At 40.6% G+C, this 121896-nt stretch overlaps 4 protein-coding genes across 8 annotated transcripts; 2 read left to right on the forward strand and 2 right to left on the reverse strand.

The window, feature by feature from the left end:
• Positions 1–9562: 9562 nt before the first annotated feature.
• Positions 9563–17815, reverse strand: mrpl15 (mitochondrial ribosomal protein L15). Its single transcript, XM_003224304.3, has 5 exons — positions 17634–17815; positions 15552–15709; positions 13137–13302; positions 11698–11821; positions 9563–10015 (listed from the first exon to the last, which is right to left on the reverse strand). The coding sequence occupies exons 1-5, from the start codon at positions 17736–17738 to the stop codon at positions 9678–9680; spliced, it is 891 nt and encodes a 296-aa protein (XP_003224352.1). The 5' UTR covers positions 17739–17815; the 3' UTR covers positions 9563–9677.
• Positions 17816–18415: 600 nt separating this feature from the next.
• lypla1 (lysophospholipase 1) lies at positions 18416–55346 on the forward strand. The gene is made up of 9 exons (XM_003224305.4): positions 18416–18616; positions 23287–23318; positions 45247–45312; positions 46354–46401; positions 47607–47677; positions 48737–48810; positions 50370–50471; positions 51788–51964; positions 52698–55346. Exons 1-9 carry the CDS (start codon positions 18548–18550, stop codon positions 52749–52751), a joined length of 693 nt encoding a protein of 230 aa, XP_003224353.1. The 5' UTR covers positions 18416–18547; the 3' UTR covers positions 52752–55346.
• Positions 55347–60291: 4945 nt separating this feature from the next.
• Positions 60292–82845, forward strand: tcea1 (transcription elongation factor A1). Of its 3 annotated transcripts, XM_062980366.1 has the most exons (11): positions 60305–60651; positions 64688–64767; positions 68934–68996; positions 73670–73775; positions 74278–74365; positions 75408–75556; positions 76297–76353; positions 77257–77411; positions 79423–79569; positions 81309–81380; positions 82563–82845. In XM_062980366.1, exons 3-11 carry the CDS (start codon positions 68970–68972, stop codon positions 82569–82571), a joined length of 810 nt encoding a protein of 269 aa, XP_062836436.1. In that variant the 5' UTR covers positions 60305–60651; positions 64688–64767; positions 68934–68969; the 3' UTR covers positions 82572–82845. The 3 variants fall into 3 exon arrangements, with proteins under 3 accessions (XP_016851157.1, XP_008114397.1, XP_062836436.1); XM_016995668.2 differs by lacking the exon at positions 64688–64767 and having other exon boundaries at positions 60292–60651; positions 75411–75556; XM_008116190.3 differs by lacking the exon at positions 64688–64767 and having other exon boundaries at positions 60303–60651.
• Positions 82846–93478: 10633 nt separating this feature from the next.
• rgs20 (regulator of G protein signaling 20) lies at positions 93479–121441 on the reverse strand. Of its 3 annotated transcripts, none has more exons than XM_062980367.1 (6): positions 121183–121441; positions 119513–119888; positions 104620–104768; positions 98283–98366; positions 96493–96727; positions 93479–94559 (listed from the first exon to the last, which is right to left on the reverse strand). In XM_062980367.1, the coding sequence occupies exons 2-6, from the start codon at positions 119681–119683 to the stop codon at positions 94371–94373; spliced, it is 828 nt and encodes a 275-aa protein (XP_062836437.1). In that variant the 5' UTR covers positions 119684–119888; positions 121183–121441; the 3' UTR covers positions 93479–94370. The 3 variants fall into 3 exon arrangements, with proteins under 3 accessions (XP_062836437.1, XP_062836438.1, XP_008114398.1); XM_062980368.1 differs by lacking the exon at positions 121183–121441 and adding an exon at positions 120642–121158; XM_008116191.3 differs by lacking the exon at positions 121183–121441 and having other exon boundaries at positions 119579–121154.
• Positions 121442–121896: the final 455 nt, after the last annotated feature.

A 121896-nucleotide genomic window follows, 5' to 3' on the forward strand; every position in this document is an offset into this window, starting at 1 on the left:
TCAATTTAGAAATAAAAGCTGTTGTGCTTTCCACTGATGATGACTCGAAAACAACAAACATAATACTTAATTTTTCTCCCTTTCACAGAAATAATGGAAATGTTCAGTCATAAATGCTACTTAGCAGTAGGAAAGCACACAACAAATTGTAGATATTTCATACTGTGGTCCTTTGTTTTATGCTCCATGTTTCTTCCAGCAAGGTGACTTACCAACAATGCTAAAACAAGATATAGCGAATATCCTGATTATAAAAAGGCTGAAGCACAATTAAGCTCTTATATTAAAATACCATTCATTTAAAAATTTTTAAAAATATAACAAAATGAAGACAAGGCCTTTCCACTATGAATAAATCATCCAATGCCTGATTAAATCTTTAAATTTTTACCTAGGAGGGGAACAAAGAAACACCAGCCTTGCTTCCTGTGGAAAAATAATCCCACTGATGGGTGGTGGTTCACAGGTGGGAATGGGGAGGTGGTGGGATAGGAGAAATAATACTTGTATTTTGAGTGTTGAATTTTGAAGACTATGTTTTTATTGATGTTTTTTTCTTATATACCACAATAAAAATTATACAAAAAGAAAAGAAAAAGAATCCCACTGCCTTGGAGTAACTACTGAGAAGGTCCTTTAAAAAGAGAAATTTTTATAAACAGATATGGGCATATTGTCATAATTAGGTGAAATTTCAAGGGATATTTTTTCCTTCTAAAAGTTGTAAGCCTTCCAAATGTCAAGTGAAGATATTTTATGTATAATAGCTGACTTTCCAGTTTACAGATATTCTTTTCAACCCCACAGATTTTTGTGGATAATAAAATATTTAACCCAGTTTAAGAAATCTGTGATTTGCCCCATGTAGAATTCATCCAAATCCAAACCATACCCCTGGCATATATGATGGAATTCCTTAATCAGAGCCCAATGTCTCTCTGCATTGTGTCCAGCAAATAACTAACCATAACCTTCCTTAACCATAAAGTTCACTTTAAATTTAGAAATGGTGTTCAAACTCTGCATGCTGTGTTCATTTTATGGTCTCACTGTCCTTCACATTATTTTCCCTGTGTGCAATTTTACCATCATCATTCTCATTACTATCATCTTATAGTTTTTCGTACTTCACAGGAAGTACAAAATAAAGTTTGCCATCCAGTGAAAGGTGCTGTGCTGATGATTAAGAACAATGTCTTGTCTACACCATGAAGTGCCATGGCCTGCTTTTTTCTCCTTTAGTTCCATTGACTTATAACTTCCTCATGAGCAACAAGAGCAGGAATTATACAGAATTAAACATGTTCTTCAAAGTCACAAATCCTAAATATAATCCTATAGTACCTTATAGGAGACAAAGCACATCCTCTAATACATTTCTTTTTTGTTTTCAATGAAGTCCAGCACAATAAGGACTCACTTGACCTTTGCCCCTTCCATAGTTCATTTGAACATTGGGTTTCTCCAAGACACAGGTGCACCATCCCTCCATGTGGAGACAGTGGATTCAGAGTACAACACTTTTCTTCCTAGCAGCTGTACTCAGGGGACTGCTTTTGTGGGCTACCAGGAATTTCCTGTGATAGAATACCAGAAATCAACTGAAGACAAGTAGGAGGTGACTTCACAGGGCAAAAGTTCTTCTTGGACAATAAATAATCTCACTGTTGCTGTGTAGATTTCCTATCAATCTAGACAGCATAAAAGAAAAAGGGGGAAAGGTACATGTTGACGAAACACAGAAAAACTCAGCGTCCTTTTAATATTATCATTCAAAACATTCTATCAATTATATACTCCAATATTTAAAAAACAGCCACTTTTTTTTAAAAAAAAGGAAGGCAAAGAAGCCAAAACATGCACAAAGCTGCATTATAAATATAGTAATCCATATTGTTTCTTCTGACCACATATCATGGACGTAGCAATCAATACCATCTTGTTTCTAAGAAGGTTATGTAGGAATAAGCTTTGCTGCACTTGTTTGTACAGAAGAATTTGACTAAATAGAAAAAAAGAATACATCTACTAGCCACTGTTCTGTTAGATTCATCTTCCCCAATCAAGTACTAACCAGATGTTTTGGACATTGATACTCTAGATCTTCTAGTTGAGGTTGCACTCCAACACATCTGGAGGACTCCTAGTTGCAGGTAGCTGTGGTAGTCTAAACTGGAAGAAGGTATGGGATATTTAGAGCAAACTGAAAAGGATCCTGCACCAGAGACTACTCTGTAAGACTTTGCAGTGATGGAGCTACATTACTGATATTATCTGTAACCATGTGAAATGAAACTGTGGCAATGCACAGTGGGGCACTGTGTATCAGGGGCTATCATTGTACAATGGATATGTTACTCATTGCAACATGTTGTACTTGGGAGATGTTGCACATTGGGACATGTTCAGAAGTGGACTCGCCATACTGCTGGCTCTGCTTGTGCAATGGTCCCAACTGCATAGCTAGATCTCTGCTCCCCTCCTGAAGAATATAAATATTGTACAACAATGCAATTTCATTTACACAACCCTAAGATGGTTTATGATGATGTAATTTTCCAGTAGAGTGCCACCCAATATTTACATATATCAGTGTATATCCATGACCAGTTAAATAACAAACAATTTGCTGCCCTTTCCTGGCAACTCAGATTTCACTCTGCCTTCTGGAAAGTTAATATAGATTCTGCAATAAACTGAATATATCACAGAGATATAATTTTATTTGTTAGTATTGAAGTTTGGAAGACAACACAACCCACTCTATATTTCAAATGCAAAATATGGAGATGAAAAACTAAGTAGGACCTTGATATCTACAATCACCACTACTGTCTAATAAAACAAAATGGTCTCAAAATTTAGCAAAATGAAGTAGTAAAATAGAATGTATTATTTTATAATCCAATATATATGTAATTTTTGAATAACCATAAGAAAAAATAAAGCTATCAAATAGAGGAGAGTTATTACAGCTTCTTCCTTCCATTCTACTTCTCAACATGCAGCAAGATTTTTTTTTTATTAATGCCTTATATTTTTACCCTGAGTGCATGTGAGAATCATAGGATCATAAAGTTGGAAGAGACTTCGTAGGCCATCCAGTCCAACCCCATTCTGCCAAGAAGCAGGAAAATCGCATTCAAAGCATCCAGACAGATGGCCATCTAGCCTCTGCTTAAAAGCCTTTATAAGAAGGAGCTTCCACCACACTCTGGGGCAGGAGGTTCCACTGCTGAACAGCTCTCAGAGTTAAGAAATTCTTCCTAATATGCAGGTGAAATCTCCTTTCCTGAAGTTTGAAGCTGTTGTTCCACATCCTGTTCTCCAAGGCAGCAGAAAACAAGCTTGCTCCCTCCTCCCTATGACTTCCCCTCAAATATTTATACATGGCCATTATGTCTCCTCTCAGCCTTCTCTTCTACAGGCTAAATATGCCCAGCTCTTTAAGCAGCTCCTCACAGGGCTTGTTCTCCAGACCTTTGATCATTTTAATCGCCCTCCTCTGGACACATTCCAACTTGTCAACATCTTCCTTAAATTGTGGTGCCCAGAATTGGACACAGTATTCCAGGTGTTGTCTGAGCAAGAACATAGAGCTTGGAAAAGTTACTTTATTAGGACCTTACCAGATGCAGTCTTCTCTGCATTTTCTCCCTGTTGCCAAAGCAGAGTCCCACGGAGTCCATCGCATGATGCAAGACAACTTCAGGTGGGACTTCTTGGGGCTCCGTTTTGGCAACGTGGAGAAACGGAGCCTAAGTGGCTTTGGAGGAGTCAGGTACATTGAAGAACATGAAGAGGAAGCAGGGAAAGAATGGGGAAAGGATGGGAAACCACGTGTGATGGGAGGGCATCCAAGAAGACAGTGAAAGGTGGTAGGGGATGAAGAAGGACGGTTTGCTCCACTTTCCCTTTTTCAACCCGCTTTCAACCCACTTTCCCCCTGCCTGTCTGATGAAGTCCTTAGACTGTAACTCTTAGAAACCTACAACCAGAAGGTTGTACTAACTAGAGGATCGTGGAAGTTATAATCCAAGAAATAGCTTTTGTCAAATTCCAGGTGGGGATTTAGAAGAAGAGACACTTTTTCAACCTGGTACAATCTGATTGGAAGTCATGTAGAATTTCAAACGTTAACATTGATACTGGCACCAGAAGTACAAGCAATTTTGGAGTAATGCAATTTTTTTGGGTTATTTTCAAAGGCAGATCTGCCACAGGGCACATACTGTAGTCATCCAAATGATGAGCTAGCCAAGGTGGGATAATGACAGCCATATTTATTTATTTATTTATTTATTTATTTATTTATTTATTTACAGCATTTATATTCTGCCCTTCTCACCCCGAAGGGGACTCAGGGCGGATCACATTACACATATAAGCAAACATTCAATGCATTTTAACATAGAACAAAGACAAACAAACATAGGCTCCGAGCGGGCCTCGAACTCATACTGTTTTTTGTATTGGTAAACTCATAACTCATTCATAAACCCAGAGCAGCCTTACTTGACAATATTACTCAGGACTTCCAAAACAAAGGCAAGCAACTCATAATAAATTATACTTTTTCTCATGTCTTTCATTCTGAGAACGTACTCATATTCATAAGGATCCTCTCTAGGCAGAGCTTGGAATAGTTATATTTAGGAACCCCACATTTTCAAAATCTGCTCTTTAGAGTCTCAGGATTCTGGGGAAAAAAAGGCATATGTCACCATCCAAGTTGGGCAAATCATTTTCAACTGGCACTGCTTTCACTTATTATAGCAGGAACCAGCTTGACCCTGTATTTCTCCTTTTCACTGTGTCTCTATCAGCAAGTGGCACAACATGTTCTTTCCCTTTGTCTGATTTGTGCCATCTTGGTGCATTTGGAAGCTTTACTGACCTTGTGTCAGGGAGCCATATTTTACACTCAGCAGGAGACTGTAAGAAGTTGAAAGGTCTGGATTTTTCTGACTTTTGACAGTCAACCAGGGTTTTAGGGACAGAGATTAGAACATTCTCTGCCAGTCTAGGAGTTAATTTATGGAAATAAACTGTGTTGTTGATATGAGTCCTCTTCCCCCCCCCCCCCTTTTTATTTTTGTGGGAAAATTACACTAAATTACACTGCAGCTTCTTGCTTAAAGTATAATGCAGCATCTTAAAATCAAATGGCATTGGTTCCAGATATATTTTCAATAATAATATGTATTCCTTTTTAAAGATAAGGTGTTTAATTCTTATTTGAAGCACTAGTTTCTGCACACATCCAACTATGGTTAGATTGAAAAGATATGCAAGAGATTCCTATTTTAAGCAATGGCCTCCCTTTGAGAAATTTCCACTGTTGTTTGCTTGTATTAGATACTGTGTCCTTCCATGTAGATCTAATTGAAATGTGAGCATGATTTAGCCTAGTAGGCATTAGTATTGGTTTCCTGAAACAAAGAGATGATTAGGCATTTTAAGGAGACACGGGTTATTTCTCAGTCTTTTTTTTTTTTTAGATGAAAAAGGTAATCTCACTTTTTATGTCTTGAGAGACATCTCTGATGGCTTTTGAATATGGTTGATCACATGTTCTGATTCTTGAAAAACTAATGAACAAAATCCCTGGATTACATCTGTTCACAAAGTCTGAATGAATTGTGGCCAAGTGAATACACTTTATCCATAAAAGAAAGCAAAGCTGCTCAGAAACTACTCATGGAGTTCATTTTCTACAAAGTAGGGTGGCAGTGTTGAACTGCAGGAACCATCAATTGCTTGTTGTTGTTGTTGTTGTTGTTGTGTGCCTTCAAGATGTTTCTGACCTATGGTGACCCTATCACAGGGTTTTCTTGACAGGATTAGTTCAGAACAGTTTTGTCATTTCCTTCCTTCGAGTCTCAATGGGTTTCATGGTGAAATGTGGATTCAATCCACTGGTTTCCAGGTTATAGTCCAATGCTCAAATCACTGCACCATGCTGGCTCCCATCTGGCACGAGACCAAATGTATTCAGAAGTACCTGAGCATTCATGGCAACTGTAATGGCTAATACTTCTTTGTCAGGTTGGCAATAAAAAAATTCCCCTCCGATGAAATGGAAATCAGATTATACTGCTGGTCCAGTCAGATTCTCAACATGAGAATCTGTTTCCTTAAACCCAAGACTTTTTTCTTCTTTGACAATAGTGTGTATTGTTGCCAGGCAAGCTGGTATGGTGGCTATCCTTAATAAAAACAAACAACCGAACACAGAACCCCCCCCCTTTTTTTTTTTTAACTTTAGCAGTCAGAGGAATGTTGAAATTGTACACTGAAAGCAGGGCTGTGGAGTTAAAATTTCACATCCACAAATGGTTTCCATCCAGACTTCAAATTCTCGAATGGTCCCAAATGTTGAACTTTTTAAAAATGCAAATTAGGATGCCCGAGTTTAAGATATTTATTTATTTGCTACATTTATACCCTGCCCTTCTCACCCTGAAAGGGACTCAGATTCATAAGCAAATTGTGCTTTCATCCAGAGATAGTGGATAAGTTCGTGATGCTTGTTTTTAACTAAGGTTAGTACCTGGCAGGGTCATTAGGACCAATTGTTTTTAAGAAACATTCACCATCTTAGCCTAAGTATAACATCTCCCCCTAGTGTTCGCAGAAGGTGTTCATATGGCACTTGATCACTTCAGAATAACATTTCCAAGGCCAACAATTCCTTTTTAAATAAATTGCAAGACTCACACAAACATTTCATTTCTTTGAAAACTAAAAATAGTTTTCTGACTCCTTCCCACCCTCACCCCATTTTTTCCAGTTTTGGTGGTCCTTGTGACCCTAGAAGGATCCAAGGGCAAAGAATTACTTCCTCTGGACCCACCACAGTTGCCTACCCCATGTTTGGCAACACAGAATAGACAAAACATAAGGCAAAAATACTCCCCACAGGAAGCTAGGGTTCTGTTTTCTTTCTGCCAGGAAGAGAAAACCTTTCTGTTTACTCAGGTCTGAGTGTAAATTATACATTGCAAAAGAATTTTAATTGGCATGTGTTGTATTGTATTTCTGCCATCATTATTACAGTTAACTCTACATATCATAGACTCAGCTTCAATGGATTCAACCATCTATAGTTTAAAATATTTTTAACTATCCAAAATACAAACCTTGATTTGCACTTTTATTTAAGGGACACCAATTTACTATACCATTGTGTATAAAAGGACTTGAGAATCCATAGATTTTGATATCCACAGGGCATCCTGAAACGAAACTGCATTGGATACCAAGAACTCACTGCATATTTTAATAGCTTCTTAAAACGGTTTTAGATTCTTGTATTTAAGCATGAATTTACATTTTCTAAATGCTTGCTTTACCCATTGTTTAAACCACATTAATTTCAATTCATATATTGAACTGTACTGGGTGCCATATTGAGAGCGAGGATATAAATTAAATAAGCAGATTAGATCTACACTGCCATGTAATGCAGTTTGCAACTATATTATATGGCCAGTATATGCTGTTTAATGGCATTGGAATGCAGTTGTACACCCATATAATGCAACTTAACTGCATTAAACTGCATTATATGAGTTTATACTAACCATATAATGCAGTTTCAAACTGCATTAAATGGCAGTGTAGATTTAGCCTTAGTTATATTCTAGTGAGAGCCATTTGAGAGGATTAGGAAATATTGTGATGATAATGTCTTTATGCCTTTGGTCATTATTACATTATCTGGGGTATTGGTAGTCTATTAAAATAACACTGTGAGTAGGAAATCCTCTATAGCCTCATCAGACTTAATGAGTAAATAAAACACCTCCTATCACAAAACATTAGGAAGTGTAGCAAAAATGGGATGAGACAGTTGCAATATTATAATTCCAGTTTTACAAACTTTGCATGGCTATCAATGTCTCCTCTGACTGTGAGTGGAATGGAAGAGTGCTAGTCTAAAATGAAATGATCAGACTTTGTGGAACGTGGCTGCTTTGGCTCTTAAAGTATTGATACCACCAAAATATTGGTGTCAGGATACAGCTGCTCTGTGACTAAGATGGTGCTTGAGAAGCAAGTCATCTCCAATGTGTGCGCGTCACTAGACATCTGTTTCCTGTTTTGATTCTTTCGCCTTTATCATTTTGTCTGAGTTTGTCTGAATTTCTCTTTCACTTGACACTGATTCAGAACGCAATCTTATCCAAAACTGTGCTATTTTGTCTTTCAAGAATCCGTGGGCAGCATTTTTAACAACATTGTTTCTTCATCCTATTGAAAAGAATTCAGTACATGTTCGTTTTTTATCCTGTTGTAATATACCAATAGTGTAACATTTTTGTCATCTAGTCTTAATTAAGATGACTAACTTCCTCTCTAGCTACCAGTGGAACAGCTTTCCTGTTGAACGTCTCCATTTCCAGAGTACAATTGTGAATTGGTTTATTTAAAAAAAACCCTAGAAGCACAAATAAGGGAAAGCAATAAATGTTTCTGCATCCTCCCACACCCCTCAAATTAAACCAGCAATACTGTAACAACAACAGGTATCACTTGTTAATCTGATAATCATCAGGATACAGGACAGGATACCCTGAAAAAAATGAAACCTGTGTTTACATTATGTGATGGGTTAAAAGGTAGGCAGGAGGGACCTTTTATTTTTAGCAAATGCTACTGCCTAAACACTCATTTGGCATGGAAGTATCACTACATGTTTCTTCCTCCCATAAATCCCTTCATTAACTACCAGTTGGTTCCATGGCATGTTTCAAACTTTTTGTTTTTGTTTTGTATTTAGGGCTTCGTATTCCAATCTCCTCCAGTATCTAGCAGCTCGGCTACCATAGTATATGCATCATCTAGGAATTTAAGATCTACAGGTAAAGATTTATTGTCTGTTCTACTGATGTGCACAGCACTGTTTATGTGGCAAACCTTTCCCTGGATGTCTTTTAGATAGTCTTTAAAAGGATTTTAGGTTTTTAAAAAGGGTGTTTCAGAAAAATACATCTGATTTGAATAGCTGTATCTCTGCAACCATGAACTGGCCAGGAATGAAACTCGCACTCCTTGAAAGGGCCGGGAACAGAATTTTAAGAAGTATTGTTAATGTCTCTCTTCAGTTATTTGCAAGATGGCAACCTTACAACATAAGACCTAATGAGATATTCCCCATTTGCAAGGTTATTTTTTTACATTTGTTTCTAGCTCAAAATTGTTAGAAAAACATGGTAACTCATTTAACCATTTGTAATTTTGCATGTAATCGCAACATGGTGCCATCGTCCAAAATCCTTCTTTGAAATTGGGTAATTTCGAAACATCTTGTATTTTTGTTTACCTATGCAAGGTAAACAAAAATCATCTTTTTTGTTGTGGAAAGCATGTTTCATGAATATTTAAAAGAAAAAAAGAGGATATTGGAAAGAACAAGGATAGGAAATTTTGACAAAGTGTTTTAGAGGAGCAAATCACATAAATACTGTGACGGGAGAAACACCTATATTTCCCATTGTAGGATATTAAGAACTAAGTACACTATTTTTGGAAATAAGACATACGTTTATATAACAAATATTTTTAACATTTTATTTGAATTATAACTAGGTCTGTTCTACAGCAAAAAATAACAAGTTCATGTATTAAACTGACTTTATGTGAACTCCAAGAGTTGTCTTCAATTTGAATGCTCACGAACTGTAGTATTTTAGCAAGTTCTTATCTGTTGGTTTCAGAATTTTCTTTTCTGACATGTTTACAACCCATCCTGGAGCAAGGCCAAAGAAAATCTGTCTAGGATCCTTGCGCCGGCTCAGCATTTGGAACAGTTCATCTTGTGTAATATCTGGTAATACATAGCCATATTTTTTGGCAAGTTCCACTCTTGCCTCTCGAACCTTTGATGGATCGGCCAGGTAGCCACGGTTATTAGCATCTGTATAGTAACGAACAAGATCTTCAGAAGGAAGCATTCTCTTTGGAATAGGTTTGCCTCGCAGAAAAAATGGGACAGGCTTGCAAAGAATTTCTGTATGAAGAGAAATATATAGTATTAGTGACAGTGGTATAAGTGTCTCAGAAAGATGGGTGTAATGCGGATAGGTACAGTTTATTTACTTATATTTACATTTATTTTATGAGCATTTTATTTACTTATATCTGCATGTTATTATAGACATCCACTCCCTTTTATACTATTGCTACAATTATACCTGTAATGTGATATATAAATAAATCTGGAAGTTTAAAAAATACTTTGTGTTATAATCTTAGTAAAACTTTTATTTTGACACAGAAGTGTGAAAACCTGGATGGAACAAGGTCAATGAAAAAAAAACCTGCTTTTTTCCAAATACATTTTTCCAGGAAAAATAATGGAACAATTGAAGATGGAATATTTTATTACAGAATCAAGTATAAAATGTTTAAGATAAGTTTCATATATTTTATTTCCAAAAACTACATATTAAAGACACTTCCATTTAAGACAATGTACAGTACCTTATAATTGCAATTACTGATCTTAATTTTCTTTTTTCAGTATATTATTATTATTTCATGTCAAAAGCATTGCATAAATAATTAAGTATAAAACTGATAAAACAAAGGGAGCAAAATAAAGGGAGCATAAGCAGCTAAATAATTTTAGACCAAAAACGGGCAACAGCAACCGCACTGTCTGTAGCTTTAAACAATTCTTCCTCTGTGTATGAGGCAGGGCACTGTGGGCGAGCATACAGATGCCGAGTTTTTTGTTCTGCTCCACAATTGCACAAGGTGTAGGATTCTTCTAGATAGTGCCATTTTGCTAGATTGTCTTTTGATCTGCCAACTCCACTTCCAAGTCTGTTCCAAGTTGCCCATTTTCGGTTTGCCCCTGGAGGAAGACCCTTGTAGGGGGCTATTCAGTTGGAATTGCCTGATTTTGCTGCCCACAGGGATATTCTTGCTGTTGCTGGGGGAATATTTAGAGGAGTGGTGGTTCTCATGAAACTTTTCCTTGATTTACATCTACTGGGAGGAGGCTGATAGCCATACAGTGAGTGGCTTTCACAGTGTTCAACCTTATTTCTCTCGCAATTGGCAGCAACTTCCTGTTGCACGTTGGGGGGGGGGGGCAATGCCAGCTAGCTTATAAAGTCTATCTGCAGGTATAGATTTAAGACATCCTGTGATTACTCTACATGTTTCACTCAGTACTATATTCACCTGCTTCACGTGGACAGATTTATGCCAGATGGGACAGGCATACGCAACAGTTGAGTAAAACAAGGCCAGAGCAGATGTTCTTATTAATTTTGGGTCTGCACCCCATGCGCTATCAGTAAGTTTTCACAGTTCTTTTTATTAGAACTGTAATTATTGAATTCTTTTCACATACCAAACACAAAAATGCAATATCATATGTAATATATTTTATATTCCTAATTTAACAACAGATTTTTTTCATCATGCTTTTTCATTTTTTGTGAAAATTCGGGGAGGGGGGACAGACTTTAATACATATGAGAAACTTATCTCTATTTTGAGGTGATAGATGGGGATATTTTACTAGAATTCACTGACAACAATGTAAAATCAAATGCAAAGGAGATAATGTCAGCATTTCTTATTTTTCAAGAAACCAAAATGAAAATGGTCAGAATAAAAAATAGTGTTTGATTCATGTAATAAACTAAGACTTCAAGCAAAACAGTGACTTTTTCTTACCCAAACTCCTTGGATCATAGAAAGCCGTTGTAATAACACCACCGTTTTTTTCAACAGCAGCAATGGCTAATTCCGATGCCATCTGCACTTCAATATTTATTTTTGCCATAAATATATCAGACCCCTGAAAGTATATATGAAGAGGTCATATGTGGTGGATCATATACACAGCAATTAAGCTACGACAATTTCATTTGCAGCACAGGATTCAATCTATCATTACTCTCACTGTCTGACCACTATGCACTGAGAGGGCTGCTTTTTACATGCAGCCACTTGAATACCAGTGAGATCCAAGAAGTCTGAAAACAAAACTCCAGATCTGTCCCAGCTACACTGATAGGACAATACGCTTTTGGATGTAACCTGAAGTGTAAAGTGTTATCAATACAACTCTGAAATGCCTTGGCTATAGGTCATCTGGACCATTTTCTTGCATACAGTCCTGCCTGCATACTAAACTCCACATAAAGGCTCCTACTCAAATCCCTTCTATTCAGATTCATCAAGTCCATATATATAGGTGCATCAAATATGACCCTTGTCAGTGGTGACTCCCAAACTTTGGAACCCTTTTTAATGGCACATCCCTTCTCTACAGATATCCAGGTGAGAATTGAAAATCTTTGGGCTGAATTTGCCTTTAGTTTGAGATTACAATCATTTACACATTAGAGAAAAGCTTACCACTCTAACTTACATGCATGGTAAGGAAGCAGTTTTAACTTTGTTTCGTGCCTGTTCTTTATACATTGTTTTGTGAAATGCTTTCAATAAATATTGAGAAGTTTCAGTCATTCAAGGACATGGAATATAAATAGTTTTCATTCTTTCTAAACATAGAGAGCAAAAAAATAATAGTTTTGGAACTTTGTTGAAAATATTCAATAACTACTTTGAGAATTGTGCACACTGAGATTCAAGAGCAACTTGTTTATGGCACACTTCCAGATGACACACGGAATTAATTGCATCTATTTTAACAGTCTGCCCTAAGAATATATTCCTAAGAGGACCATCTATTTTATTTCTGTTGCATTCATTTCTACTTCTATGTGTAATTTTTCAGAAGATTGTGAGGAAAATATGATACTGTTATTAATGTGGTTCAAATAACTCAAATTAGGATGCCAATCAAAATTTACTTTAACTTTCCAAACTTGGTTTCGCTGCAAATCATTTATTAAATCTATTGAATCGTTATGTAGGAATATATAAACACTCTCATAGTCTACAATGCTCTCTGGTAGAGTTATGGTTCCTTAGCTGCCCTGAGCCCCCAAGGGGAGAGGGGGCGGGATAAAAATAAAGCTTTATTATTATTATTATCATTATTTCCTCCATACACTTTTCAAACAAAGAAATTATAAATAAATCACACTTTTGCACTTGAAAAAAACTAAGACAACTAAAATGAATATTATATATTATAGACCTACCTCCTCCACAAGCTGGATGCCATAATGTCTTTTCCGTGGCTGTATTGCTACTCCTCTGGCATTTGTCAGCTGTGTTAGATCTATTGGCTCTGTGGGATCAACTCTACCTAAATCTATCAAGTACTGCAGCTTTTGGAGAGACAAGGGAGGATATTGATGCCTGAAACTGTAGCAATGATGAAATAAAAGGAAACAGATTTAGGCTTTCAAAATGCAAAGCTAATTCAAAACAAATTATGAATGCTAAAGGAGCTATCCAGCTGACAGTTCCCTTGGTCAAGCTCTGTTGAGAGGGCTCAAGGCTGCCATACTACTTGAGTGTATATTTCAGCAGAGTACTTTGTTTTTCATCGTGGAAACTTAGCGTGAACTGTTTCACAACGCAATAAGAAATGCAGAAATAAAAACAGTCCATCTTATGCATGAATCCTTTTAAATGCCAGAAAACAGGCTTACTGTTTCATTTAGACACAATATTTATGTAGATACAACTTTCACATGTCTCCCTTTTATGGACAGCCCCCTATACCTCGATTTATCATCTTTTTGGCAATACTTTCAGTGCTTCTGCCTTTGAGAAGTATAAGATTGTGCAGTGCATCAACTTATTTTTGTAGACAACCCAAAAGCCAGGCTGCAAAACTAACACAGTACACCAAATAGTACCTGCTGATTCTGAGAGCAGTGCACAGCTGTATCTTCCATCACATCTGAGGAAACTGGAGTGTTGTATTACTGCCTAAACATGTCCATACAGCAAAAGGCTGTTTCAGAATCTGGGTAAAGCAGATCAGGCTGCTAGCCCTCCAGCAACCAAGGGCAAGAGGCTGAAGGGATTACGGTCTTCCCATGCCCCAACTTCATTTCCATGAAAGGAGCAAGAAACCCTTCACTCTTTTCCCCTCTTCTTTAATTCTTAAATTATACCCTTGTAATTTTATCTGGAAATTATTTTACAGGCTCTACAAATACTTCTACACACAGTACAAACAACATAATCACACTTCAATTTTTTTAAAGTGCAAAAATAAAGAAGACATTGTTCTGAGGAGAAACAAATATTTCTTTTTATTTTTCCAAACCAAAGGAAAGTGAACCCAGTGATGGACAAAAACATGAAACTGTGGCTGTGGCGCAGCTGTTGAGCAGCTGCCTTAAATCACTCTGACCATGAGGTCATGAGTTCGAGGCCAGCCCGTGGCGGGGTGAGCACCCGTCAATTAAAAATAAAAAATAGCCCCTGCTCGTTGCTGACCTAGCAACCCGAAAGATAGTTGCATCTATCAAGTAGGAGATAAGGTACTACTTATAAAGTGGGGAGGCAAGATTAACTAATTTACGACCTGGAATGAGGAAGTGCCGTCAGTGTGGATGATGAAGCAGCTGCTCCCCCCTGTGGCCAGAATCGAACATCCCCTCAGAAGAACGTTAACTTGCCTCTGCGTGTGTCTCTCAGTCTCTGTTTGATGTGTTTATGGGCATTGAATGTTTGCCCTATGTGTGTTATAATGTGATCCGCCCTGAGTCCCCTTCGGGGTGAGAAGGGCGGAATATAAATACTGTAAATAAATAAATAAATAATGAAACTATTAATGATGGCTCATTAATTGCGCAACACATTTGTAAATTATTACCTCCTTTTTTCTGGAATCAAAAATGACTAGGGAGTTACTAACTCCAACCATACACAACTTTCCTGCTTTCTAATGGACAAAATCTTTTTCAGCACAGCTTTCAAGCAACAGAGAGGAACAATACCCTCTCTATTTTCTGTTAAGTTTTGTCCTTCAGGAATGCCATGTACTGTTGGCATCTTTCTCGATTCCTGAAAAAGAAGCTAATAACTCCAAAGACACACCGAGTAATTCATTAATCATTATTGAAAGGTTTCTATTTTTGCTTTATCAGGTGCCATGAATTATCCAGTGTATTGTTTCTGTTTACCAAGATAACTTCTCGTCGTATATGGATATAGGTTGGCAAAAGAACACACAGCAATCTTCAGAGTAGCATGTGTGCATGACTGCACACATATGTGCAGAAGACCTCTTCAATTGCCTCCCCAAACTGTGGAATGATCTGCTAGAAGAGATTTGATAGCTAAACACACTGAATTTAAACAGAAATAAAGATCTATCCCTTCAGGCAGGCCTACAGAGTTCATTTTAAACTATGAATTTAAACTGGCACTTTACTGATATGATTTTCTTTTGTTTCAATCTCATGTCTATGATTTTTAGCATATGTATTTAAATGTTTTAAGCTATGTATTTTAACTATACTGTACAGTTCCTTAAGTCTTGAGGAGAGACATTAAGTCAATGTAAATGTGACAGTGTGATTAAAGGAACACTTAAGCAGTTAAAGGACTACAGAAAAGAATTTGAACAACAGTAACTCTGGAACTAATCTTACCTGTGCCCTTCATTGTAGCCGTATTTGGGGATAACTAAATAAAAGGGAGTTTGGCCTCCTTCAAATCCTAAACGTGGGCGGGTTCCTCTTTGCCTTTCTCCTTTATGACCTCGGCCACTTTTCCGACCTCCATGCCTGCCACGCCCACGTCTCCTTTCCTAAAAGCAATAATTTTTCATCAGCTTGTTATATATGATAAATTCAATGCATTAGAGAAAGGAGATACTTCTGCACCAGTTTTGAAGAATGCAATATTTGAGGCTTCTATTTTATGCATATTTACTTTTGTATAAACATATAGCATTGTGCTGAAAATATTTTGTTCTCTGATTCAACCATTTGGAAACATTATCTGGATCACTCATAAAGCAATCCAGGATTTCTGCTATACTGTATATTCACTGTCATTATGCTCTTCCTTCTCGGAAAACCAGATAAACCACTGAGGCCCCTTCCACACAGCTGAATGAAATCCACATTGAACTGGCAGTGTGGACTCAGATAACCCAGTTCAAAGCAAATAATGTGGATTATCAAGCCTTGATATTCTGAGTTATATGGCTGTGTGGAAGGGACCTGAGAAAGAGTTTACTTCTGAATCAGGATTCTAGTCTGTTGCTCTTAAGCAAGCCAGGATTTATAAACCAAATACCAAGCAGTATCTATTGTGGCCTGAGGATTCTTGCAGTTTGTTGTTGTGTGCCTTCAAATTTCCAACTTAGGCCCTCAAGCAGAAAAAAATTGTGATATGCCTGCCTTGGGTCAGAAATGGTGACACCTGGCTTGAAAAAAGTCAATGGAAAAAAGTTCTAGGAGTCTTAGCAGACCACATGCTGAACAGGAGTCCACAGTGTGATGCAACAGCTTCAAAAGCCAATGAGATTCTAGGCGGCATCAATCGGAGCATAGTGTCAAGATCCAGAGTAATCCCCCTCTGTTCTACTTTGGTTAGACCTCACCCGGAATAGCACTGTGTCCAGTTCTGTGCACCATAATTCAAAAGGGATATTGACAAGCTAGATGTGTCCAGAGAAGGGTGACACAAACTATCAAAGGTTTGGAAGCCAAGCTCTTTGAGGAACAACTGAGGGAGCTGGGTATGTTTCACTTGCAGAAGGCTGAGAGGGGACATGAGAGCTATGTTTAGATATTTTAAGTGATGTCACATTGAGGAGGGAACAACAAATCCCCACCAAAAGCTTGCCTTTTGTTGCTCTGGAGCAAAGGATACAAATTACAGGAAGAAAGAGTCCTCCTAAAAATAATTAGGAAAACTTTCTGATGGTAAGAGCTGTGTGATGAGGTTTCCTTCCCTGGAGACTTTTAAGCGGAGGCTGGATGGCCATCAGTCAGGAGTGCTTTGATTGTGTGTTCCTGCATGGAAAGGAGTCGAACTGGTGGTGCTTGGGGGTGTCTTCCCACTCTGTGATTCTACTCTATGACGAGGCAAACAATTCATGGGGTATTTTTTGGGCAAGATTGATTCACAAAGGGTTTGCCATGATGCATTTACACTGCGGAGTTGTAGTTTAGTAAGCTGCCAGATCCTGTAAAATAGGTTGCTGTGAGGTTTCTGGGCGGTATGGCCAAGATCCAAAAGCATTTGGATCTTGCGGGTTTCCATGGCTGTTTAGGATTTGAACTCAAATCCCCTTTAAGCCCCTAGTCCAGCACTACCAACACCACATACATGTTGACTTTAAATCTGATGTAAATATTAATCAGGGCCCTTCCACACAGCCATATAACCCAGAATATCAGGGCAGAATAACCCACAATATCTGCTTCGAACCGAATTATCTGAGTCCATACTCCAGCTCAAAGCAGATAGTGTGGGATATTATTCAGCTGTGTGGAAGGGGCCTCACTTGCCAGGAATAGACCCGCATGTAGCACCTTTGAGGCAGAAACTCAAGTCTTGATGAGTCCTACTTGTTGCATCTGCAAGCTGGGAAAGCAATGCTTGTTGACCTCCGACCGGTGTTGCTGCCCTTAAAGGCGCAGGGCCCCTTGCAGAGAGAACATGATGAGGAAGACCTCTTAAACAAGAAGCCGTTGCGTAAAGAGCTCCGGAAAACTCACCTTCTTCCGGGCGCCATCGTTGGGCCGCAGGTTGGCGAGGCTCACGCGGGGCAAGGTCCGCAGCAGCTCCAAGGCCTTGCCGCGGTTCCCTCCCTTCGCCGCCATCCTGTCCGCTGCAGAGTCAGAGAAGCCCTAGCGAGCGAGTGAGCTCCGCGCACGCGCAGAACCGCCCCCGTCGCCCGTGCCGTAGAGGTAGGAAATGAAAGACACTCGCCCCCCTCGGAATTGTTTACAGAATGGTTCTCCATTGTAGAATGGATGCAGTTTGATTTCTACTCACTGCTATGGGATCCTGGGAGTTTTGTGGTTTGGTGAGGCACCAGCACTCTGGCAGAGAAGGCTAAGGACCTTGTAAAACTACAACTCCCTCTGAGCCATGGCGGTTAAAGCGGCGAAGGAAGATAGACACTTTAGAACCGTGGAGTTTGAGGAAAACTCTTCATTGTAATTCAATTTTCCCTACTTCTGATCTTTTAGGAGCTTAGGACTTCAACTCCCAGAAGCCTCCGCTGTCGTGGCTAATGATTAGGGCACCTGGGAGCTGGGAAATAAGAGAGAGAAACGATATGCGGCATCAAGAGCCACCATGAAGTTGGTCCACGAGCAAGCACCGGCCTTTGCCACAAAACCAATGCCTGGTTTTCAGAGGCTCCACAGCAGTCACTCAAAAGTGGCAGAAGGCAGGATGGAGCCTGGAGCTGTAGTTGAAACTACGACTCCCGTCATGCCTTCTTTAATGGCTCTCCTTATGGCGGGGTGAGGCAAGGGGGCGGAGCCTCGCACGCGCCTAGTTTCCCTCAGGAGGCTTAAGCGCCTAATGCAGGCCCATCCCTTTTCCCCGCCTCCCGACCTGTCAGTTTCTCACTGGCCGCCGGAGAAGGAAGAGGAGGAGGAGGAGAAGAGGAGGCCAGTGTATGTGCGGCAACAACATGTCCGCCCCGCTCCCCGCCATCGTCCCGGCCGCCAGGAAGGCCACCGCCGCGGTGAGTGAGGCCCAAGGTGCCGGAGAGCCCTCTGCGGGAAGGAAGCGACGGAAGCGGCCATGGGAGGGTGTGGCGGCCGATTCAATAGCCGAGGAGGCCTCAGGGAACAGTGTCCCTCCGGCCCTACCCCTCTGAAGCGAAAAGAAGCCTCCTGCCCTACTTCGCTATGGCTCAGTGCTATGGAACCCTGGGAGCTGTAGTTTGATAAGGTCTTTATTCCCAGGCACCAAGCCACAGATACCAGGATCAAACACAGGCATGAGCAAACTTTGGTCTTCCAGATGTTTTGGACTTCAACTCCCACCATTCCTAACAGCCTCAGGCACCTTCCTTATGCGGCTGAGAGTGAAAAGGAAAAGGCCAGAGGCTGTGAGGAATGGTGGGAGTTGAAGTCCAAAACACCAAGAGGGCCAAAGTTTACCCGTGCCTGGTCTAACAGCATAGAACCATGGCCAAACTGCATCCTTTCTGCACCCCTAGGCTGGCCAGGGGAGTACCACTGCAAACATAATTCTGTTATTTCAATTACCCTGGTTCAGGGCTTTCTGTCAAAGAATGTTTAAAAACTATAAATTCTAGAATTCTATAGCGTTGAGCCATGGTAATTAATGTAGTAACAAACTGCTTTAATACTGCAATGTGGACAAATCCCTGGGGCTTGGTAAAGTTCAGGAGATCACTTGGTATCTTCCTCTCTTGCCTCTCAGGGCAATATATAGTATGTGGCATGTTTAACACTCCTGCAAAGGATCGTTACCTTGTTGTGTTGCTGGAGCTTGATCAGAAGCCGTTTTATTTCTTAGAAAGAGAGCAATAACCAACTTCGATAAAATAGCAAAGAGTAGAGACATCACACTGGCAACGAAGGTCCGCATAGTTAAAACGATGTTACACCCCCGTAGAACCTATGAAGGCGAGAGCTGGACCATTTTTTTTTCGTGTCAGGAGCAACCTTAGTCGCTTCTGGTGTGAGAGAATTGGCCGTCTCAAGGATGTTGCCCAGGGGACGCCCGGATGTTTTGATGTTTTTACCATCCTTGTGGGAGGCTTCTCTCATGTCCCCGCATGGAGCTGGAGCTGATAGATGGAGCTCATCCGTGCTGTCGCCGGGTGGGATTCGAACCTGGCAGCCTTCAGGTCAGCAACCCAACCTTCAAGTTACATGGCTTTAACCCACTACTCCACCGGGGGCTCCAGCTGGACCATAAGGAAGGCTGAGTGAAGGAAGATAGACACTTTAGAACCATGGAGTTTGAGGAAAATTCTGAGAGTGCCTTGGACCGCAAGACGATCCAACCAGTCCATACTCCACGAAATAATGCCTGACTGCTCACTGGAGGGAAGGATATTAGAGGCAAAGATGAAGTACTTTGGCCACATCATGAGAAGACAGGAAAGCTTGGAGATGATAATGATGCTTGGGAAGGACGGAAAAAGGAAGAGAGGCCAACCAAGGGCAAGATGGATGGATGTTATCCTTGAAGTGACTGGCTTGTCCTTGAATGAGCCAGGGGTGGCGAAGGCAGGGAGCTCTGGCATGGGCTCATCCATGAGGTCACGAAGAGTTGGAAGCAACTGAACATATAAATGAAATGTTTAAGAACAAAAAAGAACAGTGATTCATATATGCACAAACATAATATTCCTTAAAGAAAATTCCTAACATTTGTACAGTGTTAGTTCCTAATTATGCTATTTCCTCGCCCCCAAGCATCCCATTGTTTGAACTGAAGACAATCTTATACTGATTGTCAAAAAGGTTATCTGATTTGAAAATGCTTTATCTCTCTCTGCAAACAAGAACTGCCCAGGAATGAAATTCATACCATTTGAAAGGGTCTGGCATAGAGTTTCAAAGGACGCAGAGCTTCAAATGATGATCACTAGATGCCTCTCTCAGTGCACAAACAGTCTCTAGCCTCAGTCTTTCGCAAGATGGCGACCCCATAATATAAGACTTCATTTGCAGGATTATTTTTAAGATTTGTTTTTTTACTCAAAAAATGATTAGTAAAACTTGATAACTGTTTGTAACTTTGGTACAATTCCATTATTCGACCGGAGGCTCCCTCCCTCCGTAAAATGGATTATCCTTCTCTGTCTAGCGTCCCATTGTGGCCTCCACTCAGATAATAGAACTGTAACATAACTTTTTGTGCAATTGTAACATGCTGCCATTGTGAACTAGACTACTTTGAAATTGGGTCCATTATTTTGAAACATTCTGTATAAATATATCCATCCTTCCTTTCTAGCGAAATACTTTTTCAGTTCTTCTAGCATAGTAGTTATTGCTAGAAAGTTCAAACTCTTGGTAAGATTTTGGTGCCCCTACTTCCCCTTTAAGTCTGGGACTTTGCTCTGGCCACCTGCTTGTATCTTTAGGTTTAATTGAAAAGCTTCTTATTGTACAGATCAGTTCTTCCAAAGCTATTTGAGGTGAGGTAAACAATTATTATAATTTTTCCTCCAAGGTTCCAGGGATCAGTATCCTGTTTGTGTTCATTGCCTATAATTTTTGCTGTCCTTCTTGGAAACACACTACAGATAGGCAGGGAATGCAATGGCCCCTAGACACCGCTCTGAGTAAGCAACACTGTAGATATGCCTGCCTTAGGCAGTTCCAAACACCAGCTAAAGAAAGACCAGTGCTTCTTCTTTTCAGATTCTATTGTCCTAACTTGTGAAAAATATATAAGTAATAATCTTAGTGCCACTCTTCAAGGATCCCAAATCATGTATTTTGTTGCCTTATTGATACATGGGGGATGGTGTGTGTGTGTGGGGGGGGGGGAGCAGTTGTGTTTAAGTAGAAATTAAATCACAGCTGATACAGTAGAATTAATATAATTTGACACCACTTTAACTGCCATGACTCTATGCTATGGAGTCTTGGGAGTTGTAATTTTACAAAGTCCTTAGCCTTCTCTGTCAAAAAATGCTGGTGCCTCACCAAAGTAGAACTCCCAGGATTCATAGCCTTAAGCCATAGCAGTTAAAATGGTGTTAAACTGCACTGTGGAGATGCACCCTGAGTGTTAGGGAGTGACACAAATTGTTTTCAGAAGCCTGCATGTTCATGTACTTATTGGATGAAATAATTGGTTGCAGTATCACACTTCATCACCTCTTATTTCTTTCCAAAGCTGTGTGAATGTGAAACTAGATTAAAGGAACCAAAACTGTGAATTTAGTTAAATGAATTATTGTAGTGTCAGTTACCATACAAGAAAGTCCAAAATCAACAGTTCTTGAGAATGAATGAAAACATTTGAGTTCTCAAGGCTCTTCATGTGATTCTCTTGCTGCTGGATATTTCTCAGCTTTTTTTTCTATTTGTAAGAAATCCATGTGTTATCCAGGTTTTTGTAGGCTTGTGTGACTCCTGACACTGATTGTGCTCATTAGGAAAGGAAAAAAAATGTAGTCATTTCTCTCAAGGGCATATGATGTACGGTAATGATTAGTTTGATTCTATCTTCTACAATAATAAAAGAGAACAAATGTGGATATATAAAGCAGCATCCAGCTTCTTACTGGTAACTGGTTCTGAGTGCTCACATTTCCTATTTGGAAAACTTGCAGTTGGTTAGACCTTATCAGTCTAAACCACAAGTATATTAGTGATGCTAATAGATTTCTAGAAATCTTATTGTATATACCACTCAAACTACCACAAATGGATTGTTTCCTGTGATATGGAGGCTAAATGAAAGTTCCTTAAAAGGTGTCTGTACATAACATCAGCTTTGTTTGATGGGTATTTTGTATATGCATTTCATTGTTGGATTACTCCTCCCTCCTTGCCCCATGGTTTTATTCCTAAAGTACGTGCAGCACTGTCCTCTGTATTTTTCTTTGGTAGTGTCCCAGATTTCAAGATTACTTCTTAAGCATATGTTGCAAAAATATTAATAATGCTGCTGATGAATGCTTCTTATACTAGTAAGCAAATAATGATGTGGAGGGAGCTCATCAAGACAAGAATAACAGAACTCATGCCATTCGTTGTATTGGCATTGCACCAAACAAAGTCCGTTTTGAATGCCCTAGAAGAGTTTAACAGGAGTGGAGTGGGGGGAGTAGATTTTTTTAAACAGTTGATTAACAGACACATTTCAACAAGTATCTTCACAAGTGAGAGTTCTGAATATCAGTAGTTACAAAAAAATTATTCAATACTTTTTTAAAAAGACAATTTATTAGAGTACAGAAAGGATGAAATCAGCATAACAATCTGAATGCTAACTAAGGAGAGATGAAAATATTTTAAAGGGTTTATTAGTAACAAACATTTATAGCTGCCATTATTTTTGTAACCTTTATAATAATCTACCTTGCATACTCCTATCATTACATGTATATATAGCTATAGATAGATACCTTTTCAGACAAGGATGCAGTTTTTCACATAAATGATGTTATGAAGATCATAACATCAATGGGCCTAGCACTTGTGCAAGAGCTCAGTTAAATGGTTTTGTTGGCCCTGATGACTTCAGTCCTGATCATACAAGCTACTTTCACCAAGGCTTGTTGCACAGAGCACAAGAATATATGTTAGTGCTCAAAAGCAAGTGCTGCACTGAAGAATAAGATCTATTCACACGGGCTTTTAGCCATGTAATCTTTTATATTAATGATATCATCTTCATGTCATTGTTTTCTAGGTTATATTTCTTCATGGATTAGGAGATACTGGGTAAGTAAACTATTTGCATGTTGTGTGAGACTTTGCCCTTTGAAAACATCCCTTATAGTATATACTCATGTGTAAATATAGAAAATGTAGTAAAAAAATTGACTCCGAAAAACTGGGTTGACTTATCCACAGGTCTATGTAAGTACTATATCTTAACTCTATTGTATCCGCGAGCCTTAGTTTGGGGATCCCTGACTTCGTTAATCCCAGGAGAACCTAAAAGAAATACCAACTCCCTTTATTTTCTCCACTATGGTGCCGTTTCTGGCCTTTTTGAAATGCCTGGGTGGGATGTAGCAGCAGTGGCAGTCAGGGCCAGCTGGTAGGCTTGATCGATCCATGAAAAATTTGATTCTAAACTCGTTTCAAAACTAGAGGGGGCATTTTTTCGTTTTTGTTGCTAATAACGAATTTGGCCCCCTAAATTTTTCGAAATTAACGAAAATTCGTTATTTTCTAAATTAATTCGTTAATGGCGGACGCGCATGCGCGGTGGCCCGAAAACAGCCCGAAGGGGGGGGGGACTTAGGGGGCTCTCCCGCCCTCATTTTTTGAGTGATCTTCTTCAAACTTGGTACAGTGGTAGAACACATTTAACACTGATAGCTCACCAAAATGTGGAACGTTTCCCTTATCCTCTGATTTTTGGCAAATTTTCATAGCTTTTATAATAAACCATTTTTTAATAATTGCAGAAATCTGTTCCTGGTTTGAAAGTCTTATTTCCTGTTAAATTGGGTTGTCTTTACTGTGAAAGTCATTGCTCTACTTTAGAAACTTTGTTTTTGTGGCTGAAACTTTGTTAAATTGGTGTAGTCCCTGCATATGTGTGTGTGTAAAGGTATCCCTTGACGTTAAGTTCAGTCATGTCTGACTCTGGGGGTTGTGCTCACCTCCATTTCTAAGCCCAAGAGCCAGTGTTGTCCATAGACACCTCCAAGGTCATGTGGTCGGCATGACTACATGGAGTGCCATTACCTTCCCGCCACAGCGGTACCTATTCATCTACTCACATTGGCATGTTTTCAAGCTGCTAGGTTGGCAGAAGCTGGAGCTAACAGCGGGCGCTCACTCTGCTCCCGGGATTTGAACCTGGGACCTTTCAGTCTGCAAGTTCAGCAGCTCAATGGTCTTTGCCTTGGCTGCCTTCCAGATCAGGCTTATAACCAGCCTATTATGGGCCACAAATTAAAGAAAATTCAATCCCATTTAAGCACAACATGAACAGTTTTGATGCCAAAACCATAAACTCTGTTTATTAAACTCTACGATCCAAACTTTAGAACAACTTGCAAACAATTGAAGGTTAGACCACAGTAATAATAACCAATTCTATTCCTTTCCAAAATTTAAACATAAAATAGTATCTTTCTTTCCAATAGCATATAAACTTTTCCTTTCTTTACAAAACAAAATTCTAGACAGTAGCCATTTAGAAGATATTTCTATATTTTCCCTGCAAAGGATAGGGCTGCATCCCTCTGGAGACACACATGATAACCCGGACATGATATAAGGCACTTATATACGTTAAATAAACATGATGTCATTGCATATATAAAAGAAGCATGATATTAGGCAATTATAGTTGCAAATAATATAATTAAACATGTAAAAATTATACATCCATACATAAAAGAAACATGTAAAGTAACTGCATATATAAAACACAATATAAAATATGATATAAGGCAATTACAGATGTCAAAGGAACGTGATATTACATATGTAAAAAACATGATTATATGTATAAAAAAGCATGATACAAGGTGTCAGGATCTAGGCTGCTGGGCACCAATAACCATACACTGAGGCCAGATTCTATCTAATATCTTTATTAAAGGAATATATAAAGTCAATAAAAACAAGTGTAGAATAAAGTTCAGAAGCAGACCTTTCAAATGAGGCCAAATATAGTCCAGCAGATTATTGTCCAATATGAAATATTAGAGTCCAAAGATTATAATCCAATAACCGCAACACACGCTTTGCCAAGCAAAGCGTTGGGAAAACAGAAAAAGTCTTGAATCCAATGAAGCTTGACACAAGGCTGAAAGTTACTTGGAACGTGGCTGGAGCTGTGGCTAAAGGCAAAGCAACTTGAAGCATGGAACAAGATCTGTGGTAAATCCGTGAGACGAGGACAAGGCTTGGAACTAGATTCAGGAGGCAAGGAACAGGATTCGAAGTCCACACACACATGACCTCTCTCCAGGAGCTGACGAATTGACTCCGCAAGGAATCCTTCGCGCAATTTCCCTATATTGGGTCTCGTTTCCCCAAACAACAATCACTTTCCCTAGAGAACAGGGAGCGAAGGAAACCAGCTTGCAGGTGCAAGACTCCCCGTATTTTCTCAGGGGAAATACTTCTAATCAGTGGCATATTTGGCAGCAAGGCGAGCACTACTTCTAAATTTTTCTCTCGATCCTCTATCAGTCGTGTAAGCCTGTTTTCTCCCATAAGGGGGAGAGTTCCCACCAAGGTCAGGTTTAATTGGTTCTTGGACTAGAACTTCAGGCAGCTGCCAAGGCTCTGACTCCGACCGGAAATCTGGGGAAAACTCCATATTTTCCTCCTCATCTGCCACAATACTGTCAGGAATAGGACTGCAGGGCCCATGAGTCATCACACTAGGCAACTGACACATCTAAAAGAAACACAATATAATTAACCTAGGTACAACAAATGTGAAAGAAGGCAACAATATACATAAAAAAACATTTCTGGACTCACAAATGTAGTCTAAGAGAATTGGGCTTCCATTCTCCAAACCTGAAACAAAGTGGGAGGAAAGGTAAAGAGTGTTAATGATGCTCGAAATCAAATGTTGTTCTTTTACAAAGTCAAACTAAAACTAAGAATAAATGCTTCGGTCTTCTCCTGATCTTCTTATCTCCTCACCTTGCGTCCAGCCGAGTTACGTCCGCACTTGCGATACAGCGACCTCTTCCCTTGGCTCAGTGGGCAGTATTTTAAAGTATGGGCCTTTTCGCCCGTGGCACCGCAGAGCGGACAGGTGTATTTGCGCAAGATGGGGCACTCCACGGTGCCGTCCATCCCCTTCAGCCGGTGGGACGAATAGACCTGCTTGGATTCCCCGTTGTGTTTGCAGAAATTGCAAATCTCCTTGTTTTGGGAAGCCTGGCCATTGGCACTACCTTTGGAGCTCTTGCTGCTGGAACTGCTTCCATTAACCCATTGTGATGCTGTTTCAAAGTTGTCCTCGTTGAGGACTAGCTGCATGTCGTACTCCATTGTGTCCCAACTCTGAGATGGAAATGGGACCTTCTTGCGTTCCGCGATGATCTCCGTAACCACTTTCGCAAGGCTCAGATAGCCCTTCCATCTGTCAAACTCCCTGAACATGGAAGGGGCATAATGTGGCACGTGCATGGCTGATCTGGAGAGCATGGTGCCAATTCTACCCTGGTGTGGACACACACTGAATGCCACATATTGGAGGCGGAGTCTTTGTTTTATATATAAGGGGAGGGGTTCCAAACCTTTCACATTGGACCCTCCCATCTATTTTTACCCTCCTTTGCCCTAGATTTAACCCCCACATGTCTAGACAATCACAGCTTTTCAAGGAAGAGTTTGGTTTTTCCAATTTTTTCACTTCGGAGGTAATGCCACAGTTTCTCCCTTGAGGCAGTGGTTCTCGACTTGTGGGTCCCCAGATGTTTTGGCCTTCAACTCCCAGAAATCCTAACAGCTGGTAAAATGGCTGGGATTTCTGGGACTTGTAGGTAAAAACACCTGGAGATCCACAGGTTGAGAAACACTGCCTTAAGGGAACGTTAGCAGTTGTGGTTCTGTTTGTCCATCCAAGAATGAGTTGAATTTCTGCCTTGGATGAAATAGCAACATTGCACATCCAACGTTTGCAAAAGTCCTGAAGGACGGATCCAGTAATGATGAAGCCTGCAAGAGTGTTATATTGCTTTTGCATGGCAGAATAGCATTGGACTGGATGGTCTCTTCTACCTTTATGATTCTATGATGTTTGGCGCCATGACTCTATGATTCTATCATTTTAGGATTCTAGGACTTTTGGGATGATTCTGTTACTTGGTTCTTTGAGTCTATGACTTTAGGGACCATGTTTCTATTATTCCATGACTTCTGTGACCATATTTCTATGACTTTTCTGACCATTCATGGGCCATCTGGCTAGTATTCCGGGACGGTAAATGATATATCGGTTACAGCACCAGATATTTCTGGATACAGTAGAGTCTCGCTTATCCAACATTAACGGGCCAGCAGAACGTTGGATAAGCAAATATGTTGGATGATAAGGAGACATTAAGGAAAAGCCTTTTGAACAGCAAATTAGGTTATTTTACAAATTAAGCCCCAAAAAATCTTGTTTAACAGCAAATTAGACAGAAAAGGTAGTTCAATACGCAGTAATATTACGTAGTAATTACGAATTTAGCAACAAAATATCACAATATATTGAAAACATTGACTACAAAAATAAGTTGGATAATCCAGAACATTGGATAAGCGAGTGTTGGATGAGTGAGACTCTACTGTATATTGTTTTTGCATGGCAGAATGGCGTTGGACTGGATGGTCTCTTCTAGCTTTATGATTATATGATGTTTGGTGCCATGTTTCTATGATTCTATCATTATGTTGTCGAGCAATTTAGAACAGTATAGGATACCGCTAACTGTTTCTTTGAGTGGTGTTCTGTGGAAACACAACCCGCCCATCCTCCCCCGCTGATTTCATGAAAATAAAAGAAAAGAAAGAATAAGCCACATCCGGCAAGGCCCACACACTGAAATACTAGGCCGGCCATCGTTGGCCGGCAAGCTTCCCTGACTGGAAGAAATAGAGGCCGCCGCCCCAAAGAAGGGTTCTGTGCAAGATTGCACCAAGGGGTAAAGAACGACAGCCGCGAGAGAAGACAGAGGCGGTGCATCGTGGGAAACACGTCGACCACGTAGGACAACAAGGCCCACACGTTGAAATACTAGGCGTGCCACCGTTGGCCGGCACGCTTCCCTGTGAGGAAGAAAGAGGGGCCGCCGCCCCAAAGGAGGCTTCTGTGCAAAATCGCATAAAGGGGTAAAGAAAGACAGCCGGCGAGAGAAGAGAGAGGCGGTGCATCGGGGGAAACTCGGCCACGTAGGCCGAGAGGCAGCAAAGACCAAAGAAAAGACAGAAGAAGCCACCGCCAAAAAGGCCCACACTATAAAATACTAGGCTGGCCACCGTTGGCCGGCACGATTCCCAGACAGGAAGAAAGAGGGGCCGCCGGCCCAAAGGAGGCTTCGGTGCAAACTCGCATAAAGGGGTAAAGAACGACAGCCGAGAGAGAAGAGAGAGGCGGTGCATCGGGGGAAACTCGGCCACGTAGGCCGAGAGGCAGCAAAGACCAAAGAAAAGACAGAAGAAGCCACCGCCAAAAAGGCCCACACTATAAAATACTAGGCCGGCCACCGTTGGCCGGCACGATTCCCAGACAGGAAGAAAGAGGGGCTGCCGCCCCAAAGGAGGCTTCGGTGCAAACTCGCATAAAGGGGTAAAGAACGACAGCCGAGAGAGAAGAGAGAGGCGGTGCATCGGGGGAAACTCGGCCACGTAGGCCGAGAGGCAGCAAAAAGAAAAGAAAAGAAAAGAAAAGAAAGAAAAAAGCCACAGGCGACAAGGCCCATACATTAAGCCGGGCCGGCCACTGTTTGCCGGCACGCATCCCTGAGAGAGAGAGAGAGAGAGAAAAAAAACCAGAGGACACCGCCCCAAAGGAGGCTTCTGTGCAAAATAGCATAAAGGGCTAAAGAACGACAGCCGGCGAGAGAAGAGAGAGGCGGTACATCGGGGAAACTCGGCCACGTAGGCCGAGAGGCAGCAAAGACCAAAGAAAAGACAGAAAAAGCCACCGCCAAAAAGGCCCACACTTTAAAATACTAGGCCGGCCACCGTTGGCCGGCACCCTTCCCAGAGAAAGAGAGAGAAGACCAAAAAAAAGGAAATGTGGGCCCAAGCCCCTCAGACCCGGGGGGCCGGCCACCGTTGGCCGGCCCCACGCCCACACGCCGCAACCCACGGGGAAGGGCAGGCTTTCTTCACGTCTGCTTGCAAAATGTGGGCCCAAGCCCCTCAGACCCGGGGGGCCGGCCACCGTTGGCCGGCCCCACGCCCACACGCCGCAACCCACGGGGAAGGGCAGGCTTTCTTCACGTCTGATTGCAAAATGTGGGCCCAAGCCCCTCAGACCCGGGGGGCCGGCCACCGTTGGCCGGCCCCACGCCCACACCGCTGGACCCACAGGGGGAAGGGCATGCTTTCTTCACGTCTGCTTGCAAAATGTGGGCCCAAGCCCCTCAGACCCGGGGGGCCGACCACCGTTGGCCGGCCCCACGCCCACACGCCGCAACCCACGGGGAAGGGCAGGCTTTCTTCACGTCTGATTGCAAAATGTGGGCCCAAGCCCCTCAGACCCGGGGGGCCGGCCACCGTTGGCCGGCCCCACGCCCACACCGCTGGACCCACAGGGGGAAGGGCATGCTTTCTTCACGTCTGCTTGCAAAATGTGGGCCCAAGCCCCTCAGACCCGGGGGCCGGCCACCGTTGGCCGGCCCCACGCCCACACCGCTGAACCCAGAGGGGGAAGGGCATGCTTTCTTCACGTCTGCTTGCAAAATGTGGGCCCAAGCCCCTCAGACCCGGGGGGCCGGCCACCGTTGGCCGGCCCCACGCCCACACCGCTGAACCCAGAGGGGGAAGGGCATGCTTTCTTCACGTCTGCTTTCAAAACGTGGGCCCAAGCCCATCAGACCCGGGGGGCCGGCCACCGTTGGCCGGCCCCACGCCCACACCGCTGAACCCAGAGGGGGAAGGGCATGCTTTCTTCACGTCTGCTTTCAAAATGTGGGCCCAAGCCCATCAGACCCGGGGGGCCGGCCACCGTTGGCCGGCCCCACGCCCACACACCACAACCCATGACACAAAGATACACTCCATAACAGCAAACCGTCTAGCCTCTGGAAAAATCTAGCCATTTCTGTAGTCAATGATTCCATTATATTGTGATATTTTGAAGCTAAATTCATAAAGTAAGCAATAGCAACATATCATTTCAGCATATAGAACGACTTCTTATGTCTCCTTGGTTGTATAACATGCATTTATGGTGCTTTATTTGGATAATAATAACCTGATATGATGTGTTATATGCTTTTCTTCAACAAGTCCAATCCAAGAAATCTGCTTATTTCAGCAGTGGTAGGCCCGTTTGGCTTTGATCAGTGAGACTCTTCTGTGTTCATGTTGGGTCAATAAGACATAAGATATAACTGAAGTCACAGTCAGCATACAGCATTACCAGCTTAAAAAACAGTGGTGTAAAAACACGGCTCGAGTCCGAGGACTGAAGAGGAGGTAGTTTGACAGTTAAAAAACTATACAGTGCGAAATACTATTGGCCTGTCAAGCTATTCTTAAATAGGCTACAAACGACCACACAGACCTATAATGCTTTTTGGAGGGGGAAGGTTTTAAGGCTCTGATGTTAGGCACATGTTTCCATGCAGTTCCACTGCAGGTAAGACTAGTGTGTTCTTCAGGGGTAATTAAAGTTCTCCTGCAGATGACCTGGATAGAGGGAAATGACTTCAGTTCGTTGGTATACATACAGTTTAAGTAAACTTGAGGAAGTACAATTATGAAAGATATAGTGTGTAATGTAGTAGAAAGTAATTCAAAGTAGAAACAAAGCAGAAATGTGGATTCCAAAGGAAACATGAAGGCATTATTAAGTAATTGTTTTTAATAGCATAAGAGATTCTGAGTGAATTGATTCTCTACTTCTTACTCTGCGTAAGATTATCATCACATGCTCTCGACTACACCCGCACAAGGCAATGGTACAGTAAAAGAAGACAATTTTGAGAAGTGGTAAAGGCCAAGGTGTCCCACTTCTTTCAGTGATTCCGCGTGCGCGGCCAGAGGGCGAGGGGAACAGCAAGAAACAGTTTCCACGAGACGGAACTTGCGCCCACTCCTTGAAAGCAGCCGCAAAGGCACACGCCCTGACGGGCAATCGGCAACGTCCGTGTGCGCGGACAGTGGGCAAGGGGAACCAAAGGCGGCCGTTCTGCCGCCACATCGTTGAGTACACTTCCTTTTAAGGTGAATGGGACACTGTCCCACAGTCTGTGATCACTCCACCCTCGTTATTACCAACAGACCAGCAAGAAACAGTTTCCACGAGACGGAACTTGCGCCCACTCCTTGAAAGCAGCCGCAAAGGCACACGCCCTGACGGGCAATCGGCAACGTCCGTGTGCGCGGACAGTGGGCAAGGGGAACCAAAGGCGGCCTTTCCGCAGCAACAGCGTCAATCACAACCTCTCAGGGTGATGGGAGACTGTAACACTGTCTTTGATCATTCCACCCTCTTCTATTGTTTTACCCACAGGCCAGCAAAAAACATTTACCACTCGGCGAAACGTTCTGCCAACACCTTGAAAGCAGCCGCAAAGGCACACGCCCTGACGGGCAATCGGCAACGTCCGTGTGCGCGGACAGTGGGCAAGGGGAACCAAAGGCGGCCGTTCCGCAGCAATAGCGTCAATCACAGCCTCTCAGGGTGATGGGAGACTGTAACACTGTCTTTGATCATTCCACCCTCTTCTATCGTTTTACCCAAAGGCCAGCAAAAGGCAGTTCCCACTCTGGGTAACCTGCGCCCACACATTGCAAGCAGCCGCAAAGGAACACGCCCTGAAGGGGGAATTGCATATACCTCTAGACTCTGGCGTCACGTAGTCCGAGAGGCAGCAAAAAGAAAAGAAAAGTAAGGGGAAAAAACAAAGGGCAGCAAAGACCCCACCCTGAGCCAGCCGGCCACAGTTGACCGGCATGCATCCCGGAGAATTCGGCACGGCCCTCCCACAAAGTTTTTTTTTTTTCCGACTTAAGCCTCTACCCACAGCAACACTCCACCACCCCAGGGGAAGGCCGTGTACCTCTTCTATCGTCCTGCCAACAAGCCAGCAAAAGGCTGTTCCCACTCTGGGTAACCTGCGCCCACACATTGCAAGCAGCCGCAAAGGAACACGCCCTGAAGGGGGAAGGGCATATACCTCTAGAGTCTGGCGTCACGTAGTCCGAGAGGCAGCAAAAAGAAAAGAAAAGTAAGGGGAAAAAACAAAGGGCAGCAAAGACCCCACCCTGAGCCAGCCGGCCACAGTTGACCGGCATGCATCCCGGAGAATTCGGCACGGCCCTCCCACAAAGTTTTTTGTTTTTGTGACTTAAACCTCTACCCACAGCAACACTCCACCACCCCAGGGGAAGGCCGTGTACCTCTTCTATCGTCCTGCCAACAAGCCAGCAAAAGGCTGTTCCCACTCTGGGTAACCTGCGCCCACACATTGCAAGCAGCCGCAAAGGAACACGCCCTGAAGGGGGAAGGGCATATACCTCTAGAGTCTGGCGTCACGTAGTCCGAGAGGCAGCAAAAAGAAAAGAAAAGTAAGGGGAAAAAACAAAGGGCAGCAAAGACCCCACCCTGAGCCAGCCGGCCACAGTTGGCCGGCATGCATCCCGGAGAATTCGGCACGGCCCTCCCACAAAGTTTTTTGTTTTTGCGATTTAAGCCTCTACCCACAGCAACACTCCACCACCCCAGGGGAAGGCCGTGTACCTCTTCTATCGTCCTGCCAACAAGCCAGCAAAAGGCTGTTCCCACTCTGGGTAACCTGCGCCCACACATTGCAAGCAGCCGCAAAGGAACACGCCCTGAAGGGGGAAGGGCATATACCTCTAGAGTCTGGCGTCACGTAGTCCGAGAGGCAGCAAAAAAACTGGTCTGTCTTTGATGATTCCCCCCTCCGAGTTATAAAGGCACCCTCCGCGTAAGCGGGCAGAGGGCTAGGGGACCCAAAGGCGGCCGTCCCATGACCACTGCGGCAACCACACCCGCTCTAGACAATGGGACACTGAAAGATGACAATTTAGAGAAGTTCTGTCCCAAGTCGAGGTGTATTAATTCCAGTGGATAAAGACATCCTCAAAGGTTCAGATGGACAGATAGTATACCTCTGTAAAGTGAGAGTCTGGCGTATTCCTACACCTGAAATGATTATCTGAAGTATCCACATCAAATATAACAGTGCTCTTTCTGTACAGGAGCTGCGAGGATCTGTAGAAGACCAAACAGTCATGGCTCGTGATGGTAATATTTCCCCCCCCCCCAAATAAAAAGGGAATTGAATGAAATCCGAACAGAACACAAAAAGGAAGCTATCTACCTTGGCTTTTATGGTCTAATTTTCCACAGAATATCCTTCAACCTCTACAGAGCCAGTATTACATGAGAGAAAACGTTTTGTAACTTCCGAATACAGAGATGGGCCAAAAGTATATTAAGTTCAACAGGGACAAATGAAAGATAGTACTTCTCTCCGCGATGGTTGTTCGGGAGTGGAACTGTCTCCCCCGGACTGTGTTGTAGGCCCCTTCTTTTGAAGCTTTTAAGCATAGGCTCGATGGCCATCTGTCGGGGATGCTTTGAATGATACTTCCTGCGTCTTTCTTGGGGGAGAACTCGATGGCCCATGAGTTCTATTCCAACTCTACTTTTCTATGATTCCATGATTACATGATTCGTGAAACGGCCCCTTGAGATGGATGAACCCAAAAACGTCAGTGGGGCAACGTCGAGTGATGAAAAAGAGGAGAAAGGAAGGGAAAAGAGAGAGGAAAGCATTGTAGGATAGAGGAGAGAGTTGTTGGACAGAGTCCAAAGGGGCCACCCCCCCGCCCGGACGCCCAAAAAAATTGGCCAAAGTTACTCTGAAGCAGAGTTGGTTAAAGGAGGAGAACTGTTGCTCTAGGAGCAGTCGGTCTCAAAATCCAAATCTGGGAAATTCAACACAGGAAGGTTGGCCTTCAGGAAAACAAGTTTCTCAACTGTTTGAGGGTCCAGCAAGCTGCGGTGGGGCGTGACTACATCTCCCGCTATGCTGAAGACCCTTTCGCTCTGGACGCTGGTGGGAGGACAGCTGAGGAACTGGCGGGCTACGTGCGACAGATCCGGCCACATGTGTTCGCGTGAAGCCCAATAGGACAATGGATCACAAGAAATTATCTCCGGAGGCTCCTCAAAGTACCTGTTGACCGAGCATTCGGCCGAGTCTACCTTTTGAGCAGAAGCCAGCAAAGAGGATTCTTCAGAGCAGGCAAGTATGGCCACCGTCTCTGCAAAGAAAACGTTTCCTGTTCGCGGCTGGAGATCCGTATCCCTACGGCAACCCCCTACCGGCTCCGCGGGACTTTCCGTCTCGCCACTAGCGCTAGTGCTTGGGGTGACAGGCAGTTCTGGAAGAGGGGCCGCTGTGCCCGTTTCCTCCACCCTGGCAGCAAAGACCTCCCTCACAAGGTCAACAAGTTGGGCCTTCCACATGGTAAAGTCTTTTGGGCAGACGTTGTACTTTAGCCGTGGATCACACAAGGCCGCCAGCATATGGACCTTGCTGGAAAGAAGTGGCTCTAGCCGTTTCCGTACAGCAAAGGACAACCTCCTCACCACCTCCTGGACCGGCGGTGTCAGCGGTCCAGCCAGGGAGTCAATTGTTCGACCGGCCCCAAGCCTTTCTAGGTGCCTCCTTAGCCTCAAGACCATGGGCACTGCCTGGCTCAGAAGAGCTTTTGATTCCGAAAGTGTCTCAGTGGCATGTTTGAATGGCTTTAGTACGTCTACTAGCTGGGAGATGGTGTCCCACTCTTGCTTAGTTGGAACAAGCTTGCTAACAGGCGCAACCAAAGTGAGGGAGATGCCGTGTACCGCCTTCTGCTGCTCGACCATGCGTTCGAGCATTTTTAAGGTTGAATTCCACCGAGTCGAGACGTCCTGGAGCAGCTTGTGCTGCGGGAGGCCTTCAAGGCTCTGCCTGTCTCTCAGCTGCCGGGCTGCCTTGATGCTCCGGTGGAAGTAGCCCGCGATCTTTCTACAGCGCTCGATCAGCAGGGAGATGTTTGTGTTGCTGCCCGACTGCTCTTCCTGGCTCTTTAAACCTTCCTTGACGGTATTGTGAAGCAAGTGGGCCATGCAGGACACATTCTGAAACCCGGCACTTTCAACCGCTTTGATCATATTTTTCCCTGCGTCCGTCACCATAAAGCCCCTCCTCATTTCTTCCGGCCTACACTGCATCCATTCCCCCATCATGTTTTCCAGATAGTTGCAGATGGTCTCTGCCTTGTGATCACGATCAACTACCTCCAATGCGAGGAGTGCCCAACGATGGGATGTATCCATAGTGCCTTCCTTCTCCCACCAATGTGCCGTGAGAGAGAGGTAGGAGTGGCCTCCTCCCAAGCTTGACCAAATATCAGAGGTAAAATGGATGTGTCCTCCCATGGCGCTACGCAACATCTGGATAATGCGTTCCTTACAGCCCTCGTACAAGCCGGGGATTACTTTTCTGGAAAAGGTGTGACGGGAGGGGATTTTGTAGCGGGGGCACAGTCGTTTCATAAGGCGTACAAAGCCTTCTTGTTCTACCAGGCGGAAGGGATGGTGATCTAGGGCAATCATCTCTCCCACAGTTTGGGTTATCTGCTGGGGTGTGAGCAATGTTTCCCCCGTTTTCTTTCTGGGTAATGGAATGGCCCAATCCTCCATGGTGGACTGTGTCCGCCTTCCACTATCTTCACCTGGTGAACTTTGCGTGCTAAGGCTGCCACTGGAAGGGCTTGCAGTTCCCCCTCCCAGCGAAATGGAGGGATGGTGTCGCTTCATGTGAGAGCTCAACCCCGAGGTCGCAAGATGTCTCGTGTCTCTGCCTCTGCTGATATTTGCCCCACAGTGTCTACAAACTGCCAAAGTAGAACTCTGAGAGTGGACATGGAAATGGTCCCAAATAAATGACCTTGGCCTCCCCACAGCCACTGTGGCGACGCCCTCAGAGATGGGAGTCGTGGGCACCCTTTCAGCAGCATGAGGAAGTCTACGTTTGGATGGTAGTACCTCCTCTACCTCCTCCTCACTGTCAGTAGCGGGTGGAGGGGTGGGGTTATCTATATCCTCAGTATCCACCACCTGTAGTTCCAGGACGGCAACACCAGTATGTTCCAATGATCGTCCAGTTGTCTCAGCTCCATGCGACAGCCGGCTCCGGGTGGATGCCTGTGATCTGTCTGCATTAGAACAGCCTGGTTCTTCATCAAGTCCACCCACTCCCATAGTTCGGCGTTCCAGACGTATGGGACCCACCTTAACTTTTTTGGCCCCCCACAGTGTCCTGGCCGTGGCTTGACCACTACTAGGACTTGCTCCCCCAGACCCGCGTACAGCTGAGCGCTTCATGTCAAGGGGAGTGTTTTCAGGTAACAGAAGGGATGATGGTTAGGTGTTGTGTTACTGGTGGGAAATATTTGTTGAATCTTGATTGGCAACGTGTTATATTCTGGCCAATGTACTGTTGCAAAAGCGTAGTCTATAACATTTAGTTAGTTTTATTTATTTACAAGGGGATACCTGTACTTTCCAGTTCTACAGGAAAGTATGGGATATGCAACTCTTTCCCAAAGTTGTCTTGGGAAAATCAGGAAGCGTCCCTGGCAGACACACACACAAGGCAAGGCAGAAAGGCAAGCTTTTCTGTCCCCAAAAGGAGTTGTATTTGGAAGAGGATGGGATATGCAACTCTTTTTCAAAGCGTCCCTGCAGACACACACACAAAGGCAGGCTTTTCTTTCCCCAAAAGGATTTGTATTTGGAAGAGGATGGGATATGCAACTCTTTTTCAAAGCGTCCCTGCAGACACACACACAAAGGCAGGCCTTTCTTTCCCCAAAAGGATTTGTATTTTTAAGAGGATGGGATATGCAACTCTTTTTCAAAGCGTCCCTGCAGACACACACACAAAGGCAGGCTTTTCTTTCCCCAAAAGGAGTTGTATTTGGAAGAGGATGGGATATGCAACTCTTTTTCAAAGCGTCCCTGCAGACACACACACACAAAGGCAGGCTTTTCTTTCCCCAAAAGGATTTGTATTTGGAAGAGGATGGGATATGCAACTCTTTTTCAAAGCGTCCCTGCAGACACACACACAAAGGCAGGCCTTTCTTTCCCCAAAAGGATTAGTATTTTTAAGAGGATGGGATATGCAACTCTTTTTCAAAGCGTCCCTGCAGACACACACACAAAGGCAGGCTTTTCTTTCCCCAAAAGGAGTTGTATTTGGAAGAGGATGGGATATGCAACTCTTTTTCAAAGCGTCCCTGCAGACACACACACACAAAGGCAGGCTTTTCTTTCCCCAAAAGGATTTGTATTTGGAAGAGGATGGGATATGCAACTCTTTTTCAAAGCGTCCCTGCAGACACACACACAAAGGCAGGCCTTTCTTTCCACAAAAGGATTTGTATTTTTAAGAGGATGGGATATGCAACTCTTTTTCAAAGCGTCCCTGCAGACACACACACAAAGGCAGGCCTTTCTTTCCCCAAAAGGATTTGTATTTTTAAGAGGATGGGATATGCAACTCTTTTTCAAAGCGTCCCTGCAGACACACACACAAAGGCAGGCCTTTCTTTCCCCAAAAGGATTTGTATTTGGAAGAGGATGGGATATGCAACTCTTTTTCAAAGCGTCCCTGCAGACACACACACACAAAGGCAGGCTTTTCTTTCCCCAAAAGGATTTGTATTTGGAAGAGGATGGGATATGCAACTCTTTTTCAAAGCGTCCCTGCAGACACACACACAAAGGCAGGCCTTTCTTTCCACAAAAGGATTTGTATTTTTAAGAGGATGGGATATGCAACTCTTTTTCAAAGCGTCCCTGCAGACACACACACAAAGGCAGGCCTTTCTTTCCCCAAAAGGATTTGTATTTTTAAGAGGATGGGATATGCAACTCTTTTTCAAAGCGTCCCTGCAGACACACACACAAAGGCAGGCTTTTCTTTCCCCAAAAGGATTTGTATTTGGAAGAGGATGGGATATGCAACTCTTTTTCAAATCGTCCCTGCAGACACACACACAAAGGCAGGCCTTTCTTTCCCCAAAAGGATTTGTATTTTTAAGAGGATGGGATATGCAACTCTTTTTCAAAGCGTCCCTGCAGACACACACACAAAGGCAGGCTTTTCTTTCCCCAAAAGGATTTGTATTTGGAAGAGGATGGGATATGCAACTCTTTTTCAAAGCGTCCCTGCAGACACACACACAAAGGCAGGCTTTTCTTTCCCCAAAAGGATTTGTATTTGGAAGAGGATGGGATATGCAACTCTTTTTCAAAGCGTCCCTGCAGACACACACACAAAGGCAGGCCTTTCTTTCCCCAAAAGGATTTGTATTTTTAAGAGGATGGGATATGCAACTCTTTTTCAAAGCGTCCCTGCAGACACACACACAAAGGCAGGCTTTTCTTTCCCCAAAAGGAGTTGTATTTGGAAGAGGATGGGATATGCAACTCTTTTTCAAAGCGTCCCTGCAGACACACACACACAAAGGCAGGCTTTTCTTTCCCCAAAAGGATTTGTATTTGGAAGAGGATGGGATATGCAACTCTTTTTCAAAGCGTCCCTGCAGACACACACACAAAGGCAGGCCTTTCTTTCCCCAAAAGGATTAGTATTTTTAAGAGGATGGGATATGCAACTCTTTTTCAAAGCGTCCCTGCAGACACACACACAAAGGCAGGCTTTTCTTTCCCCAAAAGGAGTTGTATTTGGAAGAGGATGGGATATGCAACTCTTTTTCAAAGCGTCCCTGCAGACACACACACACAAAGGCAGGCTTTTCTTTCCCCAAAAGGATTTGTATTTGGAAGAGGATGGGATATGCAACTCTTTTTCAAAGCGTCCCTGCAGACACACACACAAAGGCAGGCCTTTCTTTCCACAAAAGGATTTGTATTTTTAAGAGGATGGGATATGCAACTCTTTTTCAAAGCGTCCCTGCAGACACACACACAAAGGCAGGCCTTTCTTTCCCCAAAAGGATTTGTATTTTTAAGAGGATGGGATATGCAACTCTTTTTCAAAGCGTCCCTGCAGACACACACACAAAGGCAGGCCTTTCTTTCCCCAAAAGGATTTGTATTTGGAAGAGGATGGGATATGCAACTCTTTTTCAAAGCGTCCCTGCAGACACACACACACAAAGGCAGGCTTTTCTTTCCCCAAAAGGATTTGTATTTGGAAGAGGATGGGATATGCAACTCTTTTTCAAAGCGTCCCTGCAGACACACACACAAAGGCAGGCCTTTCTTTCCACAAAAGGATTTGTATTTTTAAGAGGATGGGATATGCAACTCTTTTTCAAAGCGTCCCTGCAGACACACACACAAAGGCAGGCCTTTCTTTCCCCAAAAGGATTTGTATTTTTAAGAGGATGGGATATGCAACTCTTTTTCAAAGCGTCCCTGCAGACACACACACAAAGGCAGGCCTTTCTTTCCCCAAAAGGATTTGTATTTGGAAGAGGATGGGATATGCAACTCTTTTTCAAAGCGTCCCTGCAGACACACACACACAAAGGCAGGCTTTTCTTTCCCCAAAAGGATTTGTATTTGGAAGAGGATGGGATATGCAACTCTTTTTCAAAGCGTCCCTGCAGACACACACACAAAGGCAGGCTTTTCTTTCCCCAAAAGGATTTGTATTTGGAAGAGGATGGGATATGCAACTCTTTTTCAAAGCGTCCCTGCAGACACACACACAAAGGCAGGCCTTTCTTTCCCCAAAAGGATTTGTATTTTTAAGAGGATGGGATATGCAACTCTTTTTCAAAGCGTCCCTGCAGACACACACACAAAGGCAGGCTTTTCTTTCCCCAAAAGGAGTTGTATTTGGAAGAGGATGGGATATGCAACTCTTTTTCAAAGCGTCCCTGCAGACACACACACACAAAGGCAGGCTTTTCTTTCCCCAAAAGGATTTGTATTTGGAAGAGGATGGGATATGCAACTCTTTTTCAAAGCGTCCCTGCAGACACACACACAAAGGCAGGCCTTTCTTTCCCCAAAAGGATTTGTATTTTTAAGAGGATGGGATATGCAACTCTTTTTCAAAGCGTCCCTGCAGACACACACACAAAGGCAGGCCTTTCTTTCCCCAAAAGGATTAGTATTTTTAAGAGGATGGGATATGCAACTCTTTTTCAAAGCGTCCCTGCAGACACACACACAAAGGCAGGCTTTTCTTTCCCCAAAAGGAGTTGTATTTGGAAGAGGATGGGATATGCAACTCTTTTTCTAAGCGTCCCTGCAGACACACACACACAAAGGCAGGCTTTTCTTTCCCCAAAAGGATTTGTATTTGGAAGAGGATGGGATATGCAACTCTTTTTCAAAGCGTCCCTGCAGACACACACACACAAAGGCAGGCTTTTCTTTCCCCAAAAGGATTTGTATTTGGAAGAGGATGGGATATGCAACTCTTTTTCAAAGCGTCCCTGCAGACACACACACAAAGGCAGGCCTTTCTTTCCACAAAAGGATTTGTATTTTTAAGAGGATGGGATATGCAACTCTTTTTCAAAGCGTCCCTGCAGACACACACACAAAGGCAGGCCTTTCTTTCCCCAAAAGGATTTGTATTTTTAAGAGGATGGGATATGCAACTCTTTTTCAAAGCGTCCCTGCAGACACACACACAAAGGCAGGCCTTTCTTTCCCCAAAAGGATTTGTATTTTTAAGAGGATGGGATATGCAACTCTTTTTCAAAGCGTCCCTGCAGACACACACACAAAGGCAGGCTTTTCTTTCCCCAAAAGGAGTTGTATTTGGAAGAGGATGGGATATGCAACTCTTTTTCAAAGCGTCCCTGCAGACACACACACAAAGGCAGGCTTTTCTTTCCCCAAAAGGATTTGTATTTGGAAGAGGATGGGATATGCAACTCTTTTTCAAAGCGTCCCTGCAGACACACACACAAAGGCAGGCTTTTCTTTCCCCAAAAGGATTTGTATTTGGAAGAGGATGGGATATGCAACTCTTTTTCAAAGCGTCCCTGCAGACACACACAAAGGCAGGCCTTTCTTTCCCCAAAAGGATTTGTATTTTTAAGAGGATGGGATATGCAACTCTTTTTCAAAGCGTCCCTGCAGACACACACACAAAGGCAGGCTTTTCTTTCCCCAAAAGGAGTTGTATTTGGAAGAGGATGGGATATGCAACTCTTTTTCAAAGCGTCCCTGCAGACACACACACACAAAGGCAGGCTTTTCTTTCCCCAAAAGGATTTGTATTTTTAAGAGGATGGGATATGCAACTCTTTTTCAAAGCGTCCCTGCAGACACACACACAAAGGCAGGCCTTTCTTTCCCCAAAAGGATTTGTATTTTTAAGAGGATGGGATATGCAACTCTTTTTCAAAGCGTCCCTGCAGACACACACACAAAGGCAGGCTTTTCTTTCCCCAAAAGGAGTTGTATTTGGAAGAGGATGGGATATGCAACTCTTTTTCAAAGCGTCCCTGCAGACACACACACACAAAGGCAGGCTTTTCTTTCCCCAAAAGGATTTGTATTTGGAAGAGGATGGGATATGCAACTCTTTTTCAAAGCGTCCCTGCAGACACACACACAAAGGCAGGCCTTTCTTTCCCCAAAAGGATTTGTATTTTTAAGAGGATGGGATATGCAACTCTTTTTCAAAGCGTCCCTGCAGACACACACACAAAGGCAGGCCTTTCTTTCCCCAAAAGGATTAGTATTTTTAAGAGGATGGGATATGCAACTCTTTTTCAAAGCGTCCCTGCAGACACACACACAAAGGCAGGCTTTTCTTTCCCCAAAAGGAGTTGTATTTGGAAGAGGATGGGATATGCAACTCTTTTTCAAAGCGTCCCTGCAGACACACACACAAAGGCAGGCTTTTCTTTCCCCAAAAGGATTTGTATTTGGAAGAGGATGGGATATGCAACTCTTTTTCAAAGCGTCCCAGCAGACACACACACAAAGGCAGGCTTTTCTTTCCCCAAAAGGATTTGTATTTGGAAGAGGATGGGATATGCAACTCTTTTTCAAAGCGTCCCTGCAGACACACACACAAAGGCAGGCTTTTCTTTCCCCAAAAGGATTTGTATTTGGAAGAGGATGGGATATGCAACTCTTTTTCAAAGCGTCCCTGCAGACACACACACAAAGGCAGGCTTTTCTTTCCCCAAAAGGAGTTGTATTTGGAAGAGGATGGGATATGCAACTCTTTTTCAAAGCGTCCCTGCAGACACACACACAAAGGCAGGCTTTTCTTTCCCCAAAAGGAGTTGTATTTGGAAGAGGATGGGATATGCAACTCTTTTTCAAAGCGTCCCTGCAGACACACACACAAAGGCAGGCTTTTCTTTCCCCAAAAGGATTTGTATTTGGAAGAGGATGGGATATGCAACTCTTTTTCAAAGCGTCCCTGCAGACACACACACAAAGGCAGGCCTTTCTTTCCCCAAAAGGATTTGTATTTTTAAGAGGATGGGATATGCAACTCTTTTTCAAAGCGTCCCTGCAGACACACACACAAAGGCAGGCCTTTCTTTCCCCAAAAGGATTTGTATTTTTAAGAGGATGGGATATGCAACTCTTTTTCAAAGCGTCCCTGCAGACACACACACAAAGGCAGGCTTTTCTTTCCCCAAAAGGATTTGTTTTTGGAAGAGGATGGGATATGCAACTCTTTTTCAAAGCGTCCCTGCAGACACACACACAAAGGCAGGCCTTTCTTTCCCCAAAAGGATTAGTATTTTTAAGAGGATGGGATATGAAACTCTTTTTCAAAGCGTCCCTGCAGACACACACACAAAGGCAGGCTTTTCTTTCCCCAAAAGGATTTGTATTTGGAAGAGGATGGGATATGCAACTCTTTTTCAAAGCGTCCCTGCAGACACACACACAAAGGCAGGCTTTTCTTTCCCCAAAAGGATTTGTATTTGGAAGAGGATGGGATATGCAACTCTTTTTCAAAGCGTCCCTGCAGACACACACACAAAGGCAGGCCTTTCTTTCCCCAAAAGGATTTGTATTTTTAAGAGGATGGGATATGCAACTCTTTTTCAAAGCGTCCCTGCAGACACACACACAAAGGCAGGCTTTTCTTTCCCCAAAAGGATTTGTATTTGGAAGAGGATGGGATATGCAACTCTTTTTCAAAGCGTCCCTGCAGACACACACACAAAGGCAGGCTTTTCTTTCCCCAAAAGGATTTGTATTTGGAAGAGGATGGGATATGCAACTCTTTTTCAAAGCGTCCCTGCAGACACACACACAAAGGCAGGCCTTTCTTTCCCCAAAAGGATTTGTATTTGGAAGAGGATGGGATATGCAACTCTTTTTCAAAGCGTCCCTGCAGACACACACACAAAGGCAGGCTTTTCTTTCCCCAAAAGGAGTTGTATTTGGAAGAGGATGGGATATGCAACTCTTTTTCAAAGCGTCCCTGCAGACACACACACAAAGGCAGGCTTTTCTTTCCCCAAAAGGATTTGTATTTGGAAGAGGATGGGATATGCAACTCTTTTTCAAAGCGTCCCTGCAGACACACACACAAAGGCAGGCTTTTCTTTCCCCAAAAGGAGTTGTATTTGGAAGAGGATGGGATATGCAACTCTTTTTCAAAGCGTCCCTGCAGACACACACACAAGGCAAGCCACAAAGGGAACCTTTCCCCAAAAGGAGTTGTATTTTGAAGAGGATGGGATATAAAACTCTTTTTCAAAGCGTCCCTGCAGACACACACACAAGGCAAGCCACAAAGGGAACCTTTCCCCAAAAGGAGTTGTATTTTGAAGAGGATGGGATATAAAACTCTTTTTCAAAGCGTCCCTGCAGACACACACACAAGGCAAGCCACAAAGGGAACCTTTCCCCAAAAGGAGTTGTATTTTGAACAGGAAAAACACCCACAGGACAGCCCTTTGCAAGTTTGCAACAACAAAACAAATAGAAAGACCTAAGACCCACACCACCAAACTCAGCCACAGACCACCCCACCTTTTCTCCTGTCCTGGTCTTCACACAGCCATGCTGTGACGCAGCAATGTTTCCTGCCTGCCTACACCAATGAATCTACCCTTCCACCCTCTCCCAAAGTCCCAGTGCGACTGAGCCACGAGGCGTGTGCACGCTGTTTTCATTAAGCACGTCCTACCAGCCCCTCCCCCTGGTTAAACGTGCTCTCTGATTGGCTACAAGGGGCAAACAACACACTAGATTGCCCCAGTGGACTTAAAAAAGTTTGGATGATTTGACAAAGCATTTTTTAAAAACGAAAAAAAAGGCGCCATTACGGAAAACGGCCAATCGCGGTTCGAAACCGCGATATCCAGGCGTGTGGACAGCCAAGATTCAATATTGCTTCAAAAAATCCGAAAAAAACGAATCAATAACGGTAAACGGGGAAAACGAATTATTTGAGCAAGCCTACCAGCTGGATCACTGGAACAGTACTGGTGCTTCTCTTTCAATGGCGGAGCAGGCGGAGGATAACATGGTACATGTTACAATGGCTGTGAAGGCGGAAGAAGGCTGCAACAGACTGTGAAGCCACTCTCGTTGTGTTAATCACACCACTGCTGGGACCTCAATCTGTGAAGACTGTGTGTTTACCGGCTGTGCACCGGCCTCCACAAATTAAAAAAAATCACACACAGGCGTCTTCCAAGAAATGGAGGACCATAATCCTCAAACTACGAGGGAGCGCCTAAGTAAAGCTTCCCTTTCTCTGTGGAATGACCCTCAACCACAGGTCATGAAGTTCTTGTATGATACCTATGGTAGCCAGAGTTTGGCTTAAATAACTTTTACAGTCCTTGCATTTGGTATTTCTAATGGTCATGTTATATCTGTATTGCCTTTGGGGTATTTTCTTTTGAGAAAGCTGTGGAGATTACAAAACTTTAATTTCAGTATTAATGAAAGAATTTGAATGATCATTTGTTCTGCATGTTCCAACAGGCATGGGTGGGCAGAAGCATTTGCTGGCATTCGAAGCCCACACATAAAATATATTTGCCCACATGCGTAAGTACTTTCATGTTCTTTGGCTAGTTTCCCAACAAGATTAAATTGCCAATAGAGATCAAGTAATGGAATCTTAATGGCTTTCTGTAAGAAACAATAAATTGCTGTGGTTCTTCATACAGTGTTCATTATTGCCAGTAAATGCAATTTAACAGTTTTACTTAGGCCTAGTTAGTTTTTTCCTAGTGTTTGCTTATTTGGCAGAAGTGAGCATCAGGTTCGCTCAAGTACAGTAAGTTGTGATGTGCATCTGCATGCAGTAGACACTGACCAATAAAAAATCTCCCATGTTGTTGTTGTTGCGGTTACTAGTTATTAGACTAGAAGTGATGTCTGTGTCAAATCACTAAACTTAAACCCCAAGAAGAGGGTCTGGATGTTGTTAAATTAAGTGCATGTTTTTTCCAAACAACTTATAACTATTTTTGTTGTGGGATTCAATTTCTCAAATGTTGGTTTGGGCCCATGAGAGCAGTGTTTGTGGTAACAGATGTACGATGTGAGGGGATGAGGCTGACAATGAGAATCTCAAGAACACACGAGAAATCCAAAATTATTAATTAATGTATTTTTTTCTAGAAAGACAGCCTGGATGAAATCTTTCAGAAGTAGTTTTGTCTTCTCCCCCAAATCTTGTTTTGATATGCTCAGTATTAGTCATATTAGTAGGAACTACAGTTGAAAAAGTAGGGGAAGACTTGAATGCAGCATGTCTTATGTTCTATGATAGAAACAACCCCCAAAAGTAAACTTTTGATATATATTTCTGCTTAACTACTGGTGGTGTTATAGTACACAAATGGAGCAGTGCATGTAATTCAAAACTTACTGCCTGTCTAAGATAAAACAGGGCAGGCATTTGAACAGGAGGAGGAAGACAAAATAATACTTTTTCTTCTGCCTTCAGCACCATTCAGGTAACTCATCTGTTATCATGAGAATCATTGTCCTACAGTGAGAAGGTGATAGTTTTAATACAATTTACAAGTTTTGTATTTATCAAGATTCAGGGTCTTTCTTTGTGTATTCTTCAATTTCTAGGCCAGTTATGCCAGTTTCTCTAAACATGAATATGGCCATGCCTTCTTGGTAAGTAATAAAGAAAAATTGTGAGTTTTGGGTGCTTATCGCCTTCTCTATTCTGACCATGCAGTCTCATATTCTTAAGAACTATATTTATTATACTGAAAGAAATATGAGAAGATTCGTGTTGGCTACTACTTGGGAAAATGATGGATGAAAATGGCTACTATCTGTTTCTCTGTCTTTGACAGCAGATGGCAAGAAGAAATGAAGAAAGTTTAGATTTCTACACTATTTAGCAAATATTTTAGTTAATTGTGTGATGCTTCATTGTAAGAAGGAACTGTTGAATAGCATAGCAATAAGCCAAGAAATAAAATAACTGTTTTAAAGTCATCATGTTTATAAAACTTGTGATAGTTGAATAAACTGGCTGGTGCTTTTAAAATCTGCACAAAATGCAAGAATGTATAGTAGGAGCCTTTTCAAGATATACAGCATGGCTGAAAATCTAAATTTATTGTGTTATGTCTAAAAGCGTAGGAGCCCTGCTAGATAAATAGGCAATTATAATCATGTTCCATTCAATCCTATCTCTTTTTATCTCCTCTTTTCTTCAACTACATCCACCCATCTCTTTTTATCTCCTCTTTTCTTCAACTACATCCATCCTCAGATTTTCAGTTGTCTTCATATTTACATCAAGTTTTTTCCATCACCATCTGTGCCTTCTAATCATGCACCTCCACTGCCGAACACTATTTCTGCCCCAAAAGCTTTTCCTATTATAAACATAGAGCATTTAAACCTTTAGGTCATCTTTCATGTTTTTCTGTGCCATTTTTGTTGATTTCTTCTTTTCTTAGTTATATTATTCTCCCCTCTCCATTACTTCTCCCCTCTCCATTACTTCTCCTTCTCTTACGTTCAGAGGATCATGAGAGCAGATGTACATGGGCACATGCTACTTCATACGGAAGGACAGAGGGAGAGTGCTGTTCTTTGCTCAAACTTCTCCCATCCTATGGCTTTATTTGGGTTATGCTATAGATTCATGTTTCTCCAGTTATTTCCTTTCCATAGCATAGTAAGAAGACGCATTCAACAAAATGTGTTTCCCTTATTGTGAGTTACATTTTTTTCACATATATTCTTACATCTTAAGAATTCTTGGTCTTTATTGTACTAGATTGAACTATTTGCCTTTTCTAATAAATACTGTCACTATTTGCAGACCTGAGTAATATAGCAGAGCAACTGTTTTATTTAAGGTTTGATATTATTGGACTGGCTCCAGATTCACAGGAGGACGAAGCTGGAATCAAGCAGGCATCAGAGAATGGTATATTACATATCACTGTTGTACTTAATAAAAGAAAAGTTAATTCCTTCAGAATTTAAACATGTGAGATTGATTTCTAGTTGCAGTTAGTTGTTATTGTGTAAAGTTGTCTCCAACTTGCTTTAAACCTCATGTACCAGCAAAAGTGTTTTAATCATGTGGATATGTTGGGTCATTTTTGTAATTTATATTATTAATAGAATCTCTTGACTTCTTTCCAGTGGTTTATTGAAATCTTTGTCTCTTTATGATTACTTTTGGTCAAGTTTGAGATGTAAATCTTGTTCAAAGAAATGACAAGGCAGTGGAATAAAACAGCTGATGGCCACAGTTAGTTTTTTTTGTAAAAAGCTCTAGCAGTGCATGAAGGAATATCCAGTGTAATACTACAGTGGAGAAGCTGGAAGTGTTGCAAGATTTAGGGACTATGTCTTGGCCTAAAAACATCACTTTCCTGAAAAGAGAAGGCAGCATATCCTTCATACTTTAAAGGCGATGGCTAATAGAGAATGTGTATAATTGTGATTCCAGCTGTGGTTAAAGATTACCAAAGTACTTGAATGAAGGAGTAAGGGATATATTTATTTATTTATTCATTCATTCTTCGAACTTATATGCCGCCACTCCCCTAGGGCTTGGAGCGGTTTCCAAAACAGACTAAAATCTAAAACAATTTAAAAACAGCAATAACCGAAATCAAAAGCCTGCCGAAACAGGTGTGTCTTACACACCCTGCGGAATGCTGATATGTCCTGCAAAGCACGAACTTCAGGTGGCAGAGTGTTCCAGAGAGATGGCGCCACTGCTGTAAAGTCTCTGCGTCTAGTTGCTGTTAGGCGCAAGATCTTAAAACTAGGAACTTCCAATAGGTCTTGGTCCTCAGAACGGAGGGATCTCTGGGGTTGGTTGCTATCATGCATAGTACCCACCACTTGGTTTGAGAATCTAGGGAGCGGAGAATCTGTGTGAACCAGTTCTACTTTTTAGTACTACTAGTCTTTTACATGATAGTAATTTGTATTTTTTTATATTTGTTAACAACTAGATGTTTTTTTGCAGTGAAAGCACTTATAGAGCAAGAAGTAAGAAATGGAATACCTTCAAACAGAATAATATTGGGAGGATTTTCTCAGGTAAAACTATGTTCTCCTCTGCCCCACTGAACCCTATTTTTATGGAATGCAGACTATGTTTGCAATGTTACAAGTCTGTTGTTACTAGTTTGTAACGTGAAATTAATAGGGTTTTCTGCACTTTGCACTTTCTATGAATTTTCTGCCTAAAGGAATTTAAATTTATTTCTCTTTCCCTAAAGCTCAAAAGTATACATTTTATACAGAAAATACTTAAAATAGGTGCCGGCTCCCAATGAACTTGGCACATTACTGTCTAAAATATTTTTTTCATAACTTCTGTCAGCTTGCCAAAGGAAAATTGCACAATGATTGGAACAACTATTGAGAACAACTTTTTATGTCTTGATCAATCTTCTCTGGCATATGACTGCTATAGAGAATTAAGCAATTCTTTGTGATCTAAAATATCAGCAAGATCTAGTGAAGTGAAGACCTAGTAAGTTAAGATTTTGATGTAGGAATTGGGTGCTTGCAAACTCGGTCTTACTGAGATTCCATAGAATATACATCAAAAAGGGCTGCGCATTTTCTTAATAAAAATAGTTTTTCAGTGTTTGTAGGAAGTATGTCATGTAGTAGTCCCTTCACGCATCCCCATTGTAGTATGATTAACAGTCCTATACAGAATATAACATTCTGCAAAAAGGTGGAAAGAATAGTTTACACGGATTCTTTGCATGTTTCAAAATCCTTGGAGCAGGGTTCATTAGGAAACATTTCATAATAGGGTGGAAAGTGACTCAGATAAAGTAGTAATTGATGTACGTAATGCATTAAAAGAGCATATATTTTGAGGATGATAGATGTAAATACCGTATTTACTCAGATCTAATGTTCACCATTTTTGGCTAAATGACCTTGCCAAAATTGGGGTACGCATTAGATTCACACCATACAGTAATCTTAGTGCTGAGCCAAAGCAAAAGGAAGGTATTTTAGAAGCTGCACCTGGAACTCCTTTTTGAGGGACATCATCTCTAATTAAATGGCCATGTTTCAACGCTATGAAATCCTGGGATATGTAGTTTGGTGAAGCACCAGCATTCTTTGGCAGAGAAGGCTCAAATCTTTGTCAAACTATAGCCCTCAGGTTTCAATAGCATTGAACCAAGGCAATTAAAGTGGATTCATTCTACAGCATAGATGCATCCCAAGATTTTCTTTTCCATTGCTGGAAGCTTTGGTGTTCTAACACAATTGTTTATAATGAATTCTAAGCAGGTGGCAACAATAATGCACACCTTTTTTTGGCCAAATTACAAAGAGTGCACTTTTTTCCATTGCACATTACATTTGGCAGCAAATCCTTTTTTTTGTTTCCGGGTTTTGAAAGTTGAGTTGCGTAATAGATTCGATGGTGCATTAGACTCCAGTAAATATGGATACATTAAAATTTATGTGTGCTGTTAATTTGACTTCCTTTTGTGATGACCAATTAAAGGTGCACAAATACAGTTTGGGTCAGAAACATAGTTGAAATTACAGCATTTTGAAATGATACGTTACAGTACTGTTGGTCATTGTGTGATTTAAGACTTTATATTTGGTTTCATTAGGGAGGAGCTTTATCATTGTACACAGCCCTCACAACGCATCAGCAGTTAGGAGGTATTGTAGCACTCAGCTGTTGGCTTCCGCTGCGGACTTCTTTTCCACAGGTGATATACTGTTTTCCTTGAATTCATAATAACAGAGATCACTATTAAAGTACAGTATATTTAGCTTTTCTTCATATTGCTATATTCAAAAAGCATAACAGGTAAGCAAATTTCTCCCAATGTTACCCTGACAGTCACGTAAAGATCATTTATGTCCGAGCCTCTTTTTGTGGCCATATTCCTAACCTAAATCCAGAGTTCTATGATTTTAAGCAAGATATTAGAATGCCAAGTGAATGTTATTATGCTCTAAATATCCATTTAGAGTATAATAAAACCCACTTGATACCCTAATATCTTGCATAAATCTGGACTCATACTATTAACCTAAATATATATTCAGGGTATAGTAACAGCCATGCTGGAACAGGCTTTTCTAACCCAAACTTTCTGTTAATACAATCAGTTGTTTGTAGAGGCCCACCATCAGGACATTGGAGCAGTTGCACCTGTTGCTTACATTTCTGAGCAACTGATACACAAGAATATACTTCCTAGAATAGTGATATAGTCCTGACTATATTGAAAGTCTCATCTTTATATTTATTTCCATCTTAGACAAAAAGTAATCTTTGTTTTTGCATTTGAGAATGTTAAATACTACTTGTATCACTTCCATGAAAACCTTTTACAATTGACGTAATTTTTAAAATGTCATTAATTTTGAAACTTGTAATATTTGTTTTCATTCAATTGAGTGAAATATGACAGGAGCTGATAAAAACGTTGATGAAATTGTTTTACACTTAAATAGCTGAGGTTTATTTGCTTAAGGGAAATTCCAAGTTGTTATTACTGTTTTAATAGATTTGGAAATTCTGAAAGAGTATCTCCCTTGATTCCAAATCTGTTCCCCTAGCAGTGTTTGAACCTAGGTAGCATATTTTGATAGGATTTTTTCTGTCCCTCTCCCCACTCCTAAATCATGATTAAACCCAAACTGTACAGGTACTTTTGACTGAAAACTGAGTTTTGGATCAAACATTTTCAAAACTGACGAGTTTGTGGGAAGGCTAGGGAGTACAGAGGTTTTCATGGTAGCCACAAGCCATATGATCTCCATGTTGGTATAGTGGTGAAGTGCTAGACCAGGAACATTTGTGTTTTAATTCTCACCAGCCACTGAGTTGATTAAGTGACACTGAAAATCCAGTACGAGTCAGCCTAAGCAAAGAGGTTGATTTGTGCATGAAAGGGGCAATGGAATGAACTCGATTGCTCAAAACAAAACTGAAATAAAAGTACTGTATAATAGTAATTAACTGAATGACATATCTTTCATTTATTATTCTATTTTTTTTAAATTTTTTTCATAGGGCCCCATCAACTGTGTCAACAAGGACATTTCCATTCTTCAGTGTCACGGTGACCGTGACCCTTTAGTTCCATTAATGTTTGGTTCTGTCACTTCTGAGACGTTAAAAACTATGATAAATCCTGGCAATGTAACTTTCAAGACATATTCAGGCATGATGCATAGCTCATGTATTGAGGTAAGGACTGTTTTACAAGGGAAAAGTTGAATCTTTTAATTAGATGGAGTAGAAACTCATTAGAATGATGTTTCAGCATGGGGACTCTATGGCCCTCTAGCACCATAGTAGCTGCAGCTGATGGGAATTGTGGGCCAAAACTTTTGGAAAGTGAAAGATTCCCCACCCCTCCTTTAAAATGTTGTTTATCTGTTGCTGTTCAGTTCCTCCAATACATTGCAAGAAAACTTCTCCAAACTATTTATTCTTCTTTGTCATGGAAACTGTGGCACTTAAGTAAATCTGTGCTTACTCTTATCAGTGCATCATGTTGAGTTTAATAAAGAAAACAGGCAAATCAGATCTTAAAATTCCAAAAATGATTTATTTTTAAGTTAATGTCCCTGACAAGATTTCAATATAATATATACTCAGAGACTACAGAAAAAAATACCACAGAAGTTATTTAAACTACTATTTTCAACATTGTTTAGTTTCTTCTTTACTATTCATGTTTTAGGGTCTTATTTTTTCCAAATATCTTTCATTATAGCACTTTTACACCTGTATGTAAAAACCATCAGATTTTAGTATGGGAACAGAAGGAAATATGTAGTTTATATAAGTAAGCACTACCCTACATTGTAAGGTATTGAAAATATATGCTCTTTTTCCTTGAATTGTATTATGAATAACTCCTGAAATATTACTAATAAATTAACTAGATGGTTGTTGTTTTTCAATCCTTGAACAGGAAATGATGGATGTTAAGCAGTTCATTGACAAGCACCTACCTCCAGTTGACTGAAACTGAGCCTTGTTAAATCACCAGCATCATCTTTACTAGATTTTTTTCATGCAGCTGTTTCTAAAGCATCTCTGTGCCTACAGTGCTAGCTGTAATGCAAAGACTAGATAGCATCCGTTCAAGAGAAATGATGCTCTTTTAAAACTTTACTGGCAGTCATGTAAATATATGGCAGAGGAAAGATGTGTTGGGATACACTTTCAGAGTGCTTTAAATTTAAAACTGTCCATTAAGAATGATAGATCTCTTATTTTAAATTATTGTTTGAATAAGAACAGTATTTTCAAGATTTGTTTTATTAATGCTTGCTAATTGACACTGAAGTATTGTACATGCCATAACCGTAATGAACTTGCAGAAGTAGAATAAGTATTATCATAACTATATATCATAGCCCAGATGCTGTGACAAAGGCAAAAGTATTATTGCATGTACAAGAAAAGACTGTTCAATTTTTATCCCTATGCATTTTGAACTCTATGGTTATCTCATTAAATATACACTAGGCTACTTTCAAACTTTGAGAGGTGTCTGTCTCAAGACAAAATGTCTAGTCTGTTTGGGCTCAGATGTCATTCAGATAAATACAGAGAACTCAAAAATATATCACTATAATTCCTAGTAAACTGTAAAATTTAAGTTCTTGGAAGTTTTCCTGAATAGTCTGGTAAACTGCTTGAGAAATTAAAATAATCAAGGAAACATTTTATATGCTTTATGAAAAACTTTTTCTGCTTTAGAGAAATCAGGACTCGAACTATTAAGTATGCAAGGATTCATATAGTAAGCTGGTGCCAGAAATGCAAATGAAAATCATTATTCACCTCACATAAGTGTATCTTATTGGATGATACAGTGTTTTTCTTTGGTAACTTCTAAAGGGTCAAAGGAGAAAATGTATTTTCCCTCAGTATACCAAATCATAAGCTATAGCAAATGTCTGAGAAAAAGAAAATATTCTGTCTCGAGATATGCTGGGTACAAACAAACGTTTCTCAGCAATATGTATAATACAAGTTTCAGAGTTCTACAACTGGATTTGCAAATGTAGTGGTGGTGGGGACTGCAAATATGCTATACCCTTACCATGATAATATGCTATTGATTGATGTGAAATTGCTAGTATAATGTTGAAATTGTTCTAAGTTTGAGTCTCTATTTTCATACACATGAATCGAATCTTAGCCACCTTATTACATTGGTTGCCAAAACAAGCATTTAATTAAAATGCTTGTTTTGATAGTTGAATGCCCTAAATGTTTGTGATTTAATCTTGCCAACTGGCACTTCTTGTATCTGTGTTGTGGTTTCAATTCATACAACTTTTTGACACATTCCTTAGCCCTTACTGGGCTTCTATAGCCTACTAGACTGAGAGCCAGCAACATTGAGAAGCAAAAGTATCTGTGGATTGTACTAATTGAGATTACTAGCTGAAAAATCATACTTTAGGAACCTTGCCTATATCTTAAAACAACATTTTTTGCCTAGTAGGGAAATTTGAATCTAGCTTCCTCAGAAACACTGGTTTTCTGTTTTCTGCAAAAAAAACAGTTGAATGGAGAACTAAAACTTGTAGTTTTAAAGTACTACTATTCAAGGAAAGCTTCAACAGAAAATTCTAAATAGACTGTGACACTTAAAGGCAGTAAATGCCTTTAATCGTTCCTTCTGATATTTATATGCTGGAGACCTCTGCAACAAGAGTCTGTATTTGAATATTTTAACATTGTAACTTTGCTCAATATTCATCCTGTATTTACTGGAAAATAGTAATCTTGCACCATTCTATCAAGTTCTCAAAACCCTGTTTTCTTTACTGAAGATGGTCTGGTGAAAATATCTCTTATGGGTTACTGCAAAGATCAGTTTTTCTCTTAATAAAGAGAACTGCAAGTTTAAATTTCAATTTAGTATAATAGCATAATTGCATTAAACACGTGTCAAACTACTGAAATCACACTGGTGGTATTCTAACAAAATGTTTATTTCACTTTGAAATTTAGTGTCTAACATTCTGACAAAATCTTTATTCAGTATTAAATTACTTTTATCTGAAGTATTTGTGTGAAATATGTACTTGCCAACTTGCTATTAAATATTAATTGTATTGTAAATCATAGCACAACGCTGTGACAAAGGCAAAACTAATGATGTCATTGGAATTGCTGCTGATACGATGTAGCCTTTAGTCTTTCCTGAAGTATTGTATAATGGTCAATACAGTGAATTGCTGAAAAAAATACTGTACTCTATAACTTGTATTTTAAATCTGTTAATTAAATGTTTGCCTTAATGAAGTGCATTGCATTGTACTTCATTAAACTGCAAAATGCATCTTTTTTATAAACAGGTGCTATTGACTCAAATATAATTTTAAGAATGTATGTATAGGAAGTTAATGAAGCCATATATTGAGGCCGCAATATTTTATAAACAGGAACATTAATTTGGCTTTCTTTTATTTCAAGTTGTAGAAACCCATACTCAAGATTTTATATTATTTATGGTGAGAAATCTGTTGTTGATATGGCTTTCTGGTAGTTGAAAATTGTAACCTTTCTCTTTACTGTGAAATAAATTGAGAACAATCAATATGTGGACTAATTTTTAAGGTTGAGTAAATGCTGCAGCTCTAAAATATTAAAAAGGGAAAGTTTCAAATTTAAAACATGAGGGAAACAACAGTGGTGGGCTTTTGGTAAACAATTAAGCACACAAAGAATAATAAATGGCATTTAGAAATTACAAATATTGAAGCAGTGTTTGGCATCTACAGTTAGCTTGCTCATCCCTACCATATAGGGTTCGTCATAAACAGGAGCGGCCCTAGGTTTTTCCAGGTGGTAAAACCCAAGGTACCATTGGGTTGCTCGCCGCGGAACCAGGAAGTAGCTTGTATTCTCACGAGATCTCGCGAGATTTCAGCGAGATCTCACAGAAATCTCGCAAGATTTCACGAGATCTCGCGAAATATTGTGAGAATACAAAATACTTCCTGGTTCTGCAGCGAGCGACCCAGTGGTCATTGCCGCCCCCGCCGCTTTAGGTGCGCCCAGGAAGGCACTGCGCCTGAGGTGGGGGCTTCAGCGGTGTCCATGGAGAACCGGGCCTGGTCATAAGATAGAGTGGCTTGGGGAAGGGTGCCCTGAACAATGCCTTCCTGATCAGTTTTGCAAGGCAACTCAGAAGGAATACGGAAGATGTGATGGTGTGCTTTTGCTTCCTCCTAGGACCAATGCACATGTGTAGAAGGCTAGAGGCCATGGGCAAGAATTACTGCATACATGCACATTGTGAGCATTCTTGCCTGAAGCTCCTTGCCTTGGGATCAAAAAGTATAAAGCCTTTACATTTTCTTACAGGGGATAACGTGGAATTACATTGTGCCACCTGTGTCATACCCATGTACCTTCCCTGAATTTGAACCTCCACGAGAACTTCCTTCTGCTTCCTAGGGCCAAGTCTCAGAAGTCTTGTTGTAGTTTGCCGTTGGTTTCTTACCGCCTTCACTCAAGGACTGGATTCCTCCCCTAAAGCTTCATCTTGCACTAGTTCTTTCCTTGTGCTAACAAGCACATAAAATTCCTTCAATAGCATCTTTTCTGGAAATGCATTTTCTCCTTGAAATCCTGTGGTTCAAGGAGGTGTTTAAACCAATGCAATCTTGGTGCACATCCCATTTTGCAAAGGTTGCCACAGGAGTCTCACAACTTGATTTAGAAATAATTGCCATTGACCAAATAATAATAATAATAATAAAAGTTTATTTATACCCTGCCACCATCTCCCCGTGGGGACTCAGGGCGGCTTACATGGGGCAGAGGCCCAAACATAGGACAAAATATAGGCAACATAATACAAATTACACTATAAAAAGATAAAACAGCAATACAATATATCAATTAAAACAAAATACAGAATAAAAAATTGCATTTAAAACACATAAATTGTAAAATCGTAATAAATACAGGATTATTAAAAACCCTCGGGCTGAACCCAAAGGCTTCAAGAAGCCTATACATCTCTGTCTCCTCAGTAAACCCATATCTAAATGTCCAAGATTCATCCAAAACAGATGTACCAACATTCTTCCTCTGAGGAATATAGGGTTTTGGGTTCAGCCTCCATTCATACATCTGATCCATTAAAGGGGGATGTGTCACAGGAGAAGCCAGGTGTGGCAGTTCCTTTCTCCATATGATTCTTTTATACTAATGCATTTTTAAAGTTCTGCTACACAAAGCCTCAAACCTATTTTACCCATCTTATCCTGATCAACAAGTAGATCCAAACCAGATTTTCCTCCTCTGATGTTCCTTTTTCTTGATTTCATGAATGATCAGAAAAGCATGGGAAAAAACTGCCCTTTCTGTTTGTCTGTTTATACATACTAAAGATGGCATAGACATCGAAAAGTTTTAAAGTTTTAAGTTAAGGTTCCTTGTAAAATTATAAAGGCATCAATACGTTAAAGTGACAGCTTTGGAGAAGGCTATGGTACCTGGGCATATGGTGAATAAAAACAACACTAACCTTTCAATTTAGAATTTTTGCTACAGGTTAAACAATAGATTAGGTATGTAGGACAGTGAAAGGTTATATAGTAGAGTTTACTTACCTATTTCATTTTTCATTCCTCAGATAAATCTCAGTGTCTGAGACTTGCTTACCAAGGGCCTCAAGCCATGAGGAGAGGCGGGTTAAAAATAAAATAATTATAAACAATAGAAGCTACAAGTTTTATGATTAAATTTCCTAAAATTGTAAGGGTTCATTTCTACTGTTTTATTTGCCTCTTGAGGCACTACACTACACACTGGAAGTTGTACTTTGTTGAGGCACCAACACTTTCTCAAAGAAGGCTCAAATTACAGCTCCCATGGTTCCATAGAATTGAACTGTCTCAACTAAAGTTGTGTCAAGCGGTATTAATTCTCTGATGTAGATGCACCCTTGGCTGTCCAGGAGAGATTTTTCTGTTTTGAAATACATTTGAGGTTAAGTCTAGGAAAACCCTATGAAATTCGTGGAGTCCTCCAAGCACTGCTAAAGTAGGTTTTTTCCTTAGGCAAAAGGCATAGGAATAGCCAACATCCCAAGCCATGTTAACAAAGCAGCTGAACATCTCTCAGGGCCCTTCCAGACAGGCCTTATACCCCAGGATCTGATCCCAGGTTTTCTGTTTATCCCAATAAAGAGGCTAGGTTGTGAGGAATCTTTTATAAACGGCAAATGCCTTAATCTCTGAGTCCCGTTTTTTCCAATGAGGAACTAGGAGGCAAAGGAAACAAATTACCCAGCTTTATTTCAAAACAAAGTTGCAGGTGATCACTCTGAAAGGAAAATGGCACACCAATGACGTCTTTAACAAAGTTCTTATAGTTTTTTTTACAAGTACATTTAGCACCTTTTTAAAAAATCCTGGTTCTCATGCCCCTCATCTTTCATGCTGTCTCTTTTCTCTTTTCATCCTGCACATGGGTACTTTGATCAGATGCTTATCAAAACAGCTCAGGAGAGCAAATTTCCCGATTACAATCATCCAATCCATCAAACAGCAATTAATTCAATCCATCAAACGTTTGGACTTTTGAGTTCTGTTTTGACTTTATTTCTTCCCCTTAAATGTCTTACACTTCCATTTGGTGTGTTTTAATTGTTTAGCAAGTTCTCCTTCTGTCCCCTTGTGTGAGTATGTATTGTCCATCTGGTGTTTCATTGTCCTGCCTGTGTGAGCCTTCTTTCTGGCTTGATATTCAATTCATTCCCTTTTGCATATGTAAAGAAGGTGATGAACTTTTTATTATTGGGTTCTGTTTTCTTGCATGTGTTTCATTACTCCTTCAGCCTGTGTTTTCTCATGACTGTCTTCAATTGATTTCTTCTAATGCTAAGGCTATTTATTTAATCTAAACATATTCTTCTATACTATTGCTATTTATTAATCAAATTAAGTCATGTGTCCCTTGTCCCCTTCACTAGATTATCTGGCAGTACGGACTCATATAATCCAGTTTAAAGCAGAAAACCTGGGAACAGATCCTGGGATATAGGGCCTGTGTCTCTCTGTTTTATTGACTATATTCTAAAGCCTTTGACTGTGGGGATCAGTCAAACTTTGGCACGTTCATGGTGGTATGGGGATACTAAGGTTTAAGATTGGGAAAGGAGTATGGCAGGGCTGTATACTCTCACCCTACCTATTCAACTTATATGCAGAACACATCATGTGACTTGTGGGGCTTGATGAATCCAAGGCTGGAGTTAAAATTGCTGGAAGAAACATTAACAACCTTAGATATGCAGATGATACCACTTTGATGGCTGAAAGCGAGGGGGAGCCGAGGAGCCTTATAATCAAGGTGGAAGAAGAAAGTGCAAAAGCTGTGTTGCATTTAAACATCAAGAAAACCAAGATTATGGCAACCAGATTGATTAATAGCTGGCAAACAGGGAGAAAACGTGGAGGCAATGACATGACAGATTTTATATTTCTAGGCGCGAAGATTACTGCAAATGCAGATTGCAGCCAGGAAATCAGAAGATGTTTACTTCTAGGCAATGAAGACATCACACTGGCAACGAAGGTCCGCATATTTAAAGCAATGGTATTCCCCGTAGTAACCTATGGATGCGAGCTTGGACCATAAGGAAGGCTGAGCGAAAGAAGACAGACTAACTGTGGTATTGGAGGAAAATTCTGGGAGTGCCTTGTACCACAAGATCCAACCAGTCCATACTCCAGGAAATAATGTTCTACTGCTCACTGGAGTGAAGGATGTTAGAGGCAAATATGAAATACTTTGGTCACATAATGAGAAGACAGGAAAGATTAGAGAAAAGAATGATGCTGGGGAAATGGAAGGAAAAAGGAAGAGGGGCTGGCCAAGGGCAAGGTGGATGGATGGTATCCTTGAAGTGACTGGCTTGACCTTGAAGGAGCTGAGGGTGGCGATGGCCGAGCTGTGGCTTGCGCTGGTCCATGAGGTCACTAAGGCTCTTTCCACACAGCTGCATAAAACCCCACAGTATCTGCTTTGAACTGGAATATATCTCAGTGTGAACTCAAATAACCCAGTTCAAAGCAGATATCGTGGGATTTTCTGCCTTGATATTCTGGGTTATATGGCTGTATAGAAGGGCCCGAAGAGTCGAGAGCGACTGAACGAATAAACAACACTGGGCATTGAAAATTCCACAGCAACAACACATTATATAACAATTTCTTCGCATCCCAAATCCGCTGCTAGAAGCCCTTCCTCGCTTAAAGTAACAGCAGCAGCACCGCCGGCAACGACACAGAAACAGAAAACAAAAGAAAAAAACGGATAAAAAAGACTACAGTTCCCAGAATTCCAGAATGGGCGTGGCATGCGGAGCATTCTGGAAAATATGATCCGAAATCATTTTCCTCCCGGCTCTGCCACCGACTGCTATGAACGCCACAAAACCGCGCGCGTGCCGCTCCTCCCTCAAGAGGCAGTCCTCATCCCCAAGGCGGGAGGGCCAGGCGGCGGCCTCACGCAGTAGCGTTCCCCTTGTGCCACTTCCGCTGGGCGGGCGCAGGCTGCGAGGCCGCCCGAAAGCTCCACCCTTTCTCCGCCTTCCCCTCCCCTCAACTCCGACCGATGCTCTCGGCCTTCCGCCGCGCGGCCTGGCTCCCTGGGCCTTAGCCTTGACGATCGGCGGCAGCCCAGTGTCGCGTCGAGCCGAGCCAGGCCAGGCTAGGCCGGCGGTGCTGCTGGGAAGGCAGGCAGCTACCTCCATCTTGGCCGGAGCGGGCGAATTCGTCAAGTAGCAAGCCTTCCTTACCTTGGCAGCCGCCGCCATGAGCGCCGAAGACGAGATCATACGCATCGCGAAGAAAATGGACAAAATGGTGCAGAAGAAAAACGCGGTGAGAGAGACATACACATACACACAGAGAATGAATTTCGGAAAGGGAGGGGGGACGGGAAGGAGAGAGAAAGCGAGGGACCCCTCACGCGCCTGGCTCGAGCGCCCGCCCGGCGAGCCAATCAGCAGCGGCGCGCGCTCAGCTGGGCGCCCGCCCTTTTTGCCCCTCTGAGGGGGTAAATGCGTCCCCCCCCCTTTTTTTTGAGGGGCTTCAACTGTCACATCCGGGAACTTCTTGCGAGCACAGCCGTCTTTTAGGCGGGAGGCGGGCGGGGGAGTGGCGGGAAGGGGAGCATCTTCCCTCGCTTTCCCTCGTCGGCATCCCATTGCTAAGAGCATTTGAGTCACCTGCTTTGTGCGTGACTTGAAGGCCTCATGTCATTGTCAGAATTGGAAAGGGCGCCCTATTAGGATGCTAGCCTTTAAAATAGGCATGGGTAAACTTCGGCCCGCCAGGTGTTTTGGTCTGCAACTCTCACAATTCCTAACAGTGGGTAAGCTGTTAGCAATTGTGGGAGTTGTAGTCCAAAACACCTGGAGGGCCAAAGTTTATCCATGCCTGCTTTAAAAGCAACACCAAGGGCTCTTCTACACTAACCTGCTGTCTATCCTGCATGTCGAGTTTACACTGTCTATCAGGGCTCTTCTGCACAGCTATATAACCCAGAATGTCAAGACAGGAAATTCTACAATATCTACTTTGAACTGGCTTATCTGAGGCCCCTTCCACACAGCTGAAAAAAATCTCACTTTTTCTGCTTTAAACTGGGATATATGGCAGTGTGGACTCAGATAACCCAGTTCAAAACAGATATTGCGGGACATTCTCCTTTGATATTCCTGGATACAGGGCTGTGTGGTAGGGCTCTGAGTCCACACTGCCATATTTTCCAGTTTAAAGCAGATATTGTGGAATTTCCTGTCTTGATATTCTGGGTTATATAGCTGTGTGGAAGGGTTCTGAGAGCCAGTGTAAATTCATGACATGCAGGATAGACAGCTGGGAAATATGTTAGCCCAGGCTTGGTCCAACTTCGGCCTTCCAGGTGTTTTGGGTTTCAGCTCGCAGAATTCCTAACAGCCGAATTCCTAACAGCTGGAGGGCCCAAGTTGGACCATACCTGTGTTAGCCAAATAGCTAACACCCCAGAGGGCAGGATCCAAATCCAAAATGACCCAAACAGTTTATAAGAGCTGGACTAAAAACGACCAACATGAATTTCAACAAGGAGAAATATACAGCACTACACCTAGGCAATATAAATGAAATGCACAAATATAGGATGTGTCCTGGCTTAAAAACAATCCACGTGAAAGGACTTAGGACCCTTCCACACAGCAGGATTTATATTTGCCGCACTGAGATTATTCGTTGCTATTCAACCTGGGCAACCAAGGATTCCACAAGGTAGAAAGTGGCCAGGCTTGCAAGCAGCAAGGTTATTCAATGCTATTCAACCTGGCCAACCAAGATTTCCCCTTGGTAGAAAACCCCCAGGCTTTGAAGCCACGAGGCTACCTGGCCTAGCAAGGATGCCCTATGTAAAAAGTGGTCAGGCTTTTCAGCTGCAAAACTATTCAGTGCAATTCAAGCTGGCCAAACATGGATTTCCCCTACAAAGGAAGTAGCCAGGCTTCAAAGCAGCTCTTTGATTGGGGGTGCTACTGCAGCTCACCAAACAAGGATTCCCCTAGGTATACCAGCCAGGCATTGAAGCTGGAAGGCTATTCAGTGCAATTCAACTAGACCAACAAAGGATTAACCTTGGTAGAAGGTGGCCAGGCTTTGAACCAGTGATACTACTCTGTACTATTGAAGCTGACCAACCAGATTCCCCTAGGTAGCAACTAGCCAGGCTTAGAAGCAGCAATTTGGGCTGCAATTCTAGCAGCCCCCCCAAAAATTCCTGTAGAACGCAAGTACCCAGCCTTCCAAGCAGCAAGCCTATTCCATTGTATTCCAGCTCACCAAACGAGGATCCCTATAAGAAGAAAACGGCCAGGCTTTGAGGCTGCAAGGCTATTCACTGCTATTCCACCTGGCCAACAAATGATTCCCATAAGCCACAACAACGTGTGGCCGGGCACAGCTAGTTCACATTATAATTGCTAACAGTGTGTACAGAAGAAATGAAAAACAGTTAAAATTAGCTAATAAAGAAGTGAGGTGATTCTGTTGCAGTGTTACATACAATGACTTGTGAAAAGGAATTCACATGTTTATTGTGTAGTATACATAGTGCCACTGCATGCTGTATGCTCTTGATATTTGTAGCCCAGGACGGCTATGAATGTAGTCCAACCAAAAATAGTGGCTTCAGTTTTATAGCGGTATGAGGCCCAAGACAGTTCTTTTTCTTCCAATGTAGCCAAGGGAAGCCAAAAGGTTGAACACCCCTGATCTAGATCAAGGGAACTCATAGTTCCACTCTGACCTGCTTTAGTCAGACCTCGCCTGAAATACTGCACCCAGTTTTGGTCACCACAATTCAAGAAGGATATTGACAAGCTGGAACATTTCCAGAGACCGGCAACCAAAGTGATCAAAGGATTGGAAACCAAGCCTTAGGAGGAGTAAATTAGGGTACTGGGTATGTTTAGCATGGAGAAAAGAAGCTTGAAAAGGAACATGAAGCCATATGTAAGCATTTGAAAGGATGTCATGTTGAGGAGGAGGGGGCAAGCTTGTTTGCTGGTGCTCTGGAGACGACACATAACAGTGGATTCAAATTGCAGGAAAATAAATTCCACCTAAACATTAGAAGAACTTCCTGATGGGAGGGGGGTGGTCTTGTTCTTTGGACAGCCTATGAAAGGGTCAACACCCCTGTGGTGTTTGTTTTGCTGTATGCTCTGTTCAGAAGATTTCACCTTGCTTTCTGTCCTATGATCATTGGATTTTGAAAAAATGGCTTGTTGTAGAAACAAGGATTGGTGATAAAGCTTCAGTTGAGACATCTTTCCCCGTAATAACTATTTCAGGAGTGAATTTCCCGTTCTTGGTGTAGATTTATCTCACTTCCTGCTTTCTCACCCCTGTTCTTAACTATGAGTTGTTTGTAAATCAGATGTATGTAACTCAGGGACTGCCTGTATTCTAAAAATGCCCACATGGGTTGCTCAGATAGTGACACCTTTGCTTTCTGGTGGTTCGGAACTTTGTTTCCTGATCAAAAGTATTAAAATAAATGAAATTATTGTTGGGCAATGTATGGAAGATGTATATGAAACATAAATGAATGTTGTGGTTAGAATTGAGTTCCATCTCCAAGATATTTCTTTATGTGCATATATGTAAATATAGGTATCCCAAAATCCCCCCCCCCTAAAAATCCAAAGTCTTAAATACTTCTAATCCCAAGCATGCTGGATAAAGGATAATAGCTTTGAACCTTAGTGGTTAAAGTGGTGTCAGACTGCATTATTTCTTCAGTATAGGTACACTCTTAGCTAAGCATATCTTATATATACACAGTATAATGATGTATTAGGAATATAAATCCTACTGTTCCTATAGATTTATGATATAATCCTTGACATCATGGGTAAAAACTATGCATGTGTTCTTGTAGTGCAGGCACCCCTCCCCTGTTGGCCGTTTTCCAATTAAAACCCTCACACTGAAATGTTTAAAAAAACACCTTGAGAAATGGTCTAAAGGTATGATGCATTGTTTTTTCCAGTTGTCCTGAATGGTAGCTATCAGAAAAATGGAGGAGCCCCAATTAGGCAATGTGCAGCATCGCTCCTTCCACCTCTCTTTTAAATTTTGGATGCTTCATTCCCTTGCCTTCATATTTTTCATGGATCTCATTCCCTATGAGAACACCTTCTGCTGGCTCACTTGTCATATTTTTGAGGAATGTATACCTAAGGATCACATTCATTCAGAACAAGTGTGTATTAAAGAAGTTCTCATAAAGCTGTGCTTAGATGATCTATGTATTGGTGTTAAATGCAAATGATATTAGTTAGAATATTTGTTTTATAGTATAAGCAGTACTGTATAATAACTTACCTTATTGTGTAATGAATAGGTTCAAGTTGGCAGAGGTAGTGTTGCACATAAGGAATATTCAAAACTCAAGAGCAGTTGAGTAAGATTAGAGAAGAAAAGGTAAGACATAGATACAGAACCAGAGTATACTAAATATATTTCATGTGTGCTAGGCTGCATTCTCTAGACCGAAAATGGGAAGTCTTTGACTATATAGTCAGCCCTCTGGATTCAACTATATGCAGCTTAGAAATATACATTTAAAAATCCAAAAAGGAAACTTTGATTTTGCCTTTCTATAAAGGATACTATTTTTCTACTCCATTGCATATAATGGGACTTGAGCATCCACAACTCATGGCATCCAGAAAGGATCCTGAAACTAAACTCCAGCAGATACCAAGGGTCCACTGTATAAATATATTTGACTACCAGTCTCACTAGCCAACAAGAAGTTTCTCAACCTATTGTATTTACATGCTTCATAGGAAGCCGTTTAATACAGTGGGACATCTACAGACTGTGAGTACTAGAATAGTACCATAAACACATTGAAGGACTTGTCTCTGAATACCATAGAACAAACAAGGCAGAATTATATAGCTTCAAGTCAACAAACAGCCCCTCATTTTTGTGATTAAAACATGTGTTTTTTCTGCTCTTTGCATCATTTGAACAAGGGCAGATTCTTTAGTTAAAGTGGTAGAGAGTATCCCTTGCCCTTATGAACCTACTTTAATACATCAGAAGCCTTGTATGTAAATTACTGCAAATCTCAAGAAGCATAAAACCATAACTTCATTTTATTCTTTTTGGTGGGAAGCAGATTTAAATATTCAGCAAACCTATTATTAAATGGTAGGTTTCTATAATTTCATTTTAAAGAATGTTGGTTGTTTTCGTTTTGCTTTAGAACATTTCTCCATATAATTGAACTCATATTAAAAGTAGTCTAGATACAGTATTTGGTTGTGAAAATCTGCTTGTAAGCAAAGTGTTTCATGCTCGAGAATAAAAAAAACTAGCTATTGATAGTGAATGCTTATGTGACAGATTCAGTCATCTCCATATGTTTTAAGCAATATACCATATCAAAACAGTTTGTAAAATCTGTATATACTTAGATGGCAAAGCTTTTTGTACAGATCTTATCAAATGAATTATTTCAAGCGCATGTGAATGAGTTTATAAGACTTGGGCTACATGCTTCAATTAAGTATTAATTTGTTAACACACCGTAATGATCAAAATTAATATAACAAGTGCAAAATTATGTAGCACTTTAGCATTTTAGGCCTTTGACAAAGAGTCATTGTAATGTCACTGGTACCGTTGTTGCTTATGTTGAAAATGCAGGCCAGATCTCAGTTTTAATAGATCTGTTCAATCAGTGTAAGCATGGTAAGCCAACACTAATATAAATTCATTGATTGACTGAATCTTCTCTGAGTCTAATAGTTACATTTGAGCTATAATATCAAATATGAAAACAGCATTTAGGTTGTTGCTCCTATAGAGCAATTCTTACCATCAGTGAAACTACGCTGTATATTTCTGATTTATATATATATATACACACACACACACACACACACACACACATACACACCTTCAGCCATAGTAACTCACTCTTTATGCATACTCTTGATGATATTAAAAGTTATTTCCCAAAGATGTACATATCAGATTGAAAGTTAGCCTCAAGAAAGGCAAAGCCAAACCCTTCTGAAAAAATATATGTTTGGTATGCATCCAATGTGTGTTTGAAATATTATTCCTAGCACCTCTTCCTTTTTTGAACCCAGCTTGGACACCTGACATTTCTCATTCTATATAGTAAAAGCCTTTGTTACTAAGTTTTGAGCATTGAAATTAATGAAATGTTCCTGCTGTTACTGCAATCCCTGTGTACCTTTTATAGGGGACTGGAATATATATTGAGCATTTCAAATTTGTTCTGTTTTCCATATTTGTTGGCAGATATTAGTTGGAATTTGGATGGATTCTGCTTCTGTAGCTTGAAATAGCTCTGTTGGTATATTATTTGTTCTAGTGATTTCTTTATTAATTTGTTAACACACCGTAATGATCAAAATTCTTAAAAGAGAATTACCTAGATGCAATAAAAACATAGTGAGTTCTGATAAAGTTGGTGAAAGACAAAGAGAGAAAGGGAAGATTCCAGGAAAATGCAATTTTGTCCTACTACCCCTCTCTGATCACAGTATTTGATAAAGTGTCTTACTGTTTTCCCAGAGGCTTATTATCAAGCAAATATTTGTTTACTATTAAGTGGGAGTGTGGCTGCTGATGATAATGGGCTAAAAATGCAGTTTTGGTAATCATAACCTATAAATACTCATTAATAAGAATCAAATTTATTTTATGGATTAAAATTAAACTGATTGTTGATTTAAAATTGCATCCATTTCATGTCCTTTCTCTGGTTAATGGCTCTTTGATCCAGTGGAATCATTTGCCAATGCAATGGGAAGTGAAGCAGTTTTTGTGGTAATTCTCCCTCCCCTTTGCAGAAGTAGTTGTTCATAACAACTGTAATAGTCTTTGAGGTAAGCGGATGCCAGGGCAGACCTCCTACCTTAGTCTTCCCTCAGCCTACATCAGTCTCATGTGTATGGCAATAGACTGGACCCCATCTCAGTGACAGCTCATAGAGTTAAATCTGAAAACATTCTAACGGCATCAATTGCCACTTGTAAGCTGCCCTGAGTTCCCTTGGATGAGAAGGGCAGGGTACAAATAATTTAAATAAATAAATAACAGATTCAAACAGATCAAGATCATGAAATCAATAGATGGAAGTTCACTCAGAAGAAGCCTTAAACAAGACTCTCTTGTAAGTAGCTTATAGATTCAATGATTATTCAGGAAACAATTGTATCTAACACTTGCTCCCAGTGCCAGCTGCTATGGAGCAGTTTTTGGAAAGGCAATAGAATGAAGGGCAATAGCTCTTGCTAAAACAAGGCACCAGTAGTGGTGTTTTAGGCATGCTGAAGTCATTGTAAATGAACAGGGAAAATGTATTTTTGACTTTTCAAGCAGTGGGAATCACAAGCCCGTAATGTGCACTCAGCATGACAGTAACTGTTTAACATTGGTTGCATTGGACTGTGAAATAATTGTTTCATGAAAGTTTGAAATGAAACCAATTCATGTTGACATTTACCTCATTTGTGAGCTGACTAGTTTTATTAACCTGATCAACTCCTATAACAGATGAAGTTAGAGAGAGAGAGAGAGAGAGAGAGAGAGAAAGACATGCTCAAGACACAATATAAACAAGGGAATGGATAGCAGTTTGTCCAGAGTGTTCTAGTGAATTTGGATTTTTTGTTCACCATCTTGAGCACTTTATGCAAAGTGGTGAGCATTTAATCACGTTTAGAGGAGTTGTTCTTATTGCTGATCATGAGATCTACTCAGAAGAGGTTGGTGATTGCCCTTGTATAAGAAAATGTGACTTCCTCAAGGCCACCCAATGGGTTTTCATTGCTGAATGGGAATTTGAACCTTAGGTTCTCAGAGTCATAGTACAATACTAAAACCACTACACCACGTTGGCTTCCTCACCGAGTAGACCCATTACAATCTTGGAGATTTAAGTAATTTATAAATGACTTGTTTCTTTGATTCCAATCTGTCTACTCTATACACACTATGATTAGCTGTCATGCCCTGACATGTTCATTGATATGCCATCAAAATTATACAGGAATCGTGTGTGTGTGTGTGTGGGGGGGGGGGGGGGCAGGTCAGAAAGGAGGGAGTAGTTGCATTTGAGGCAATGCTTTTCCTTCAAATTATGTACCTATGAGAGTAAACAAAAGAGCAGATGAATATAGAACTATTCCTCTTCAGGGAGGATAGTTGTGGTGGAAGTTGATGGGAACAGTTGTTTGCTGTGTTCCAGTCTTTAGGGCTGTGATTCTGGAAGGCAAATGTTTTCATTAGCCTTTGGCCAGCAGAGGGGTTGTAATATCTAATATCTGGTGTCTAATGGAAGGTTTTATACTTCATGTGAAGATATATGCCTTCTCTGTGGCTAGGAGGCACTGCTGTGCTGGTAATTGGATAGTGATTGAATGAGCAAAGTAGCCAAACAGGAGATATATAAGCTTCGGAAATAGAATTTTATTTCAGTTTATTAAGAATATTTAACATTCATAGTATGGATTTGCAAATAAATGAAATAGCCATGTGATGGTGAAAAGAATATGAGTGTATGATAATATGGATATTCAGTCTTTAACATTCTTTTACAGGCTGGGGCTCTTGACTTACTGAAAGAACTCAAAAATATGCCCATGACTCTGGAATTACTACAGGTATGTGTTTACAGTTCTGCAGTATTTAAATCACACGTCATTATGCCATAATTATCAATAATTTGATTAAGATTCAATATCATGCAAACATATGCTTAATATAACAAGTGCAAAATTATGTAGCACTTTAGCATTTTAGGCCTTTGACAAAGAGTCATTGTAATGTCACTGGTACCGTTGTTGCTTATGTTGAAAATGCAGGCCAGATCTCAGTTTTAATAGATCTGTTCAATCAGTGTAAGCATGGTAAGCCAACACTAATATAAATTCATTGATTGACTGAATCTTCTCTGAGTCTAATAGTTACATTTGAGCTATAATATCAAATATGAAAACAGCATTTAGGTTGTTGCTCCTATAGAGCAATTCTTACCATCAGTGAAACTACGCTGTATATTTCTGATTTATATATATATATACACACACACACACACACATACACACCTTCAGCCATAGTAACTCACTCTTTATGCATACTCTTGATGATATTAAAAGTTATTTCCCAAAGATGTACATATCAGATTGAAAGTTAGCCTCAAGAAAGGCAAAGCCAAACCCTTCTGAAAAAATATATGTTTGGTATGCATCCAATGTGTGTTTGAAATATTATTCCTAGCACCTCTTCCTTTTTTGAACCCAGCTTGGACACCTGACATTTCTCATTCTATATAGTAAAAGCCTTTGTTACTAAGTTTTGAGCATTGAAATTAATGAAATGTTCCTGCTGTTACTGCAATCCCTGCGTACCTTTTATAGGGGACTGGAATATATATTGAGCATTTCAAATTTGTTCTGTTTTCCATATTTGTTGGCAGATATTAGTTGGAATTTGGATGGATTCTGCTTCTGTAGCTTGAAATAGCTCTGTTGGTATGTTATTTGTTCTAGTGATTTCTTTATCCTAAGTGCCCTGAGTGCATCCTCCTCTTAAATTTGCAAAATTGTATGTTCTTCTTCTAGTAGTTCTTCCTTAATGGAATGCATCACCCTTGAATCTCTTCTATATCTCAGTTCCATCATCTACTTTTTTTCTTGATCATACAATGTGTTCCCTTGATGATTATATATCATCGTCACTCTTAATTTAAAATTTCCCTTGGTTTCTGAGATCTTGTTGAAGAAACCTCTTATTAGAACTTTTTAAATGCCTTATTCTATGTCTTTGTGTTGATTACTGTAGTAGTTGTCTTTATCCCTAGGAACAAGTTGCTGAACACTTGTTTTCAGGATTCTGGCCCTATTTCTGTTATCTTTTCTTTCATGCCTGTCATTAATAGATTTAGGTGATTCATTTATCATCCAGTGTGACTTTTCTTTCTTTTTGGCGTTAGATCGTTTCTTTTTATTTCCTTTTCTGAAGGAATCCCTGGCTTTGATCCAGGGTGCTTTCCATTCCTAGTCCACTTGCTTAATAGAGCAAATCTGTTTTTACAAGGACTTTACATTCCATAAGATATAATTTTGCACAATAATTAATCTTGTATTTTTCATTAGCTTCACTCTAATTTCTTGTATTAGTAGTTTATAGTATGCCACAGTCTATAACTGGTCTTGTTTTTGCAGAAAGAATAGAGCTTCTCCCATCTTCTTCCAGTTATGTGGCCTGTTCGATTTCTGTATTGATCATCAAGTGGCATCCATGTATGTAGTCATCCCATTGGGTTCCTGAAGAATGTGTTAGCAATGAAAACATCTTGTCCATGCAAATCAATCAGTTGCTATCCTGATTCATTTCTTGATCCTAGCCTGAATTCTCCAAAAATGTTTGGTTCTTCTCTTCCTATTTTTGTGTTCAAATAATCTGTGATTATCAGCATTTCTTGATTTGGTGTGTGATTAGTTTTATCCTGAATCCATCATTGACTGTTAAAATGTATTACTCTTGTGTTTCAGTAGTTGGAACATAAACTCAGATTATGAGTAATTTGATGTATTTTCCTGAAGTCTTAATGATATTATTCAGTCACACTTTTCATTATATCCTTTGGCTGCCATTATTATTATTATTATTATTATTATTATTATTATTATTATTATTATTTACACACCCCTTTTTCTCTCTACAAGGTGACTCAAAGTGGCTTACATTAAAAGCATTTCAATACACTTGAAAATCTACAAATATAAAACATTAAAACATAATCAGATATGAATGATATTTTAAAAATTCAATTTTGCTACAACTCTATAGCCTAAATCTAATTTTAATTCCAAATTTGAGACATTGCAACAATTGCTGAAGTCAACACTAAATTCTGTTGATTAGTTAGGACTAGCTATTGGCCTATGAGGCCAATGGCTGGCATCATATGGACTTGTTCTTATCTGTTCCCTACAGCCCTGGTTGTTACACCCCAAGGCTGCGGGAGCACTCTGAGAAACAGACAGGAAACCAGTATAACACACAAGCGGTTTATTGAAGCATATGCGCAGTTAGCGAAATAAGTCAGTATTAAAAGTAGTCCTTAATATAAAGTCTTTAGCGTTTCCAAACAAGTTCAGCAAAGTCCTTTCTGTAATCCACCAGTGAAACTCGATAGTTTCACCCAAAAGTCAAGGATAGTTCTTAAACCAGAACCAAGAACCAAACGCTGCAAACTACAACTGTAATCCACTTAGTGAGTCCCATCTCAGAACAAGGAAAGCAACATAAACAAGGCAAAGTCAGTCTCAACTCAGGAACAAGGATGGCAGGGTACAAGGCGAAGTCAGCCTCGACTCAGGAACAACAACAACAACAATAATTATTATTATTATTTATTTATACCTCGCCACCATCTCCCCATGGGGACTCGGGGCGGCTCACATGGGGCAAGGCCCAAATAGCACAATTTACAAACACAACAGCATAAATACATTAAGCAATATACAAAAAATAGTAAAACACAGTAAGACAATAAAACAAGAGTTAATACAGCAATAAATCAATCAACCACCAAGTACAATTCAGTCGACTTCATTGGTGGGGGGGACTGCAGCAGCAATATAAAATAACATCATCACTTAAAATACCAGAATAAAAGGGACCTAATAAAATTCAGGATAGAGTTATAGTGCCAACTGAGGCCGGTCAAGGATGGCAGGGTACAAAGCGAAGTCAGTCTTGACTCAGGAACAAGGAGAGCAAGGTAACAAGGCGAGGTCTACTCAGGAGTAGCGGCACGGCTTGCAAGGAACTGGGAACCTGGCTCGGTTTCCAAACAGGAGTCAAGGCTGGGAGCTGGATACTGGAACCTCTTCCAGGGAAAGGCAAAGTTGACACCGCAATGAGGAACACAAAGGGGAACACTTTTAAGGAGATTCCAAGGTTGTGAGATTAAGGGAGTGCAGGACCCACAAAACTTCCCATGGGAAACGGTCATTATCGAGCCTCAGAGCTAACCTCTTGCTTCTTCAAATCCCTTCCTTCTTGCTCCTATCTCTCGTAAAACACTCCCTCCGATTGAAAACTCAATCTTCGCCCAGGACAGTACCATCTGGTGTAGGCAAGATCGCTAAGGCATCGGAATGTTCTCCAATTATCGGATCCTCCTGTGTAATAATATCAGGCAGCTTCAAGGCCAAGGGGACTCGTTCTGGGCCTGGATTCGTAGCATAGTCTGTTTCCAACTCCAACTCTTGATGAACTATAGACCGCAGTGGCTGAGCCACAACACTGGTCATCATAGCTAATAATCAGAAATGATGGATGTTGCAGTCCAACAACATCTGCATGGTTCCACCAATTACTTTACATTTCTCATTGATGTTGGTGATAAATGCCTTCAAGTTGTTTCTGACTTGCTTCTACCTTAGGTAACACTTTATTGAGAAAAGGTTTTCTCAATAAAGTTTGTTCAGAGTGGGTTTACCATTGCCTTAATATCCTTGAACTGGATTTTAAATTTCATATATAATTAAAGCAGAACCAATGTTTACAACTTGAAGACACAATTATAAAGTAAAAAACTATTTTTATAGCAAATTCATATTATGCCTAGAGCTCAATCTGCTATTAAACCCTTTTAGGATAAACACATTGAAAGGAACGGGACTTGCTAGTCACAACTAATAAGTTCATCTAATTTCAGTAGATCCATCTTAGGTTGAGTTAATTAGATTCCCTTTCTGTTTTGCTAACTTTAAATAATTTTATTCTAGCACTGTAGATGGCAGTAGCTATCTCTGCTTTACTATCCATTTGCCTCAATGATATTTTAAAAGATATATCCTAATACAGTAATTCTCAGTATCTTGCTATAGATATTCTCCCTACAGTAGACTGGATTCTCTAGAGTAGATTGTTCTTAATGTTTACCAGCAAGAAGTCAAGCAATACTGCTCTCAAGGAAAGTTTGTTAATCATTCTGATTATTCTTGAATACTCTTTGGATTCAAGAGAACCAAAGAGAAAAGCCTGGAGTATAACCTAAACTGTACTCTCATGAATTTCAGTATTGTATTGCTACCATTAAAGGTAAACCCTTGCCATTTTGAACAATGCTTAACTAGAAAAAAAGTATTCTGGCTGTGTCTTTAAAGAGACTACAGTGATAATTACTTAAGGATTGTATGCCTGATTTCCAGTTTCATACAATCTTGCATGCTCTGCTACATTTTAAATTAAATTCTGAACTTTTCTTGTTTCTTTGTAAACATCTGTTTAAAGTTTGAATACCTGTCTTTGTTTACAGTCTACAAGAATTGGAATGTCAGTGAATGCAATACGCAAACAAAGCACAGATGAAGAAGTTACATCTTTAGCAAAATCTCTCATTAAATCATGGAAGAAGTTATTAGGTATAGCTATACTAAGGTTTTTAGCTTTTCTTTTGCTTCTTTTCAAATTATTATTTTATAGGTTGTTAGTTATTCACGGGAAAAGTCTGATTTTCTTTAAAGTATATTGTTTGTTAAAGGATCTGCTTACATTTTTATTTATTTATCATAGGGGCTACACTTTTATATAACATCACCACCTTCCCCATTTTTATACAGATGGTCATACTCTCTTACCTTGTACTGTATGGTTTAGAGCAGAGTTTCTTAAACTATGCTCTTCCAGATGTTTTGGACTTTAGCTCCCACAATTCCTAAGAGCTGGTAAACTGGCTGGGATTTCTGGGAGCTGAAATCCATAATACCTGGAGGAACAGAGTATGAGAAACACTGGTTTAAAGGATTGTTAAAAAATACTGAGAAATTAAGTTGATGTCTGCAACCTGAGTACTTGTAGTTTATATACATTAAAAAGTAGATTTGACTGTGTAGGTTATACACTTAAAATATGTACATGTTGCAGATGGACCATCAAATGATAAAGACTCTGAAGATAAGAAAAAAGAAGCAGCATCGTCATCACAAAACAGCCCAGAAGCAAGGGAAGAAAGGTGTTTCTTTTGTTTCTTTCCTTTGTGATGATAGAATTAACACTACTACTTGCAGTTTGTCAAAATTAGTGTGAGGGAAGCAGATCTTTTATAAGAAAAAAGGGTTTTCTACAGTGGCTAACCTAGGCTAAAGGCTTGAGGATAAGATTCTAGAACCTGATAAAATAATATTTAAAAATGGAGAATTATGAAGAATTGTGCAGATGCATGTGATACCTTAGATCAGTGATTCTCAACCTGGAGTCCCCAGATGTTTTTGGCCCACAACTCCCAGAAATCCCAGCCAGTTTACCATCTGTTAGGATTTCTGGAAGTTGAAGGCCAAAAACATCTGGGGACCCCAGATTGAGAACCACCCTCTTAGATACAGTAGAGTCTCACTTATCCAACATAAACGGGCCGGCAGAACGTTGGATAAGCGAATATGTTGGATAATGAGGAGAGTTTAAGGAGAAGCCTATTAAACACCAAATTAGGATATGATTTTACAAATGAAGCACCAAAACATCATGTTAGACAACAAATTTGGCAGAAAAAGTAGTTCAATACGCAGTAATGCTATGTAGTAATTACTGTATTTATGAATTTAGCACCAAAATATCACGATGTATTGAAAACATTGACTACAAAAATGCGTTGGATAATCCAGAACGTTGGATAAGCGAGTGTTGGATAAGTGAGACTCTACTGTATATGAAAGCCTGTGCCTTTAGAGAGGAACATGTGAGTGGATAAAGTGATTATTTAAAGGTTTATTATGTTAAATGTTAGTTTTCCTCTAATATTTTAAATAATAATAACCATGACAGCTGCTCAATAATAGAATTCATAGCTTCAGAGTGTAGTGGATGATCATCTGTCAGGTGTGCTTTGCTTGTTCTTTTCTTGCCTGACAGGGGGTTAGACTAGATGGCCTATGTGTTCTCTTCCAACTCTCGGATTCTTTATGTATCATACTATATTTCAAAAGAGATTGTAATTTGATTTGTGGAAACTGGATAGAAGAAATGTTTATGCATGTGGGTATGTATTGTCATTTTAGCAGTTCCAGTAGCAATTCAAGCAACCGGAAAGAAGAAAGTAATACAGGTTCAGACGCATTTATTTCTTCTTTTCCTCGGGCTCCAATCACATCTGATTCTGTAAGAATGAAATGCAGAGAAATGTTGGCAGCAGCTCTCAAAACAGGAGGTAAGCATTTGAATAGTAGGGACATTAATATTCAACTATTTTGTTCTCACAATGGAAGATTATTTCTTTTCACAGGTTCCTCTTTGCTACAGGCAAAACAAATATCTCTGCTCAGGTGTTGCATAGTTTTGGCACATCCTAAAATTTTAAAGAAATTATGGCAGAAATATACATGAATTTGTGTCCTTATATGTAAATTGTTTTGCGTGTTTGTTTTATTTGTGAAAGAGGCACTATTTTCAGGTAGCCACATTGGATTCTGTGCAGGATTGTTTATTGTGCAAACCCAGAGTATTGTAGAAAAAAAGAAACCCATGTGGCTAATTGTATTTTTATTTTATAAGTTGCAAGATTGATGTATTCTACATAGAAAACAGCAGTCTTGCACAAAATGTTTTGCAAAATATTTGTACAGGACTTCAATAACCAGAAAATGTCTTGTGACCACATATGGTATCTTTCTAAGGGTTCATTTAAAAGTACAGTTGAATAATTATGTGAATGTAGCAAGTATAACAATGGTTAATATTTTTAGAACTGAAATTATTCACTTCGAGGATGAAAACCTTAAATTAAGCCTGCAATCATACATCCACTTGCTTGGGAATAAATGTTATTGTTTTCCCAGAGTACTTGTAATAATGATTCTAACAGCCTTAGAATAAGTTTTGATGAAGAATGGTACAATTAAAATGTATTTAAACACATATTAATGGTCACAAATTGTATTTTTTTCCTAGATGATTACATTGCTATTGGTGCTGATGAGGAAGAGCTGGGATCTCAGATTGAAGAAGATATCCTTTTCTGTCCATTGAGTGTTTGGCCATATAGTTTCTTTTTCTTTTCTTTTTTTTTTTTTTTTTGGGGGGGGGGGTTGGGAGTATTTGTACTTTATACTTTATGCCTGTGATAATTGATTAATCAACTGTATCATAGTCATTAGATTCTTAAATTTTTTGATGGAACTCACCAAATATAGAAATGGTTTTCTATATTTGGTTTACATACATTTTAAACAGTCAAATAATATATACTTCAACAAATAACAAAATGCAAGATCTGCCTTTAAAATATTCAGCATGGCATCAAATTTTCCCATTTTATCTTTGTAACCAAACAGATTAGACTGAGTATGCAGGTGTCTTATGGTTCCTTCATGAACGTAGTTGCTGAGTAGCACAGTCATGAATTTAGATTTTTCCATTTGAAAGTCTGATACCCTGTTCAAGGTTCCATACTGCAGGGGTAAATTACTGTTTTGGTCCTGGTCCTGGGAGCGACCTTTCAGGCTGAATAACACAGGATTTGGGAGTCTCCCTTTCCAGCTGTATATTTCCTTTTGAAAGAGAGTTCTGGCCTTTTAGCATGAAGAAAAGGACTCAGCTACTACTTGGATATGTCCCTCCAAACAATAGCCCTTATGGCATGTCATCCAGAAGAAATTCTCCTGTTTATGAGAGATGAGGATGGTTCCTTTTAGTGCACCATCCCATTTGGGGTGTCGACTCTGAAGTGGGGGAAGGTTTCTATATTTTCCTGCCAATGAGTAATGTTATTTTAAATGTTTTAAGTTTCTTCAAACAAATGAATAAAGGAATCAATATAAGTTGCAGTGCTAATTTTGGCTAAATGTTTGTACCAGAATAGAATGCAATTCTATGTGGTTTAAATTGCTGTTGTTCTTAACTCATAAGCACCTATATTTCAGGAGCTAAAAAACACTGACATGAAATACAAAAATAGGGTGCGCAGCAGGATAGCAAACCTTAAGGACACAAAAAATCCTAATCTAAGGAAAAATGTTTTATGTGGAAATATAGCTCCTGACAGGTTTGCAAAAATGACAGCAGAGGTAAGTAATTTACTCATCTTCATGTTTCATTTTCTGAAAAGCTGTTCATCTTACTGGGAGCGGGGTATTTTGGAAATGGCATGCTATAATGGTAGGACTCGATGCCAATGATTTTTGAATGAATGAAACTTTATTTATAGCCTGCCGTATCTCCCCAAAGGGACTTGGGGCAGCCTACAACAAAATACACAGTGGTAAACATTCAATGCCGACAATAGTATATAAACAACTCAGTAAATTATAGAACAACTGAAAGAAAACAAGACATAACATAATCCACTTAATTAAAAACATACTAAATTCCTAAAATCTCCCTAAAAGTCTCTAAAATTAGGCTAAAATTTTTGGAGGGGAGATGGCAAACAGCAGGTTAACAGGATGAATGTTAGCAGCTAGGTGAGGGTGCATATCGATGTACTTAGCCTTCTTGCCTACATCTTGAGGTTTTATCTGGCAAATTTTTGCACGTTATCTTGTACAGCAATTCTATTTGACTTACCTTTGGTAATATATTTGTAAAAGAATGCTTATGCAAGTTTTTAATTTTTTTGGAAAGATGCATTTGATGAATGTAAGGAAGCTGCAGATTATGCTTTGGGCCTTTCTCACCCCGGCAAAGCCGGGGGAGGGAGGTTTTTGCTGCTTCCTCTGCCAAAGAGGAGTTCCTGCTTGGGAGGAAAATGTCTGGGAGAAGTCCTGAAGACATTTTGTGGGTAGGCCGGGGAAGGGGATACTTTAAATCCTTCTCCCCAGATGGCATCAGGGCCCCTTCTTGGTGGGCCTGTGAGGGTGACCTAGTCCATGGTCATTCACGGAAGAGGGTTTTTTGGTCTTGCCTCAGAGCCCCAATGTTCCTAACCATGTGAACGTGGGGGGGGGGGGTGTCCTTTAGGCCCTTTCTTCCCCGCCTGCCCTCGCGCTGCTCCATTGTTCCTCAATGGGGCCCCATTGTTCCCCAGTGTGGAGGCAGTGGCACCAGGCCTACCATGCAGCCCTATTTTTCTTTACTCTGGCTGTTTTTTTTTTTTTGGGAAGCCATTCACTTGGAGGGGGGCGAAAGGGCCTTCCCCTCGCTCCTGGGGCCTATACACAGAGGCCTCGATTAGTGTTTTTCCTTTCATAGCCCTACTGTTTCCCTCTCCGGCTGTTTTGTTGGGGGAGGCCGCCATCAGCCTTTCCCAGGCTTTCCCCCCCCCCCTTTGTTTGATGGGGAGGGGGGGAGGGGCCTTCCCCTCACTATGCATGAGGCAGAGTGGCCTTTCCCAACCACCTGTTTTCGGAGATACCTCCCTCCCCTTTTTTAAAGCTTTCCTTGGTTGTGCCCGGAGAGGGAAGGTACATGGTAGTTGGGCTTTACCCTGCCGTCTGTGGTCCACTTCCATCCACGCCCCATACATTGTTCATGGGGGTGGAGGGAGGAGTGCTCCTCCCTCCCCCCCCCCCCCCCCGAGTTGGCAGCCACAAGGAGGCACTTCCTTTCCTCTTCCACATGGCGATGTAAGGAAGCTGCAGATTATGCTTTTTATGTTTTCTTTGACAAAGGAAGGGCTGTATTATAGAACTAATAAAGGTTCCTGTCTGAAAGTCTGGTGATTACCTTTAGCCATTGTAGACTAGATCTGTGGAAGATCAATGATCTGACTTGAAAGAAGGCAGCTTCTAGATGTTTGTTCAAGAATCCAAAATCATAAAGGTGAAATTTCTTGCTAATTTGGTATGGAAATGAATTGAGGTTGGTATCATAAATTGCTCATCCACTCATATGATTGTCTACTGTATAAGTAGAGCTGATTTTACATGCCTTAAATTTCACCAAAGTTGTAATTTAAAGAAATGTGTATTTTTCAGGGTTCCAAGGAGAAAAATAAAACATAGATCAGTAATCTGAAACTATGGTCAAAACCAATTTAACAACTTCACCCATTATTTCAGCTACATTACCTACTGTTGGAGTAAATTACTAATGAATCACCCTTAAATTACTGTGGTAATCTCTTTGTCGTCACCACAGGAGATGGCAAGCGATGAACTGAAAGAGATGAGAAAAAATCTTACCAAAGAAGCTATAAGAGAACATCAAATGGCTAAAACAGGAGGAACCCAAACTGATCTGTTTTCGTGTGGCAAATGTAAAAAGAAGAATTGTACTTACACCCAGGTATGCCAAGTGATATTCTCCCCACATTTAGTCATTCATATTTCTCATCCACTTTTTCTAACATACTTGTAAAGATTCCATAATACCATTATTTGTGAAATTAGTTTATTTTTGTTATAGAGAGGGGTTTTTTAATCTGTTGCGGAGCCAGACAAAAAATTTGTAGCTTTCTAACTGATGAGCAGCAGCTTTCATTTGTTCTAGTTAGCATGACAGTGTTGAGAGATTATGGGGTCTGCAAGCTAGCAGTGGTTGGAGGGCCACAAGTTGCCTTGATATGTTAGATCAGGCACGGGCAAACTTTTTAACTTGAGGGCCACATGGTGGACTGCAGCAGGGTGGGTGGGCTGGCAGAAAGGGAGGGGGGAGGCCAGAGGGATTGGGGGGTGGGTGGAGGGTTTGACACATGATCCATGGCCGCACCTAGGAAGTTGTGCTCATCAGCACCAGCCCTGGGGGGAACCTCTTTCTGGCCTGCACCTTGGCCTCCACTGCCACAAGACTCTGTTGCTCCTCGCCAGCACACTCCCCTTCTTCTGGTCTCTGCCCTTGGTGGAAGGAGGGCAACTCTTCTTCCTCCTCCTACACTGCCTCCACCTGAGTATGTGGCTGCCTAGGGCTCTCTTTCCCTTCCTTCCTGCTTCCGTTGTTCTTCTTTCCAAGGGGAAACTTGCCCTTGAGGAAGGTGGCGGCAGCAGAGGAGGAGGAAGAAGAGGTGGAAGAGGAGCCACCCCTCTCGTTGCCAGGGGTGGAGACCCGGAAAAAGGGCAACACGCTGGTTTCAAACGCGCCAGTGAGAAGCAGCTAAGTCCTTTGGAAGTGGAGGCCAAGGTGCAGGCGAGGAAGATGCTCTGCCTGAGGCTGGTGCTGCAGCCTCGTGTGACTTCCCTTGTCTTCCTTTAGCATGAGGACATGGGCGGGCTTCCACATCCTCATGCTTACAGGAAAATGAAAGAGAGGAGGGCCTGAGAAAAGAGCCCAAATGGCCGCATCCAGGCCTGGGTTTGCCCATACCTGTGTTAGATGAATAGCAGTGTGAATGAAATACAAATGAACTATTGAAAGAAGTACATAAGTACACAATAATGTCAAATGCTTGGAGGACATCGCCTCACTGCAACAATAAATACAAAATCTGGACATTTGGATTGTGGCATCATATGCATATGCTATAAGCAGAGGCTGGATGCCCATCTGTTCGGGGTGCTTAGAATGTGATTTCCTGCTTCTTGGCAGGGAGTTGGACTGAATGGCCCATGAGGTCTCTTCCAACTTTATTATTCTATGATTCTATTGACATTTATTTAGAGCACTTCAGGAAGATCATCTGAAACTCACAAGAGCAGCAACCTCTGCTCCTGAATATTCCATATTTTTGAATACATCAGCTTTATTTAAAAAGTCTATTTTAAATTGTGCTAGAATTAAACTAGTATTGATGCCAGTCCAAGAGGAGCACATGTCAGAGCTCCAAGAGGAGTGCATGTCAGCACTAAAGTGGCAAAGCCAACAAGAGTCTCAGGATGTGTTGAGAGTTAGCATTAAAGCTTTACTACTGAGTTACATTAGAATTTGTATACAGTATTAAGGACATTTAGTAATTTATGCCTTTGGGAATACAATTGCACCAGAAGAAACAGGCATAGAATTTCGATCTGTCAGGAATAAAATAATCTTGCATTGACCACTCATCCCTGTAATATTAATCAAATATTTCTGTTTTCTTCTGTTTTCTTTAGGTTCAGACACGAAGTGCTGATGAACCTATGACAACGTTTGTTGTATGTAATGAATGTGGAAACAGATGGAAGGTAAAAGGACTGGTATTGTTTATCTTCTGTATAGCAGACTACCTTCTAATACAAAGGTGGCTGCTATATTTTCTGTTTTATTAGTGTATTTTTTGTCAGGGATGTTTATTCAGAAACTGTATTTGTTGCAGCCTAAATGTAAAAAGAGGTAAAGACTGGGATGCCAGATTGTTGACAAGTCATATACTGTCATTGGAATGTGGTCAGATACTATTTCATAAATTTTTATTGAATCTGGAGGATAAAAATGGGAAATATCTCCATGGCTTTCCTAGAACAATTTAGTAGGCCTCAGTTGGAAACAGAGTGAATTAAATTCCAGCAGAGCAAAGCAATTACCACATATACTGTATAAGTCAACTTCATATGTAAGTCCAGGGCATGTCTGAGGGCCAGAATTATCGATTTTGATGTCAGTGGTTATACTAAGAGAGGGAAAAGCATCATCCAGTCACCACTCAGACATTAAAAATGACAGAAGCAGCACCACAGCAGAGAGTAGAGGGGATCAGTGCTTTTAGGTTTCCCAAAATTGGACTAAGCTCTTGCCTTTTGCCTCTCTAGTCAGAGAAGGGGTGGTTCCTTATTAAATCAGAGCTTAAGATACAGTATTCACATTGACCTGTGGATAAGTCTACTCAGGTTTTGGGGGTTGATCTTTTAACTAAAATTTCTACACTTATACGTTAGTATGTAGGGTATTGCCTGAACTGTTACATCTGCAATGAAATTTCAAAATTGAGGCAGTAATGAAATAGACCATTCAAACATCTATTGTAAAATATGAATACATAGATCAAACTTGATCGCAGACCATAAAGTTTTCAATACCACAGACAATCAAGCTCTAGTACATTAAATAACAAAAGACATTTTTCCATTGGCGCCATGCATACTGGTAACTATTTTTCAAGGTGGTTCAAATGTTTAGAAACTGAACATAAACTGCCCAGCAAATCTTTCATTCTGTCATGCTTGAAAAAGGCCTAGTGATTGTGGTTTCCATGTATTTTCTGTAGTTCCTAATGAAAATGGGGCAGATGGAAGGGGGAGAGGGCCTGCAAGGTTTCAAGGGTGGATAAAAGGGTATTTAAAAAACCTGAAGGTCTTTGTTTGCGAAATAATGATGTAAACGTAGCTATATAACTCTAGTGAACATTTCCTTTTCTTCTTTTCTTCCAGTTCTGCTAAAAGAAGAAATTGTTTAAACCTGGACCAGTATGAAAGATGATTTTATAATTAGCTTTAAGAACTAGGCCATGCATCTAGCTTCCTGCAAAAGCCTTTTTTTTTTTTTGCTTTTCCTTTTAACCAACACCTTTGAAGTCAGAATCTGTTTTTGACACATCAGTCCCTGTAGTTAATAGTCAGTAGAGCCAGGATGCTCATGTATGATGTAATTTCTTCCTTTTCGCCCTCAACCCCCATTTTTATAAGCAAGTCTACATTAAACTTTTATCAATGACGTTTGGGTAACTGCTTTTTTCTTAATGTTGTGAGCAGAGTGTTGTCTATCTTTTCATTTGGCATAGCCACTGAAATGTTTTCTTGTAGAACTGAATTCACAATTCATGAATATATTCCTTTTTAACCATTTTGGTGTGTGAGAGCCAATTGTTTTGAATTACACTAATGTAAGAAGCTACATTATGTCTGGGTGAGCCATTTGTATAAACTTCTGCATTGGCCTTTCAGAGCTTTCAGATATCTAATGCTTTATAATATGCATGGCCTCCTGTTAAATTACATTTGATACATGCTTTACTCAACTCAAATGGTAGATCTATTGTGCAGCCTTAAAGCATGGTATGAATACTTTGTCTTTATTTCTAGAGACATTCCTGAACGTTTGGTTTGATCTTAATTTTTGTTCGCTTTCATATTCTAGATTCCCTAATTCACTGTAGATTTTGCTAATCGATTATGCTATTCTGTTGTGTGCTGCCTAGCTTGGAGGTTAAAATTTAATATTTGCTATATATCTCAGTTCATATGAACTCTTTTAGTACAATTTTTTTTACATGTACTGATTCCTGGACCCAGAGGTCAGAAATAAAATCGTTTTTTCACCACCTGGTTTGGTGGAATTTTATTAGACAATTTCTCAAACATTACCTTAAATGCTTAAAAAAGATGTTAACAAATCAAAGAACTTTAGTGTTTATGTGTTTATTTAAGAATTTAGTTTCAGGAAATAACATCTTTTCTGAGTTGTGTGTGGAAGACTTTTTCTATTTCCTCCCCAAATCTTTATTAGCATGATATTGAGAAGATTGATCTCTTCACTGAATCAGTTGAAAAGGTATTTCTCTTCACACTAAAGAAGCATTTATTTACTAGACAATTTACTTTTTTATACATTTATTGCCATGGACATGATAATTGCAGACTACATCTGATAAGCATTGCTCATTTCTACTCACTATCAGATGACATTATTCCCTTGCATTTGAGCTTGTCAGGATTTTTTGCTCTTAAGAAGAGAGTAATTGAGTAGATGGAAGATTAGTCTGAGGAAATTGATATGGTTATTATATTCTTAAAGCATCAGTTTTTGTGCTTTGTAGCTTCCAGCAACTTCAGCTTTTCTTAAAAAATTAGGTACGAGATAACCTTGGGTAACAGTGCAGATATTAGTGTTTTAAATTATCTTAATGAGCATCTGATAATACATTCACCTTTATGTAAAACAACTGTTCTTATAGCCGAATTAAGCAGATTTTGATTATTGTTTTAACATAATTTGGATCCAAGTGTCTTAAGTGCAGACAGAATCACTCCAGTGTGCTCTGACCTGAATGTTGTATTTGATGCAAGTGTAATGGATGTAATCTTGACTCCTGCTTGGTTACATTTTAGTTTGTGTAACCTGAGCATATAGACAGAATTCCTGGAGAGGTAGGAACCATGTGTGTACTGGATCCACACGCTTCCTGGCTCTTAAAAACAGCCAAAGGAAGACTGGTTAAGAGGGTAAGGGACTTAGTGAATGCCTAACGAAGCTACTTTCTACTTTGTTTGCAAGAAGCTTTGGCAAGGCAATGACTAGGGTGGGAATGATGCTACCTGAACACCACCACACTTGAAATCTGCCATCCAATCTCCAATATCCTTTTATTGGAAGAAGGCACTAGAGTGTTCAGAGGCCTCCAAGCTCCAGCACAAATGTTAAGATCTTTCGTGGTGGGGGTCTCGGTCCCATCATCACTCTAAATCATGTTTAATGAGGATACAAGAGATAACCATTACAGTTGGTACTGCTAAGCTGTGGGAGTCTTTTCATGTTTATCCCCTCTCTTCTCTCTTTCCACACTCTGGCAAAGACCTTTTCATTCAGCTAAACCTTTGCTTTTTAATATATGTGGCAGAAGAGTCCTAATACAGAGTGCCGTGTTTTAATCTTTCAAAAAATTGTTTTAATATTACAGTTTTAATAGAATTGTTTATTTAATTCTTACTGTTTGTTTTATGTTAGTTTTACTTTTAATTTTTTGTAAGCTGCCATTAATCCCATCTCAAGAGAAAGTGTAATACAACTTTTATTTAACTTTTATAGACCTTTTATATGCAAGTACCTGATTGGAGACATAAAATCCCTCAGAATTTGTAATGATAGAGGAGGGTGTTTTTCTATTATTATTGCCACGAAGGCATAGTATAACACAGCAAATGAGATATATATGCTGGATTTCGTATCACTAAATCACAAGTCGAACTCTTCCCAAATGTCTAGGACTGTGTGATGTATTTTCGGATGATGCGTGCATATCCCAGTAAGGTGGCCTTTTGCAGTTGACAGATCATAATTTTGTCAATTTTGATTGTTTACAAATGCTGGTGGAGATCTTTTGGCACGGCACCCAGTGTGCTGATTACCACCTGGACCACCTGTACTGGTTTATGCCAGAGCATTTGCAGTTCAATTTTGAGGTCCTGATAACAGCTGAGTTTTTCTTGTTGTTTTTCATCAGTTCGACTGTCACCTGGTATGGCAGCATCAATAATCCAAACTTTTTTCTTTTCCGCAACAGTGAGGTCTGGTGTGTTGTGCTCCAAAACTTTTGTCAGTCTGGATTCGAAAGTCCCACAGTATTTTTGCATGTTTATTTTCCACTACCTTTGAAGGTTTGTGATCCCACCAGTTCTTTACTGCTGACAGGTGGTATTTGTGACATAAATTCCAGTGAATCATTTGGGCTACATAGTTGTGCCTCTGTTTGTAGTCTGTCTGTGCAATTTTCTTAAGAGTAGCTGAGGATATGATCAATAGTTTCATCAGCTTCCTTGCACAGTCTGCATTTTGGGTCATTAGCTGATTTTTCTATCTTGGCCTTAACTGCATTTGTTCTGATTGCTTGTTCCTGGGCTGCAAGAATCAGGCCTTCTGTCTCCTTCAGTGTTCCATTGGTGAGCCATAGCCAGGTAGTTTCCTTATCAACTTTTCCTTCAATTTTGCCAAGAAACTGTCCATTCAATGCTTTGTTGTGCCAGCTGTCAGTTCTAGTTTGTAGTGCAGTTTTCTTGTACTCATTCTTTGTCTGCTGTGCTTTGAGGACTTTCTGATTTTTGACTTCAATCAAAGCAGGTTCTTCACTTTCCATTACATATTCTGTCAGGGCATGTTCTTCTTCTTTGACTGCTTGTTTTACTTGTAAGTGTCCTCTGCCACCAGATCTTCTAGGCAGGTATAGCCGGTCAACATCACTGTGAGGATGCAGTGAATGATGAATGGTCATGAGTTTTCTTGTTTTTCTGTCCAAATTGTTCAGTTCTGCCTGCGTCCAATTTATAATGGCAGCAGTATATCTTATGGCTCAGGTGTTTATGGCCTTGATGGTGTTGCCTCCATTGAGCTTGCTCTTGAGAATTTTTCTAACTCTTTTGAGTGTATTCTTTGCTGACCACAGTTTTTACATGTTCATGCTTGATGTTGTCCAGCTGTCGTATGCCCAGATATTTATAGACCTCTGGCTGGTGACACTTTATCTTTTGGCCATTAGGCATATTTATGCCCTCACTTTCAATGATTTTTCCCTTCTTCAGTGCCACTGTCGGAACATTTTTCCAGACCAAACTCCATGCTGATATCAGCACTAAAGATTCGGACAGTGTTAGTCAGAGACTTGATTTCAGTTTCAGTTTTGCCATACAGCTTCAGGTCATCCATGTACATCAGATGTGAAATTTTGTGAGATTTCTTAGACGTTTTATAACTGAGGTTTGTTTTATGAAAGATTGTTGACAGGGGGATCATGGCAATAATGAAAAGCAGTGGGGATAATGAGTCTCCCTGGAAAATTCCTCTTCTGATGTTGACAAGTCTGTAGTTTTCATTTCCAACAAACAGTTAGGTTTTCCAGAGCTCCATCGTATTTTCAATAAACATGCCAACATTTTTACAAATCCTGATGGTGTCCAGGCATTTGATGATCCAGCTGTGTGGGAGTGAGTCAAAGGCCTTTTTGTAGTCAATCCATGTCATGTGAAAATTAGTTTTTCGGCTTTTACAGTTCTCCAAATCATTTTGTCAATTAATAACTGGTCTTTTCTGTTTGTTGCCTTTCTGTTCATCTGGCAAAATGTTCTTTTCTTCAAGATAGTCTTGAATTATGTCAGATATGATGCCAGTCAGTCATAGTGGGCAGACACGTTATTGGCCTGTAATTTCCTGGTGCTGCTCCTTTGTCAGATATGTTCTCCCAATTGTTAACCATTCACTGATACTTCCTTTTTGCAGCATCTCATTAAATATTTGGGTCATTTTTCCATGTAGACTAATCAGATATTTGAGCCAAAAACCATACAGTTGATCACTACCAGGCGATGTCCAATTCTTGACTTTTTGCTTTCGCTTGCTAATAATTTCATTTCTATTATTATTGTTATTACATTTTAAAAGTCACTTTGGTAGTATAGGAGTGAAAAATGTATCATGTATATTTTGGTCTGTCATAACACTACCATGTGCAGCATATTGAAAGTAAAATTTATTCATGTAATTACAACCTGAATATACTTTTAATTTTTGTTGGTTATAATTGAAGTTGAAATGTAGGAAACAATGAGCTGTAAGGCAGTTACTTGGATTTTTTTCTCTTATTAGGAGCAGGCAAAAATGATAAAAAGTAGAAATCTCAACATTAATTATTTTGTCTCATCTAGTTTTCCTTAGTGTCAGATTGACATTAAACATTCTTTCTTACAAAACTGAAATTAAAAAATGCAGTCATCTGATTCTTAACCTAGTTCTATATATATAAAAAATCCTGTTAACAGTTCTTACAAATAATATGTCAGATCTTTTGGGGTTGGTGTTTGTTTGCTTGGCTTCATTTTGCTTCATGGCCAATGCAGCTACTCCTGAATATGTTTACTTATATTTATAGAATATTTTGAGATGTGATAATAGATTTGACTGGATTGAGAGACAGTGAGAAACATGCATATTGTGCCTTCAGGTTGTCTGTTAATAACGCTTTAAAGTGTCTTAAATTATCTCTTAGTTCTTTCATTTTTTAAAATCTAAGGTTATCTGGGTCTATATTGCAGCAGTTTAATGCATTTTGTAAACCTTCCTACTATCTCACGTTGTCTTTACTGGTTACTTTTGCTAATGAAGCCAAGAATTAAAAGGTAACTAAGCTAGACTCCTGAGGTTAGGATCAGTGGGCTGCCCTAGTTAGAAGTGTCCATATTATTTTAATGCTGTATAATGAAAAGAGTACCTGGGCATTATAAATGCTCTCAGGAAGTTATTGATAGAATAAAGGGCAGACATCTAGTGGGTAATGTCAGGGGAATATAATGTTGCAAAATTGCTAATGGGTGTCTTGCTGCTTGATAAATGCCAAGCTTGATGTAATAACAGCTTCCATTCTCCAAACCCTGAGGTATATTGATTCTGCGACATTATACTTGACTTATTATTCTGGTAAATGCATATCTTCCTACAAAATGTTAAATAAAATTTTAAAGGGGCTTTTTCAATATCAAATTTGTTGAAAGTCTTAGCAATGGAATTATTACAATGGTTCTTTTACCTGTTTAAACTAGGATCACTTCTCTTCTAGAGCCTATGAACAAGACACTTGGCCTTCACTCTTAAAATCTAGTTATTGAGCTTACATGTTCTTTCAGATAACAATACATTGGAAATAAGAAATGTATTGTCGAAGGTTTTCACGGCCGGAATCACTGGATTGTTGTGTGGCTTCTAAGCTGTATGGCCGTGTTTTAGAAGCATTTTCTCCTGACGTTTCGCCTGCATCTATCGCCTGCATAATGCAGGTGAAATGTCAGGAGAAAATGCTGCTAGAACATGGCCATACAGCCCAGAAACCACACAACACTCCAAAGAAAGAAATGTTTTGTCTGGATATATGCTGAATGTATGTCATTTGTTTACACTCACAAAAAACGGCACTTGCATCTTTTCCTGCTTCTCACCAAATACTAAGATATCTATGCTTAGCATAGGGTTCCCACTTTTGTTTTTATGAAACTAGGGCATCTGTATTTGCAGACAGCACCTAGAAAAACGTCCTTTGGAGTAAATCATGTTACAATATAAAATAAACATGTACTGGATTGGTTTTGCAATTTTCATGTAAATGCCAAGTTATTACTACTAATAATAATTATTTTGTGTAATTCAAGGATTGTCTTTTTCTCCTCACATATTTTATGTGATCTAATGCATTGCACTCACAGCAAAATGGTGGTGAGGAATCAACTTGTGTTGAATTGCAGGTACAGTGGATAAAACACATCCTTGTTGCAAAAATCAAGTAATTGTAATTGGTATGATTTAAGTAGTAAGACAATATAACTTCTGGCCACAAGTGAAGTATTACTGACAATATAGAATTTTCCCCAAAGTCATCTCCTTTGTTGTCAGACAGTTGCTTATTTTAATGGGTAAATACGGAAAAAGAAAATGTTGCATTGAACAATCATGTAAATGAATGTGTATGTGATTTTTATCCCAGCAGGCCAGAATCTTAGTTAATGTTTTTGTTTAGCAGAGCCCAGATGGGTATACTGATGATCTTGATAAAGAAAAAGAGAAAAGAAAGAAAATAAAAAATCATGCGTTACTGGATTCTGTTTTAAGAACAACGTCTTGTTAGTCCCTAACCATTCATTTTAATAGGGAAACCAGTTACAACAACAGGAAATTCATGATTAAATAAATAAGCAGCAGCAAAGATAACAGTATCTACAAGAGAAGAGGATTAACACTTCTACCTCATGTTGTTTTTTTTAGGGATATCCTCCCCCTTGTTTGAGGAAAACTACAGACAGTTATTATTGCTGAAAAACAAGGAAACCCATCACACATCTCCTGTTAATTCTTCACTGGTCCTTATGCACCTACTCTACAGATCACATCGTCCATTTTATAAAAGCATTTTAAATTGAACTGTGTGTGTGTGCCTATAAATTTCCTGTCACAACTTTTGTAGTGTTTTCTTAAGCAAGTAATAAGAGGTAGTTTTACCACTTCCTTCCTGTGAAATACAGCCTACAGCACCTGATATTTGTTGGCAGTCTCCCTTCCATGTCCCAGATCAGACAGGATCTGATGCCTTTGTTGTACTGTATCATAAATGATTGATTGAGCATTCAAATATTATATTTTAAAACATAATTTGTCATAGGACTAATCTACAGTTAAAAGTGCTAGGTATCTGTTTATTGAAGTAAATTTCTTTGGTCCTTTTAAATAAATCTGTATTACCATAATGGGCCAATTCACTTCATTTATATAGCAGCAATATCTTATTATATCACTTTGTTTAGCTTTGTCTTTAAACCTGGGACCACATATTTAGGGATCTGAGAGCTCTTGTGATGCCAGCTTAAGGAATCCACATATACCTACCCAATGATCCTCTCCTTAGCTGAGAGCAAGGTGAAGTCCTTCCACCAAGATTTCTATACATACAGTTGCCTTGCTTCACTGCAAAAAGTATGAACTATGTAACACTCTTTAGGAAGGTAGTAGAGAGATTTCTTCAGTCACGTTTCTTTTTTTTCCTTCCCCCCCCCTTTTTTTTTTTTTTTTTTTTTTGCAGTGGCAACAACAAGGAAGCAATATGGTTAAAATCAATAGGAAATTGGAGTATGCATTCATGGTGGCTATTCTGGAGGTTTTATGGCTGCATGCTGTGCACTCACATTACAAGATGCAGTTGTAGTGATACCAACATGTACCAAATACACTATTAATATCATTAGCATGCCCATTAACCACAAAAGCCACCTATCTGTTAGAATTCAAATCTGTGGAATTCAAAGAGGTGCAAAATGGAAAACATGTTTAGAGGAAGGTAAGTCAAGCCAAGCCTTGTTGGGACCGTCTTCCATCGACCTCACTGTGAAAACACGTGGATTCAAAATAGGTCTCTACTAGCTGTGCCCGGCCACGCGTTGCTGTGGCTTAGTCTGGTGGTGTTGGTCAGTCTACATTACCCTGTTTCCCCGAAAATAAGACATCCCCGAAAAATAAGACCTAGTAGAAGTTTTGCTGAATTGCTAAATATAAGGCCTCCCCTGAAAGTAAGACCTAGCAAAGTTTTTGTATGGAAGCAGGCCAAGCGCCTGTCTAACAGAACACCAGAGCATGCAGGATTGGTACATGTACATACCATAGAGTGTTGTACATGGAAATAATGGTAGTAAGAAGAAATTCTTGATAGGATTCACAGTTTGTCTGGTTATGCTGGTTTGTGATGACAACTATTGTACAGTATACAATAAATGTTCATTTTCTGTTCAACAATAAATGTGAATTCTTCTTCATGGAAAAATAAGACATCCCCTGAAAATAAGACCTAGAATATATTTGGGAGCAAAAAATAATATAAGACACTGTCTTATTTTCGGGGAAACAGGGTAGGTTGTATTTATGCTGTGACCTCCACCCTTCATTATGCTCACATTAGTAGTAGTATTTGAAGTCTGTTACCTTCTTCAATTTTTGTGTTGATTGATAATTGCTTGAGATCCCTGTTGTCTTTGGTTTGTTGTTAATTGTAATGTGTGATTCTGCTGAGTGCGGTTTATATTTTTATTGTGGTACAATAGTCTTTTTTTTTTGCCTGTGTAGGTGTTTATTATTATTGTTGTTGTAGTGGTCATGAAAATTGGATAAGTTAGATGCTACTGTATTGTTTTTTGGAGGCCCAGTGTAGCACTGACTGGCCTCTCAGCCTCAGTGCCTGGCTGTTTCTTGCCTGTGATGGTGTTGATTCTTATTGTTGTTGTTATTGTTATTATTGTAATTGTTTTTTTGGAGGCCAAGTGTGAATGTAGGGATTGGGGAGGTGGATGAATTGTGTTGTCAAATTTTGTATTTGTTATAGTCACAATGCGTTGTTGTAAGTATTGTGGGTCCGGATTGTGGTTTTGTGGTGTGGTTGTGTTGTTACAACTGAGAGGCAAGGCTTTTGTGTTGTGTTGTCAAGTTTTGTATTTCTGGGGTGTTTAGTTGTATGCCAAGTTTTGTATTTCTGGGGCGTTTAGTTGTGTTGTTATAGTCACTATGCATTGTCGTGAGTTTTGTGGGTCCGGATTGTGGTTTTGTGGTGTGGTTGTGTTGTTACAATCGGGAGGGAATGCTTTTGTGTTGTGTTGCCAAGTTTCGTATTTTTGGGGCATTTAGTTGTGTTGTTATAGTCATGATGCGTTGTTGTGAGTTTTGTACGTCCGGATTGTGGTTTTGTGTTGTGGTTGTGTTCTTACAACTGGGAGGCAAGGCTTTTGTGTTGTGTTATCAAATTTTGTATTTCTGGGGCATTTAGTTGTGTTATAGTCATGATGCATTGTTGTAAGTTTTGTGGGTACGGATTGTGGTTTTGTGGTGTGGTTGTGTTGTTACAACCAGGAGAAAAGGCTTTTGTGTTGTGTTGTCAAGTTTTGTATTTCTGGGGCGTTTAGTTGTGTGCCAAGTTTCGTATTTCTGGGGCGTTTAGTTGTGTTGTTATAGTCACGATGCATTGTTGTGAGTTTTGTGGGTCCGGATTGTGGTTTTGTGGTGTGGCTGTGTTGTTACAACTGGGAGGCAAGGCTTTTGCGTTGTGTTATTAAGTTTTATATTTCTGGGGCGTTTAGTTGTGTGCCAAGTTTCGTATTTCTGGGGCTTTTAGTTGTGTTGTTATAGTCACGATGCATTGTTGTGAGTTTTGTGGGTCCGGATTGTGGTTTTGTGGTGTGGTTGTGTTGTTACAACCTAGAGGGAAGGCTTTTGCGTTGTGTTGCCAAGTTTCGTATTTCTGGGGCGTTTAGTTGTGTTGTTATAGTCACGATGCGTTGTTGTGAGTTTTGTGGGTCCTGTGTGGTTTTGTGGTGTGGTTGTGTTGTTACAACTGGAAGGCAAGGCTTTTGCATTGTGTTGCCAAGTTTTGTATTTCTGGGGCGTTTAGTTGTGTTGTTATCGCATGATACGTTGTTGTGAGTTTTGTGGGTCTGGATTGTGGTTTTGTGGTGTGGTTGTGTTGTTGTAACCTGGAGGCAAGCCTTTTGCATTGTGTTGCCAAATTTCGTATTTCTGGGATGTTTAGTTTTGTTGTTATAGTCACTGCGCAAACAACTTTATCATTTTATATATATAGATAGTCACGATTATAGCCTATGATGATGATTATAATCAGGATTTAATCTGATAAGCTATATTGATTTCACTACCGTGTACCATATACTCTCTCATTGTACATATTAATCTCTGGATTGGTGTGTTGTGCAGTATTGTAGACTGGAAATTGATACAGTGCTCTCTCTGGAAGAGTATTTATTGCTGATAGTTTTCAGTAGGTTTGCATTTTTCAAAAATCTGGCTTTGAGTTTAGAAAATTTTACAAATTCTCATATATATGCTTTTTTAAAACCACAGCAACTGTATTATCCTCAAAAGAGCCATGCTGTATGCTGTAGTTTCAACTGGTTCATCTTTTGAGTGACAGAAATGAAACTGTCCAAATCTATTTACTGGAATCCATTTCTAAGTCAAATAATGATTGAATTCGTATACATAGAATAATGGTACTTCTGTAGAATGGGTTAACATGCAAGCACATTTATAGAATGAAAACAGGAAATGTGTGTTTTCTGTTTTATTTAAAGGACCAAATGCCCCAGTTTTTTTCCTTTTCTAAGTGCTTTGACTTGTCTAGAAACATAACACATCAGTTAAAATGCATTTCATAGATTCTAGTAATAAAATAACACTTGATAGGCAGCATGTGCTGAAACCAGTGGCCTTCTTTGTAAAATATGTTTCCTTGTCTCTGTTTTGAAGTCCGTAACAAGCATGTTGTTCATGTCCAAGAAAGGTTGCAATTCCATTTGCATTGGAAGAAAATGCCAGCTGACTCCAATAGAAGATGACTGTTCTCCTAGGTTTGAGTTCCAGGAATAAACTTTTTCTCAGTGCAGATAGGATAGGAGATTTGGGGGGCAGGATAAATAGCCAGTAAGTGCAATCCAATAGTCATTTGAGTGTGCAGAGCTCATTGTGTCCCCCCCCCCCCCCAATACTTAAACCAATTCATTTTATGATCCCTTGAGAGTATTTCTAGTTCAGAGTATGAAGATACACATGCACATCAGTTTAAGCCTAATTCCAATAATTAAACTACTGTAATCTTACAACTGCTATAAAGTGCTCTGATGTGAACAGGGAGAGAAGATAGTAACTATCCTCTTGCCTTTAGTTGATCGATTCATTTTAAAGCCCTTGGCTAAACGTGCTGCCTCCGTTTTTGTTGTCACCTTCATATGCTCTGTCACAATGTTTCAGTATAACTCTGAAGAGGCTGGAAACAGCTTGTGGTTCAAGAAATTTTGGAACGCCTTGAAAACAGTATTAAAATATGCATTTTATGTTTCTTTCAGGTAATGAAATAATTATTCTAAATTTTGTGTAACAAATGGTACCTTGAAGTTTTGTTTGTGGAGAGTGAGTAGGCGTACAATAAATATATGTAAATTCTATGCTTCAGCAGATTTTTTGGAGAGAGACTCAATCAAGTCCTTATAAATAGCAGAGTTCATAAACCGAGGATAGGAGTCTCTGTGCATCAAAGTGTAAATCTGGAGTTGGGCGTCATCAAAAGTATGTTGTGATGGCTCCAACATGTTCCTGTTGATAACTTCCCTTACTCTGGAGTCTAGGCTGACCTGTGAATAGTGGAAACGTGTTAATAACACACAAGAACATCCTTTACACTAGATCCAGGTTCCCAGACTATTTAAATAGAGGGCCAGTTCGCAATCCCTAAGACTGGGGGGGGGGGGGGGGGGAGAGGCAGACTATAGTTTGAAAAAAAATGAACAAATTCCTATGCACACTACATATCTTACTTGTCCAAAAATGAAAAAAGAAAAGTACAATATTTAAAATGTAGAACAATTTTAACCAACACAAAATGCAGTACAGTAGAGTCTCGCATATACAACATTCTGGATTATCCAATGCAGTCTTCCTCCCGCCTGGATCCACAGCTGTTTCTCTAGGCAGTAAAGACTGAACTTTTTATGGATTTAATTTCGGACAATGTGTTACTAGAAGTTCATTTTATGCAATTCTATCTTTAGTTGTAGTCAATTTTTTAGTAGTCAATGTTTTCAATACATTGCAATGTTTTGGTGCTAAATTCGTAAATACAGTAATTACTACATAACACTACCGTGTTTTGAACTGCTTTTTTCTGTCGATTTGTTGTAAAACATTATGTTTTGGTGCTTAATTTGTAAAATCATAATGTAATTTGATGTTTAATAGGCTTTTCCTTAATCCCTCCTTATTATCCAACATTTTCGCTTATCCAATGTTCTGCCTGCTCATTTATGTTGGATTAGTGAGACTCTATTGTATTTCAATGGAAAGTGGGTCTGCTTTTGACTGATGAAATAATCAAGTTAATTAGGATTGTTGTGTGCCTTCAAATTGTTTCAGACAGAGGGTGACCCTTAGTCTAAAATTTATGACGTGACCCAGGTAAATAACCTTGGAGAGCCCCATCTGGCCCACGGGCCGTAGTTTGGGGACCCCTGCACTAAACCAAGGAAAAGATCTGAAATTGTCATAACTGAACTGTGCTGGCTTAACTGGACCAATTAAGTACCTAGGTGTTTTCCAGTACCTTTGACATGGATGTGTTCCTGTGTCAACAGTCATTTCTTACCCTACTAATATTTTTAACCTAACACATTCCGTTTTATTCTTTAGTGGGAAGGGAAGGAAGGGCATGGCCAATCAATCAAGTGTGGCAGGGGAGGGAAAGGGGGCAGAGCCCTCTCTTCCCAGATTGTTCCTTATTTTTACCTTCGACACCTGGCAACCCGGTAGCAGGGTTCTTGCCATTCTGGAGTGTGCTGATGACCTTTAGAGCTGGTTGCCAGTGAAAGAAGATGTGGACTCAACAGAGGGAGTTTGCTTAGATATCCCACTACTACAGAGCCTAGTTACCTGTCCTGCTACCTAGTAGACTGTGAAATCAATCTAATATTTAATAGCTAGGCATTCAGGAAGTGCTGCTGATGGCAGATATTCAAACCTCCTGGCTGTTATTGTCTCATTTCTTCTAGGTTACCATCACTGCATCCTCCTCATCTATTTCCTCCATATAGATTGTGTGTGTGTGTGTGTGTGCACACGCGCATGGGGGGTTGGTAGGCAAGGGAGCAGCACCTATATTTTCCTTTTTTGGGGACCAGCATCTGTTGTCACATTTGGTATTCCTCCTCTGCCAGTCTCTATGTGTGAGAAAGTCAATATTTTGCTTCCCACTTCAGTAAGCAAGACAGCTCAAACCACCCAATTTGTTAAGACTTATGTTGAAAGACCCTGTATTCTAAGCAGAAAACAAATTCTATATGTCACAAAGCCTTTGTGTGAAATGAAGAAGTAGATGAAGGATTAAGTTTCTTTTTACTCTATAAGGTAGGCTTATGAAGAAGCCACATTACCTTTTAAAAACTAATGAAGAAAAATATCATCTTAGAACAAACATTCCTTTTAAACTAGCAAAGAAGCATATTTGAGAATTCAGTGTTTCATCTAAGACCCTTGCTTTATTTTTTAGTTATAGCTATGAAAAATATTACAAACCTCTTTTGGAGAGAGGATAGAAATATAATCTTCATATATTAGTCTTGTTTTCTCTTCAATGACGCTCTTATTGGATTCCCGTTTTAAGTCTTCACAGGCCATCCAGAAAAGCATGTTCTCTTCACTGAATTCTGTCCGAAGGAACTCCCTGAATGCATTTCTTCCTGCTGGGGTTTTCATCAGTTTGTCAAAAGACTGAGCCCAAGTGTCCACTTCTTCCAGAGTAGGAGTGGAGCTTTAAGAGAAGGAATAGTATTAGCACAGGAATCACTAAACTTAGGCATGTGAAACTCAGTTTTGGGTGATTCATAGAAATGGGAAAGTTGCATTAACTTAGTGCAAGTTGAATGTCTTCCCATAATGTAACAAAGAAAAAAGTGTCATGTATCCAATTCTGTTAGAAATTGGAAGTGCTAAAACTTTCATTGTTCAGCAGGAAGCAAAGAGGATATGTTTATGAAGAAGTTAAACATGTCCAGTTGCGAGTACATGACCTCCATCCCTTTGTACTGCCTATAGAAATGTGTCAATAAAGTAGAGAACTGTTACTATTGCAACCAACTTTTCCCTTTCCATTCCATTCCTTCTATTCCTGTTTAAAGTCCTTTTCCAAATGTGGCTCTCAAATATTTGAGTGTTCTGAAAATAGATTCTTGACTTCACTGCAGTTACTCTGACAATTTCTCGGTACACAACAGACCCAGGATTCTGCACTATTGTAGTATACATAAAATCATACATACTGTATCTGCACACTTCTGAAAAGTTACCTTTTGTACAACAGCTTCCACAGTTCCCCAGACATTTTGTCAAATGGCAATGCTGGCTGAGTGACACTTGCAGTTTAAGTCTAAGGAAATACCTATTCTGAGCAATGCTTCTGTGGATCTGCATGACACAGTTTAAGCACCATGACCAGTGCTGGAGTCCAGAAAAGAACTCCCCAGGCCACTTGCAGAAACAAAAACTTGTAGGTTCTCTTAAACTTATATTCCTATACAAATCATAGCTCCACGTAGTGCTTACTATATTGCACTGTTGTTGCTTCAGTCAGCTTCAGAGCTTATATCATTATATATTGCTTTAAAACACACATACACACACACACACAAAAACACAAGAACCAGAAGAAAATCCCGGGACAGCATGGCAGAGTCTGTGTTTACTGAGATACTTTGCAGAACCAGCAGAACCCACAGAGTCTCAGTCACAGAGCCACTCATATTATAGGCACAGAATAGCCCTGAACTTTACACATGCAGAACTAGGACATACATACATACATACATACATACAAACATACACATACATACATACATACATACATACATACATACATATCCCCTTGGAAACTACACCCTTCTTTAATTTAGACAATGAACACCAATCTCTTTTCTACATTTTCTTTTACTATCCGCTAAAATTTTAGATTTCTGTTTGCACTTAAGAGAGGGAGGGAGAAATAGAGAAGCAATTACTTTAAGTTAAAAAAGAATTTGCCCATACCTTTTCACAAAAGACTTTAAAATGAACAAAAGGGCTTTTTTTCTCTGGATGGTGTCCAGACTTTGCAGTGATTTCACACACTGTCTAAAGACACTGAAAAGCAGATGCAGTCTAGTTTCTCATGCAATAAATAGGCAAAATAGGGAAACAGTGGCAGACGCTGACATCTTAGGTTTAAAAAATAAAGAAATGAAACTGGGAATCTGAGCATTGTGCAATACCCAAAGGGTGCAGTTTCCCTGACGTACTGTTCAACCACCATAAATCCTGCTGGTTTAGCCTACCTTTCTTCACAATTTGCAATGGTTTCTGATCTGAGTTCATGTGATGCTGATCTTGTTCTTTCATCCTGATTCCGAACAGTAAGACTACAAAATAAGAAACATTGCTTCATCAAGCTAAAATAACAAATCATTTGCAAAGTATGAAATGTAGTTTGATCAAACTGAAATGATTTACTGGTGCTTGGAATTTTTTCCAGGTTTCATGCCTACTAATTTTGACACCAACTGGGCCTCCATTCCATTAAATTTAGTGACAAAATAGAGAAGGTCTTCTTGCCAATTTTCCCCAGAGGCAGGCAATGGGGGTTTGCCTTTGCCTATCTCTGAGGCTGAGGGGTGTGACTTCCCCAAGATCATTCAGTGGGTTGCCATAGCTCAGTGAGGATTCAAACCCTGATTCCCAGAATTGCAGTCCACTAGATCAGGCTGACTTCCTGATGACAATGAGAATACCATGGCATTGCCAAAACTCAGATTATGTTAAGGTTCTATCATCACAGTCTCTGTGGACATGGTAACTGCGAGTACATCTTACTTTTCTAAGCATTCTCTATTTAAATGAATGAAGAAGCCTTCTCATGGAAGATAGCTCATGCTGCCCACGCAGCCTAGCATAGTTGTGTAAGGTCCTTTAAGAAGTCAGGGTGTTAGCTTTCTAAATCAAACTCAGAGGTGGGAATTATGTGGTTCTGTAGTGTTGAACTGCAGCTCCCAGCATTCTTAATCATTGGCTGTATGGCTAAAGGTGTCAGTGAATTGCAGCCCAGCAACATCTGGAAGGCTGCACACTTTATCCTGGCCTAAATGCTTAGTTCCCATTACACTCACTGAGTCAATGGAACTTACATAAACACTAACCTACCAATACTTTCATGGGTTCATTCAGTTGAGCTGCTCCAGAGTCACAGAAACTTACAGTGGGAAAAGACCTCAAAAACAACTTGCCCAAAGGTGTGCACTAACCCTCACAGTACAACAAAGAATATACACTAAAGTATTTCTGAAGGAGATTCGTTGTAGTTGGATAGTTAAATTTAGGGCAATATTTATATTATATAGTGGGATCTCTTGTATCCATGATTTCACCTATCCACATCTGGCAAAATATGTCAACTCTAGGAACTTTCTAGGTTCTCTAGCATGACCATATGACAACTTCTGATAGAAGTCATTCATTTCATAAGATTCACTATTATCCATGTTTTTTAAAATTCCATGGTAAGTTAAGGAACATATCTCCTATGGATATGGGGTAAACTATAGTCCCCCGGCATTCTCTCAAAGGCTGAGGATGAAAGTAGATGGAGTATCTCATTGGGTCATCTCTCACTGGATCATCAGAGTCTACTTACTTTAAAAGGACATCTGGATTTATGATAACAACCATCTTGGTTTGCTTAACATTTCTCTCCAGTGTCATTTCATCATCATCTAAAACTCACTCTTTTTCTTTCCCCAACTAATCTTAACTAGCATTCCCAACTAACCAGGCCATTTAGAGCTTGGGAAAGTTACTATTTTGGACTATAATGCCTAATGGCCATACTGACTGGAAGAATTCTAGGAAGCCAAAAAAGTATATTCACAAAGCTTTGTTAGGCACACTGAAGCTATTAGCAGCTTAGAAGGTTTAAAAACATGGTATGAAACCCTCCAAATGTTGGTGAATTGCTGGCTGTGAATCCTGAGAAATGCAGTTCAGCCCCACATGGATAGCCACTCCAATCCACTTTTGATTTGGATCAAGAAAGAAGCACAGTATTGCTGCCGCAATCAAAACAAGATCTGCATCTAAAAATAAATGTTGGTGGAAATTTCCATCACAGATCTCCTGTACTGTGTTTTCAAAATGGGATCTTTGCTTCACATGGCTATATCTAAAAACAGCAGCTTGCCCAAAGGTGTGTGGTAAACCTCACAGTGGGATATACTTTGAAAACTGCTTCTTTGAACCATACCTGACAAAATTCCCCAGCCAGTTCCAAGCTCTGAGCTAAACAACTACACACCTGGGGTTTCTGTATCTAAGACGTCCATCTGCTGCTCCATATTTAACTCATAGACAGCTGAGGCAAATCCATATTTTTTTACACTCTGGGGAAATGAGTACTGGCATCTGAATATTATAGTGTGAAAAACCACTGAATGAAATTTTGAAGCTCTTTAGCAGAAGGTCTTAACTAGGGACATGCAAATCTCTCCACCTCCCTTGTGTTGAGTGTCTTTGAAACCTAGCTACAATTTCCACCCTTCCTTGTCCTATACCCAGTTACTATATTGTATGTTTTCTTGCTGTATTGAAATTGGAGCACATTTTAAGAACATTTTTAACAAGTGCATTTAATTGTCAGCACATATCTAATTTACATAAAAGAGAAAGTTTTGCAATGTATGATTCTGGAAGTTTTCCCCAATTATGAAACTTTTTAGCCATTTGCATTGTGAAATCGTGCATTGTTTTGTGCACATTTTATTTCTCCAAAATCCCTTTTGTCAAGATCGATGAGTTGAATAATATTTCTTTCCTTCCCTAGTCTTAATGGGCTGGCATAAGAAACATCTACTTTCAAGTCCAATTGCCAGCATCTTTTAGGTGACTGGCTCCCTTCTCCAGGCTGTATCGATTTTCCAGATTAACTTGATAGTGATCACAGAAAAATGCCAACCTGGTTATAGTATGCCATTTAGTCAGTGGTGTTTTGGTAAGCTTTAATGTACCCAGGGTTTTCTATTATCTATATTCAAGGGAGATAACTCCATCTTGAATTAAAAAGGCATCAAAAACATGCAAATATAAGTAATAAAATGTCACAATTACATTCATGAGAGGCTACAATACTTTATATGCCTTTGAACTCAGTGATGGTTACACCACATTTTAGTTTCTTAGCCAGTCAGCTTTTAATTGAATATGAAGATATTCTTGCATATATGTTATTGCCATTTAAAGTACTACTTTGAAGTTCCATTAAAAAGAAGACATTTTCAGCTCATTGTCAAGGCATTACATTTGTAATATTCCTGTGTCCCAGTGAACATGCAGTCCTAGCTTTTGGACATTCGGGCTGGTTCTACACTGCAGAAATAATGCATTTTAACACCACTTTAACTGCCATAACTCAATGCTATGGAATCCTGGGATTTGTAGTTTGTTGAGGAACAAGTACTCTTTAGCAGAGAACTACAAGCCATGGGATTCTATAGTATTGAGCCATGGCAGGTAATGGTGTCAAAATGTATTAATTTTACAATGTAGATGCACTGCTGCCAAAGATTAATGAACATATACAACTTAATTAGTCACCTGCAAGATTCTCACCTCCACTGCAATTTGAATCAGTATTTGGGAGGTGCAAGGAATACCAGGTGCTGCAGGCTTTATTTATGAGGAAGTCTTTCTGAATATTCCTAGCTTAATACAACTCTATGAAATTTAGAGGGTTGCTTTGTAAGTCAACTGGAGATGTGAGACACACATTCACATACCCTTTGTGTAATCCCAGATCAGTTATGTTCTTTAAAACATTTTTTCTACGTTTTGATAGATTGTGAGGTATTTTTCTTCAACACAACTGTGAACACTGTTGAGATACTGCCTTGGTAATCTTTGGACCTGGTTGATGTTGTTATTGTGTGCCTTAAGTTGCTTTCCAACTTATGGCAACTCTAAGAAAACCCTATCACTGGGTGTTCTTGATATAATTTGTTCAGTGGTTTTCCATGATTGAATGGAGATTCGAACCCTGGTCTCCAGAATCATAATCCAATGTTCAAACAATTATATGATGTAGGACCTCAAGACCTGTTTATTTACTTAAGCTGTAAAACAGAAACACAAGATGTAGCCTCCATTAACTTGTGTTCTATTGAAAAGGGGAGAGGAAGACAGCATGATACATGAGTAGGCAGGTTTGAGTCCAAAGATGAATTCATGCCTAAACAACATTATGAAAAATGTAGGTTAACTCAAAAGAACAATCCTGAGAATGAAAATATTGAAGAGTGGGGTTCCAATGGAGTAATTCAATAATGTCCTTTCTTTAAAAGACTATCTGTACTGCCACTGGCAGTTGATTTCCTTGGAAGTGTGAGAAATCCCATGCAGAGTATCACAAGGTGAACATGTTCCTTCTCTGCTTTCAAATTATGCATTTGTCATGCCTTTCAGAATGACAGCTGTGCCCTTTCCAATGCCAAAGCCACTTAAGAATGGCCGTTCATCATAATTGCCCAGCTAAAAGTCTAATTGATCCTAAACGAGTGATGACAGTATGGAGCATAAGTTATGGCTTCAACCAACAAAAACCCATCTGGTGGCTGTTCTTTCCCCTTTGTTTTTTTAAAATAAAATTGTTGAGTTGTTTTTTCCAAAGGGCTTCAGATTTTGGAGATTGTCTCACTTGGCATGCTATTTCTGTTCCTATTCATCATCCCCCTCCCACTCTCCTCAACTCATTCAGGTTATTTGTGGAAATGTTTTCTTTAAACTATGATTATAAATAGACCATTAAATTGCAATTTGTTTCACATTTTCTTATACTAGAACAGTTGCTTTGAAGGAATTATTTATTTTAGATGTTAAATGAGGTTACTCTGCTTTCACTGGAGTGCCAAGCTGCTTTGAAATGCAAACCATCACTTTTAATCACTACCAATATCTTATCTTTCTAGCAGAATTGTTTTTGTTAACTTGTGCTGAGTTTTTCTTGTTGTTTTTCTTTCCCTCCACCATAGAAGAAAGAAATGCACATGAAATTATACAATTATAGGCAGTGAAAGTTCTAGCAAAACTGTTAGAATCCTCAGCTATTTTCCCCACTGAATTCTTGAAGTCCCCAGATTATGGTAAATAAATATAGCATCCATTTCTGTACTTATATCTGATCTCATGCTTGAGAGAGAGGTCCCATGCCCCTCTGTGCTTTCTTTGCATGCTTAATAGAATATTAGTGCTTAAGGCATAACAAGAATTTTCCGGACCACTGGACAAACAAAGTAATTCCTGAAGTTGAAACACACCTGATACTACATGAATAGGCCTTAGGCAACACACATTATCCCAACCATCTCATTATTCCTTTTAGGAATTCCTTCATAGAGCCATGCTTTTAATGCACAGGTCACTTATCTTACAAAATCTGCCCTTGCTTTAATTGGAGACTCTCTGTTAAAATCTGCTAACTATGGATAGTCGCAGATTGCAGATATGACTAACTGATGTCAATAGTTTTTGAGCAGATACTGTGTTCAGTGGATTATATAGATCGACCATACTCAGGAAGCACATTTTATTCTATGTTAAATCCTGCCAGAGTAAGCCCAAATATGTCAGCATCTGCATCTTTACAGTTCTCTTCTTAAACAGATGATGCGCAGAAGCTTCCCTTTTGAAGATGTCAAAGACGTAATTGGATTGTGCATGCATAAACGCTGTTGTCGGCTTTTCTGCTTTGTGTAGGTTGAAGCAGTGATTTGACTCATTCAGTTTGACAGCTTGCTCTTTCTTTTTTTCTTGGATACCAAGTGTAGTGTGGTGATGTGCCTTGAAGTCATTTTTGACATAGCAACTCTAAAGATGAATCTATTATGAGGGTTTCTTGGCAAGATTTCTTCAGAGGATGTTTACCCTTCTTCTGAAGATGAGAATGCTACTTGCCCAAAGTCACCCAATTGGTCTCTAGAGTTTTAATCCAACATCCAAACCACTACACCTTGCTGGCTGTCCTTAATTGATTTATTTGTGCAATATAAACTGAACACTATCCATGCCATTGTTAAATGCTTCTTTGATTACTGCATGTGTACGTGATTCTTGACAACAACTTCCATCACTAGTGGTGACTGTGGGATTCATGGTCTACACAATCTGAAGGGTTACATGTTCTTCTCCACAATATAAAGAACTTCCATCCATTTTGCATGACAATAGTCCATTTGGACTTTCTACCTGAGATCCACAGAAGAGGCTAGGGATTTAGCCTGTATGTGATGCATGCATAGCATCTGCTCTACCTCTCAATTGTGCTTTCTCCCCAATTAGATGGGTCTAGATTGTATTTTTATACTCAATCAGCCTATTGGAGTAGCTGATAAATATGACTGCATATTAATTGCATCAGTATTATTTGCCTTTGCATGCAGTTCCATAGGATTTAAAAAATATATAGGTACCCAGAGGAAGCTAGGCAATAATTATCCCTCCCTCCTTCCCTCCCCGTCTCTGTTTTATAACATTTGTCTGATTACCCAAGGGTGTATGTTTATGTTCCCATGGTGACTAGTTGTCATCTTTCTCCCTCCCACCCCTGGGAAGTCTGAATGTGGTTGAAAGGCATACCAGGAGCAGCTGCAACAACAGCACCAACAGAAGCAGCAGGCGTTGGAACCTCGATTCCCTACCCCAGGCTGTGCTTGTATGGAGCTCGGTGTCTCTTGGGACACAGATGTCTGCCTCTTGCGCATCTCCATCCGCTCCGATCCCATGGGCTGCAAGAAGGAAGATTAGGAAGGAGGTTAAATGTTGTGGGAAAGTCACCAGGTTCCTGTACAATGCTGTATTCCACTCAGCATTAGTACCCAGTAGCTAGCTACTCTAATTATTGCTAATTGGAGGTTTGGCCTGCTGAATAATTGCAACCTGGTTACATGAAATTCATGTTCTTAATTGGATAAGGAATCCTGTGTGTTCATGCCTTTGTCACTCGCTAGGGCTATTCAGCATTGGTTCTTTTAAACATACAATTTGTATTACAGCCTGCAAAATATTCTACACCATTACCTTTTAAGAGAGATTATAAGACAGGAAAAGATAGCCAGATTATTCGATTTAAGAAGGCTTGACATGATTCTCTTTCTTCTTACTATGCAAACAGCTGCATAAGGAAACAGAGGCTGAGTGAGACATGTCCTATGGACCAGAAGATTCATTTGAAAGAGAAAAAGAAGAATTATGATTTTCTTTCTGTCCACAACTGTCAAATTATACTAGGAACCTTTTCACATAGCCTTTTTGGGCCATGCTGTTGCGTCGGTAATTACAGCGAAAGGGAAGGTGTGTGGGGTGGCTCGTGGTGCTCAGCTCATCCTCCCCTCATCACATAGAGGGGACAGGAGGGAGTACTTGGGCACCCTTTCGCTCCCCCATCAGATGGCAGAAAAGGCAGCAACGCCCTTTCGACCATCACACAGCACAAAGGAGAGGAAAGTGTGGGTAGCTCCGTGTGGTAGGTCAGACTATTTCTCAATTTGATGCAATATTGTCAGTATTAACCAGTGATAGCTCTCCAGAATGACATTCCCTGATAGATATCTATCAGAAGAAATACATCTATCAGGAAGTGATTGGACTTTTCTCTCCCCTGCCCCTTCCCTTTCATCTCTTCTTTTTGTTCCCAGCCAGTACTGATGTTTTGTTTTGTTTTTGTCAGAGGCACACACTTGCAGATATCGTCTTCCATGTGCTAGAATTACGCTATCTTTTTTGTTTTTATTTCCTTGCATACGCACTAAGTCATCACACTCTCCTTGCTCACTTCAGATTTCCCCCTTCCACATCTACATGAAATTTGACTCATTGTTTTCCTGTGTTTCTGGAAATGAAACCAATTGCCTAATAGAGAGGTGGTTGAGGTCTCATTCTCTGGATGTCATCCTGCTGGGGATACTCTAGCTGGAGATCCCTCAGTGAGCAGCAGGCTGGGCTTGATGATCCATTGGAACCCATCCAGTTCTATAATTCTATGACTTCCTTCCATCACATGGCGGGAAAAGTGCAGTGTATGGACCATGTGGTACTCTTCTGCATGCTATGCACATGCTCTGTTCTAGATCTTTATCCCCTTCCAAGCAACCATAAAGTTAGAAGAGACCATGAGGACCATGCAGTCTAACCCACTTCCATGCAAGAGTACACAATTAAAGCACTCCTGATGGCCATCCAGTCTCTGTTTAAAAACTTCCAGAGAACGAGCCTCCACCACATGCCAAAGCAATATATTCCACTGCTGAACAGTTAAATGAAGCCCATTGGCTATCTCCTTGTATTTTTGTCACTCTCTTTGTTTAGAGAGAAATCTGTGAATAGTGCTTATGTTGCTGGTCGAGACTGAAAAGCTCTCTCTGTATGCGTAAGACTGACAAGATGATTGGCCTGGTCTTTATTTTCAAGAGTACTTTGACTCTCTCAGCAAATGAGAGCAATAATAAAGCAGATGGCATATTGTTGGAGGCTGCTTTATTCCAGTTTACTTTTGTTCCTAAATTAAGCAGACACTGATCTTGCATGTAGATTCAAAGAAAACAGGTTCCAGGAGGAAGGAGACAGGAAAGCACTATTTTTGTATGTGTTAACTGCATTATGTAGCTCTTTCTGTCCTCGAGAAATACAGTCTGTATACATTCCTTATTACTGTCAAAATTATTAAGCTTTCTTTTAGTTCCTCACGTTTCTTTCAAAATTCCCGATTCCTTTAACAGCATCGTGGAGAGGAGAAATTCAGCACTTATGCAATTCAAAGCTTAGCAGATGGCAAAATTTTACTTTGAACTGGCAAACTATAGCGTGAACATCCATGCCCAGTTTTACTCACTGGATCTGTAACTTCCATGGTAAATTTAATTTCAAGTGGATGTTTCAGCCTACATGCTTGTAAAAGATGAAACATCTATCCCTGTGCCAATCTTTCTGCTACTGTTACTGGCCCTATTACAGAAATTCCTGCTAATATTCACATTACCATCATCCTTAAAACACATCTTGGAAATAGTACTTTTCTTCAGCTGGTGGCCAATCCATATTGACTGGGGGATTCTGGAAACTTCAGGCATCCTCAAACTGTGGCCCTTCAGTTGCATCTCAGTCATTATTAGGCATAATTTGGGCTTCATGTACTGGGTGCACCCAGTGGGGCCAAGCCTGCCTCTATATATGGATACATATCCAGAAAACGGCTCTTGCTCTCTTGGCAGCCGCTTGTCACTGAACACATGCACATTTTTGTTTACTTTTATGTATTAAAATATGGAAATCACATCCTTTATGACAAGATCTTTGGGTAGTGTACAAATACAATCAGTCACTGAGATCCTGCATAATCAGATGTAGCTATAATGATGGAAATCAATTGTCATAGCTACATCTGATGACTTCACATGCCAAAATCCACCTTTGAAGGCAGGCAGCTGTACCAACCAAAGCAGTATTAAGGCACTGAAGAACTGGTCACTGAACAGTTCAGCTCATTCCTACAGGGAGATGAATTAAGAAAAACTGGGTAGGGACCCCTGTGGGGTCTTGCTGCAGTTACTTGTCACATCACACCACACTTGCAGGAGGGAGCTTGATGCAGCAATGTTTGGCTTCCCTCTCTCTGAGAAAGGGAAGCCGAACAGTGTATTTTAGATGGTTTCTTAGCTTCAATGATCAGTTGTAGTGGGCACTACAATCATCGCCATGATATCACTACTGTAAATGCAATATCCATCATCCAAGATTTATTGACCTTACTCATGGGATGTGTGTGTGGGGGGGCAGACTGTGGGAGCTTTTTCCTCCCCCATTGGCAGATGAATGGCATAAGCTGTGGCATGCATCTCTAAAACTTTTCCTCTGTCCTGTGAGTAATGTAAACACCAGATAACAGCCTTCAAACAGAAGCAGGCATGCTGTTCAGGTATTCGCAATAGTCCTTTTATTGCAGTCTAGACACAGAAAGACCCACATTCATGAAATCCATGTGGTCATAACAAACTGACAGGTGAACTGAAAACAAATAAACACACAAGATAAGCTATGTGACACACATAGGTCATTTTTTTCCACCTAAAGGATTATTAAAAACAGTGATGTGGTCAACAATTATTTATACTCCACAAATGTAACTTGTGATCTCACAAATGATTGTACCAGCTCTGTGGTAGAAGAAGAATTTTACATTCAGTGCAAACACAAAAGCAGAAACTAGATTACTTACACCTAAATATGTTGTCCTCCACTCTTTTGGAAGACTAGAGTTTTGAAAAGACTACAATAATTCTTCTGTAAACATTAAAGCATCAAAAGCAAACACTATTGAAACTGTAACACACCCACACAGTAGGAAATCTGTGCTGCCTTATTCACTAATAGTCAGAAGTCTGCATTTGATTTATACACTGTCTATTTGACAGCAATCTGACAGAATGAAGAGGGTTTAAATGGGGACAATTATGTGCTAAGGCTGTTTTGCCAGGTTTGTGAGTGTGGATGCGAAGTGATCTTGCCATTTCTGGATCGGTCTCTCCCCCCCCCCCCCCCCCAAATATATGTGTATATATACTGTATATATAAATGGTTGACAATCATGGTATAAAATGAAAGTGAATCAATAAGTTTAAAAGATGGGGAATGCTAAATTCATAACAATTGTTACCTTGCAAAATGTAATTGATTTAAATTTGAAATAAGTATTTTAAGCAAACTGGTTTTATTTTGGGATGGAGTGGAGGTTGTTTTTTGTTTTGTTTTGCTTTTACAGAAATGAAGTCCAAAACGTGTTGTTGTTATTGTTGTTTTTTGCAGTGCAGAGGCGGATAGGCATACAAGTCCAGAGAGTTATAAGGAGTGAAAAATAGCTAAGACTTTTTCTTTTCTTCTAAGTGTAAAGAAGTATATAGAGACTATGGAGGTCCATGAAGCATATAGTGGCAGAACCAAAAGATCTTAAATATCAATCATTTTCCAGCAGGTGCCTGAAGATAGAACCAGCTGGGATTTCAAGGCACCATAAAAACCAAACCTAGTAAGGAGCATTGAACAAAGGCACACACTTGAAATATATTACTTCAAATTTCAAGGAGCCCCTGGTGATGCAGTGGGTGAAATCCTTGTGCCAGCAGGACTGATGACTTGAACATTGGGTTGCTGATCTGAAAGTTTCGGGTTCGAATCCAACCCGGGGAGAGTGTGGATGAGCTCCCTTTTTCAGCTCCATATCCATGTGGGGACATAAGAGAAGCCTCCTATAAGGATAGTAAAAACATCAAAACATCCGGGCGTTTCCTGGGAAAATTCCTTGCAGGTGGCCAATTCTCTAACACCAGAACCAACTTGCAGTTTCTCAAGTCACTCCTGACACAAAATACCAGGGCAGGAGTCCCTTGGGAAACCCATTAACGAAGAAGCTAGATCTATACATCATAAAACCACATCACCCTTCTCTTTCCTATAGCATTTTCCTAACAGAGTACTTGCAGGGAAATGCATGGTTTTTGGAGGAACACTATTATATCCCTGTCTACCTTTGAAAGTGAACCAGCAGTAAAGCTTTGTGAGGGTTCTAAACTGAATTTCAATTACTTCTGAAGAGTCATACTTTTATTCAGACATCTCCAAAGCCTCTCTAAATTAGTCCAAGTCATTTTAGGATACTGATGAACCCTTTGAATTGTCTCAGCAAAGACAGTTTTGCTGTAATATGGAGCGATTCAAACAAGGAGAGGCTCTGATAGGTTGCAGTGGGTGCTGGTGTGGAGTTATGCAATGGGTGCGGGCGTAGTGCATGAAGCAGTGACTCACGTTGTATTGTATTAGGTGCTCAAATACAACTCAAATCAAACATAAACTGGCATTGTATTGGTCAGCCTGCTGTTTTGCATCCTTGTGACTCACTGTGGAGTATATTGCTCATTAAATCATACATTATTCTTTCCCTTTTGAGTGCAAGTGTTATGATCTTCACTCTACTACATTAAGATCTGACAACTGTACAAGAAATTCAAAAAATTTGTCCCAACATGACATTTCAAAGGAGTTGAATTTTTTGCTATCATCTTTCTTTACTGCTTACCCTTAAAACATCACGTCAAAATAGGCATTACAATGGCATGGATCATCTAACTTTAGCATTCAGTAATAAATATATATCTATTTTTACACTCACTCCGGGATCTTGTCTAGAGCATTTCCTAGTCTTCTCCAAATTTCTTCACTCTGATTAATGATTGAGCTAAAGCATGGAAAAAATCCTGAACTATTACAGGGCTTTTGATAAATGCAGGATATCCTGATCTGATCTGATCTGATCCTCAGCAACCCTACAAGCTTTTACATCAGCTGAGCAGAAGAAGAGGTATCACCACTACCACCAGTATATTTTCTATTTTCCCATCACGACTTCATTCCTTATTTTTGCTCATCTCCCCTCCCCTTATTTCTACCAGCCATCATCTTTGAGTAAGATAGGAAATGGTTCTGGTAGAGAGCAGCTGCAATCTTACACAAATAGCAGATCTAAGGAGTTTCCTCAGAGGTAGGCACGATTGCCGAGGAAAATCAATTGTGCCAGCAGCATGGGTAACCTCCCAGGGCTACTGGCTCACATATTTAGAAAATACCCCAGGGTCTGGCATTTTCAGCAACCTTTCTGTTTACTGCTCATGCTGTTCTACCACATGAGGTATCTAAACTTTGCTTAATAGATGGATTAAACTCTGTAAGCATATGCTTAGTTATCTCATTGTAGTCAATGATATAGAAATGAAATATGTATACATGTGTGTTGCCTGGCTCTACATCAGTTGTCCTCAACCCTCCTAATGCCGCAACCCCTTAATATAGTTCCTCATGTTGTGGTGATCCCCAAACATAAAACTATTTTTGTTGCTACTTCATAACTGTAATTTGGCTACTGTTATGAATCGTAATGTACATATCTGTTATGCAGGATGTAGTTTCATTCACTGGACGAAATTTGGCACAAATACGCAATAGGGCCAAATTTGAATACTGGTAAATGATTTTGTCATTTGGGAGTTGTAGTTGCTGAGATTTATAGTTCACCTACAATCAAAGAGCATTCTGAATTTCACCAACAATGGAACTGAATCAGTCTTGGCACACAGAACTCCCATGACCAACAGAAAATGCTGGAATGGTTTGGTGGGCATTGACCTTGAGTTTTGGAATTGTAATTCACCTACATCCAGAGAGCACTGTGGACTCAGACAAGATGGATCTGGACCAAACTTGGTATGAATACTCAATATGCCCAAATGTAAACACTGGTGGAGTTTTGAAAAAATAGACCTTGACATTTGGGAACTGTAGTTGCTGGGATTTATAGTTCACCTACAATCAAAGATCCCCTTGAACCCTACCAATGATAAAATTGGGTCAAACTTCCCACACAGAACCCTCATGACTAACAGAAAATACTGGTCTTTGGTGACCCCTCTGACAACCCCTTTGTGACCCCCCACCAGGGGTTCTAACCCCTAGGTTAAGAAATGCTGCTCTACATAAAATAATAAAAATTAGTTCTCCATAATTCAATTATTAATATTTTATTAATATGCATAACTATCATATACAATATATTAATATGAGATACTCTGATTAGAAATTTAAAAACTAATCGATTGGAATATTTCCATGATAGTCTATATGCTATTGACATGCATGCCAATACAATCTATACAACTACTGATTACAGGGTGAGCATCCCTTATCTCGAAATTTGAAATTCAAAATACTCCAGGATGTGCAATTATCCACATGGGTGGCTGAGATAGTGGCACCTTTGCTTTCTGGCAGTCTGATGGATGTAGATAAATTTTGTTTCATGTACATAATTGCACAGCCCACCAAAAATATTGGTATTTTGTATTTTAGGCCTGTTCCAGGGATTATTTGGGGTACTGATTCAGAAAATTGCATCAGCTCTAGTTTCTTAGATATGGTTATTATTATTTTCTATGGGCAAACAGATTAAGACAGGAATATGGCATATGGTTTGCATCTCAAAAACTAATTTTGTGTTTAGACTTGTGTCTTACTTCCAAGATATCACATTGTGTATATTTATGCAAAATTCACTCATTCCAAAATCCCTCAACTAGTAATTATTATTATTAATAATAATAGTCTCAAATAGATAACAATAAGGGACATTCAACCTGTATAATAATCAATTTCCCATTTTTCTGACATCCTCCCAGTCTTCTCTTTCTATTTTATTGTATGTAAGCCTTATCCCAATGATCTGTCTGAACCAATTATTTACTTTGAAACCATTCACTTATTCCCATTTGCAAGTCACTATTTCATTTCTGTGTAATCTTAAAGGAATAATTTATATGTGTAGTAGACCTATGTTTATACACACACACACACACACACCAATAGCCATATAGGAACAAGGGATATTGTTGACCAAGAATGGGCCATGTTTCTGCCTTTCTGGGTAACATATATTGCTAAAAATACCACCCATCAAAACCACAAAATCGGAAATAGCAAAAAATCCATTTCTTGATTTGAAAATCAGTGCTTTTAGTTGTTCAATATTGCAGAGTTCATGCAAACTGTTTTAAAGGTGAATTACCACTCCTTGGGATTTCCAGAAATGACACCCTCTCCCTTTCATGTCAGAATGAACCTTTTTTTAACCAGGAAAAAAATCCAGGAAATTTAGAGGGACCAGGGAGCATAAAACCAAACTTAGAGAACTCGTGACCATGAGAGCTGTTCAACAATGTAACTCACTGTCTTGGAGTGTGGAGGAATCTCCTTCCTTGGAGGCTTTTCAACAGAGGTTAGATGGTCATCTGTTGGGCGTACTTTGATGGTGCTTTTCCTGCATGGGAGGGAATCGGATTGCATGGACTACATGGTCTCTTCCAACTCTATGATTCTGTGTGGCCTGAAAGTCACATTTTGCCCACTCTCATTTTGGAATAAAATATATCTTGCACAAACAAAGCTCAAAATGGAGAAAACCATTATAATGGGCCGGGCAAATGTCTGGTAGTATCTATCTCCACACAATATGGCTCTTGTATCTGGTTTCATTTATCTCCATCCAACAAAATATGTTGTCCTTTAATACAGCTCTTTGATATTCTTGGGCCAGAAGTCCTTTATTTCAATAGGGTTGTTAATACCCATGAGTTGTGTATCCACATGAAGTCAAGTAATGTATCCCCTATTAATACAGGAGTCATACTGTAATAGCATTCTTGCGGCATAATGTATTTCTAGTGTTGAGATTTCAACAAACTAAGAATAACCTTTTTTAATTTGTTTATTTACATCCTTGTCATTATGGAACAATGAGCTAGGAACAATAGGAAACCTTGCACTTCATGACCCACAAAGTAATTCACAGACAATGGAAAAATAGAGTGTTACCATAACAGCATGTACAGTAGAGTCTCGCTTATCTAACCTTCGCTCATCCAACATTTTACATTATCCAATGCAGTCTGCCTCCTGCCTGGATCCACAACTGTTTCTCTAGGCAGCAATGCACAGCGGACCAACACACCCAACAACAACACAAGTGCAGCCATGCTCCCAAACAAGTGGCAGACTTTTTGTAAAACATTATGTTTTGGTGCTTGATTTGTAAAATCACAATGTAATTTTATGTTTAATAGGCTTTTCTTTAATCCCGCCTTATTATCCAACATGTTCACTTATCCAGCATTCTGACAACCTGTTTATGTTGGATAAGTGAGACTCTATATAATTCCCTTCTTCAATAGGAGAGAATTGAAACAAAATATAAGTTGTTGTTACACAGAATCAAATTAATAATTATCCAGTTCACACATAAGCAGCAGCACAAAGCAACGAAGAAGAGTTTATTTTTTATGAATTACTATTAGCATTCAGAATTGCATGAATAATAAACTAATGGAAGTCTTGGGACATCTCACAAATCTAGGGACATCTTGTTTTCATATGACAATTTATCTGTGAGGGACTTCATTTATAATTGTATGCCTACATTTTTAAGACCAAACTCCAGAATGCAAAGTCTGTATATAGAAACAAATATATCATGCAGATATATTTGTTAGGAACACACGATTAACTTCGGGGCTTTGACAGGTTCACACACTAAGCTGCAGCCATGTACTGATTGGAATGAGACTCATTTGGGTGTAACTTGAAAAATGAATTTGGCTGAATATATACATATTTAACGTTTTCTAGATCATGTGCATTGTGCCTAAGTTCAGCTCACTAGCTTAAAAGACTAAGCATGCTCAAATATCTCAAATATAATAGCAATACCATAAATAATCAACAAGCTATCTCAGACTAGACAAGTGGTTCCCAACCTTTTTTTGACCAGCGACCACTTAACCAAGGACCACTTTGATCAGGGACTACTCTCCAACATTAGTACCGAAAGGGTTACGAATCAGTTTTTGGTCAACTTTAGATTCGGTTCGGTTAATCGGGGTGCTGATTCAAAATATTGCATTGGATAGACCACATTAGCTCTAGTTTCTGATACAGAACATATGCCATCCAGAAGTCGCCATCTGCTTGCCTACAGGAAGCCATATTTAATATAGAATCATAGAATAGTAGAGTTGGAAGAGACCTCATGGGCCATCCAGTCCAACCCCCTGACAAGAAGCAGGAAATCACATTCAAAGCACCCCCGACAGATGACCATCCAGCCTCTGTTTAAAAGCTTCCAAAGAAGGAGCCTCCACCACAGCCCGGGGGAGAGAGTTCCACTGCCGAACAGCTCTCACAGTGAGGAAGTTCTTCCTGATGTTCAGGTGGAATCTCCTTTCCTGTAGTTTGAAGCCATTGTTCCACGTCCTAGTCTGCAGGGCATCAGAAAACAAGCTTGCTATTATTATCTAATAGCAATCTTAATATTATCTAAGATTTTCTTTTTCTGTGGTAAGTTCATTAATGCATCCCCATGGATTTGAGGGTGGTATTATAAATAAAGCAGATAACATTTGACCAAAACTTTGTACATAAAAGAGGTAGTATTTGACCAAAGCTTTATAACAATTCATTAGACATCTCACTCATTGCAATTTTACAGTAATAACTTTGCAACAATAACTGAAACTTTATAACTCTTGGGTTACACATCTTGATTGAAATTGAGTAACAATATCTGTAATGATCAGTTGGCACAAAAGCAAGTGAGCAAACAACAGGTTTGTGGCATTGTAAAGATCAGGCCATTTACTGTGAAAGCTTATTTTGCATTCAGTTTGGTATCATGTGAGATATGAGAATAGTTTTTGTTAGTTTTGAAACCATAGCTATTTCTGATAGAGTGCAAATGGAATGTGAACTAATAATAATAATAATAATAATAATAATAATAACAACAACAACAACTTTATTTTTCTATCATGCCACCATCTGTCCGCAGGGGCTCGAGGCAGCTAACATGGGACAAAGGCCCGAAGCAATACACAAAGTAGAACAAATAAAAACATATTACAATGAGTAAAAACACTGTAAAATCGGCATTATGCAAGAACAATACATTAACCATAAAAACTAATTTGGAGCATAAAATGAGTAAAACATAAAATAAAATAAAATGGACCAACCAGGTTGATAGAGGGGGATAGCATGGGGGATGGGCATTAAGACTAAAGTGCAATAATGTAGTTATAAACTGCTTCAGGGCAAAGGGCAAGTGTTTCTCAACAGTTTGAGTGAGGACGGACGTCCAATTAAATATAGAGAAAGGTAACAATGCAAAAAATAATGTATTGGTTTTTAAGTTTAAGTCATGGGGACTAAATTATTCAAATGCGCAATGAAAGAACCAAGTTTTTAGCTCCTTTTTGAAAGATGCAAGGGTGGGTGACTGCCTGGTCTCCCTAGGGAGGAAGTTCCAGATCCGGGGGGGCCACTACTGAGAAGGCCCGTTCCCTTGTCCCCACTAGCTGAACTTGCGATGAATGAAGAGATCGTGCAGGTTCATAGGGGGAAACACAGTCATGATGTCAGGCAGGTCCCAAACCACTTAGAGCTTTATAGATAAGAACCTGCACCTTGAATTGGGACTGGAAAATAATCGGCAGCCAGTGGAGCTCCTTAAACAGGGGGGTTGACCGCTCCCTGTAATTCGCTCCTGTTAACAACCTGGCTGCCAAACATTGGACTAATTGTAGTTTCCGGGCCGTCTTCAATGGCAACCCTATGTAGAGTGCGTTGCAATAGTCCAGTCTAGAGGTGACTAAGGTATGGACCACCACGGCCAAGTCAGATTTCACGAGGTACAGTCGCAGCTGGCACACAAGTCTTAGTTGTGCAAAGGCCCTCCCTGCCACCGCCGACACTTGAGCATCAAGTGTCAGCACCGAATCCAGGAGGACCTCCAAACTGCGGACCTGTGCCTTCAGGGGGAGTGCAACTCCGTCAAGCACAGGTTGCCACCCTATGCCCCGTTCAGACATTATATATTATATATTATGAGGATGAGGAGTCAGTTTTTGCAATACTTTCTTCCAAGCTCTGTGTCAGTAAGAAAAAAGGGTTATCCAATCTGGACTGAAGTATGACCCACATTTTCCCTCTGACTAGGCCACTGTCACTCTACTCTTCCCTGAGGGAGTGAATGACAGCTATTCATTTATTTGAGAGGAAATGCGAGTCAGCTCTAACTGAATATTTCTTTCTGTTAGTCTGCTATTGAGAAGAACGCTATTCTGAGTTCCACATCTTGATCAGTTAAGAGTGCGGGAGCTAACCCGTTTAACTGTTAAACACTTACTCTATATGTGTACACAATTTATTTATGAACCCCTCTTTTGTATGTAAAACATATGTTATTCAGGTCATCCTACTACCCATCATACTGTCACAGAAAAGAAAGATGTTTCTGTCTATGGCTTTGGAAATGCCTTAGAGGTCATGCCAGCCGTCAACATTTTCCTTTCCTTTCTCCTATTGATTTTGTTTACTCTTTTCATCTGAGTTTACAAGATAAATTTGGGTGTTTTTTTCTATATGCTTTTATTTTTTTCCTTTTGGTCTTCCATAATAGCTGATATACTCACACTCATACACATTGCCATCATTCTGGTAATCCCCCCTTAGGCTTGCAAAGTGATATATAACTTTGTACAGTGCAAATAGGACTCAACAACTATAAAGCAGTAGATCTTAACTGGTTTTGAAAGCTAAACAGGGTTTGCTGTGGTTAGTATTTGGATGGGGAATTACGAAATACCACTATGAGGAGAAACAGGATAATTGCAATAGGCCATCTGAAGGAGCCCTCACTGGGAGTCCTATGCGTGTGTCTATATTGGTGTTGCACCCTTTCAGCATGACTACTGATTATGTACAGTTAAATGGAAGGACATTTTACCAGCAGTACAACAAACATCTGAAAACACTGTGCATTGCACATTTCTAAAATCTTTCCAAGTTTAAATTCCCTGAAGGCACTCGATGCAGTGTGATATTGGAAACTAAGCAGGATCAGCTCTGGTTCCTACTTGGATAGGAGACTGTCAACAAATATCAGGAGACTTAAGCTATATTCCAGAGGCTGCATTTCAGGGGAAGGAACAGGCAAATCCATCTCTGAGTATTCCTTGCCTAAGAAAAACCCGATAAATATCACAGAGTCATCCTAAATTGACAGGAGACATGAAGGCGTTTTCACATACACACACACAGTGCAAATGCTGTAAATATAAACCAAAGCCTGAACCAAGAGGTGTTCGTGAGCAGTTTCTTCTCACTTGTTGACTAAATCAGACAGACTGGGTGACACTGAGTGGTAAGGAAAGCATCATAAGGTGAAGTAGATGCATTCACATACACACACATTCATCAGTATTATCACATGAGCCCGACAGGGAATAGGGCACCACAGGAGAAATGAAAACGCATATCTCACAACCTCTGAGGATGCCTGCCATAGATGTGGGCGAAACGTCCAGAGATAATACTTCTGGAACATGGCCATACAGCCTGGAAAACATACAATAACCCTGTCATCCCGAAATGGGAATCGCTCCCTGAGAAGAGGAACAGGGGAAGCAAGGAAGGGGAAACACTCTAGAAAACCCATTTAAATTGCTGTCTGTGCCTGGTTGAGCTCTGTCGCCCTTGTTCTTTGTCCAACTCTTGTTTGGCTTTCTACTGCCTTGGGGGACATTTACATTGTAGCATAAATGCAGTTTGACACCACTTTAACTGTCATGGCTCAGTGCTATGGGATCATGGGAGTTGTAGTGTTACAAGATGTCAAAGAGGGCTGGTGCCTCTCCAACTGACAACCTTCAGGATTCTATATATTGTAGTACAGGTAAAGGTTTTCCCCTGATATTAAGTCTAGTCATGTCCGACTCTGGGGGGTGGTGCTAATCTCCATTTCTAAGCCAGAGAGCCGGCATTGTCCCTAGACGTCTCCAAGGTTATGTGGCTGACAAGACTGCATTGAGTGCCTTTTCCTTCATGCTGAGGCAGTACCTATTGATCTACTCACATTTGCATGTTTTTGAACTGATAGGTTGGCAGAAGCTGGGGCTAACAGGGGGAGCTCAACATGCTCCCCAGATTCGAACCACGGACTTTTCGGTCAGTAAGTTCAGCAGCTCAGCACTTTAACTTGCTGCACCATCGGGGGCTCAATTTATATAGGTGTGTATGTAAGTGTGTGTGTGTTTGTGTGTGCACGTGCACACACAAACACACATCATTACATACATACATACGTATGTATGCATACATACACATTGGAACAGCTGTGAGATAAAGGCTGCCCACCATCCTAAGTGCAAAGATTTGGGAGAAAGCGTCTTGTGTTTTCAAGAGTCTCCCATCTCAGGATGTTTGAATGATAATGAATGGGGAAAGTGATGAATGGGGAAAGTGATTGAGGAAGAAAGATCAATAATAGCAGCCTTCCTGCCAGTGTCGCACATGCAACTTAAAGGCAGCTTGGGGTCTCAGGTGGCTCCCAAACCCGCCTCAGTTGCCTTCCAGCTCCAGCTGGATATACTCCTAGGGAGTCAGTCCTCACAAAAGCTCTCCTGCCCAACCTTAACCCAAAAGAGGAGCCCAGTGGTTGGACTGGATGGCTCCTGGAGTCTCTCCCAACTCCGCGTTTTGATCGCAGGAATCCCTCTGGAGTTTCTTCCCAGTTCAACAGTCCTTGACTCTGCTCCAAGCACCCCATGCCTTGCTTATCCCTGTTAGGAGGGGGTTCCCTTCTGGATCCAGATGTATACAGAGCACTCATATGGGGACTACTCGCTTCTCGACCCCCATTAGATTTGCGGGTTCTAGTTTTGTGCTTGGGGAGACGGGCACTTAGATCTTTGACCTGTCAATCCATCGGAATTGGACGATTCTCTTGGACGCCTGTTGAAACCAAAAGCAAAACCACCGCTTCAGCCTGCTACCCACACAGCACCAACAACCCAGCAAACCTTAAGGAAAACACAGGCAGAAACACCTCCATCTCCCGGAATGGGAGAGCCGAGTGGGGTGGGATTGGCAGGGCTCCCCACGGATCTCTCACCGTGTCCTCGTCGGTCTCCGGCGCCGGGTGGGAATCTTGGCATGGCTCGCATCCGTTCACGGCGGCGGAGGGCTCTTCGGCCGGGGAGGGCAGCTCGCCCGCCATCTGCGCATGCGCCGCCCTCTCTCCCCGGCTGGGAAGGGAGCTGGGGTCGAGAAGGCGCCCACGGCCGGGCTGGACTGGTGGCCCCGTCCCTCGCTGCTATACGCACACGCTCCCTGCCCCGCTTCCCAGTCGTGCCAAGCCCGCCGAGAACATCCCCTCCCCGCCGGGGGCTCGGCCCTGGGAGGAAAAGCGGGGAGGCTGGAGGCTGCAAGAAGAAAGGGCCGATGTCTGGGGAACCGGGAGGGGATACAACCTTCTTGCGTCCCTCCCTTCTCCCCCCTTTTCTCCCCTTCCTTCCTCCCTCTTCCGTTTTACCTCCTTCCTGCCTTTCTATCTTCCTTCCCCCCCTTCCTTGCGTCCCTCCGCCCCTCCTTCCCACTTTCCTTCCTTCTCTCCTCCCCCCTTCCTTCTTTGGCTCCTTCTTCCCACTTTCCTACCTTCTTTCACTCCTCCTTTCCCACCCTCCCCCTTTCTTTGCTCCCTCCCCTCTACCTTCTTCCCACTTTCCTACAGTCCTTCCTTACTTCCTGACTTTTCACCTTCTTTTGCACCCAGCTGGGTTCCTCCTTCTTTCTACCTCCCTTCCTTCTCACCTTTCCCTCCTCTTATCTTCCTCCCTCCCTTCCTTCCCTTTTCCTTCTTTTGCTCCTTCTCTCCCCCGGCTTCTCAATCTCCTTTCACACCCTTTTCTTTCTTTCCTTCCCCCTTTCCTCCTTTATCCTTCCACTCTACCTTCTTCCTTCCCTCTCCCCCCCTTCCTTCTCGCCTTCCTAAATTCCTTCCCTCCTGCCTTCCCACTTTCCTTCACACCTAGCTGAGCTTCCTCTCTCTCTCCTTCCTTCCTTCCCTCCTTCCTTCCTTCCCTCCCCTCTCCTTCCTGCCTTTCCACCTTCTTTTCCAGGAGCCTCCGGTGGCCTAGGGGATAAAAACCTTATGACCTGAAGGTTGGGCTGCTGACCTGAAGGCTGCCAGGTTCGAATCCCACCCGGGGAGAGCGCGGATGAGCTCCCTCTATCAGCTCCAGCTCCATGCGGGGACATGAGAGAAGCCTTCCACAAGCATAGTAAAACATCAAAACATTCGGGCAACGTCCTTGCAGACGGCCAATTCTCTCACTCCAGAAGCAACCCTGGTTGCTCCTGACACACACACAAAAAAAACAACCTTCTTTTCCACCTAGTTGGGCTTCCTCCTCCCTCCCTCCCTTCTCACCGTCCTACCTTCCTTCCTTCCCCTTTCCTTCCTTCTCTCCTTCTCCCTTCTTTTTAACCTCTTTTCACTCCTTCCCCTTTCTTTCTTTCATTCCTTCTTTTTCTCCTATCCTTGCTCCCTCCTCTCTCCTTTCTTCCGTCCTTCCTACTCTCCTTCCCACTTTCCTAAGTACCTTCCCTCCTGCCTTTCCACCTTCCTTCCCACCTAGCTGGGCTTCCTTTCCCTTCCCTTTCCCTTTCCCTTCCCTTCCCTTCTTTCCCTCCCTCCCTTAGAGAGCCCGGCAGCACCTTCTTCCCGTCCGCCTTCCAGCAATGCTTCAGGACCCTGGACAGCACCCGGGAAAACGAAATCACCAAGAGATCGAGAGAAACCCAAGAGCGGCGCGTTTGCACCACTCCTCCTCCTCCTCCCCGCCCTGCTCTGCTTCCCGGCCAAACGCCTCTCCTCCCAAAAACACCCCCGAGGCCTCGCGCGGATGCAGCGGGAGCCACGAACCCGGCGACAAACAAGCTGGAAGAGGGCAGGGCAGGGGAGGGGAGGAGTAGAGGGCGGCACGAACTCCTGTTCCGGTCTCCTCCGGGGAGAAGAAGGGGAGGCATAAACAGGCTGTTTGGAGAGGAGGCGGAGTAGGCCAGGGAGGGAAGCGGGAAAGAGTCCTGTTGCCCCAGGATCCCTCCCCGCTGACGGAAGCCGGGTGGGAACAGTGCAAGCCTCAGGGGACACCACATCTGTACATCGACACTGAGGAATGAATGCAGTTTGACACTACTTTAACTTCCAGACTCAATGGTAGCATCATGAGAGCTGGAGTTTTACAAGGCCTTTGTGGGGACTCAGCAAACTGCCTATCCCATGTGTTGTCGAAGGCTTTCATAGCCGGGATCACAGGGTTGTTGTATGTCTTTCGGGCTGTGTGGCCATGTTCCAGAAGTATTCTCTCCTGACGTTTCGCCGAAACGTGAGGTTGTGAGGTATGGCTGTCTGCAAGGACCTCACAACCT

The sequence above is a fragment of the Anolis carolinensis genome, chromosome 4 (assembly GCF_035594765.1).
Source record: "Anolis carolinensis isolate JA03-04 chromosome 4, rAnoCar3.1.pri, whole genome shotgun sequence".
Classification (NCBI taxonomy): Eukaryota; Metazoa; Chordata; class Lepidosauria; order Squamata; family Dactyloidae; genus Anolis; species Anolis carolinensis.

What these genes read in the sequence shown, in the direction of transcription:
- tcea1 (XM_008116190.3), top strand. Translation starts at nt 60,583, where the DNA reads ATGAGCGCCGAAGACGAGATCATACGCATCGCGAAGAAAATGGACAAA. An exon ending in CCAGAAGCAAGGGAAGAAAG is followed by an intron (nt 74,366 to 75,407) that starts GTGTTTCTTTTG and finishes TTGTCATTTTAG; the next exon opens with CAGTTCCAGTAGCAATTCAA. An exon ending in TTGCAAAAATGACAGCAGAG is followed by an intron (nt 77,412 to 79,422) that starts GTAAGTAATTTA and finishes TCGTCACCACAG; the next exon opens with GAGATGGCAAGCGATGAACT.
- mrpl15 (XM_003224304.3), bottom strand. Translation starts at nt 17,738, where the DNA reads ATGGCGGCGAAGGGAGGGAACCGCGGCAAGGCCTTGGAGCTGCTGCGG. An exon ending in GGCTACAATGAAGGGCACAG is followed by an intron (nt 13,303 to 15,551) that starts GTAAGATTAGTT and finishes TCATTGCTACAG; the next exon opens with TTTCAGGCATCAATATCCTC. An exon ending in GCATCCAGCTTGTGGAGGAG is followed by an intron (nt 11,822 to 13,136) that starts GTAGGTCTATAA and finishes ATATACTTTCAG; the next exon opens with GGGTCTGATATATTTATGGC.
- lypla1 (XM_003224305.4), top strand. Translation starts at nt 18,548, where the DNA reads ATGTGCGGCAACAACATGTCCGCCCCGCTCCCCGCCATCGTCCCGGCC. An exon ending in AATATGGCCATGCCTTCTTG is followed by an intron (nt 46,402 to 47,606) that starts GTAAGTAATAAA and finishes GTTTTATTTAAG; the next exon opens with GTTTGATATTATTGGACTGG. An exon ending in CAAGCAGGCATCAGAGAATG is followed by an intron (nt 47,678 to 48,736) that starts GTATATTACATA and finishes GTTTTTTTGCAG; the next exon opens with TGAAAGCACTTATAGAGCAA.
- rgs20 (XM_062980367.1), bottom strand. Translation starts at nt 119,683, where the DNA reads ATGGCGGGCGAGCTGCCCTCCCCGGCCGAAGAGCCCTCCGCCGCCGTG. An exon ending in TGTTGTTGCAGCTGCTCCTG is followed by an intron (nt 98,367 to 104,619) that starts GTATGCCTTTCA and finishes CTTATTTTGTAG; the next exon opens with TCTTACTGTTCGGAATCAGG. An exon ending in CTATCCTCTCTCCAAAAGAG is followed by an intron (nt 94,560 to 96,492) that starts GTTTGTAATATT and finishes CACTATTCACAG; the next exon opens with GTCAGCCTAGACTCCAGAGT.